General features: G+C 44.3%; 5 protein-coding genes across 6 annotated transcripts; 1 reads left to right on the top strand and 4 right to left on the bottom strand.

The window, feature by feature from the left end:
- Positions 1-1,204: 1,204 nt before the first annotated feature.
- On the bottom strand, positions 1,205-11,999 carry tom1 (target of myb1 membrane trafficking protein). 2 transcript variants are annotated; one of them, XM_080511666.1, is made up of 15 exons: positions 11,842-11,999; positions 10,516-10,600; positions 10,334-10,412; positions 8,147-8,296; positions 7,906-8,040; positions 7,654-7,776; positions 7,343-7,459; positions 6,992-7,125; positions 6,863-6,905; positions 6,626-6,764; positions 6,413-6,476; positions 5,455-5,515; positions 3,882-3,944; positions 2,886-2,925; positions 1,205-2,488 (listed from the first exon to the last, which is right to left on the bottom strand). In XM_080511666.1, exons 1-15 carry the CDS (start codon positions 11,891-11,893, stop codon positions 2,394-2,396), a joined length of 1,380 nt encoding a protein of 459 aa, XP_080367792.1. In that variant the 5' UTR covers positions 11,894-11,999; the 3' UTR covers positions 1,205-2,393. The 2 variants fall into 2 exon arrangements, with proteins under 2 accessions (XP_080367792.1, XP_080367793.1); XM_080511667.1 differs by lacking the exon at positions 7,654-7,776.
- Positions 12,000-19,101: 7,102 nt separating this feature from the next.
- On the bottom strand, positions 19,102-26,680 carry LOC308140925 (bMERB domain-containing protein 1; the record flags this gene model as incomplete). Its single annotated transcript, XM_080510896.1, has 6 exons — positions 19,102-19,208; positions 19,644-19,708; positions 20,954-21,068; positions 21,922-21,995; positions 23,996-24,116; positions 26,602-26,680. 6 exons carry the CDS (start codon positions 26,678-26,680, stop codon positions 19,102-19,104), a joined length of 561 nt encoding a protein of 186 aa, XP_080367022.1.
- A 1,238-nt stretch (positions 26,681-27,918) lies between these two features.
- mfsd6l (major facilitator superfamily domain containing 6-like) lies at positions 27,919-30,213 on the bottom strand (the record flags this gene model as incomplete). Its single annotated transcript, XM_080511740.1, has 1 exon — positions 27,919-30,213. The coding sequence occupies one exon, from the start codon at positions 30,211-30,213 to the stop codon at positions 28,516-28,518; it is 1,698 nt and encodes a 565-aa protein (XP_080367866.1). The 3' UTR covers positions 27,919-28,515.
- Positions 30,214-33,981: 3,768 nt separating this feature from the next.
- On the bottom strand, positions 33,982-40,765 carry LOC308141153 (phosphoinositide 3-kinase regulatory subunit 5-like; the record flags this gene model as incomplete). The annotated part of the gene is made up of 17 exons (XM_080511186.1): positions 33,982-34,184; positions 35,086-35,204; positions 35,391-35,467; positions 35,555-35,648; positions 35,732-35,808; positions 35,904-35,997; positions 36,076-36,201; positions 36,437-36,565; positions 37,084-37,907; positions 38,000-38,068; positions 38,163-38,307; positions 38,410-38,587; positions 38,680-38,749; positions 39,816-39,954; positions 40,044-40,112; positions 40,196-40,296; positions 40,654-40,765. 17 exons carry the CDS (start codon positions 40,763-40,765, stop codon positions 34,037-34,039), a joined length of 2,571 nt encoding a protein of 856 aa, XP_080367312.1. The 3' UTR covers positions 33,982-34,036.
- Positions 40,766-45,954: 5,189 nt separating this feature from the next.
- Positions 45,955-89,774, top strand: ntn1b (netrin 1b; the record flags this gene model as incomplete). The annotated part of the gene is made up of 6 exons (XM_080512099.1): positions 45,955-46,969; positions 69,765-69,953; positions 75,457-75,606; positions 77,257-77,310; positions 82,462-82,536; positions 89,455-89,774. 6 exons carry the CDS (start codon positions 45,955-45,957, stop codon positions 89,772-89,774), a joined length of 1,803 nt encoding a protein of 600 aa, XP_080368225.1.
- Positions 89,775-104,230: the final 14,456 nt, after the last annotated feature.

The following is a 104,230-nucleotide window of genomic DNA, read 5'->3' as shown; positions in this document are numbered from 1 at the left end:
TAACCTCCCTTGCATTATTTTTCTTTTTTTAATTAGTCTGTTTCATATTTGTCTGCCTCCACCCCCCAACACACACACACACACACACACACACACACACACACACACACACACACACACACACACACACACACACACACACACACACACACACACACACACACACACACACACACTTTTATAGACTCTCTGCTGTTCCGGTTCGGTTGAGGGGATAGAAAGAGAGAAAAGGATAGTAAAGACACATGGTGCAACAAGCAACAGATCGTGATTGAAAGTGAGAAAGGAGAGATTTACAACAAATGACTTGTTTTTCCTCATTTTTTAAATGCTAAGTCCAAAGCAGTTTTCGTAATAAATTAGATTGACACATTGGCATCTTCCATGCTGGTAATGAAAATAACCAAGAGTCACTGTGTTACCAAAGAGCTTGTGTGTGGAGAATGGTAATGTCTGCCTTTCTTGATTTTTGCAATTATCCATCTGAAGTCATGATTTACCCTAAAAGCTATGCCCCGTGTGAGGGTTGAACTCACGACCTTCAGATTATGAGACTGACGCGCTGCCTACTGCGCCAACGAGGCTTCGAAGGCTTCACATTGTGAGATCGTGGAGTTTTCACAATAAAGCTCTTCATGATAAGAGCAACCGTGCCACGGCTATTGTTTTTATCAATTGTCATTTTAAGCCTCGTTGGCGCAGTAGGCAGCGCGTCAGTCTCATAATCTGAAGGTCGTGAGTTCAACCCTCACACGGGGCAAAGGTTTTAGGGCAAATCATGACAACGTGCTGATGGACAATTGAAACTTCTCATGCAACCATCTGGGAGTTTTTAGTGTTTTGATCCCAGGTATTCTTTTTCGTCAGTTGTGGTATATTTTGTTTGCATCACTCAAAACTATTCAAGTTATACTGCACGAGTGTTCATTTCTCAGATATTTGACTCATCTTTATAAATCACAATTTGCCCTAAAAGCTCTGCCCCGTGTGAGGATTGAACTCACGACCTTCAGATTATGAGACTGACGCGCTGCCTGCTGCGCCAACGAGGCTCTGAAACCTGCGGATTGTGAAATCTTTGAGTTTTCACAATAAAGTGCCATGGCTATTGTTTTTTTCATGCATCCCAGAGATTCTCTTTCTTCACGACTGCGCAGGCCTTGAAGAATGACACAAATGCAGCTCTCCAGTTAATAACTTTAGTTTATTCTCTGACAGAAATCTGTCAGACTTCCCATGAAACTCCAAGTAAAACATCTTCATAGGGAAAAGTTGGCTGTAAAAAACAAAGAAAACCCCCAAAAAAACCAGCTTCACATTGAGCAATAATGTGAAGCGACAAACTATGAAGAGTTTGAGGAGCTTCTCTTACAGTGTTTTTTTTTCTTTTTACTAAGTTTCGTCTTCTGTAACCCGTCAACATATTTACCAATATAGATATTTAACAGCAATATAATACATAAATCCTCTTTCAACAGCAGGAATGTAGTCATACAAAAATGTGCAAATATTTGCTCATGGACACACGATCACAACGTCAAGTAAAAACACATCCTTCGGATCCAATGAACGTCTTTTTTTTTGTTTTTTGTTTTTTGAGTCAGTTAAAAACACTTTTGTTCCGCAGCAAAGAGCATAGTACACATGTATGACGTCGTCCCTCCATTGCAGAAGGTCACTTCCACCTCAAATGTGCCACATAACCCATCATCACTGAAGGCTCCTACACACTGTGCCGTTCAAGCAGTTTCAGAAGTTCATAAGCTATTACACTGTGCGGCGTGGAGTTTATAAACTGTAAGACGGTAAGTTTAACTGCACGACGTCGCCCTTCACCGAATTAGAGGTGACAAACTTCAATATTCAGCAACAACATGATCCTGTACGTTATTTATGTTCGCTACCGGTGCTTTCTGGAAATAAAGGAAGCCGACACAGAATATATGTGCACGGAATCTGGACATGGTTAAAAAAAAAAAAAACAACCTTTTACCTCATGGGGGGAATCTGCAAAATACAGTTTTTAGGGCTGCACAATATAGTGCAAAATTTTGCATTATTGTGTGACAATTGCACAATTTACATATTGCAAAGCATCGAACTGTGATAAATAATGTTTCAATACACTGCGCATGCATGAACATATATCTGGCCAATCACGTGGGAGTCGACTGTGACACAAGTCAACTTTCCAAATCGCAGATTTTTAAAAGCAACGATCAAAGACATCGCCACGATCTCCCCGTCGTTCGTCTTGAGACGGCCGAACTCGCAGGGCGTGCAGCCGCCTGAGGAGATGAGTGTGTGTGTGTGTGTGTGTGTTTTGTTTTTTTCCCAGCCCGTGCGTTCGGGAGCTTCGTGAGTCGTGTTAGTCTGGCAGGTTTCAGAGGCGATTAAGACTCGGAGTGGTTGGTGTCCTGTGAGGGAGACCTCAGCGACGGCAGGCGGTCTGCTGCCTTGGCTCTTTCCGCCAAGAACTTGTCAAACTCTGCAGAGGAAAATGTAGAATTCGCTTCGTCAGACACGACAAAAATGAAAATTAAATTGACATAAATTCCAGAGAAAAGGTGAGAAGGATTTAAGTTTTATCTCGGGGCCATCCATTCAGATTTCACTGAAAAATTTATTATTTCCGTCAACATTTCTAGTCTAGTCCCTAAAAAACAAAGACAAAAATCAGGAATTCTTTTGAATTTTAAGTTTTTTTGGGGATAAAACCAAAATTTCTAATATTGTGAGACGGTTTAATTTTCAATTTGATGATTTATCCACAAAAATGTGTCACCATAAAACAAGAAGCTTATAGTTAATTCAGTACAAATTAAATTCTAAAGTTAAGTCATAAAAGACAATCATTTCAATAAGAAGGAAAAAAAGATCTTCACCTTCACTGGTTACACCGTCGGCGTCCTCGAAGTCGTCATACTGTGACACAAACAACATTATTTCACTTTACAGTGTTTGGGAATGAAATAGAATTTAATAAAAAAAAACACCATTTGAGGATGATTACATTTGATTTTAGCAATAAAATATTAGAGCTTACTTAATCTAGATGTTCAAATTTCATTTACATTATTATTATCGTACCAACTTCCCTATATATATATATATGATAAGAACAAGCATTTAGAATAACACATATATGGTAATATAATAATAATAAATCTATTGCTATTATTGACAGTTTGCGGAGTTCTTTCACATGAGTTTTTGTTTAGTTTTTCGTCTGAAAGTCTGTCATTCTTAAACTTTCTTTATAATTAAACTCATCCTGACAAGTTGCAGCTCAGTTTTCTCTCATTCACACCAACTGTAAATATAATAGCTTTTTAACAAGCAAAAGAAAGAATAACACTTATTTCAAATAGAATTCTCATCTGCTTTTATTATTTTAATCTTTGTACTTTTTCTGACAAGTCTTGATATTTTCAATTAAATACTGTACATATTTAAGGAGTTCCTCCATGTACCACTAGAGGGGGCTCAAGTACCACCAGACCTGTCATGTGTTTATTCATTTCTATTGGAAATACATCTCCACAATTAATAGTATTTCATATTTTGGAGTACGGGAGTAAAGAGACAGTTTGTGTAAATCGGAAGTGTCACACTGAGGTTAGTTCAGATGTTGCAGATGTTTTATATGTTGGTAACGACACTCTCTAATCTCTACAGGAGATGATGCAGAAGCGCACCCGAACAACTAATTCTGACGAGTTTCAAGAGTATAAGACGGTTCAAAAGCTTCTTGGTGTAAACTAAAAATCTGAGAACAACAGACATTGGTAGTTCAAAGTGATCAAATTGGCAGAGCAAAGTTCCGAAACGAAGCCCGACGCGCAAACGAACACGAGCAGTTGAGTAGTCCAACTACTGACCTCGTCTTCCAACGCCAGCCACTTCTCGATATCGTCCATGACGTTGGACTGATTGATGGGAATCTGAGGGAGGAGGCAGAGCTGCTCAACGAGAAGTCCGGGAAAAGTCCAGAAACACCACGGCGAGTCAAAGACCAAACATTAATTCAGGCAGAATTCAGGGAGGATGAAATGGAACGTGGGGAAATAAAAAAAAACCAAACATAGTCATGCTCTAAAAGGCTCCTACTCACTGTGCAACTATAGCAGCCTTATCAGTTCATCAGCTGCTTCACGGTGCAATGTGGATTTTTTTTTTTTTTTTTTTTAATTCAGTAGGAAAGCACAATGTCTCTCCCTCGACTCATACTTTAATACAGAAAGAGCCAGAAAATATCATCTTTATAAACTATGTGGCCGATCACTTCCACCACAAGCATATATCAGATGAATGGCTTCTAATTCTATGTAAATCTTCATTAAATTTTTCACTTCAGACACCATCTGCATCTTTTTACATTAATTATGTTCAAATATTGATGATCTACTTTTATATATACAGAAATATATGTGGTAGCAGTAGATTCATGTCCCTGATTCTAATCAGTGTTTAAATAACACAATTGAACACAAATTATGTTTAAAAAATTATGTTTAAAACTTCAGAACAACCTTCATTAAAGCAGAGCACACACAAAGTGAAATATCTTCATATAATTACATTAAAACATCACTCATGTGTTGTAGCAGCAATAATAACGGCTAATAATGCAGCAGCGGCCAATAACTTGAGAACATTTGACCAATAATGAAATAATCTGTTACCAGCTGTTAATGCAGACCTTCTTATGGATCATTACATTATCAGCTGCATTTCTCACATTTTAAAAGGATTTTTTAAAATTATGAATCAATTAAATAATAATGTAATAATATATTACACAAGTTTTGGTTAGCTAGTACTGGGAAGTTATTATGTCATTGACTTTATTATTATAAATAATTGGGATTAATTGCACTTTTCTCATTTAAAATGTCGTCCTTTCAATTTCAGGGAAACACACTTCCATCACAGATATCACACAGTGTGTAGGCGCCTTAATGCTCCAGAACTGGCATGCAAACCATCGATTTTCACCCAAACAAACCACCTAAAAAGAAAAAAAGAAATAATCCAAACAGAAGCAGACCAGAGCAAAAAGAAACCCGCCGATCAAATAAAGAGACGGAGGAATGCGGGGAGGGTGAGTTGACTGAACAGCCAGGAGACACTCGGACCCACCATTCCCCTTTTTATCATCCAATCTAACTTTGGCGAGGAGTTGTGGGACGAGGCCGGGCTCTCGTCCTTCACGTGCCGACGGTTACGTTCAGAGAGAAAACAGTTAGTGGGACAAAGCGTCAGATCTCTACACGTGTCCAAGTGTTAGTCGCGCTCACACAAAACCCTCAGAGTCACTTCAGCGCCACCCCAATCAAAAAAATACAAAAAGAATAAGAAATGAAAGGAGGATTCTGTTAAAGCCTGGCAAGAAGTGATTTGATCCTGGCAGCCGGATTGATCTTGTTTAAAAGCGGAAAGGAGATGAATTACCGTTCCAGTGTTTCGCACTCTGTCCTGAGCTGGAGCCAGACCGACCACCTCGCTGGCGTCGCTGAAACACAAACACCGGCGAGTCGTTGGCGTATTACGCAACATGGAAAAAAACCCCAAACAAAACCAAAACAAAACTGGCTCACGTCGCTGGATTAGCAGGAATTAAGCTACAAAACAAAGATCTTAACAGCTTAAGGTGTCTGGAAGAGTTGCACGGCTGTGTAATTCACACTTCACTGCAGTGAACTGAAATTCATGGCGCTGAACCTGTTTTCTCGATACAAAATTCAAACTGTACAGAAAATCAATTTCACAATTTTAGCAGTTTTAATCATTTTAAATACTTCATCCATCCAACTTATTTATTCACTATAATTATAACTATCTAACCAAATGTTACATGTAATTTTTTCCTGTTTGGTTGAGCTATAATTTCAGTTTTCTCACAGCTTTCGTATGAAAATTTGCATGCATTTCCTCACGTTTTTTCACACGCCTGAAATGAATTGATAAAAAATAATTAAAATTATTAACTTCATCTATTGACTGAGGGGAGGAATTTCACTTTTCTTTCTTTTGCTTTAGCCAACACTATTTGAAATACTTGCACCATTTCAGCAAAATCTTTCATCTGTTTATCAATTGTTTTGTTTTTTTTCCCTCATACTGCCCGGTGGTACCTGTTAAAACAGTTTCAGGAACATTCCCAACTATTTCATGTGCTTATTCATGAGTTTCATGAATAAGCGCATGAAAACTTTGATGAAATATTTCAAATATTTCTTCTATTTGGTTTCTCTGAATCCATTTTCTCTTCATACCTTTTTCACAGCTGTTTAATCACATGCAGCTAAATATTCTAGCACGTTTCTATCGTGAAGATATGAAACCGAGGCAGTTTAAACTCAACAATCAATGGTGTCATTTTGAATAAACACAAAAAACGTGCGTTTACCTTGTTTTGTGTTGGGCCGAGACGTTGATTTGCTGTGATAACGTGTCGTCGGATTCGCTTGTACCTGCAGGAAGAACGACGACACATAAGATGCATTTAAAAAAAAAAAAGAAAAAAAAGAAAAAGGACATGCATTTGCGGGACGAGCGGCGGAGCCAGATATGTGGGGCTGTACGAAATCTGCCGAGTCATTTCAAACAGTGCAGGACTCACTGAGCCTCGCCATCTGACTGGACAGACTGTCGGGTTTGGACAGGCTGAGCGAGCTGTCGCTCGTGCCCAGCGTGAGCCCCGGCGGGCCGCCGGTGTCGCCCCTCGGGTCCAGGTCTGCCAGGTTGACGTAGGCGTGATCCTGAAAGCGACAAAGTCCAGAGACTCCCCGGGTTAAAAGCTCCTCGACGCCGCGACTGGTCGTGAGGTTCTAATCAAATCAAGAGCGGGGGCCGTTACCTTCGGTGCCGCGCTTTGACCGTTTGTCAACCGTCTCTCAAACCTGAAATAAAAAAAAAGAAGAAGAAATGATTCATCTAATCATCTTTGTATTAGGTTGATGCCATCGTAACATAACGACGTAGCGACCTTTGGTAGCGCGTGAAAGCCGTGTTCATTTCGTCGTTCGTTGCCAGTAACTCCTCGATGAGCTTCTCCTCGCTGAGCTTGGGGACGATCTTCACTATCCTGTCTTGCATTTCCTTACAAACTGTGTATAACTGCTAATGACACAACCAGACAGAGAATGTGTGGGTGGGGGTGGGGTGGGGTGGGGTGGGGGGGGGTTGAGGGGGGCCAGATGCAACACGACATGTATAAAGGACCAGATCAGTTAAGGGTTAAGTTGGCGTCGCTCGCCGCGGGGAGAAGGGGAAGCGAGTTCGCTTGCGGACGAGAAGCACGCGTCTTATAATTGAGGTATTGATTTTCGGTTTTTACCTCCAGCAGCTCCATGTCTGCTTGTTTTACCGTCACTGGATCCAGCTGACTCATCATGTCTGACATCATGGTGAGGTTGCTCCGCACCGCCCCCAGCTCCGTCTTCAGCATTTTCACCTGGAACGTCAACAGCGGCGAGCGTCGGGCCAGGTAAATATTTGTTTTAGGAAAAAAAAAAAGAGAGAGAAAAAAAAAAAAAAAGGACTACGATAACCACAAGTGTAAGAACGGCTGGAAGAAACACCCCAACATGCAGGAGGACCGGTTTCTAGACCGTGAAGTTGAAGAAGTGGAGCTTTTAATCCCATCACCTGGCTGGGAGTCAAGGCACTGCTTCCCTCGAGCGCCATTTTTAACTGAGAGGTCTGAGGCGAGATAAGCGGTGGTTTGGAAGACAGACGAGTAGCGACAGCAAGCCCGTTCCCAGGCGCAGCCTGACAAGGCGAAGGCGGAGGGAAAGGGACCAGAGAGAGAGAGAGAAAGGAAGAAAGAAAAACGATGACCAAAACGATGACAGGAGGCACACGGGTGTTAGCATGACGGCGCGCGGCGTGGCGCCGCACCTTTTTCGGGGCTTGAGCTGGCGTGTAACCATCCAGCTCAGTCATGGGGAATTCCAGGCCTTTCCTGCGCAGGTCTTCGTACACCGACACCACACCCGTCAGGTCGGGCGAGCTGCGGAACGCGTCGGCCCACGCCTTGACGGGAGAGAAAGCCGTAAAAAAATAAATAAATTACTGCTCAATGCCCGAGGGCGAGGGCGGCGGCGACGCCCGGCGACGCCCGACGGGCTGCCGTATCCACCTGGACGATGCTGAGCACCCTGTCGTGCAGGACCAACGGAGGGTTGTTCCTCGGGATGATGGACCGGACCAGGACGCCCTCGATGAAGTCCCGCGTCGTCACCAGGACGTGGAGGCGGTAGCCGCAGTTCTTCACCGACGTCTCCAGGACCTACAAAACCCCCAGAGGAAGCGGCGGGTGCTGAGAGGTAATGAGAGACGTGGCGTCTCCTGCGCTCATGTGTTTACCCAAAGAACTGACTGAGGCGGGGACGAGGGGACAGAAGGACAAACCCATCGAGGCATCGCTCTAATGTCAACACAGTCCAGCCGGCGTTGTGCCTTGTTATCAGGTAAATATTACGTTTGGCTGCAAAGGATGTTCAAAAACTGATCACAGTGCGCATGACATTGGGTTCCCGGGGGGGGGGGGCAGCCGGATCTCAACTTGTAATGGTAGTATGACATAATATAGTGGCTGTATTTCTTTTTATTTTGTCATTTGCCCATTTATTTATCTTTTCTCCCGAATGCAAATTTTTTTAGACAATTAAAATACCCTTATTATTTTTATTTCCCCTTTCTCTTTTTGCAATGTGATACAATGGGCAGCGTTGCCAGATCAGATTGACAGTTTCCAGCCCAATCACATCGTAGAACTCCCCCATTCCAATAAAAACCAGCCCAAACCACAAAGTCGCACCAGCCCAGTGTCAATTTATTGAGCGTCCCCAAGCATATATTCCTCACATTATATTACATAATAACCCCCATAACCAAACACTTCTGCTGCGCGGCACTCAAGAGGAGTTTAGGACGACGACGTCCGGCTTCTTCCATCTTCAGCACTTTGAAAACTGCAATTCATGCTTTTATTACAGCTCGGCTCGATGCACTTTATGTTGGGAGTCAGCAAGAGGAAACAGAAAACTCCCGTCCTGGCTTCCTGCTCCGTCGCTCAGGTCGGCTGATCAGCTGCTCATTTTTAAAACTCACCTTAAAATCCCCCCCCCCCCCCCCCCCCCTTTTTTCCCCCCCTCTTAAATTATTGGCTTTTAATCCAGCTTGAGACTCCGCGCCGGGTTTTTATTGTTGCCATTTTACTGTATTTGTTTCGCGTTTCATGTCTTTTTTACGTTTTTTTGTGCAGCGTTCCGTCTCGGCTGTGGTTGTCTTCAAAGTGATTTCTGGTGTCGGCTCGTTGTTGGCCAAAGCCGCCTCGACGTTATCCTGCAAAATACTTTTGCTAATCTTGGAAATCAAATTTTTCTCGAGGCAGTGAAGCCGCCTTAAATCACTTCGATCCCTCCATTGTGCTTCGCCGTGGTTTCGTGATGGTATGCGTCTTGAAACAACTCGAGTTGAGTCTTCTTTCAACAACTAAAATGGTTTCGATTCAGCAGAGACGTTCAGGAGGTGAGCTCAGAGAGTCCTGCTCTGTTATTTTCAAACTCACGTTATTCAACCCGCATTGTGTCTTTGGAGTTTACTTGGCCGGGTTCCCACTTTTAGGGAGACTTGTGCCGAAGCACTGAATAGTTCTAATTTGTGTATTGGGGGGGGGGGGGGGGGGGGGGGGGGGGGGCTGGTGAATACCTTCAGTCTTGTTGCACCATTCAGTCAAATGCAAATGTACTATTCTTTATCTGAGGCTTCTAGAGATCTCGTCACTTCAATTTGCAGCAGATTCGGAAAAGCTCGAACGATTTTATGGCTCAAAGTAGCGCAACACAAAACTCTAATCTGCTCTGAGTAATTGATTTTCAGGTTTTTCAACTCCTGTCTACAATGAACTGAAGTCATCAGTTTGAGTACTCACTTAATTTTTTTTTTTAACAGCTTTGTCAATGTTTCTTAATGTTTATTAAATAAGGATAATTAATAGTATCAATGCTCTTTGAGATTCCAAATAATAATACCCTCGATCTTTGTGGATGAAATCTTAACCAGAAACGAACGAGCTGCACTTTTCCTTGATGTGTTTGTGCTTCAGACACCAGGTATGATGTAACGTTGAAATACTGAAGTGAAATATGACACAATGTGGACAGACGGGCTTGATGTGTTCACATGCATAGTGCATGGAAACATAATTTATCACAGATCAGATAGTCTTTAACCCAACAATTGCTCCAAAACAACAACAACAACAACACGAATTTCAGTAGAAAGGCACTGGGTAAAAGCATTTGGGGCAAACAACACTCACAGTAAGTGCCAGCATAACCTCCTTGAAGTTCTTGTTTCCCACAATCCTTTTCTTAATGGCCCTGACGGCATCTCTGGGCCTGTAATCAGAGAATGTTCAGCCGTGAAACATCCAGAGGACCGGCTTGTTCTCGACGTCGACAGATAACACAAACACACATGCATGAACACACACACACACACCCTTCCTCCGAGCCGTTGATCATGTCACAGATTTCCATGTTCAGCTCCCAGTCGTCCGACGGTAAACTGGCGCTGGTCGCACGCTCTGTGAAAAGTAGAAAAAAAATGTAATGTAATAGTATTGACTAACATCAAACTGGATATTATTTCTAATTAATAGACATTCGTAGTTGGTTTTAAACGCCTTTATTTTGCCACATCACAAAAAAGACTTGCATGAAATATCAGACCTCGTAGTGGCGACAACACACTGTATATTCAAATTACAATCATGTGGTATCCTGCAGGGATTGATTATAGGATTCTTAATTTGTCAAAAAATTAAGTCTATGGGTCAATAGAAGGAAGACAGTATGGTGTAGTTGTTAGTACTCTTTTGCCCCATAGTAATGACTCATTAAAATCTGAGCTTTTTTTTTTTCCTCCAGTTGATTCTGTGTCTTTTAAAGTTCAAAAAGCAGATTCATTGCTGTCTGTGATTGTCCATCTCTCGGTGTTGGCCCTGTGATGGATTAGAGACGCGTCCATGGTGTAACCTGCGTTCAACCACACTAAGCTTGGGTCTGCTACAACATCCTGCAGATTTCCTAATAGAGAGTGACTACATGGTGGTACAGTCCTGCTTTAAGTCAGCCGTTCTATATGGAGTTTGCCAGATGGTCCTGTCCGTGCACGTTCTGTTTTTTCCTTCCCAGGTATTTTGTTTTTTCAATCATGGTTCAAATAGTTGAAATGTACTACAATGACATTAGAAAGTGTCCTGGTCAAGCATGTGGGAATCAATCTGTGGACAATGTCACCAGATGATGTGAAACATCCTGAATTTATCAGAGTGTGTACAACACTATTAAAAACGCAGTTTGCCGCTGGGACGCTGCCTCCTAATTAAAATCATTGGATTCATAGATTGTAATGGCGCTCAATTCCCATCAGTCAATGAAAACACAATGGGCCATCACTCGCGCGTCCAATTTGGGTCAGGAGGACGTCTGCCACTTCACGTCCCGCCCACAGTTAAACTGACGCGCCGCGCAGCCAATCAGAGCGCGCGGCTCGGCCCCTCTGGCCCCGCCCCCGCTGACTCATTGCGCGAGGCACGCGTCAATCAAACCCGCAAAGCCGTCGTTCTTTTCGGCAGCGTTGATGAAATTAAAGACTTATTTATACCGATGCGTCGCATTATGGAGGCGATAACGTCCATGATAGCGACTCCACGACAATGTGTGGCTGACAGGCGGGGCCGCAGGAGGACGACAGTCGCGGTAAACCGTCTCGAGGCGTTACGAGGTTTGAGATAAAAAAGAAAAAAAAAAGAAATGCGCTCACCGACGAGCTGTCCCACCGGCGTGCTGAACGGATTCCCCATTAAAAACTCCATGACGAGGGAGAACAGAAGGTCCCGGGCCGAGCCGAGCCGAGCCGTGCGGTGCGGTGCGCCTCACGCAGAGTAGACTGCCGCACAGTGCCGCTGTCTATGCGGCTGCGGCTGCGGGTCAGCACACCAAGTGGGCCACCAGTTGAACTGCGTCATGTTTTAAAGGGAACGCGGCCCGCAAGTGAGCCCAGCTGTGTGCAGGCTGCAGGGGAGGGCGCCACCTGCAGGTGAGTTTTTATCTCCGCGCGCACATCGCTCAGGTCAGGGGGTCAAACTCATTTCAGTTCAGCAGCCACATTCAGTTTGATCTTATTTATTGAGGTCTAAAACCAAAACAGGCATCTCAAGGCACTTAAAAAAATATATATATTTTTTTTATATAAAAAAACCCCAAATCATTTGAGCAAGGGTCTGCAGAACCAGACTTTCTGCTGTTGAGGGGATAGAAAGAGAGAAAAGGATAGTAAAGACACATGGTGCAACAAGCAACAGATCGTGACTGAAAGTGAGAAAGGAGAGATTTGTCTCAGCAGTGTAAACCCGTAGCAGCCTCCCCACAAAATGGTCCAGGGTGACCTGGATCAGCACTAACTGTACGCTTTATTAAATAGAAATGTTTTAGGATTGGTCTTAAAGTAATACTCTATGAGTAATCTTTAAATAACCACAACTAATACTGCTTTTTTGGGGGTTTTTATTTAAAGAAATAACATTTAATGCATATCTTAATGCATATCAAGTAATAAAAGGGCTATTTCAAAATAACGCCATGTTTAATACCATCTGCTGCAAAGTACAGTGAAAAGCCAAACTGGCATGCTATTTTCTGTTTGTTTTGCTATTAAATATACAACAAATGACTTGTTTTTCCTCATTTTTAAAATGCTAAGTCCAAAGCAGTTTTCATAATAAATGAGATTGACACATTGACATCTTCCATGCTGGTAATGAAAATAACCAACAGTCACTGTGTTACCAAAGAGCTTGTGTGTTCGGGTTAGGGTTAGGAGTTAGGTAATGGGAGGGGTATGGTAATGTCTGCCTTTCTTGATTTTTGCAGTTGTCCATCTGAAGTCATGATTTACCCTAAAAACTCTGCCCCGTGTGAGGGTTGAACTCACGACCTTCAGATTATGAGACTGACGCGCTGCCTGCTGCGCCAACGAGGCTTCGAAAGCTTCACATTGTGAGATCGTTGAGTTTTCACAATAAAGCCCTTCGTTATAAAAGCAACAGTGCCACGGCTATTGTTTTTATCAATTGTCATTTTAAGCCTCGTTGGCGCAGCAGGCAGCGCGTCAGTCTCATAATCTGAAGGTCGTGAGTTCAACCCTCACACGGGGCACAGCTTTTAGGGTAAATCATGACAACCTGCCGATGGACAATTGAAACTTCTCATGCAACCATCTGGGAGTTTTTAGTGTTTTGATCCCAGGTATTCTTTTTCATCAGTTGTGGTCTCCCTCAAAACTATTCAAGTTATACTGCACGAGTGTTCATTAAAAACCCTGTTGTACTATTGTTGGCAACACAGTGGCTCTCTTTTCCTACATGGGAAATATCAAGAATTGACTGTAATGAAATTATGAAGTCAATTGACGATCTTTGACATGTTTCCTCCTCATGACCGTGACCCTGACAAAAGGTGGCTGAGTTGAGGTCTGGCCTGAGAAGCTTAACATTAAGAGCTCGACAAGAAGCTGTTTTAGGGCGTTAGCAATGTTCCTATTGTTTAATGTGTAGTGAATTCCATTTGACAGATATTTGACTCACAATCTGCCTCACAATCACAATTTGCCCTAAAAGCTGTGCCCCGTGTGAGGGTTGAACTCACGACCTTCAGATTATGAGACTGACGCGCTGCCTGCTGCGCCAACGAGGCTTCGAAAGCTGCTCATTGTGAGGTCGTTGAGTTTTCACAATAAGGCTTTTCACAGTAAAAAAACAATTGTTTAACAATAAGCCATTCTCTGATCCATGACATCAATAGAATCTGACTGAATGACACTGACTGGACACCAGTACTTTTGTAGAAACGGGGGCCAGAGACACGTTTGCAATTGTGGGATGAGCGATGAAGCTGGGCGTGGAGAATCTGCAGAATGTTGCCTTTGGTGCAAGTCAGTCGACATGGTGCAGTTAGTTTAGCACGAACAGCACAACTGAACCCACAGAATGTTCTGTGGGGTTGAGCTCCTCAGTTTATCGCATCTGAATAGAAGACTTTTCCTTTCATATGTGGCTCAAATTCAAAAGGACACATTAAAAGCAAACGTAAAATCAACCTGAAAACCTGCCGACCAATAAGCATTATTACAGCGATATGAATATATATGGAGAGACTTTATCCTTGAAGTGAAAACACAGAATAAACAACGTCCACTTGCATTTGTGACTATTCGTGAAACAAGCCAGACACAAGCTAAAGTTGGATAAAGTGATATAGAAATTGATTAAAAGGACATTACATGTTTATCAATGTGGAATTATGAGGAAAAGGAAGAAAGCAGATGTTACCAACCATGCTCACGTGTGAAATTAAGGTTTAATATAGGAGTAATTTGTCTTTGATGAAGCAGGATTCAAAATTTAGTCGCATTGAATGCGGATTTTCAGCACTTGTTCCAGCTGCTTGTGCTCGTCTCTGCCACATGGCGGTGCTGTTTGTTTGGCTCACACTTTTCTGCATCGGCTCTTGTCGAAGCAGTTTGGTTTGAGAAGTATGCACTGATTTATTTCAGTGCTTCATTGCCTATGGTTTGCAGCACAGGATCAAGGAATATACTAAGTAGCAGTAGCTCTTAAAAAAAACTAAGACCAACTAATTCAAGCTAATTTAAATGACCAGAAAGCAGAAAGAACTTCCTGCTTTCGGTCCTCCGATAACAACCGATAATCAGAAGTGGGTTACACATTTTTAACTCGAGTATTATCAAAAACAAACAATTTTTGTTTGTATAAAAAAAACTGCCAAATATTATCTTAGAAAAAGAGACAAAGAAGAAAAAAACAATTCCTCTGCCATAGAATCTACATGAATCCTCTCAAACTGGTAGTAAAATATATAAATGATGAGTAATGATTTTTCTTCTATAGCAAACCTGTGGTAACAAGAGTTTAAAAAAAAGCCTCTTTTGAAGCAAACAAACGCTTTGAGTGTAAATACGAAAGGAGGGAAGGTGTTGATTTCCAGGAAACAAATTCACTGGGTCCTCACAGAAATGTCAGTCTTGGGTGTCAATGGCTGTGATGGGAATGTGTGACTCACATATGGTGACTCATGGCACAACGGGGATAATAGTTTTTACTCTGGGTTCACACCGGTGGACCAACGCAGCTCCGCTCATTAAAGACAAAGAAAGTGCATCAACACTGAACCATTTCTCCATTACAGAACTTATGTAATTTATATTATTTTCCAATAAAACTGGGTAATATCAGAACTATAATTAGAGTAGAAGTTTGCTGGTTTGAACCCTCTCCTTGGTGGATTGGCTGGTTTCTACAAAAGTACTGGTGTCCAGTCAGTGTCATTCAGTCAGATTCTATTGATGTCATGGATCAGAGAATGGCTTATTGTGAAACAATTGTTTTTTTTACTGTGAAAAGCCTTATTGTGAAAACTCAACAACCTCACAATGAGCAGCTTTCGAAGCCTCGTTGGCGCAGCAGGCAGCGCGTCAGTCTCATAATCTGAAGGTCGTGAGTTCAATCCTCACACGGGGCAAAGGTTTTAAGGTAAATCATGACAATCTGCCAATGTGATTGACAAGTCAAACTTGAGTTCCAGCCTCACACGGGGCAGAGTTCTTATGGCAAAATCGTGATTTATAAAGATGAGTCTAATCTCCCAACGAGGCTTCAAACGATGCATGAAAACAATAGTACAACAGGGCTTTTAATGAACACTCATGCAGTATAACTTCAATAGTTTTGAGGGAGACAAGACAAAACAAACCACAACTGACGAAAAAGAATACCTGGGATCAAAACACTGTTCTCTTGGTTTGCAGCTTCATACGACTGTTGATCTTTCGCCGTGGCACTGTTGCTTTTATCACGAAGGGCTTCATTGTGAAAACTCAACGACCTCACAATGAGAAGCTTTCGAAGCCTCGTTGGCGCAGTAGGCAGCGCGTCAGTCTCATAATCTGAAGGTCGTGAGTTCAACCCTCACACGGGGCAAAGCTTTTAGGGTAAATCATGACAACGTGCTGATTGAAACTTCTCATGCAACCATTTGGGAGTTTTGACAAAAATCTGGAGAAGCAGTCTCCAGATTAATACTAATGAAATTATGAAAGGTCAAGTGACGATGTTTCCTCCTCATCACAAAAAGTGGCTGAGTTGAGGTCTGGCCTGAGAACCTTCACATTAAGAGCTCGACAAGAAGCTGTTTTAGGGCGTTAGCAATGTTCCTATTGTTTAATGTGTAGTGAATTCCATTTGACAGATATTTGACTCACAATCTGCCTCACAATCACAATTTGCCCTAAAAGCTGTGCCCCGTGTGAGAGTTGAACTCACGACCTTCAGATTATGAGACTGACGCGCTGCCTGCTGCGCCAACGAGGCTTCGAAATTAATCATTGTGAGGTCGTTGAGTTTCCACAATAAAGCCCTTTGTGATAAAAGCAACAGTGACCAACAGTCGTATGAAGCTACAAAGCAAGGACTACAAGAGAACAGTGTTTTGATCCCAGGTATTCTTTTTCATCAGTTGTGGTCTCCCTCAAAACTATTCAAGTTATACTGCATGAGTGTTCATTAAAAACCCTGTTGTAGAATTGTATTTGTGCATCATTGGCTTCTATATGGAGAGACTCTATCCTTAAAGTGAAAACACAAAATAACCAACATCCACTTACATTTATGACAGCACAACTGAACCCACAGAATGTTCTGTGGTGCATGTGACTGGATGCATATATATGTATATATATATATAAAGTGAATTTATCTTTGTGGGTACAATACAAAGGAATAAAAGAACACAGCAGAGAAAACAAAGCACAGTCCTGAAGTGACAGTACATGATATCACCTTATATCTGTGGCGGCGCTGCAACGCGTCCTCCCAGCATCTCATTAGAGTGGCTTGGCAGCAACACGTCCACATTCACAGCATGCAGCCGCCGATTAGTCTTCCCAGTCTGCAAATTAAATACAGCGCGGAGCGTTGCTCGTTGTCGCGCAGGTTCCGTTTATCTGCAGCCAGCTGTGACGGCCGGAGCCGCCAGGAGCAAGCAGAGCAGCCATGAGGCAGATCGCATTAGTGTCTGGGGGCGAAGCCGCGGCGTGGACAACAGGGACAGTGTGTGTCATTAAATACATTTATCTCTGCTGGGACTCACACACATCTGGCTCCTGTTTGGCTTCCTGACGTGTCCGTCAGGAACCTGCTGGAGGGGCCGAGTCTCGAAAGGTTACGGCCTGAGTCACCAGTGTGTGTGTGTGTGTGTGTTTAGTGTTTAGTGTTTTAGTGTGTGAGTACGGGAGGTGGAGGAAGACAGCTGAGGTCAGTTATGTGGAACTGAAACCATCTGGTTTCCTCCTCACCACACTGAACAGTAATACCCTCAGCTGCTGACACACACACACACACATACACACACACACGCACACACGCGCACACACACACCCCGTTGTCATGGCAGTAAGTCTCAGGATGAAGGCAGGATGTTCAGTGGAGTCGGTCAGATGTTTACATTTCTCCATGTTTTCTGGAAACAACAAGCCCCTCCTCGTGTGGCGGCACAGCAAACACAAATGGTATTAAACACATCTTTTACTGTCTCTTTAACGCGCCTGGGCTGGCGTGCGCCACACAATAAGCCAATAAATAAACACAGATAAGCTCAGGTAAGTTATACAAAGCAAATCAAGGAATGGGGTTGTGGAAAAAAGGGCAAGAAATAGAGAAAATTACAGTGATTTGAAACAAAAAAAAGCTTTTTAAGTTTGATTTGTGTGGTGTGGTGGTTGAGCACTGCCGCCACACTGTCTACAGTAATACAGAGGTTGAGGAATCGATGTAGTACTGCAAAAAAGAAACGATTACCAGAACTCGTCCAGCCACACCTGAGGACTCGTTGTGCAGAAACTCCAGCGATGGATTCCTGGAGCAGTGAGGGGAGACCCGGAGCCCAGGAGGACAACCGGTTGAAGTGTTCGGTGACGCAGAATCCAAGCGAGCGCTTTGATCACCATGGCAACACGTGAGCGGTCAAACTTTTTTTTAATATGACAGCGAGGCAGAGACACTACAATCATGTCTTTACGAGCACACCCATTTTCTTTTGATCGCGTGTGAAAATACTCCTTACTTAAAAGACAAAGCTACAACTGCCTAAATCAAATAATAGAATGACACTCAGTAAATGGCAAAAGTGTGATCTTCTGCACTTGCACCGTGTAAACCAGGGGTGTCAAACATGCGGCCTGGGGGCCAGAAACGGCCCGCCAGAGGATCTAATCCGGCCGCCATGTGATTTTATTTCATTTTTTTAAAGTATAAATATGAAAACTGACAGAGGCTGATCTAAAAACACTAGATTGGCAAAAATGACATTCAAAACCGCCCTTGGTCAGAATTTATTAATGCATCTGTGGAGGTCACATGACACAACACCTTTCACAATAAACTACGAGTCCAATTTCTGTGAAGTGATACTTTAGACACGTAAACTAAAAAAAAAAAAAAAAGTCCATATGATGACAAATTGTTTTAATCCTGAATAAAAATATGATATCCAGATACAGATATTGTGTTTTTTTTCTTTCAAATATGATAATATCGGATTAACTTTAATATGTATATTTCAGAATAGAATGGCAAATTCTTGCAGTTACAAACGGATCAACAGGAGGAAAGACTTTGACATTTGTTATGCTTGACTTGTTCGGCCCTCCGGAGGTCAGATCAGGTTGGATGTGGCCCCTCAACTGAAATGAGTTTGACACCCCTGGTGTAAATATATCACAAATGGATAATTGCACTGTCAGGGCCTCCTGAATAATATCCAAATAGGTTAAACTGATGGGAGTCATTAGTTCATCCAGTCCGACTCCCTGCTGCTCGACACATGAACACAGAATTCCACAGCAGAGGATCACATGGAATATTCAGACACACAATCTTTAATATACAGAGCACCTAATGTTTCTCGCCACGCAGCAGACTCATGAAAGCAGGGGGGTGGTGGGGGGGGGTTACATGACGGAGCAGGTGAAGCCGCAGCAGTCTTTCAGTAGCCTGAGTCCAGTTTTGGTGATGAACGGCGCCGACGTCTGCTGGGGTTTGGACGCCACTGTTCCATCTGGTGGAGACGGGGAAGACGTGGCGGGAAAAGTTTACACACAACAGCCTCCTTGTGCACAAGTAGTCACATCTGAGGGTGTATTTGGGAAGAGGAGGCTTTTCCAATTTAAATCAGAAATCAGAAAGCTGATTTTAGTGACTCACAATTCTCCACAAGGCTATTTAAAGACTCTATTTGCTTTTTATTTATTTATTATTTTTTAGCAATCAACTCTATCTAAAGTCAAAAAAGTAAAGTAAAACTTTTTCTACGTGACAAATCGTTACAATTATTGCGATTAGAAAGTGACAAACGTATTACAATCATCACACAATTGAAGAATACTTCCCATACTTTTGTATGTCGTCACTTATTTCACAAGTACTGAGATAAAAAGAAAAATGTGTTTAATTTAATTACATATTTTATTGGATCGATGCCGGTTCGACTCACCTTTTGCGGCTTTTGGAAATTTGGACTGTAAGAAGGTCGCCATCTCGGCGTCTTCCTCTTTCTCCCTGCGGAAGATAAGAGTTTGTATTTTCTAACTGAAGATGTAGTATTTCAGTCTTGTTATTCTCGGCCGTTTCTGGAGGAAACTCAAGCTGCTGGCTGGACTGGAACATGCGCCACAGTCATTTCCATTTTCACATCTATGTTCAATAATGAAAAAGAGGCAGCTGCTCGCATCCCCGCTATCTGTCAAGGAGTAATCAAAATGCCACTCAGAAATAGTTTTTTTCCCCCCAATAAACATCGCCGCCTGTCAGCCGCGGCGGATAAACTTCAAACCACAAGCAAATAATGTGAATGGCGAATGAGACTCAATATTATTATTCTTTCTGGGTAACTGTACAGATGGACTGATAAGCAATGTCATGAGGGAGCTGCAGGGTGAGGAGCAAAGAAATATCCATCCATCCATCCATTCATCCATCCATGCATCCATCCATCCATCCATCCATGCATCCATTCATCCATCCATGCATCCATTCATCCATCCATGCATCCATCCATCCATCCATAAGGACCCGCAGGTTCAAAGCTTTAATTAGGGGCCATACAGTACAAACATTTCAAAAATCATTTCTGTTTCTTGGACTTCTTGAAGAGTAGCAGTCGTGCCATAACAATGAAACTAAACAGTGAAAACACATTAAATTGATCATTTGAGGGGGAGTCAATGGAAGCGCACGTGATGAATGTTGCTTGCTGAAGCGTTGCTGCAAAGCAGGAGATGAAATATGAGAAAGGAGACGGTCCATGGTGAGGAGCAGTATGGCACCGGGAGCATCTTATGAACCTTGTTTGGATTTTACAGTAAAGAAAAAGTAAACATGTAATTGAACATGTGTTCCTAATTGAACTTCTTTTTATTTTTGTAAACCTCACCAGTATTTTTTCAGCACTTGAACTCAAACAAATAGGAACTGTGTTTATAATTGTCACAATCAACAGCAAAGTAATACTTACCATAATGCCAGTTTATGCACAACAGTGTAATGTAATCCATCAAATAAATAGTAATTAAATATTAGAAGGATGTGGCTCTTTGGTATGTAAAAGATTTAATTGCATTGCTATTTTTATTTATTTTTTTATTATTGTGGCCAGTCTTTATGACCAAAACTGTACATGAAAAAAACATCATGCATTCAAATAAAAAGCTTTCTTTTCTCTTCTCTGGCTTCTTCTCTCTTGCTATCTCGACCACACCTCAGGGAAATTCGACAAAGTAAAACCAGCACTGTTCTCTTTCTCACCTCAGCCTTTCGAACTCCACGTCCTCCACCAGGAAGTCCCTGGTCTCCACCAGCTTGTTGATCTGCTGCAGCAGCTCGTCTTCCTTCTCTCTGTCCTCCTTTGACTTTTCTTTATCTGTGGAACAGTCGCACGTCAAACGTATTGGAATAGGTTCGACCATAACGTATAAGATCAGCCAGATTATAAAGACGCCTCGCTCTCCCGTGGGACATGATCATCGCGGGTTGTTGCGAAATAAAAGTGTGTTAATTTTGCATTTGTGCTCTGCAGTGGAGGAGTCGTTGTACATTTCATTGTAGTCAGCAGCTATGGGGGTCCTTAACCAGGTGAAAACCATCTTTTCCTACTAACTGTTGTTTAAACATAAAGGATAATATAAAGTTCCAGTTGCAGCAGCCTCAGACAAACATGACTGAGGTTTTGTAGTTTCATAGATTTATTTACATCTCTTAAGGCCACTCATGAGTAAAAAAAACCCACATAGAACAAGATTTTTTTTCTCCATCATGCACTTAAAGAAAAAAGTTGAAATGTCGAGGATGAAGTGGAAACTTCTCCTCGATCCCACGGCCGATCCCCTACAGAATAGCGTTAGGGCCGCTCGTGATATAGAAATAAGCGCAGAAGGAAATGTTGTCGCCATGGCGACGCGATAAGAAAGCGAGGAGAACACCAAAGCGTCGCTGAAACTTTGGACTTCAGCGCTCCAACCACAGCTCTGGACTTTTATATTGCACTCAACACTAACTGTACTAATCTCCTTTAGTTGCCACAGCAACCGGCTCCTGCCATTTAAAGCTAATGTACAGGGAAAATGTGGTCTGAACATAGTCAGACAAAAGACCACGGGAGTAAGAGAGAGAAAAAGAAAAAAAAAAAGCCTTGAGAAGGCAGCTTTGTCTCAGACTGATGTGTTTCCATTAAAGGTTCAGTTAACTGTGTTGGAGGTAAACACTCTTTATTTTACCTGGAACTGAGACCAGCCTCTGCAGCTCCTGCTTCAGCCTGGTGATTTCTCTGCAGAGCTGAATGTCGTCCATCCTATGTGGCGGAAAGCAAAACGAGTCAGGTAAAAATGCTCCGGCAGAACTACCGTCATCCTGAAACCTCCAAACACCTCTTCAAACGGGTAAATAGAAACGATTTTTGCCCTTCTCGCGTCACATACGGGCGTCGCCGATCGAAACAGACAAGGACGAGTCAGATTTTGAGCTAAGATGACGGCAAGGCCTTCCAGTTTATTAGCTGCAATAACACGGACACGCCGGCCTCGCCGGCGATCGTATCACATCTCATTTCACCCTCCCGAGAAGTGGCGGCGAAACATCGGGACACCAGTGTGTTCACCCACACGAGCACCTCCGCGGGCTTCCGCCAGACGATTACCGGATGTATTTTTGAGGGGCTGGTTTAATGAAATAAATTGTGTTTGAGTGCACTTCAGCCGTGTGTATTTCAGGATGACGATGAGATGCAGCTGCTCTGGCCTGTGTAAACATCAGCGCAGCCGCAGCTGCTGGAGGATGTGAAAGAAATGAAAAGGGGGAAAAAAAAATAACAATTCTATTTAGGAGAGCAGTCTGTTGTTTCATTGATGCACTGATTGGTGATGAAAATGTATGTTATGTGCATTCACAGCAAAATAATCAGTCCCAATAATGGCTTGTTAGCTTAGCATAAATTCTAACCAAGAATTTCGAGAAGTCAATAGATTAAAATTGAATATTAACTTAAAGTAGCACACAAAAATAGCTCATAAACTCTTTGAAAACCGACGATGACCTGTGCACATATACTACGAGGATTTGCGTGAAGTTGAACCAATACTTCTTGGTAAAAATCTACATTATTTAAAAGCTTCTTTATAGCCCCTTTTAAACGGAACCACATTTGTAAAGAACGTCGAAAAAGAAGAGAATGTCGTTACACCCATAAAAAATTAGCCAAACATTTTCTTCGACTTGTTTATACACAGAGTTGTATATTTCTTCTTGGTGAGCCACATATACTATCAAGTAAACAAACCAGGAAGTGTTCATATCTCACTTTAATATAAGATGCAAGATGGAAATGACTGCACGTCCCTTTTCAACCCTCTGGATGTGGCTGAAGATGAAAGTGGAAGCTGATATGCATCATATTTGATGGTTTTTAGAATATTTTTTTTAATCTTTCATATGCAATCTATGTCTGTACCTTTATTGTATTGCACGTACGTGTCTTTTTTTTCCGCAATTGATTTGTTTTTAACAACATCTCAGTATTACTGACACTGTAGATTTCTTGTACGCATTTCCACCAGGACACACTTGTCAAAAGAGATTATTGATCTCAGCGTGTTTCTCCTGAACGAATAAAGGATAAACTGCAACACGGACCACGCCCGTGCACAACGACACAAAAAAAAAAGAGATGTTGTCCATTTCCCCGCCTGACGGCGTGGAAACACTGTGCAGCGCTGACCTCTCCTCCACAGAGCAGAAATAATGAGGAGGTTCCCCACAGAAACAGTGAAGTAATTAAAAGCAAGCAAAGAGAAAGGGCATCTTTGAAGAAGTGTGTGTGTGTGTGTGTGTGTGTGTGTGTGTGTGTGTGTGTGTGTGTGTGTGTGTGTGTGTGTGTGTGTGTGTGTGTGTGTGTGTGTGTGTGTGTGTGTGTGTGTGTGTGTGTGTGTGTGTGTGTGTGTGTGTTTCCCTTTGTGCACATGGCTGCTTCCACATTGAGACTGACAGTTTCTGCGCTGCGTCGGACTGCTGGCAGCTTCTGGGTGTATTCAGATCCCTGTAGTGCTGTTTTAAAGTGTGTGTGTGTGTGAGTGTGTGTGTGTGTGGGTGGGTGTGTGTGCAGCAGCAGAGGACCAAACAGTCGTCCCTCATGTCACATCAAAAAAGCAAACTCAGTCCTCGAGGGTCGACCGTCACAAAAAGCCTTCACCCCCCCCCCCAAAAACCCCCCCCCCCAAAAACCCAGACAAGCATGAATCATTAATAAAAAGTGTTTGTATCTTTGCTTGCATTGTTTTTAAATGTTAAAATCCTCACATGTATCTGAGCTCCGACTCCCTCCGGACCAGGATGTCTCGTATCCTCTCGATCCTGAACAGCTCGCCTTCGATGTCCTCCGCCGTGATGGTGGAGTCGGCCATCGACACCACGTCTTCTCCTGGGAAAGGAAATAGTCTGTTTTAGCGATCAGCACCGTGTGCGTCCAGACGTTTTGTTTCCCCCACCGTGTGACTGAATACACTCACTGGAAACTAAATACTATCAATGAAATGTTCTGCACTCACTGGCCAACGGGTATTTTATTTGTAAAAATTTTTTGCAATTTGCTATTTTTGGTCATCGGCAGCAACATACTGCAGGAATTAGCTACATTGTGAAACTTTTATAAAAGTGTTTAACTTTCACGAAGACAATGCAGAGTTCTTGTGTCACATGAACATATTTACAAGACGAAGAAGCACAATGTTCTTTTTTCTACTTCATGTTGCGCCAGTGTCACTTAAACGTGCTAGTGATTCTTTACCATCACAAAATCCGCGATGCAATGAGCTCATTGCACTTTACTTTTTTTTTTTTCCGTAAGTGAATATTTGAGACCAAGTTGTTGTTGTTTTCAGCAATTTCACTAAACTCCTGTTTACTGGAGTCTGAACGCCCGATTAGTTCTCCGGAAAGCAACACAAAAGTCTAAAATAGCAGCTGCATGTTTTTCATCCATCTGTGTTTTGTTCACAAATCTTTTTTTTTTGGTTTAGAGCATCTTCCCCCATAGGACTGATTGAGTAGATTAGTATTTATTAGAGAACACGATAACATAGACTCATTAATAAGACAAGTCAAAGAAAGGAAGACAAATGGGACAATCAGATGATTGAACTGTCATTTTAAGTGGATAAATTTGACTTATTTCACCCGACAAATGCACAATTAAGACAGTTTGCTCACCTTCAACGTCATTCAAAGTCATGTGACTAAAGGCTTGCATGTACTATATACTAGGTATTTAAATTCGAGTACTCGAGTTGTTCATTAAGTTGATGCTGCTTAAAATAATTGATTAAATATCAATACTGACAGTTATTCGGGGTAATTGCAAAGCAAATACTGACAGAGGGACCAAATCCAGCATGTTGATGTGAACTGATCAGAGCTGTGAGGATCATCATACATCCCCATCCTCCTTCTCCTCCTCCTCCTCCTCCTCTTCCTCCTCCTCCTCCTCCAGTGACTCATCCAGCAGAGCTCTGATTGGCTTTTAATTACCTGACCTCACATCACAATCGTCCTGAATCCCTCGTGGAGCCGAGACCCCAGCCATTCCACCACACGCATGTTTGTTATCAGCAGGAAGGTTTTATGATCTCCAGTTAAACACTCTTCAAACAACCTTTCCTGGGTTCATTAGCTAGTTGTTTTTTTCACTCTTTCTCTCCATTCAGTCTGAACCCTTCCCGGCTTTGAATTCCCCCACCGTCGCCTTTGATTCCTCGTGTTTGTGTGAAAGTTGCTGTGAACCTGAAATCCTCCAAGACGCCAGCTTTTTTGTTTCCACTTCCCCCGCAGGAGCTTTTTTTTTGCAGCAGCAGCCTGATAATGAACCTTTCTTTTGAAAAGCATGCAGGCCAGCGGCGCCCCACCAGGACTGGAAACACTCATTAAAGACCAACAAGCATTGTTACATGAGCCACAACACAACATGCAGTCCTGTTATGTACCGCTATGGCGAGGTAAAAATAAACAAGCTGACTTTTTTATTTTTTATTTATTTATTTAACTAGTTTGAGATTGTTAAAAATGTCACAGAGACTAGATGGATATTTGGAAAAAGAAAGCATAAAGACATATTTTTAACAGTTTGACTGAATGTTATCTGAAATTGTTTAGGAGCTATTGTATAAAACAAGAAAACCCAATATTAAAAAAAAACCCCAACAACATAAGTTGTGCAATTTAGGATTGAAAATATAGCATTTTTATCTTAAAGTGGCCACCATCAAAAATAAAACATCAACTTTGATTTCTAGGATTATTAGATGTACATATGTGTCTGTATGACATGTAAATGTGACGTCTCTGAAAATGATCGAAAATAAATTATACATTGCTGTTAAAAGACATTTCAGAACTCCAATTATCTAATTATCAATATAAATCCTTATAAATATTGTCGAGGAGTGTTTAATCTGCATATATTTTACAATTCATAGCTTTAAAAATGTCTAGAAATGTAATACATTAATCTATGGATTTCTTTTTAAAGACAGTTTGCAATCCTTTTCGGCAACTGATTGCAGAAGTCATATGATATATTATATACTAACTCGTACACATAATATGCATGAAGCGTTTTTCCATCTGTATCCAAGTTTAAAGCATCGATTTCATGTGAGAACAAGGGAAGTAAGAAATTCAAAATTGCTATTTTTTTTGTTTGGAAGCAACAGGAATGAGTGATTAAGTTGTTAAATGCTGTCATTTGCCTGATAATGTGAAACCAAGTCTAATGAAAATTAGAATTCCATTCCAAAAGATTACATTTGCACATAAGAACAGCCCCTAATTGCCCCCATAAACAACTTTTCATTCCCTTTTTTCCTTTCTACTTCATGCAATTATTCATTTGAACACATTTAGCATCTCACTTGATTTCTGCGTCTCTGCGTCCAGCTGCGTGTTTTCCAACGCTCCGTACTGCTGAGACGATCTTCTCTCTTTTTCCATCCTTGGTTCTCGTCCCTCGTTCCTCGGAGGTGAAGAGGAAACTCACAGGAGACGCTCATGCGGCGGGGAAGAGAGTTTTCACAGGTCTGAGTTCACGCAGCATCGCAGTGACATGTGAGGAAATGTGAGGAGGAGGAGGAGGAGGATGGAGGAGGAGGAAGAGGATGCTGCTGATGAATGAACGAATGAATGGATGGATGCATCTGAACAGGGGCGCCTCCTACTGGCGGCTACACGTTATAACAACACACCTTTAGTTCAATTAGAAGTTGTAAATCCTTAATTTTATTAGTGCATAAAACAGCTTATCGTTTTCTGGAGTGCTTGTTGACATACGTGGAACATTTCTATTATAGCATTAAGAGTGTAAATAGTGTTTGTAGTGTAAATATGGGCTGAGATGTGTTAAAGCAATTGAACTGAATATAATCACACATTTGTGTCTCGGTTATTTTTCGTAAAGGATTTCTGTAATTAACACGCAATATTGAATAGCACTGTTGTAACACCTTATGTACAAAACAAACCCTATAATCACTAGTTATTTTTTTGTTTTCTCATAACATTATTGATAATTAGGTGATCTCACTGAGGGGAAGTGGTGCTTTACCAACAGATTTGTAAAAACTATGAATTAACGAGGGTTAAAAATTAGCAATGACAACTTATATCCATGGTTTGGAGGCAGAAGATAAATTATCTAAATTAAAATAAACATACCCTGAATGGACCACATAAATTATACTAATAACGCAATTTGCACCTTTTATGTCAGATCGTAGTTTATTTTCGCAACTGAGGGAGGAAGTCTTAATGTTAAAACATTCAACTTAATTTATCAGCTCCGGCAGATTATAGCCGTTGTAATTAAACTGATTTGATGTTTTCACTGCGACTCTGAATTCCTCATAGAGGCTAAAAGAAGGATTGAGCCTGAACATGAGGTCAAAGTTGATACTTGTGTTTGAATGTAAAGGGCAAAAGTTAAAACAAAAGAGACACAGTTTAAAAGACTTTCCATATAAAAAAAAAAAAAAGGAAGTCATTGTATTCTTACAATGAAACAATGTGATGAAACTGCTTTTATTCTCATTTAATATATTGTTTTGGCAGTTCACAGTTTAAAGTCAAGAAAGAGGCACAGAGGTGATGCAAGTGAACAGTCAAATGCATCTTTTCAACGACACCATGTTGGGTTTTTTTATGGGTTGCAAAAGTCCAGTTTTAGCATTTACCCTTGTACACAGATCTAATATATTGCTCATTTATTAGACGCAAACCCGTCATTCATGCCCAGTGCAGAGATTCTGATATGCAAAAGCAAACATTTTAATTCCCCAAAACCTGGTTTTAAATTGTTGAAACTGAGCTGAAATTCAAGTGTTTTTGGAAAAATTTCAGACCCTAAAACTTGTGTGGATAAAGCATGAGCCTAATACCAACTATATATATATATATATGACCACCCACGCCCCAAAAAATACTCCAACATGCAATTTAAACATGTATGAAAAAGCAACTATGTGGAGAAAAAAGTTTATTGTAGTATTAGAAGAGCAGATTAACCTATTTGGTCCAATACTAATATAGTATGAGTACTGTCACTTATCTGGCAGGAAGAAAGTAACAAATTGCATAATTGTGAGTAGAAACTTCGGGAAATTTGAGAATAAGAAGTACCGTTTGCATTTTTTTGATATATATAATTCAATTAAATTTGGGATAAATGCTTCCGTACTATTCCAACACTGCTCGATTGAGCCGGAGACGCCCGTCTTACGGTCAAAGTTTGGTTTCATCCAGGTTTCAGAGGTCGGTCCTCTCGCGTCCCGGCCTCAGTGGTGTGTCCTCCTCCCTCGGTCGTCGTCCATGGCTTTGTCCAGCCAGTCCTTCTCCTGCTCCGACTCGGAGTCGCTGACCTCGCTCGCGTCGGCCGCCAGCAGGCGGGAGTAGTTGATCCTGCGCCGCAGCGGGGTTTTCCACTGCAGCAGGGGCAGGCACACGCACCACGCCGCCAGCGCCACCGCCGCCCCTCTGAACAGCCACTCCAGCCCGAACCGCTGCGCGACGAACCCTCCGGCCACGCTCCCCAGTCCGCCGCCCAGGTGCAGGCACAGCGAGGCGTAGACCCTGCTCACGCTCCTCTCGGCCCCGGGCGTGGCGATGTCCTCGCACTGGACCCTCACGGCCCACCACAGGGCGCCGCCGCTGAGGCAGCTCAGCACCTGCGCGGGCAGGGCGGCCCACGCCCCCCACAGGAAGGAGTAGTAGAAGCACTGCACGCCCAGGGTTGCGGCCGCCACGGCGAGCACCCTCCCCGGGCTGAGGAGCTTGGACACGTGCCCGGCCAGCAGGGGGAAGGCGGCCTGGGAGAGCAGGGCGAGGGACAGCGCCAGCCCCATGTGCAGCTCGCTGCTGCCGCGGTCCTGCATCTGCCACAGGAGGAAGTCGTCGACGGCGGCGCGGGCCGCCGCCGCCAGCAGGGCGGTGACGGCGCACAGCAGCGCCCGGGCGGAGCCGCGCACCAGCTGCACGGCCTTCAGGAGGCCGTTGGCGCGGTCTCGCTTCCTGTTCAGGTGCAGCGGGAGGTAGAGGGCCACCGGCAGGGCCAGGGCCGAGAGGGCGGCGTGGCAGTAGAAGTGCGCCGCGCTGCGCGGGGTCCGTGCGGAGAGGAGGCAGCTCAGCCGGCTGACCAGCAGCCCCGCCCCCCCGGCGCCGCACGCCGCCCCCAGCAGGCGCCAGACGCCGGTGCTGCTGTGGCGGTCCGACGCGTCCGCAGAGTCCAGATACTCGTACAGGCCGTCTTCCGCCGTCCAGTCCAGAGGGGCCGACGCGAACGCCCACGCCGACACGACGAGGAGGGCCAGGAAGAAGAGCTGGTGCTGAACGTCCATCGCCTTCAGGCTGCCCAGGAAATCAAAGCCGGTCAGGTCGTGGTCGTCCTCCGCCGATCGTTTTGACTCCGTCTCCGACCTTCTGTTCCTCGCTGGGGCGTCGGTGTGATTCCCGGCCGCCGCCGAGGAACCGTTAGCTGTATGAGGCGAGGATGTGCTCGAGGAAACGGGGGCAGAGTTCACGTCGTTCGACTGGGAATCGGCGTCTTCCGGTCTCACCTTCGCCGGCGCCGTGTCGGGTGCGGAGCTCACGGGAGCGCCACCGCCCACCTTCTGGGCGGGGGCGGCTTCAGCGCCGGAGACGTTGCAGGCGTTTTCCTGCGCGTTCACGTCGGCAGGCGGGGGGAGCAGCAGCAGCAGCAGCAGGGCGACCGCCGCCGACGACACCAGAGAGCCGCTTATCACCCACCGCCGCTTGTTGTAGAGCTTCGAGAGGAAACTGGCGGCAGGGCTCCACACCAGCCATATGAAGTGCCGCGTGCCCATGACCACGCCCGTCATGGCCGGAGTCAGACCCAGCTGACGGAGGTACAGCGTGACGAAGGGCAGCAGGCAGGCCTGAGCGCAGGAGGACAGGAAGTTGAAGGTGCCGGCGAGGGCGAGGGCGTGCCGGACGTCGATCTGCTTGTTCCTCCTCATCGTGGCGGCGGCTCCTTATTGCAGGTCACATGAGAGACTCGCTGGGTGCAAACAGGGAGCTGCAAAATAAACAACACTAAAGTAAATATGGATACAGTCCTGGTGAAATGCTTCTACCTTTAGTGTGAAGCGCGGCGGCCAAATTCCCTAAGCATAATTTAAATATATTTAAATTGACTACGATACCATTAATGTAGAAAATAAAGGCATAATACAGGATGATGAACACAATTTGTGAAGTCTATTTCTCAATTTTCTATCCTTACAGAGGAGGCATACTTCAAAAATAATCAAATATGAATATGAATATGAATATATTTTTCCAGTAAACCTCAAGCATCATTGAAGTTTTCTAAAAGGTGTGCCAATAGATCTGTTTTATATATATATATATATATATATATATATATATATAAATATGGCCAAAGTGATGACTTCAGCCTGAAATTTTTTTTATTACGTTTAAATGCTGAAAAAAAAAAGTTCTGAGGAGCTTTGTTATATGTTTAATATAATTAATTATCTCAATACTATATATGGCAAAGCAAAGTGATAAACATGCATCAGTTTATGCTCAAAACATTACGTAAAAACATGAATAACATTTCTATGTTCTCGTTAAATTGTGCTTCCGTTTTCCAGAACAAATGTGAGAAGAAAAAAAGAATCCCCCACAAATAAACTTGGAAAATTCGTAATTTTTTTTAATGCAATATTTATAGATATATTTTGCTCATTTTGATGAAACATGATACGGTATTTATTGCGGAACTATACGGATCAAACCGACACGGAACAGGATGGTGCGCGCGCAGCCACCTGTCAGTCTGGACGCACCTGTCCCTGCGGGATATCAAAGTCCACGTCACAGCAACGAGGAAACGAAAAAAAAAAAGATAAACATGAACTTTTACCTTTAGTCTTTGGTCCGCATGGAGTTCCTCGCGCTCATCTGATGATCGTGTTCATGATCAGAGTCCGACTCCCCAAACCCGGGTGAGTTTTTGACGTTTCAAGCGAGCTACACTTGGAAGCTCGTCCAGCACCTCACTCACTCTTTCACCTGCCGCGGGGGGCGTGGCTGCCAAGTCTCGCGAGAGCAACGACGCGAAGAGCTTTTTGTTTAATTTATTAAACAACAACAACAACAAAAATCACCTCCATTATTATAAGATCTGCCTTTTGACATTTTCAAAAAAGAAAAGATTTAACCTTTATGTCTGGTCGGTTTGCAATTAAAGATTTTCAAATAAACTTTCTGAATATCGGCGTTCAGAAATCAACAAGGTGTGACAATATATACAAAGGTTGAGAGAAACCAAAAAACAAAACGTGAAAACCAGTTCAACAATGACAGGAAAATTACAAGAGAAGCACCAAACCACATTTTAAAGGTAATCAAAAACAGATAAATAAGTAAAACAAACAAGGAGTTCACAATAAATTGTGTTCAGATATGAGGGAACAAGGTGGAGCACTGTTTCTGAATTCGAGCCCAAAACGAGCGATTTCCCTCCACAAAATAAAAATTTTAAACACTAAAGAAACAGAGAGATTGTAATTATTATTTGAATAGTAAGAGGAAACAAATTGCATTAATTATAAATACAAACTGAATGAAAGCAACCCAGAAACGGAAAGAAATGCAACTAGAAAAGTGACTCCTCCTTTCACAAATAAGTGAGGGATTTTTAAAAGTTCTAACTATAAACTACAACGATTGAAAATATTAAAAAAAAAAAGCATGTTCTGGAGTTTTTTTTTTTCTTATTAAACGAAAGAAAGAAAGAAATACCTCACTCTTAGACTACCACTGATTGCCCCAAAAGCCAATATTTACAAGTTTACAGACAAACAAGTGCCAAGTGGCGCGTAATAGTCGGAGTGGACAACACAGCCACCTGCACGTGGAGGGGATTTTACGTCACTGCACTGCAGCGCCCTCTGCTGGTGGAGAAGCGTCAACATCCCTTTTTTTTATGAGCAGAAAAATATCAAGAAAAAGGCAGCGACACGTTTAATTTATAAAATGATTTTTTTTTTTTTGCTTTACAAAGAAAATTAACAGTAATTAGTTAGATTTCCTTGACCCCATTTTTTTATCCCACCCTATTCATTGTTCCCATTCATTGTTATTAGTTTGGATTTTTGCATGGATTTTACTACATTTCCTTTTTAAAATGGAGGTTTTAATGTGATCTTGATAAGCTCTTTGGTTTATAATCCAAACAACTCTTTTCCGTAAGGTGCTTAACCTTTGTCAGTTGGATTTTCCAAGACAAAAAGAAAGCAACAGATTATTTACCTATTGTGCTCCTCAATATTGTTGTAAACAAACTGCATGAAAGGTTTCCAACAGCACTTCTTCATCAAACTGATTTTTTTCCTCAGTATTGACATGATCAGTTTCTGTATTTACAATTTCCAAATACAATTTCTATTTTGTTTTACCTGAGTGAAACTTTTTACCATCAAACCAATGTGTTAAAGTACGGTATTTTTAATGTTCTACTAAAGACCATGGATACAAACACAAGCGTACTCAAATAGTTTATTTATTTGATTTATTTGTCATGTACAGTAACTGTCAATGCCACAGTGTGCCAACCGCGGGAGACAACCTCATCACCACACACACACACACACACACACACACACACACACACACACACACACACACACACACACACACACACACACACACACACACACACAACAAACCTGATATTCCTCCCACTTCCCCATAAAAAAAAAAAAAATCTTCATTTACATGGTCCTGCATATACACCTGAGCTGCTATGAGCATGCCACACCTGTAGGGGGCAGTGTAACGAGAAGAATGAAGCCACGGTAGCCCATCAGGGCCCCAAAGAGGCTACAAATTGGGACATAAATCTCATTTTACTTCTTTTTAGATGCAAATGAGACATGGTGAGTTTTAAATCTCCTCTGTGGGAGCAGTTGAAACACAACTCAATACAAGTGTATTTTGTCATGACTGCTAATAGACAGTGAATTCTTCTGATGAATGGATAAAAAATATCGGCTCCCCATAAAGTGAAAAATACACCTATCATGTGATTTACAGTTCCTTTCAACTTAATCTCTGCTCATAAACATTGGAAATCCTATTTTTCTGAATATAACTGTGGAAAAATCTTGGAGGCTGTTGCTTCAATTTGAACTCATTTTCCCACCGTTTTTCCGTGTCACACCTCCGTATCTTTAAATGACTCGAAGAGCAATAAAACCTTGTGCTAACTAATCAGTAAGTATTGGTCATCAGTGTGTTGTTGTCATCTTAATGCTTAGCATGTCAGAAATCGACCGTCTTGGAGAGCGTGATCTATGTAGACTGCTTCTTTACAAACCCGCCCCCCCAAAAAAAACATTAGTACCTTGTGAACATTGTTTATACATGGCAGTCTTAGTAAGTAATGAGATACTGACTTTGTCTGCGGAGACTCTCACTTATCCAGGCCGTGATTTCCCTGTTTGTCTTAGACGTGCTGAAGGTTTGACGACGGTCCACGTCTCATCTGAGAAGCTTCATCAGGAATATTAATTGTCCATTTACGATCACTTCCAGCATGTTACAAAGCTCCGGTCATGTAAACAAAGTTTCTGGAACATCACAATGTGTTTGTGGGACTGGAGCTTCCATGCATCCAGTCAATATGGACCAAAATCTGTGAGAAATTCTCCCGACACCTTGATGAATCCATCCAGATAATAGAAAGTCGCATCCGATCTGAACGCTGTTCTGTGTTGGTCTTGAGACCCTGGCGTCAGGTGGACACGACGTCCCCAGTCTTTGCTGCATTTAGGGACTTGATGCAGAGAAGGAGGTGATGGGAAGGCACAGCAGGGAGCAGTAGGACGGGTGCAGCGGCTGAACTTGGCCCGGGGACGGCTTGAAGGACCTCCAGTCTGAACCCCTTCCTGGTTTGCAGCACAGAGAAACTTCACAGCTGCAGACAAAACAGAGCATCAGTGGGCAGTGTCCTGTTAAAAGATCATCAGCACAAATGACCGGATATATTTATATGTAACGAGTAAAAAAAAAGTATGAATTATTTAAAATGCATTATTAAAATTTTTTTGATACCCCAGAAGTGAAGAAAGTCCGTCATCCCTCTATCTGGCTTGTTTCAGTTTTTAAAAAGTTTGTGTTTCAACCAGCCAATCAGAAATCAAACCCTACTATAGTGTCATCAGGGGGTTCAGCCAATCACAATCAAGGTAGGCTCCTCCCCCTTTGACTCCTCCAACAATCAGGCAGCTCTGCTCTGGCACATGGCACCACGAGAGGAAGTACTTCCCCCTCTTCCCACAGATGGGCGCGTGTGTGGGCGGAGCCAGTCCAGCTCACACAGACACAGCAGATTCTGAGTGCAGCTCCTACGATCCATTATTGAAGTGGAGGGAAAATCAAGGAAAAACTGGATTTGGGGCAGAGAAACTTTGAATTCAATGTTTTTGGACCGATGTGACCATGTGAGAGTGTTGAAAAGCTGGATTATATGGCCCCTTTATCGAAATCTGATTTTTTTATTACTCCATAAAAACAATATTATTTTACAATACAGTTTTTTATATTACAGTGCAATAACAGTGCAGTTGCAACAATATCATTTGATAAAACAAACAGTCATACTTCCACCTTTCATCACCAGGTAAGTATCTGTGCATATTTCTGGTTGCAGGTCTCCATAGTGACATTACTGGCAGAGATATTTCCCTCTTTCTACTTCACCTTCTGCCTCCGTACAGAGCGACCAGTCACTCAACAACACCCAAATCGCTACGCTACACCACATCACCATCAACTCTTAACAATGGGGTTTTTAGACGGGAGGAACTCGCTGGTACCTGGTGACCTTTTGGATGAACTTCTTCTGGTCCTGATCCAGACACACGGCGAAAGTCGTCCCCTCGTCTCCACTCGTCACCTGCGCCTTGTCCACTTTCACCTCTGTGGTCAAAATGTGCTGCCGGGAGAGAAGACGTGTCTTAAGATGGAAAAAGATGGAAAAAGGGTGCGCAAAAAGTATATCCACTTAACTAAACGGAACTAATCGCTGCTCTAGAAGATAGTACAGATTGACGGAACTCATAAACTGAACTCATTTATAAATGATTGACTTTTGCGCTTCACGACATGAGAAAGTCTTCACCTGGTTGACCTTTTTGGATTTGGAGCTCTGCCTCTTCAGGACTTCTGTCATTGTCAGCTGCAGACTTTCTATCGAATCTGGACAGAAAACGCAAGCTTGATTGGGGCAAACGTCTACATAAATGGGTAAATGGGACAGATCATAGGTTGTGTGGGAATCAGCACCGAGCTGCTCCGGCTTTGTGCAGCCTTTGTAGAGGTTGATGGATGTGCAAACTATTTCCTTCTGGATCCACTGACTCCTCCCACTGACCGCCACCTGCAAGGCAAAGCAAAAAAAAAAAAAATAGCTCAGCCATATTGGTTCTTTAGAAGAGAACTTGTGTTTGCAAAGAACGCCACCTTGTTGTAAGCCACATTCAACGTTAAAGGAGCAGCCTCCCGTTCTTCGTCAATTCCAAATCTCTTACTGGCAGCTCCTTCGAAAAGAAAAAAAAAAAAAAAACGCACATTAGATGACAGATTTAATATTCTTATTATTATTAGTGTCACTTGGTGCCAGTTTATGACTCACCCATGGCCTTCACTGCTCTGGTTCCCGCCGTGTGTCCGAGCTCCAGCGAGTGAATAAACACTTCTCTCCTCTTCTCGCCGCCAGCCAGCGTCAGCTGCGAGGAGGGGAGAAACTAAATGGGTGCAGGCAGTGAACGCCGACCGACGGCCGGCGCGCGAGAGCGTCTGCTCACCTCCGCCTGGTAGAGCTGCACCAAGACGGGCTGGTCGGCGTGTCGGCAGTAATAAAGCACCAAGTCGGCCAGCAGGGGAAGACGCTCCACGTTGCCCGCGGAGACGTCGTCATCCTTCGACGCGGCCTGAGGTTCACATATAAAAACAATGGACACAAACGCGCAATGGACTGATTAAATAACGTTTTATAAATATATCCCAGCAGCCAGAAATGACACCCCGAATTTAATATCTTACTTCCAATAAAACGTTCAGATTCAGTAGCACACCGACTGTCTTTTTCATATCCAAATGATCTTTTTACCTCAGCTTTTCATTCAAACTGGCTGATTTGGAGGGGGGGGGGTCACATTACATTACCTGACACAGCACATCCGAGGACAGGCTGAGCAGACTGAGGACGTTCCTCTCATACCAGGGGTCCAACAGGCCCACCATCTGTGCTATTTCCGTCGTGCTGTCCTCCGGTGGGAGGCCGTTTAACTCCTGCTGCAATGAGGAAATGTAAGTCATTAATATTCAAGTTTAATCCCGTCAATAACACGTATCATGTGATCTGTTTTGGCAGCGTGTGTGATGCAGCCCCACTATTTTCATGTTATTTCTTAATAGGATTTATGGCAACATCGAGCAGTTGTAGTACAGTCTGCAGAAGCCCTGCGGAGAGGCAGGAGTCTGAAAGGCCTCGGGAGCAGGTCTGGTTTAAAGTCTGTGATAGTTTATGCATTTTCTCCAGATACCTTGGTTTTTCTCTCATAGTCCAAAGTGATGTCTTTGAGATTAACCAGGTGAGAATGTGCACGTGTGTCTTTCTGTGTATTCCTTGTCGTAATGGACGATAGTTTGCTGGGGTCAACTGACCCTGAATTGATTGAAACTTTGTAAACGACGTTTGTTTTTTCTTCTAAAACTACACAAATAGCTTCGGTGCCTAAATTTATTTTCGGGAAGAAACTGTAATTCTGGTACCACATATCTATGAAAAATGTCAGCCGGGATGTTCTCACCGCACATCCGCCGGTTTTAGCCGAACCTCCGCTCTGCCCTTCGGTCGACGTTTGCCCCCCCGGACTCCCAGCCTTCCTCTTGGTTGGAATGAAGTAAAACTGCAGTCTGCACGTCTTGGTGAGTCGGGGGCACCTGCTCTCCTTCTGCTGCAGGTCACTGTACGCCCTGGCCAGCCTGCCGGCCTCCCTGTCGCCTCCAAACACCACCACCTTGACCAGCGTCGGCGCCTCCGGCACGACTCCCTCGTCGCAGCTCAGGATCGGCCTCCGGCGCATGCAGACGTGCTTCTGCGGGGAGAGGGCGTCCACGGGGTCCTGCCCGGGGGTGAACCCGGGCCGCTTGAACTGTGAGCCGTTCCGCCGGAAGTCTCCGGTCACGTCGCCGTTGTAGCCCATGCTCTGAACGCGGCGGCAAACGCTGGGACTGCGCGGGCTCTTGAACAGCATGGAGAAGCGCTCGATGCCCAGGAGGGATCTGGACTTCTTCTTGGGTTTCTTCCGGGGTTTCGGCCGACCGTCCTGCCCTTCCTCCGCGTCCTCGTGCGTCGCGTCCTCGCTGAAGTCGCTCTCCACGCCCGAGGAGCCCGACGGCACGGACCAGCTGGAGGAGAGGGAGTAGCCGGAGAACATGGAGTCCCTTGAGGACGACGACGCCGTGGAAATGCGGTGGCTCTCCAGCTCGCGGCCCGGCTTGTCTCCCTCCAGCTCGTCCTCTTCGTCCACGCTGGTGTCGTTGATGTCGTCCTCCTCCACTTCGCTTTTGAGGAAACAGTCTTCCGGCGAGTCCACGTCGGCCTCAGCTCCGAGAACATCTTTCAGAATGTCTGCACAAATGGACACGGCGGAAACTTCAGGCAGCTTAATGACGAATGGATGATTTTTGTCGGGGAAACGTCGTTCAGGCGGATCTAATTACCAAAGTTGTCATTTTCCCACGAGCATAAATGACATTTGGGGAGAGGCGGGGTAAAAATCTCAACTCCCCCTGATGAGAGGAAAAACAATACTGAGATTCAGAATACATCAAATGTTCATACATTTATCCAAACACGTGCATTTTGGGGGATTTTCAAACGGACCAAGGTCTTTGCAGCTCCCGGCAGGAACGCTGAGACTTTCTCGGAGCCTCTCCATGGCGGCCCTCAGCGCTGCGGCAGAAGTTGCGGCCTCCATGCTCTCACTCACCGCCTCCAGGAGCTGCTCCAGCTCCTCGGGCTGCATCGCCTGGGTGTGCATTCAGAGGAGTAAAAAAAAAAAAAATTCACATTAAAGATGGGAAAACAACGGATGTTTCTCCATGCAGCGGCTGCACTTCGATGGCACTACCTGCAGGGCAGCGAGCAGCGCCTGCGGGTTGGATTCGGCGCCCAGAGCAGCCTGGAAGCCGTGCAGGATCAGCGTGGTGGCGAGGTCCCTGCTGGACTGACGAGCGCCGCTCAGCTGCTCAGACACCGACCGGACCTCCGCCGGGACGTCGTCATCCGGACTCACCAACAGCACCGTTCTGATCACACACACGTGTTGTTGAAGCCGTCTTAAAAACATTGATTTGTTTTTGAAATAAATGATCCGTAATGATAATCTGAATGAACTCACATGGATTTAGAGCAGTGGGTCTCAGTGGAAATCCCCTGTTCGCTCCGAACCAGTCTGAGAAATGAAATACCTGCAAAGGAAATAAGAAAAAAACTGAGTGTTTGTGTTTCATCTAAATATCAGTATCCTCTTTTTTTTTTTTGAGAAAACAAATGTGGTCATTTCCAATTTGAAATGAATCCTTTAAAATAACGATTAAAATAATACATTACAAGAACTCAAATAACAATTTTTTTTAATAGTTTTTTTCTTGTATATTCAAGTATAATTGACTCCAACTTTGTGCTGGGAGTAAAATCCTAAGTTGGATTTTAAGTAAGCTCAAAATTGTAATTACAATTTACATTTTCCAATTTTATACCAGCATTTTAGTCAAACACTTTATTCCTTTTAAAGAAAATGACTCAGGCAGAGCTATATTTAAGAAAACAAACAATATTAAAATATAGACATTATATAAATGTACATTGAACTGAATGCCTGCTATCGAAAATAATATTAAATGAGGATAAAGTGTAACTAAGTCTCTTGGAAACATCACTTTTTACCTTTTGCTTGATTTTTTTAAAAACAGAAATTTTGCTTAATTGAGTACACTTTAAACATGGATAACAATAGTTGTACTCGAGTACACACCTTCAAAACTCTTTCTACCCCAAACTCAACTGTCTCTGCATATTTACTTGAAAAGTGAATAAAATGTGCAAACGATTGCATTGAAACAACAAGTGAAAAATGTCAAATGCTTTTCAGTGCTATTATATCAATATTGAGTGTGAATGTTGAATATCATTTTGATAACTTTTCTGATATTTTCAATTCAACGTTTGATTTTGATTTTAAAACTATTTATTTTAAATGTATATTTGTTCCGGAAGAGAAAAACTGCACGTGTTCACAGAAAACAAAACACTGACGAGATAAAAGAAAAGTTAAACGGCACTGACCATGTGACCAACATGGAACACATGGAAAGCAAAGCATTCTGGGAAACACAGTCAAACCCAACCCAACCCGGCTGGTTTGCGTAGCACGTGCAGGCGTTGGCGTTCGCTTCGTGCAGAATTGAGGCCTTGGGTCGTCAGACTAAAACACTTGAAATCAAACACCGAGTCGACGGTTTGCCTGATTGCGACCTGGCGCTCGCAGCTCCTGCTGGATGAGGAGCAGCAGGCGTTTGCAGGCGGAGCTGCACGGCTCAGGCCACGACAGGAACCCGTGGAACAGCAGGTAGGCCTCCTGCAGGACGCCGCAGTCCGGAGCCACGTGAGGAGCCTGACAACGCCCAGAGCACCAACGGGGGTTTAATGCAGAACCAGAGCGAGGAAACGTTGCGCAAAGGAGCTTCTCGCTCGTTCACTCACTTTGAGGAGGGTCGAAGAGAAGAGGAGAGTCAGAGGCACCACTTGCTCATACTGACACTTTTCCAGCACCTGTGGATGAGAAACTACTGAAAAAACATTCCTTTTCATGGCACAAACCGGTTGAGAGCATTTTTTTTAATTTTTTTTATTACCTCTTTTGTTTTCCTCAGTATTTTCTGTAGAAGGATGAGGAAGTTGTGTGGATCTCTCTTCACAAGTTCCTCCAAACACCAGCGGTTTATGCACCGTCCGGCTAATGAGGCACAAAACACACGGCCTGAGCTCACACAAGTTCAATTTTTTTTCCCTTTTTCGAGTAACATCCGTCAAGGTGCTTGAATAACAACAGCAACACGATTACATCAATGCAAAAAAAATAACAAATTTGTGAATGAGGCTCTTTTGTAAGACCTTGCATAATCCGACACATTGCTCCAACGGGTTGTGTGACACCACTTTCAATTCCTATTCATCTGTAGAAAATGGACATTGTGTCCCCCGAGCCGGCCTCGGCGGCTCAGCGTCTGCCCCTTACGTTCAATACACCTTCGTTGCTTTTCGTGTAACTCAAACCACGGACTGTAAAATGAAGCGTGTCTGCGGGTCCTACCGTTCCAGAGCTGCTTGTCGAGGGCGTTGAGGCCGAGGTCGCACAGGCAGCGCTCCAGGACGTGCTGGATCCGGTCCTCCGTGCACGAGCTCTGCTCCATCGTCTGGATCATCTTCTGCCCAGGTATCGGGACGTCCACAAACAAACAAACAAACAAACAAAAAAAAAACACGAAGCTGAGAGGAAGTCCCAAAGCAGAAAACAAGAAATTACGCTCGTCGATTGTGTCCTCGATTGTTCACAACTTCCTGCCGCCGATGTCGACAGGGGCTTTATGATGTCCTCTCTGGAAGCAATCAAACACAATCGAGGATGAAAGAGACGCCGACACAAGCGTCCAGCGCGAGGGACGGAGCAAAGAGCAGCCTGGCACTTCCTACAGAGGACAGGCAGTGAGTCACAGACTGTGTGAGCGTGAGGCGGAGGTGAGCTGTCTGCAAACAGATGCCACCACTTCTTCTTTTCGCTCATTCTTAAAAATCAGCTGCTGACAACAGCTTTCGTATGGTTCAAAAGTGCGATGGAGATCGGCGTCGTTAAAGGGCCACTTCCTATTTGATCCCCCAGTGGTCTCGGTTTGTGTGTGTGTGGTACTGAAATTAGTAACAATATCCTCTTGAAAGGTGGGAGGCCTCACATTATGAGCTACAACAAAACAAAGTCAAATGTTTCTTCGGAAACGTATGTGTCTTTCTATAACTCTTTGAGTAATTCAGCTGAAGTCGCAGTTTTACAATCTAGATGTGAGTGGTTTTGGGAGGAAATGTTTTTTTTTTTTTTAAACTGATTGCAGAAACAGAGATAAAAGTAGAAACTTGCAGGCAAACCTGTTGGTCTGAGTGAGAATAAACCTAAAGCATTAAGAAGCTGAGTCTGTTCAATGTGAATAAAACGACGACAGGCAGACGCGCTGGATCAATGCAACCTCACGACTCGCCGTGAACATAAAAACTAGTTATTATTTGTAACTTGCTAGTTGCTCAAAACGTTTCCTGCAGTGAGGGCCCGTCCTTATAATTGCTGTGACGCATTAGCGGAGCATCACGGTCACACATCGCTTCGTAATTTAGTGAAACGGCAACAGCAAATAACAGCCTTTTTACAGTTAACAAAATTACTGCCATGCAAGGCAGCATATTTGGACCTGCACGCTTAACGTGTTCTAGTTTTAAGTTAAAAATGAACGAAGGTTTCCTCACTACTGATTTCACGCTTCCTGCATTCATGACTTCATTCATTCGCGCGCGCCGAAAAACCACACAATGACGGAGGTTGAGAACAAACAAACGAAGCCGGTTTCCTCATTTCGCGGTCCGCCGGCGGTGCTTCCCTTCACCTCAGATTGATGAGGAGGAATATTTCCCCTCGCGGAGCTGCGTTGTGTACAGGATGTCGACGTACGCGAGGAAGCGGCGGCGGGAGAACAGGGGGTCACCTGCGCCCATCAAAACAGGAAAAAGGCCTTCCGAGGAATACAATGTACACTAAAGTGGGAGTGAGGTCTGCCGGGAGCGGGGTTGTATGGGGTGCTTTGTGATGAGGAGAGGGTATTATGCAGTAAAGGAAGGTTTACATGAGCCCAGCTGGCAACAGCAGTTGTGAGACAGAGAGAGAGAGAGAGATCAACGACATATAAACTGAGAAAAGAGTAAACGTCTGCTTTGGGTTTGAGTATAATATGAATATTTTCAGTGCTTTATATTATCAGGTAGGTTAACTCACAGTGAAACTATCCACCTCACGAATCAAGACAGAGATCAACAGTTCCTCTGCCCTATAAGTATAAAAAAAATTTTTTTAAAGCCAAATACTGCTCGGAACTCACCAGTGTTTAAAATTAACCACAACTATTCCTCTAATGGTTTTATTTGTAACAAATATTGATTTTCAAACTGCGGCAAACAAGCTCTCTCAATAGTGACACGTGACAGAAAGTCATAAATATGGTAAGAAACCAAATATATGCATATTGTTAATATCGTAGAAAACTTAGTAACAATTCCATATTTAAACACTTTTGACTCAAGTTCAGCCTGCTATTTTCGGTTTATGTTGCAGTTGCAGAAGAAAATCGAGTTAATAAGCTGGACGTGGTTCAAACATTCCTGTAATACCAGATTTTACCACAAGATGGTGTGTAGAGTCGCCCTTCAACTCTTCTAGTAACAAAAGAGACAATCCGCAGACATGACAATAAGTTGGACACGTGGCACCGACCAGGCTGAAGGTGGCCTCTAACTGTAAAGTCTTGAAATGAAAGCCACTTAAATCTTACATGCTATTAGAAAATATGTGTGTTTTTCTGCAGGGATGCTGCGTGTCAGCATGCAATAATATATCGGTGCAATGATACTGAACTTCAACACAAATAAGCATTTATTAAATGCAAGATATTTCCAGCCATTTTCACTTGAGTTCCTATGAACCTCAGTACAGACTCTCTGCAAGGATCGATAAAAAATGTCAGTAGGTAAAGAGACACAATAATACTAGTGATATTTATCCAGATTGTTGGTATTGGTGCAGTGAAGTTAGACTGAAATCTGATTCCGACGAGGACAGAATGACTCCATGTGCACACAGCAGGGTGCCACGTCCCGCTTACAGCCTGCCAGCGCCATCGATTGTCCTCGGAGGAAGCAGGTGCTACAGGCATTGTGTCAGGCCGTCAGGCTGCATTGTCCAGATCTCTGCCTCGTCTAAACCCACTGTACGCATGCAGAGCCTCACCGGCTCATGTCAGAGTGGAGAAAAGAAGAGGGAGGGAATTAGGGACGCACCGATACCCGATATTGGTATCGGTATTGTGGACGAGGACCGTTTCCACCGGACGGACAAGAGTAGCCTGAGTGACAATGGAAGGAATGCCGTGCAAATATCGGGAGATATGAAAATGAAGTAGCCCAGAGACACATGACTCCTACCTGTGTGCAGTGACCAGGGTCCGATCAGCCAAAACTGAGTGGAGGAAAAGAGCACAGAGACCACATCCTGCCGAGTTGGAGCTTTTAAAATAAATAAATAAATAAATAGAGCGTCCAACTGCACGGCCAGGAGAGAGCGCGCTGCAAAACAGGAACTGAATGAGTCTTAACACTGAAGTGGTTTGCATGAGACATTGCGCCGACGCTGTGGGAGGAGTCTTCATGTGACAGAGCCCGTCTGACACAACCGCCTTTATTTATGGTTAGTTTGTGATGATTAAACCGTCTGCTTTACCCACACGAACGTCACTGTAACCGAGCATTAGAAACCGTCCACTCATCCTCTCAACCCACTTCTTTTCTTTTTTTTCTCTCTCTCTCTCTCTCCTAAATGTCAGGATTGCAGGGAGCTAGACGCAGGGTTGGTGGAGACCATGTACTGTGGACAGGTCATGAGAGAGAGAGGGACAGAGAGAGACAGAGAGAGAGACAGAGAGAGTGAGAGCGAGCAAGTGAGAGAGACAGAGAGAAAGAGAGTGTGAGAGAGACAGAGAGAAAGAGAGTGTGAGAGAGACAGAGATAGAGAGTGTGAGAGAGACAGAGATAGAGAGAGAGAGCGAGTGAGTGAGAGAGACAGAGAGAGAGAGAGAGAGAGTGAGAGAGACAGAGAGAGAGTGAGAGAGACAGAGAGAGCGAGTGAGAGAGACAGAGAGAGAGTGAGAGAGAGAGACAGAAAGAAAGAGAGAGAGAGAGAGAGAGAGAGTGTGTGACAGAGAGAGAGAGAGAGAGAGAGAGAGAGAGAGAGAGAGAGAGAGAGAGAGAGAGAGAGAGAGAGAGGCAAATTACAGCCAGCAGATAAATAACATGAATCTCTCTTGGTGTTTGGGAGGAACCACAAGACACACCAGCTCAACATGATCAATTAAAGTCCCAGTATAAAACTCACCAAAGTGGTTCAAACTACACTAGTCAAAGTTTCGTGATTTTCTTTTTTGCTTTTTTTAAGAAATGGCTGGAAGCTGTTTCACCTTCAGTTTATGTCCACGTGGTGTTCAGACGTTCACTGCAGTGTTCACCACAGCCTAATGTCCAGGTTGTATCCTGAATCTCCAGGAAGTCTACTGACACTTCGCTCAATAGAATTGGTATATATAATAATTTAAGTGAATAACTTCAACCATACATTAATCAAGACTTGTTTTTATTATTACCAGTCAGTTGTTCCTCTTTATTGTCATGTAGTATCACCATTTTCTGATGTCGTGATCATTGCAGCTCACACTTTTATGTTTTGGTAAACCTGTGATTAAAAAAGCGAGTAAAATGTTCTTCAGTAGTACATTATATAGAAATTATATACAGAAAATGAAAGGAATGTCAAAATACTCATAGGCAAAATTAATTGCATATATTTCGAAAACCTGACTACTCCACTTTCACATTTGTAAGAAAACATGCATCTGTGGGATGATCCTTAAAAATGTGGCAACATTAAAAAGGGAAACTCTTTTTTTCCCACTGGTATCAAATTTATTATTGTATTTTATTGTGACAACAAATAATAATGCATGAAACAGATACTTTTTGCCTTTTCGTGTCGTTTATGTGCAATTTAGTCAGTGACTCAAAAAAAATAGCCACATTTTCTTTTAACAAATAAGATTACGACAAAAAATGTGTCTTGAAGACTCAAAAAAAAAGAAAAACATATCTTATTAATGATGTATTTCTATGAGTTTTGAATAAGGAGCTTGTGCCCCGAGTCTTTCCGCTTCAGGTTCCAACATGTAGTTGCGGCAAATCACCGGAAGATGTCGCTGCCCTCTCTCCATCGCCGGAGACTCTCAGAGCTCCGACTCCTCTCCCCTCAATGAGCGAGTGAACCCCCTTTTTTTTCTATTATAACAGCGAGGGAATGGGACAGAAAGAGATAGAGGTGGGCAGAGGTGTGACTGAGTGGACAGGCAGAGGCAGAGGGAGACTGAGAGCCAGCTGGGAACTTGCCATTTCTTCTTCTTATTTAGTATTTTTTTTATTTATTTATTTTCAAAACAAGGGTAAAAAAAAAAGTTGAAGTGAAGCAGTGGCTGCTCTTTTTTTTTTTTTTTTTCCTTAAGTGCGCAAAACGGGTCACGTTGTTGTTAAGAGTTCTTTTTTCCTGGGGGGGAGAGAGTTGTGAACATTTTCAGGCTGAGCGGTTATAATTGGAGGTTTAGAGGTCTGGAGCGTTTCTTTGCCCCGTAAGATTTATTTTTTTTTAATTCTCATGTCTGTTTTCTTTTTTTCTTTTTCGCCCAGGGTGTTGATTTGCTCTTCATAATTGACCATTTGTTCCGTTGCCTTTCAGCGCGAGAGTCCCCGCGGCGCACGGATTACAATGCAGAAGGTCCTGGAGCTCTGTGTCACCTTGGTGACGGTCTGCGCGCTGACCGGGCGCGTCTTCGGGGGCTACGGGCTGAGCATGTTCGCCGCGCAGTCCTCCCCTCCGGACCCTTGCTACGACGAGAACGGGAACCCCCGGAGGTGCATCCCGGACTTCGTCAACTCGGCGTTCGGGAAGGACGTGCGCGTGTCCAGCACCTGCGGCGGCCCGGCCGCCCGCTACTGCGTGGTGGCGGAGAAGGGAGAGGAGCGGACCCGGGACTGTCACACCTGCGACTCCGGCGACCCCAAGAAGTCGCATCCGCCCGCCTACCTGACGGACCTCAACAACCCGCACAACCTCACCTGCTGGCAGTCGGAGAACTACGTGCAGTACCCGCAGAACGTCACGCTGACCCTGTCGCTGGGCAAGAAGTTCGAGGTCACCTACGTGAGCCTGCAGTTCTGCTCGCCCCGACCCGAGTCCATGGCCATCTACAAGTCCATGGACTACGGCAAGTCCTGGGTGCCGTTCCAGTTCTACTCCACGCAGTGCAAGAAGATGTACAACCGGCAGAACAAGGCCGCGATCACCAAGCAGAACGAGCAGGAGGCGATCTGCACGGACTCGCACACGGACATGCACCCGCTGACCGGCGGCCTCATCGCCTTCAGCACGCTGGACGGGCGGCCGTCGGCGCACGACTTCGACAACTCGCCGGTGCTGCAGGACTGGGTGACGGCCACCGACATCAAGGTGATCTTCAGCCGGCTGCACACCTTCGGGGACGAGAACGAGGACGACTCGGAGCTGGCGCGCGACTCCTACTTTTACGCGGTGTCGGACCTGCAGGTGGGCGGCCGGTGCAAGTGCAACGGGCACGCGTCGAAGTGCGTGATGGACCGCGAGGGGAACCTGGTGTGCGAGTGCAAGCACAACACGGCGGGGCCGGAGTGCGACAGGTGCAAACCTTTCCACTACGACCGGCCCTGGCAGCGCGCCACGGCCAGGGAGGCCAACGAGTGTGTCGGTAAGGCATCTCTACTTCTTGTTTTTTTCTTCTTCTCCTCTTCTTTTTACTGTTGAAATATTCACACTTGTGTGATTAACTGAGGGCATTTGACCAAATATATGAAATCACAAATAAGTGGTTTTTTTTTGGTCACCCTGTTCTGCTTTTACATGTTAAAAATGAAGTCTAATCCTTAACTTTTAGTTACTGTCTCTGATTTATGCAAATTACGTTTGGTTCTTTGATATATATAAAAAAAACCGTGTCATTTACGGCAAAAAACAATACAATTTTGAGTTAAATAAAAAAAAAAGTCATATATCCGTAGCTAAATAGATTATATTTGAATAAGAGCGAAGGCCTCACGTGTCAAGACGAAGTTAAACTCTCGGGAGAAAAAGAGAAACACTTCAAACTGGGGATTGTTTTTATCAAATTAAATAAAAAAAAGTAATTACTCATATCAAATTAAATTAACTCCCTTTACTAAATATATGTTTTTCTGCAAACCACGTTTGTTCTTTTGATGGACTTTAAGTCAAATAAAATGTCAATTCTTAATTTTTTTAATGAAATCAGGCTATAACGTTCACGGGATTGATTTGCAGCAAAAAGATGTGTATAACTTCCAGGACACATGGATGCATGTTTCTCGTGCGTAAAATGAAAAAAGAAACGTGAGTGAACTTTTTTTTTTTACCCCACAAGTTGCAGACGCCCCCCCCCCCCCCCCCCCCCAACCCCCACCCCCACACACACCATCCCAGAGTAAAAACACTTTGACTCTTTGATTTTTATCAACGTGCAGAAGACATTCCTGAATAGGAGTGACATGGCCGGAAGTAGTTTCGGCAAACAAAGTGCGCTTGTCCAAATGCGTAATTGCGTTTTGACCCGCGTTTCCGACTGTAGTAGTGGCTTTAATAGGAAGGAAACATTGCAGCTGCGGAGATAGACTGCAGGGGCGTGTTGTGTTTCCACAAGCAGGTGCTTTTACAGATCGGATGGGCGATTAGGGCGGTTTTATTGACATTTTTGGCACGTAGAGTATAAACTGCCACTTTAGAGGCGGTAAACTATTCAGCCAGGAGGACAAAGCGCGGCGTAATTCCAAGCCAGATCCCAGTTTTTATTGCAGCGTGTGTATTTGCTGCAATGCTTATTTTCAGCAGGGCAGGAGGGCTTGTATCAACAGTTCAAGACCCCCACCCCCAAAGCCCCCCACAACCCCCCCCCCTGAGTCACAAGCACAGCAAACCTGGAAAAGCAACAAGCTCCGACACTGCCATGGTTTGCTCAACCAAACGGAACAAGTGAACAAGTTGTTCCCCTTGGCCTCCGCCTTTCGCCCGTGCAAAGCCAGCATGTGAGTGTATTTTACTAAAACAAAAGGTTGTCACTTGTGGCATCCATCTCGCTGTCAGAGGGAGGCCCCCCACGCCTTTTCACCGTCTCACTGTTTTTTTTTTTTGGTGTGTGAGTGGTGTCATCAGATAAAAACCACCGAGGAAGAAGAAGAAAGAAAAAAAAGGCAGAACCGAGCATGTTTCCTCCAAAAGAGGAAATAATAAGGGTGGCCCTGACACCTTAGCATGAAAGAAGAAGACCCAGGGGAGGGCTTGTTTCCATTGAGCGTGGGGTCCATATGGCCTGGCAGAGGGGTTCCGCGCTAATGATCCGTCTGGATTTCTCCTCCCTGCTTGCAGGACATTAGGAAAGTGAGGGGAGAGCGAGAGAGGCGCGGTTGTGGGAGAGCTGGCCTCGCTTGTTGGAGGCAGGCATCAAGGAAGTAAGACAAAGTCAACCTCCCATGACTTTGCGTGCAAGGTTGCCATCATTGTGTCAGGAGGCATTTACTGTAGGTTGGCAGCTGCGGGCTTCACATTCCAATCAGCTGGAAGGTGCAAGGACGGCAGATTTGACGAATTGAAAGTGGGGGGGATGTGGGAAATTAAATAACCACCTCTAGTTCTTTCACAACTTCTGTGTGCGAAGACAAAAAGCCGACACAAAAGCATGCAAAAGGTACGTACTATAAAGAATGTTCAACTTGGAGGTGATTCGACTGCAGAGGCATGAAGACTAAAACAGAAAGATGTGAAATAACTCCATAAACATTTATTACCATGAGATGCAAACTGATCTTAAAGCAACATAGAGTGACTCCAAAAAACAACCAAGTTAAAATACTGAAATGCTTAAAGATTCAAAATTGAAGCAAAGCCATACGAACATAGCCTGCAAATCTGCCGCAAAAAGGAAGAAAACTGTGAAAAAGATGCAAAAATTACTATAAAAAAAATTCTAAACAACTAAAATAAAGAAGCAAAAACCGACAGATGAATGTTTAAAAATAATTGCAGCGTAGACAAAATGTATTCAAAAAAGAACTAAAACATGCAGGAAGAAATGCAGAATAAATCAAAAAGAGATGCAAAAGCATCTAAATGATTGTAACGTCGTGCAACAATGCTGCAAAAAGAAAACCTCGCAGGATGAAGACCAGAGAAAAAAATAGCACAACATTACAAATTGAGGTGCAATAACATGGCCCAAAACTACCAGAGAGAAACACCAGAGTACAACAAATAAAATACAACATGAAGATGCATAAACTGAGTACAGGCACAGTTAAATAACTGTATAAATATGGAAAATGACAACAAAAATGCAGATGAACCAAGAACAAAAAGGAGATGCCAAACAAGATTAGGAGAAGTGTTGCAAGCTGGATGGAAGCAAGATGTCAAACAGAGAAAGAAAGAAATTCCAAATCACAACAAAGAGATGTAAATCGAGTGTAAACCGATATAAAAACACACGATGACCGCAGAAAAATCCCAAGCAGCCAGAGAGAGAGAGAGAGACAGAGAGAGAGAGAGAGACAGAGAGAAAGAGAGAGACAGAGAGAGCGAGAGAGAGAGCGACGCCAAATCAATTCAAGGAGTCACAATCACAACAAAGTGCTGCGGGGAGATTATGGAAAGAGAGACACAAAGGTACCACAAAGAAACACGAAATGGCAACAAAAGAAAATAAGAAAATAGTTGTAAAAGGGGCTTAAAAAAGCAAAAAAAACATTAAAAAAAAGCACAATAAGTGCAGAAAAATGCAGAACAGCCACAAAGAGACAGAAAATTACTACACTAACGCAGAACAGCCACACAAATCAGCTATAAATAGCATTCTGATGATGTTTGGACTTGCTTGGTGTTGCTTATATCTCCAATATAAAAGTTTTTTTTAAATTTTAGGGTCGTTGCTCTCAAGATGAGGCTTTAACATAAACCCCTCCTCTCCGGTCGGCCGTTCAAAGGGATAAAACACGGCAACAAAAAGCTCCACGCTTGTTTAACTCATCAATGCACGGTACTGCGTTTGAGCAGGACCCGCAATCATTTTAATAAAGGAGTGAATACAATTGGTGCACACACACACACACACACAGAGTGACACATCAGGCTCTCCTGTCCCGGGCAGCTGCTTCATATTCTCTCCATGTTCGGCGTCGCTCTGACCCCTGACAGTCTGGCCCCCACTCCTCTCCGGGCCTGACTGATGGGCTGTGAAGGGAACTGTGGGAAACTCCTGCCTGCCAAGTGGGTTTTGAGGCGAGATGAAAATGGTAGCCTCGGTCAGCTCACACGTGTAATTTTGCACTTGTTCAAATTCCGCCTTTATTTTTGCTGTCGCCGTGCCACGCGGTGTTCTGTTTTAGAATAACTTTGAGTCGGCCGACGCTCCGGCCGGCGGTTTCTCTAAACTCCGGATGAGTTCGCATGTCTGGTCCTTCACATTCTACGGGTTTTCATGGGTTGTTGTTTTTTTTTTTTTCCCCGTGGAATCCATGTTCAGACGTGTCGGAACAAAAACCGACTCGATATCTGGAAACCTTAAAAACCCACACAGAAATCTTTAAAGAGCAAACGCCAACGCATTTTCCGCCCTCAAGACCATTAATTTAGATTATATTTGCATCGAATGCATGCAGACTGACGCAGTCTTTGCAGCACAGAGGCTTAAATTAAAACAGTGATTTTGACACAGTTATCCAAGCGGTGACACTTTTTTGATACGACAAGATGAGAACAAATCAAACTGCTGTCAATGGGATGAAACACAGGTGTATAAATCACAAGACCATGGGGTGGAGAGAGTGAAAGATAGTATTTGTGAATCATATCCTGATGTTTGACGCCCCAGTAAACAATCTAAAGGTTTACAGACCCGTTTAAAGCCAGTGTGATAAAACAGGGTGTTAATTTCACTTCCAGTCTCACTGAACTCATTTAAGTGTTTTAAGTCGACCCGGTGCTGTCGGGGCGCGTCCCAACGGGCCCCGGTCATGTGATTAGAAAGTCGCAGTCCGGCTCAAAATAGGTTGAACGTTAAAGTGGACGTCGAGTCGCGCAGGACAAAACGGCCGAGGGAGAGGAAACTGTGTCAGCGGCCAGAGGAAACCAAACCCTCACAATACCAGGACACTGCCTTCACCACCGGCCGCACGACATCCCCTTTCCACCTTGAGTTACGGCTCACAACTGTACGTGTGGCCGCTGCTTGGCGGTGGCCCTGCCACCCGTCCTCCGACCCCCCCCCCCCCCCCCCCCCCCACCTCTTCCTCCTCCTCCTCCTCCTCCTCCCCGGGGTTGCCAGGTTAGACCAGGCCAGGCCCGCTCGCCATCTGGGTCTCATTTCAGAAGCGGCCCATGTGACGGGAGAGAGGAATTTCTGTAAAGCATGATGTCAGAGTTTCTCGTAATAGAAGTTGCATTTTGGTTCCTTCGCTCTCCCACTCTCTCTCTCTCTCCCACTCTCTCTCTCTCTCTCTCTCTCTCTCTCTCTCTCTCTCTCTAATTCTAACATAAATGCAGCCGACGATGGCTGAAGGACATAACTTCGTGGGTTGTTTTCCTTTTTTTGTTGACTTCTGTTTTGATGGCTTTTGTGTTTAAGTGCATGACTTTAAGCGTCTCCGTCGGACAAGTAATGAAATCCGGCTGTGTTTGTAAGACGATGGGACAGATTCCGTCCAACAAGGCAGCGTCAGTTCGATTCATACGGCGGCTGAGAAATTCCTCCAGTGGTGAAGAATAATACTAATCTGAGAGGCAAACACATGCTCCAGTGACCCCTTGTTTTGTGGTTTTTATTTATTTTGTCGTAGATTTTCTAATGATTATAGGCACTACGATCCTCTGGGGGTTCACAACAACCAGCAGATGTGCTGAGCAGGCAGACCAAACCCAGCTCTCTGCTCACTTCGTAGATATTAAAGAAAACGCGGCAACGTGGATAAACCGCGAGTACACGAGAAGGGAGCGGCTAATGGGAAACAGGTGCGCTGCAGGTTCGGAAAACACGCAGGAGCATGATTTGGCGGCGCGGCGGCGTGGGAAGTCGGACGCCCCCGACGGGACCCCCTGCCAGCGAGACGGACTGACGAGTCTCAGTCATCTAGAACCCGTGGAGCTCGGCCCAGAGGCACCGCGAAGGTTCGACCGACAAGAGAGGGAGTCGAGGGGGAAGGTACGGCCCGAAGACAAAAAAAAAAACCCATCAGTCGATTCAACCAATCGGCAAAATCAAACAGGAAGTCGATTGTCAGATATGACGTATGGAACTGCAATGCGTTGTCTTTGTACTTTCTCATCCAGTCCATTCTACGAGTTTCCAAATGCTTCGCCGTGACGTTTCGTCGTGAGTTGAAGCCCTCTCCCGAGCGTTCTTTAATGTTCTCTGACATTTTGGAGCCTTTGGAGACCGTAAAGAAATCCTGGGTCAGGGAAAAGGGGGGAGTGACTTTGTGTCTCAGTCGGGCCTTTTCCCACAATTATTAATATATTGCGTGGACACTCCCTTTGTGAAAAAAAGCTAAACTCTCCTCCACACACTATTAATCACCAGATGTCCGACTAATACAACGCTATAGAATTACAAATCATATCATTATTAGTCGCATAAAGGAAAAGATGTGGGCGTGTAAGGACAATAATATATACTATAAACCCTTAAGAATCTACAACTGCAGCAAATATATTTTCAATCATTAAAATCCTTTTTCTTTTTTCAATTTCAACATGTGAAAGACAAGCGAACAATTTCAAATGTATGTGACTAACAGAGGTAGTTTCATAGTGAGCAGAACAACTTTCTCTATTATAACCAAACACAACACGATAATCAATATGGGCGTTAAGTGTTTTAAGTGAAAATGCATTGTTTTCAGGTTTTTTTTGTTTCAGAAAGATTTTGCATTTTAATGACGTCCGTAGAAAATGTTGTAGTTCTCATGCGGGGCCACTAGTGGGTGCTGTTGTTTGTTTTTGTAATCAAACCACACACACACACGCACACACGCAGAGAACGATATGCTATATACATTAATAATGGTGAGTCCACAGACATTCGTATAGACAGAAGACCGAGATGGATTGTTTTTCTGGTTGTTTCACTGATAAAACTACCAAGTTCCCAGGAGAACACGGACTGGAAGTCCTGACACTCTGGAGGCCGCCGTTGTTGTTGTTATTGTCCGTCTGCCCACGCATGTGCCGAACAACTGTTTACCACGGCTGTGGTGTGTATCCGCGGTAACAGCGTTTCAGAAAAGTTGCATTTTCTCTCGTTTCCATGGAGACATAGGTGGAGTGTTTTCAAAAAGTTGAGTTTTCCATCGTTTCTACGAAGGCAGAGTTGGAGTATTTTCAAAAAGTTCCACACTTGGCAACATAAAGGTTGACAGAAAGATGGACAGATGAAAAAGACGAGATAATCATAAAGACCTCACCCCCACCCGCATTTGGAGAACACTATCTGCTCCACCCTTTGTGCTTCGCCCATGAGCAATATCAACAGCAACCGATAATAGTCAACAATGTTGCTTCACAAAGCTTCAATTATTCAGACTTTTGATCACAAAGGTGCTGCTTCACTCCCAACCCACAATGGATCTTCCTTCTTTTTGGGAAAGCTATGGAGATTAGATTACTAATGACACGAAAACAATCAAACATTAAAGTCGAAATAAAGATGTATGTAGCCTGCGCGTTGAGATGGAAACTCTCTATTGGCTTCAAACACCATTGTAATTTATGAAAATCCTTTTGGGATTCCTATTTACTAGTCGTATTTACTACAGCGACTAGAGGCAGGCTTGTGAAGAACAATTAAAAAGTCAACTAAATAGAATGATATGGAAAGAGCAGGAAAAAACAGAGGAAATTACATTAAAACCATTCAGATATCTTACGGAATTAAGAATTTATAGGCAAAAGAAGTTTACGAATTAGTGGAATTTCTTTAAAGGTTAGTAGTACACAACCTGTGACTGAGTACACAACTTTTTACTTAAAAACACTTGTAGTTTTTTTTTAATGATCTTTTTATCCATTTACACGTTCTTTTTTAATAACCTAGTAAATGTGTGTCATGTATTTTTATTAGATTGGTCAATAACAAATCAAATCCTCTTCCTCTTCCTGCTCAGTCAACTTTTCTTCTGAACCATGAAAAAGTTGTGAGACTTCGGGATTAGAAAGTCAAAATGATCAAAAATACATCGTTTTACCTTTAAAAAGCGTCACTTAATCCGTTTGAAGTTGTTTTTATGTGTCGAAGTCGACTGAGGTTTTAATGTGACGATCTGAATGTTGACGGAAGTGAAAAATTCAAAATGGAGGACGACGAGGAGTTTACCCCCCCCCCTTCGACTACGTAATTCGAGGAAATCCCGAGGAATTACGCGACGCTATCTGATCAAAATGCACATTTTCCAGGTCTTCCGGGCCGCAGTCTTCGCATTCCTACTAGAAGGTCATCAACTCTTCATGTTGTTTGCTGCAGGACAACATATAATCTACAGGAGCCGTCAAACCAGGATCTTTCTTGCTGTGAGGAAACGGCACTAACCACTGTCCCACCATGTCTCTTTACACAGTCAGAAAGAATCTAAGGAAAACAGAGTGACTCTGGCCAGTCGACTGTTTTCTTTTGACTGTCAGAATCCATAAAAATGAAAGCATGTTGGCTGTCTGAAGAAGGATAAATCAGTGTTAAGTAGGCCTTAGTCATAGTAAAAAAAAAAAAAAAACCCATACAATTGGCAGTTAATGGCCTAAAGTGTCGGCCTCCCGGGTTTAACTGGACCTCCTCCGTCCATAATCTGAGAGGAGTGAGACAGACGTCACAGAGCTGCAAGAGTCGAGCTTATTATATTAAATAATGTTCATCTCGTTACGTTTCCATCTCACTGTTCGCGTGCAGTAAAACAAAAAACGATAACGTGACCCGTGGCGGTTCCAAAACCCATCCTTTGCTTCTGTCACGACGACAAATGTAGAACTGAAGTTGGCCGTCACTTCGTCGCCTCCAGAGTTTTCTTGCAACATGTGACTCTGGTAAGAGGTTTCTCTATATACAACCAGACCATAAAACAAAGAAATGTATTTGGGGGATCTCGAAAAAAAAAAAAAAAAAAAAAAATCCATTCTCCGCTACGATCCGGTGTCCTCTGGGTAAAGGCTGCATGTTTTGAGGATTTTGTTTTGTTGAGCTCATAATTCAAGACAGAAAACGACGGTTCGAGCCAGAAAGGTTTCACTCAGGCTTTTAAGAGCGCGCTGAAAAATCGCTTCGTGCAGTTTGGAGAGGCGGCTTAGTGTTTTGACGGGAGCGAGTTCACTTTGATTTAGCGTCTGAGCCGCCGCCGCCGCCCGTGCGATCGGTCCGCAGCCTCTTGCAGGACCTGCCGGAGTCGTTCGAAAAACATACAGGTTTCGACCGGATCGGGGTCGTTTGACGCTCGCGTGTCGCCGTCGCCTCGCGGTGAGACGCTGAAGTTCCTCTCCTCATGGGACACGAGGGACTTTCTCCAGTGGACGTGAAAAGCCACGCGGGGCTTCGTGTCTTTATAGCAATAGCAGACTTCAAAATAATTGCACACTTAAGTTTTGAGAAGCTGCTCCTGAATCATAAAACAGCCTCATACGCCCAAGACAGTTCAGATTTACTCTTGGGTTTCTTTCTTTTTTTTTTTTTTTACTTTCAAAATTCTTTTTCAACTTCTCACACGTCTGTGGACTATAACCTACACTTTGGGGGATTTTGTGTTTTAAACAAATTTTTTTAATAAGCGAAAATACAAGGTTTCAGTTAAAAAAAACAAAACTATTAAAAACGGTAAACATTTCACATAGTTTTCTAATTAGTTCCGATTCAGATATTCCATCGGTTTAATTTCAGCCAATTTGTTGGCATTAGTTGCTTAATATTCTCATTCTCACCAGTATGTGTGTGACCTGGGCTGTTTATGTACAAACTATTCACGCTAAAATCAAAGACGCCAAAACATGGCTGAGACTTTTAACAGCCACGTTTTTCTGTTCATCTGGCAAAACAAAAACAGTGGAGGAGCAACTTGATTTTTCAGTGTTCAAGCTGAATCATGGAGGTTTCGTTGCCACAGTTGTGAGATTGAAAATGATCCGTAACGTTTATTGGAATAAGCTGATGTGGTTTTTGAATTACTGTGAGGCAACAGCATAACAGCCGAGACGGTTTACTGTTAGATATCAATGGCTTCACTTTTTTCAGAAGAAAGTTCTCACAAATGATGGATTTCTTCACTGTTAAAGGTCCACTGCTGTTCTATTGGAGGATTTTTCGAGGATATTATCGTTTTAATGTGAGAACTCGTGGAAAGGTATCCGACTATAATCTATGATCTCAGTCTTGTTAAACATGGCGATGACTCTTCTTATCTAACATTCAGTCTTCGCTCCATAAATATCTCTTCATCAAATAAGTGCAGACGCTGGAACTCATGTTTGTTTTTAATCTTCAGTTCACCTTTATGACTGCATCGCCTCCGATTTGTACTAATTCGTTTTTTGTTTTTGTACATACACGGATCTAAAAGAACTAAATTAATCAGATTACTGAGAATACATGCATGAATACATCTGAGTGTTGGGTAGAAAAGTTTTCTTTATTAATCAACTTTTTTTCCATAATTCGATAACTACCGTACAGAATATCAAGTTATGCTGTTTTCATGATGCCTCATGAGACCTTATGGAGATTCACTCTTTAGCGTTTAGTGGGTACAGATATAAATTATAGACTTGATATAATTTTCAATCTTCCATTTGACAGAAGACGACATTGTGTGCCGTGAACGGATCCGGAGTCACTTGTAATTGTTTGTTTTCCTCGCTGTTTATTTTGTCCGTGCATGTGAAGAGCCGAGCTGAAACATGTTTGGGCGAGCGAGCGGATGCCCCGACCCTCTGTGTCCACCGTCTCTCTCTCTCTCTCTGTCTCTCTGTCTCTCTCTCTCGCTCCGGGGCCGACTGGGGCTCCCAGGGTGGCATCGGGGGACCACCTAGTGCGTGCACGTCGAGCCCCCTTTGAGGCGCTGCAGCAGTGCAGGCTGGGAATGATTAATGGGCCAGCGGAGTGACACGCTCCGCAGCCCGGCTTCAGACCCCCAGCCAGCTCTCCTGCTGCGCTGCCACCCGACACAGCCGGCTCAGTGACAACGCCGCTTGTACGCCCACCACACAACACACTTCTTCAGTGTCACTTACCCTCAGTGCCATGTCCCCCCCCCCCCCCTTAAAAAAAAAAAAAACATTAAGGAACTTAATGGCGTAGCTAAGCTGCTTTGGCTGGTACCATCCTTCCCGCTGCGCTGTCGACACGGGGGGCTTTTTTTTTTTTACTGGAAGACAATGGCAGCAACTGACAACTGGAACAGTTGTAGATGAATAACGTCTTAATATTTACGAGAAGTGCCCGAGACACTGAGATCCTGGATGGAGCGTGCTAAATCGCAGGCTCACGCAAAGCGATTGGGCTTTCAGTTAGCGTGGTTTGGTTTTTTTTGCAAAACACCATGATGGACATCGCGCTCAGATGGTATTGAAATGGGGGGTTTTGTGTGCATTAAGCTCCATTTACAACTTGAGATGTGAGCTGGAAACGGTATCGTTCGATCACATTGATGGGTGCAGAATATAAAGCTGTGGGGAAAAGAAGAAGAATGACACAAAATCGGAAAAAAATTTCGGAACAAGGAAAATATCTTAATATAAAGTCTGTACATAAAAGTTGTGGGAAGCCAACTGAGAAAATGCCTCTCGCCAAAACAACAACAGCAACGTCTCTGCTGGAGGAACAGTCGATTTCTGTTTCCTTTTCAAAGTAGGTAAAAACAGACATTACATGTATTGAAAGTCTCAGCTTCTACTTGATGCACCTTCTTTATTTTATTAATGTGACTTCCTGTTGACAGAAAACCCTTTTATACCCAGTAAACACTGACGAGATTTTGAACGAGAATGTCTGTTAAATATAAGTCTTGAATTAAAAAACTCTTAGAAATTACAGAAATTAAACTTTGTGTCCATATAATAGTCATAACTGTGGCCCCAGATCTTTCTCAGTATGTCAGATTCCCCAGCGTGTGATATTAAAAAAACACTGCCGTATATAAGTTGATGTAATCCTAGAAAAAGAGTCAGAAGAGCCAAAAGAAATCTAAATAAATCATTTTAACCTCGCCCTAAAGGGCGATGACAACCATACGGGTGTTTCTGTGATGTCCAGTCTTTAGTTTTTAAATATATGGCTCATATCACAACCCTATGACCACTAAAACGTCAGCTGAATTAAAGGTGTGTAATTATCCTTTCATGAATAGTCACTTCTTCAGAGCACATTTAAACAAAATGCCGATATATATATATTCCACACCTGATGAGGAAATTGAGTCGTGAGTTCTGGTTTTATATTTATCTTTCCATATAAGCTCTGTGGAGGCGCCTCGGAGCGGCTGAGTCTCTTTTGTAATGGGTTTCTCTACATCCTGCTGCTGCTCTGTCTCCATCGCTCACACACCCCAGTGGCCAATTCTTCTCCGAGAGAGCGAGAGAGACGGAGGAATCACTTATTGGATATGAGCAGATATCCAGCCGGGCGGATTCGCAAGAGGAAAACTCACGAGCTACCAGACTCGGTTCCCTCAGCGACGATAAATAATCGCAGGCGCTCCACATCTGCCCAAAGGCGGGAAATAACCCGGGGATTCATCAACGGCGACACCCCCTCCTCCGGGCGGGTGTGCGACGGAGCCAGACCTGGCGGTCAGGCCGGGGAGCGGGGAATCACCCACAGGCAGGGGATTAAGCCACTTTCCAGTGTGCTGTAACTCTTCCAGTGCGAGTGGACGCGTAGGCCCCGGTTCCCTTCCACCTCCTCATCTCCCGTTCCGGTGGGGCCGATGGCTCACGATCCCCTCACAGGAGAAAGTGTGACTTCCTGCCTCGGCAGATCGGAGAAGCACGGCAGACGGGAGTTTCCTCTCGTCTCCGCTCACGGGGAAAAAACCTCGACGCTCTGTTTGCGATGTGAAGTCGGGCACTGTGAACGAGCCCCATGTGTGTGTGTGTGTGTGTGTGAGTGCTGTGTGGTTTATTTACACAGACAGTGAAGCTCAATTTCTCATGATAGTGAGTCAGAGATAAAGCAGTGTTTCTGGTTCCCACGTGGACAAGCTGCTGGGAAAAGGAGTGACCGCACTGCAGCCAGCCTCAAAAAGCCTGTGAGGTTTCCACCGTGATGTACAACAAACCACAAAGAACCTGGATTCTGTCTCGGCGTGGCAGTGCTTCCTAAAAAAACCCCCCCAACAATATCACCAAATACCAGTGTATTGATACATCAACATAATCCGAGTGGAGAATGCGAACCACGGCACCACCAGCTCATAAAATACACATTCGGAAAACAGAAACTGAGAGTTGTAGGTTTGAATTGGGCCGCTGTGTGATCTATCAGCGATGTATCACCGTGCATCTGCAGCCGAGGCAAAGTGTGACCGTCTGCTCCTTTATGTTTATGCAGACGCGTCTCAATCAAACCCTCACATAATGTTCGGATCAGGATGAACCCGTTTTGATACCTGACAGTCAATTTCACGTTAATATTTAATTACATTTTCTAAAGTGACCCAAAAAAGAAATTATATAGTATATACAAGCTAAAACTAGTGCAACAATTGTACACATTTGTTGTTCTGGTTCAGTTTTCACATTCTGTGATGGATTTTATGTCCAGTTTGAATCAAATCAAATAAAAAAAATGTTTCACGTCGTATGTATTGGGGGTGTAAAATTGTGTAACCTGAACTCTAAAACTCTAAAACGCACAACACTCTGTAGTTTTAATCATTAATGTATTATTTTCATACTTTCTATTCGTATGTTCGACATTGCAGAGTCTAAAGTGACGGGAGCCGTATGTTAAAGGAAAGTTTGAAGAGCGAGTGGAATTCAAAAAAGCAGATCTTCTGATCTCCTTAATGCACGACTAAAATACATGTTCATAAGGCTGCTTTCCCTCCACAAGTCCACTTACCGCGCCGCAGATGTGTTTGCTGCCTCCTTCAGACAAGAGCACAAGCCTCTGCAAGATGCTTCAGGTTATATTTTCAGAAGCACGTTTTTCTTACTTCTACTTCTTTCTATACTTAATATGCAGAATCATCCTAATCATTCTCCAGCTCAGTTTTTAAGGAGTGATGTGACTGAGCGGTGTTTGTGTTACTCGTCGCAGCAGAGGATTAAAGGTCGCCAAGCCGTGGCTGAGAACGTCGGTGGGCTTCAGGAAGAAACCGAGCCTTTTCCTCTCTGACTCAGCGCCGTGTCCTGGAAGCCACCTAGCAACCAGCCAACCCTCCGGCAGCAACACAGGAAACGGCAGAAACAATGACACCGTTTCCATAAAAGCCACTATTAGATGTTATTTGAACTCCCGACAAAAAAAGTCAGGAAATTAGTGTTTGGTAGATAATTTCCTTGTTGTTACACTGCATTAGAGGAACCATTTTCCTTTTTAAATGGTGTCACATCATATGAAATGTGTATTTGTGGGATGAGCAGCAGCGCTGTATCATTATCAGCAAAATAAAGTAAGATAATAATAATAATCGGTTTGGCTTTTGCATTTGTTGTTTTTTTAAGAATGCAACCACTTACCCTGCTCTGCTGCTCATCCCACAGATGGATTTTCATGCCAAATGTGGCATTTACAACCCAAAATGTTGGATAAACGTTGCTACAGCAAAGAAATAATGTTTTTAACCCCAAGCCACCTGATGAGTTCGTGCCGATTTTATGTGAACCGGTGCACAGATTTGCTTTTATTTATTTAAAATACAATACTCGTCACTCGGGTTTGTGCAAAGACGAGTGTGCTGGAACTGCACGCGTTGACTAAACGGTCTAAACCTGAATTTGTGACGGGAGAGACAAAGGGTTAAAAGTGCTGAGGCGAGAGAATCTGGCCTGTTATAAATAGGACTGTGGAGAAAAGTGAGGAAAATCACAATAAACATGCCACAAGAAAGATGGATTGTCACCTCACTTTTTTTTTTTAATGATTTACAACCGCGTGGCTTCCTGCCTCTTCCTCCCTTATTCCCTCCACACGGGAGAGCGCAGCGGAGCGGCCGCGTGCCGGAGTATTAAAACAACCTCCTTGCGCCGCCGGTGCGGATCTGGACCTCAGTCTGACACCGGAGTCCTGCAGCAACCGGGGCCCTGTTTGGATGTTTAGGACAGGTTTAGTCTGGAGAATGCCCCCTTTCTCACCGCAGGCTCAATTAGGCTGCATTCATGCATTGTCAGGTTTACAGTAAATACAAGCTGCCAGCCGAGGAAAACTATTCAGGTCAACCTCAAAGCTGGTGATTACAGTCCGGATAAGAGGGAGATTTTCAGATGTCTCCCGAGTGTATCAACAGGCAAACCGAAATTTGCATCATTGAAAATTACTCATAAAGCGCAAAGGGTAAAAAATAAACAGCAACGGAGACAACGGGTCGAATAAACGATGCGTCAATGACTGCAGAAACTGACATGTGACATTTTCAAGAGTGAATGCTTCTTACTCACCGGGGTCGGAATGTCGAGTCGAAGTTATGCTGTGAAGGAGGATTTGTGAAAACACGTATGATGAGCACTTTGGACGTTTCACTGTGTTTTGCACCAGGCGACACACAAATGGAATAACGTTGAAAAATCTCAAACTCATTCGGCTTGTTTAAGAAGATATACATGTAATGTAATTAAGTAATTTACTTTGCTTTGTATTTAAGTGTTCAGTCCAGAATATTCTGCAAAAAAACACATTGAGGATCCTTTCATTGCCTCCCTCATACAATTGCAGAATAAACAAAGCTGCACTTCTGTTGGCCAGTTTGTCAATAAATATATACAAGATGTCAAAACACAAACACACAGATACATCAGAAAAATATTGGGTTTTTATGAGATTACTCCTGGGAATAGATCCACCATATCAAATTGCTGGTACAGCTGAGTGTGTGTAGGAGACACACACATTATTTCACAGAGCTATAAAGCAGGAGCCTTTTATGAGGAAGCTCCGTTGGGATTGGAAGACGACTTGCTCGACCAACCAGTCCCCCCCCCCCCCCCAAAAAAAAAAGTAACCCGACGAGATCAAAAGTGAAAAGCTGTTTGAGTGCCTTGGTCACATTCACCACTTTCTTTCTTTTTTCATTTTCGAGATTACAGCATCAAAGGCCCGAACACAAGTGAGCGAAGCTTCGACTTTGTCGCAACCCTACGCCGTGAACCAGCGTCCCGCCCACTCCCGCCTCTCTGGACGGCTCCCAGCCCGCCGACAATGCGCTGATATATGCTGGCCGTTATGCATTATTGTTCATGGGGGGGGGGGGGGGGGAAGGGGTGTTGTCGTTGGCACCACTTCGCAGCGGCTGGTCAGAAGAGGGGAGTGTAGAACTCTGGTCATTACTGATTGCACAATTACAAGGCCTTTTGATTTTTCCGCACAAAAGGGACACCGTTCACTTCGGACAGACTTCACCAAACGCAAATGCAGAACGTTGCAGAAGTGCCCGACGACAAAAGCCTTGGAATCCTGCCCCCCCCCCCCCCCCCCCCCCCCCGTCAGAGTAACCCCAGCAGGTCATTTACTTGACCCGCAGAAATAATTACTCGCTAATCTTAAATTGCACTGACGAACGCTCGCGTGGCCTAAATGACACATGCGGCAGTGCGAGCCGGGCACGGACCGCCGCCACCGCCGCCGCCGTGCCCTGCCTTTTGGGTGGCTGTTTATGTTGAGGCACCGCATTCCCCGTTCGCCAGGCAACCGGGCGCTTTACGAGCAGTTCCTCGCACAAAGCGCTGGGCGGGCTGATTGCTCAACTAATTGATCCCCACCAGAGATCACAGAGCTGCGCTCATAAAGAGCGGGAACGCCCCCCCGCCGCCTCCTCCGCCTCCGCCTCCGCCTCCCCCCCGCCGCATGACATCAGCGCACGCTGCATGGCGAGACGAGGCCCGCAGCTCCAAGCGGAGGACTTGTTCCCACAGTGAGAGACGCAGCCCGCCGAGGGAGGCGAGACGGGGCGGCAGGTGGAAGGGGCACATAAACACACATTTTGTGGAGCTGTTACTCCGCGGGAGAGCACTAAAGTGGATCGCGGTATAAAGTCGACCTTATTAGACCTCAGAAAAATAAAACACACATGAGCTGCATGGGGAAACATTTACGGTGTGCAGCAGAGTGGCGGCAGTGATTTTCTGAAAGTACATCTCCAACCCAAATACTGAGTTGTTTGTTTTTTTTTTGTTTTTTTTAATGTTTGTGGGGCGATTCCTCAGAGGGCATAAGACAGTCTTTGCTATAGAGGCGTAGGCAGCTGTGGCTCAGCGTCGACTAATTCCAGGGTCAGAAGTCTTCGAAGCGTCTCCATACTTGCAAAACTTGCCAATTTACCAATATAGGTAAAGTCCATTAAGAAGTTCCTGTTGTCGTCGGGCACTTCTGCAACCTTTCATTACCTGGCTGTTACACATATAGTGTTAACATACTGTATACATTCAGTCAACAGCTTAAATGCCTTACCTTTTACGTCGTGCTTTCAAAAGAGTGTAGTACTGTGAAGTTTAGCCGCAACGTATTGTCTTTGATGCTAACGGGCTGGTAATAGTTTGGCGAAAAACTACAGGAAGCCTAATAAACCTTGTCAAAGTTACCGTTTACGGGACGACTGTTGGACGCACTGGATGGTGGAGGTGGTGAGTCGCCGGTCTGACACTCACAGTTTTTCCCAGTTTTTCTATTAACGTTTCGTTTCAGCGCCAGGTTTTCTAATTCGGCCCTCTTGATGTTTTATTGGAGTGAAGCGACGGCGAGTCACGAAATCCAGATTCCCGAGCAAAAAAGTACAATGAAACAGCACCGGTTTCTCACATCAGTCATGTACGGTGTAATAGGACTGGTGTTTGTCGAGGAAACCGAACGATGACGCCGATTTCCCCACAGACACGCTCAGGCCTGGGTGAACTGAGTTAAACGTCTCAGTCGTGGCCTTTCGCCACAAGGCTAAGTCAAATTCATGAGCTTGGCTTGTACCTTTCGATCTCTTATCTGCTGTCGGGGCACAAAGGGGCATCCTTGTGTGGTCTGACGGCTCCTCAGAGGTGGAAGGTTGAGCCGAGTGATGGCTCATTATGTTTCTGTGTGTGCTGTTGTGGTGGCGGAGCAAGAGTCAACTCCCCCAAGGGGAAACGGAGGCGTTACTGCCAAACTGGCCGTGATGGTGTCATTAGACTGATGGCGTCTGTCTTCGTACGACCAGCCGGGCGCAGCTAAACTGCTCAGTTAGCCTCTGGCCCTCATTTTCTTCCCAAAGTGGACAGGGCTAAGGATTATCCTTGGCCTCGGTTTGATGCCACGACGGCAAAATACATCATGTGAGCTCGCGTACAGACTTGGCTTTTGAGACTTTAAAACTTGCAGATGCTCCTTGCTGGACATGATCAGCTGAGATGTGTGATGGGCAGTGCATCTGAACCTGTCCTGAGAGTTCCTGACGCTCATCTGGTCCTGGCAGTTGCACTTGGTGGTTTGATCATTTGGACTATTAGTGGCAGAAAACAGGCCAAACCCCCCCCGATGTCCAACCACCTGGATGTGTAATGTGGGGCAGCCAGGACACCTAACGAATGAGAAAGTCAGTGAAACAAGCGAAGTTACAATAAAGTTAATTTCTGCTCCATTTCCTGCAACAAAATTGCTTCTTCACATTGACATGATGGCTCAATATTGCTCTGACTAAAAATGAAAGAATAGACATGTTTTTTTTTGTTTTGTTTTGCGTATCAGTGTAGTCAAATAGCAAGCTGAAACAACTGTCAGCAAACTGCCTTGACTAAAGCATAAAATACGAAGAAACGCCACTAAACAAAACATCCTCAACACGCTTTCAGAGTGAGCGAGCAGAGAAAGTGATTTACTTGATCTTAAGTCTCAAGTCTATCATATGATGCTGATTACAACACAGATATACAGCAAAGAGAACAGCAGAACTTAATCGCATCATTCCCAAACCAATGTTTTTACCAATATATTTAACTTCAGGATCACAAAGTAATTAAATCACGAGAATCGACAATGAGTCACGATTGTCACTTTTGTAATCTGTCTTCGGTTTATTCATCCAAATATGTCTAACCCTCACCAACAACCACTCACTGTTGCATATGTATGTGAAACACTTGTGATACTTCAGCTCCATCCCCCACATGTACCGCACAGATATTACACAAGTGTTGTATAAGCTCCATATACTGCGCCGGCGAAACGCCGGAATTAAGTCCAGGTAGCTTTCTACACGTGTCTCTGTGTGCCCACGATAAACGCACTGTTGTCATGATAATGACGGCTCGCTAATCTGCGCGAGTGCCGCCTTCAGCTCCGATCAGAGGCCGCGATGAGACGTGAGCCCTGTTTGATTTGGCGCCCGTCGTCGGCCCGCGATACGAGCGACTGTGCGGGATTACGCGGAGTGAGAGAGTAATTGGCCCTGGATAAACAGCAATTGTGCTGAAATCCCATCCGTCTCCATCTCCGCAGAAAGCCGCGCATTCTTTTCCAACCAGATCACACACACACACACACACACACACACACACACACACACACACACACACACACACACACACACACACACACACACACACACACACACGCACACACAAGCAGCACATGTTGTGCGGTTCTGACACCTGTTGACAAGGTCGGTAAATTCTTGCGGCCGCGGCGCCAAGTTCTTCAAACCATCCATAACCAAACTTCATCAGAGATCATCGCGTACAGACGTTTGATTGTTCCTGAAGTGTGCACTCCGCTGTAGACGGAGGGGGGGGGGGGGTTGGGGGGGGACGCCGCCGCCTCCGCTGAGCTGTGGGATGCGTGCCTTTCCTGCAATATGCACACCCACCAGGAGCGCTTCCTTCTCTGTGCCTGATAGATGGCCCTTGAACATAAATAGATTGGAATAGCATAGCTTCAAGTAGGCCCTTGAAAGCAAATGATCGCAGACCTACATCAGACGCGTTGCTGCTCTGGGTGTCCAATCACAGCGAGCAGCAGCTCCGTCGGTAACCGGCAATCCGTCTTCCGCCTCGCCGTGTTATCCGGGTCGGATCCCGGCTGACATCGGAGGAAAGGCAGGGGACGCCCAGAGACAGACCGCCACTGATACAGTCACGCACAAAACCACTTAATATGCATGTGTTTTGGATTGTGGGAGGAAACTCAGGGGAAGAAAAGAGAGAGCGAGATCTGGGACCTGGATTTCTTAAGTAACATTAAGTTTCCTTAAAACTTGGGTTTTTGATATCTGATATGTGGATTGTTTCCAACTCATTTAACTGAATGTCAACGGCTTCTTTATCAGATGTACAATCTAATATAATTCCTCCATCCTCAGGTTGTAACTCTCAGTTTTGCTCGAGATCATCCCACAGGCTGCAATTTAAATTGCAAGTGGTAAGATGAAGGTTATAGATTACAGTAAGAGTTAATTGGGTAGCAGCCTTCAGAGAGGGCGTATTAGCTTCACACTGAAGGCCAGTGTGGAGGAGCACGCCTTCACGTTACATATGTAAGGTAAAGTTATCACATCCCTGTCGGCTGTGTGGAGGAAGGACTCCGGTCAGAACTCTTGTATTTCACAAGGTTCAAGTATTTCTAATAAAGCGTCCGGCGCAAATCTATTGGTTTGAATGTGAACGTGTTGTGAGAGCAACATGGCATAAACACCTCCAATACTAATATATATTGGGAAGATGACCTACCCAGTGGTGTACTGGCCTGCCAGCATATCGTGACAAATCCCAGTGGGCCGAGGCGGTCATTGGTTATTTTAACTATATTTTTACTATATTTGAATTGTATATCCACCATGACTGTAGTATTAACACTAGAATATTTGCTTATCAGTCCAAAGTTGAGTGTCGACTTTAAATATGAAAATGGCAACAGGCTCCATGATTCTGGTCATGAGTCGTTAGATTACATTCTCGTGTGACTCAAGATGCAACAGGGCATCTCTAAAACTCATTAGGAGTGGAAGCAACAGTCTTTTCTGACGACGAGCTGCAATCTTTCCGTGGACACATTTTTCACCTCCTCTCTGTAACGCACTGAATAAAAGCCGTACGACGAGGGAGCCCGCATCGCGCCGGCGTGAGAATCGCGCCCGGGTTTCACCTGCAGACGAACTTTGCCGCGTCGCTAACGTGACAGCTCTCTGAGAAAGGCATTTGGAGGTTGCTGCTCCGCACGGCGCTTATCAGCGCCCGGGCTGTTGTCGCTGCAGAGCCGCTGCAGCGGCGACCGGGGCAGGATGTGTGGCTGAGATAGTGCAGCGCTCGTTACGAGAGCCTGGGGACAGCACTGGAGGAGATAGCACTTACGAATCTCACGACGCTCTCACACGCGCCGCCAGGACGGTTTTTAGCCTCAGAGAAAAATCAGACATATTTACAAGTGGGAGCTTTATTTACTCGGCTCTGATGGAGTCAGATACAATTAAAAAAAAAAAAAAAAAAAACTCTCATGTGTTCCCAACGTGTGCCGTTTGAATGTAACCGTGTGCTTCTGAAGAGATGCCCGAAGAGGTACAGAAACACATGTGCCTGTGCATATATAGGGACGATGAAAGTGTCAATACCAGCATGGACTTTCATCAGCATGGAAAATGAAGGAGCATGCTATTTCCTATTTGTGAGAAGAAAAAAAAAAAAAAAGCCCTGTTGCATTTACTCTCACACTTCCTCTAAGTGGAGATAACATCTGGGATAAGAAAGCAGCAAAGAGCAGGAGGGAAAGGGAGGGGTGTGTGTGTGTGTGTGTGTGTGTGTGTGTGTGTGTGTGTGTGTGTGTGTGTGTGTGTGTGTGTGTGTGTGTGTGTGTGTGTGTGTGTGTGTGTGTGTGTGTGTGTGTGTTCGCTCTTCAAAGCTCAGTGTCGTGCGTGTTGGATCAGCCTTGGGGAGGTAAGTGAGGGAGATAAGCCTGTGACAGCTGCCAAACACCTCTGCGCTGCAGTGTGTGTGTGTGTGTGTGTGTGTGTGTGTGTGCCCCCCCGCCATTCAGAAGGACTGTTTCTGAATCCCCGCCACCTGCCAGCTCCGGTCCCTCACGGCAGGTGTGACTGAGTTTGTACGTGATTCAGACGGCTGATGAACGCCGAGCATATGCGGCGGACTTATCGCCCGCATCTCCCTGTAATAACATTAAGGCGGGCGAGATGATGGAGGGATTACTGAAATGTGAGGGATCCGTGAGGAACGTGCCCACGTGAATGACTGGTGCCTGATTGAGCCAAATGAAAAAGAAGAAATAACCCGAAGAGTAAAACTCAATTCGCACGGCGACGCGTAGAGGTGGAGGACACGTTGAACTGTGGCGCTTAAAGCTGAAAAGTAAAGTGGAAAAACAGGTGAGAAAGATTAGCTGATCATTTTAGCTCCATATCTCATCAGAAATGTGGAGGAAAAAAATGGACATGAAACATTTTTGATAACAATTTTTAATTTGAATGTGATGCCAGCAGCAGAACGCCGCCTTAGAGGGTCGGAGCAGCAGAGTGGAAACGTTGTGCATCTCGCAGCTGATTAATCAGCAAGTGACCTTTAATGTGATCAAAAGTCTCAGAAAGGCTAATATAATTTGTAAAAGTGAAATTACGAAAGGGGTCGCTCCGCTGTGAGGCTTCACTGAATAACTTGTGCATCATATTTAGGAAAAATACTCATTGAAATATTAAAAACAAAAACTTTTGATGAAGATTCTGTCAGAATTCTTGAGTTTAAATTGTTTAAAGTTTGAATTTACAACTAAATCTAGTTTCTAGAATCACAAGGTTCCACTATTAAGGCATGTGCAATGCTATGGAAGAGCATTTGTTTACGTGTCCGTTAAGATAAGCTGCCATCCAGACTTCATGTTTTATTAAATCAAAGGTATGACCGAACGAGAATCAAGCTCAGACCCTTTACATGATTGTTGCTCCACAGTCCGTATCGTTCAATGTGTCTGTGCGAAAGGAATACGAACAAAAGGGTCACTCGTGACAAGCGGCGACATTAAATCATGGTTTCTCAGAGAAAGCGGAAGAAAGTTTTTCCTGCATGACATCAGCAGAAGTTCAGGGGTGAGATTTACAAGCAGGTGGCCGGTTGAACCGGGACCCTTTCTGGAGGCGCCGTTATTCCCAAGCCGGACCGAAGCAGGCCGAGCTCAACCATCTGGTTCAATAACACGCCGCCACGTATCGACAGATTGTTCACAAGCACGTTCCTAGGACCTCAGTGCCACATTTGGATGTGTAACGCTGAACTAGAATCAATGTTAAATGTCCCTTTTTGAAAAAAAACTAATATTTTTTTGTCCTTTCTGCTTTCAGCGTGCCACTGTAACCTGCACGCCCGCCGCTGCCGCTTCAACATGGAGCTGTACAAGCTGTCCGGCCGGAGGAGCGGCGGGGTCTGCCTCAACTGCCGTCACAACACGGCGGGACGCCACTGCCACTACTGCAAGGAGGGCTACTACCGGGACATGACCAAGTCCATCTCTCACCGCAGGGCCTGCAAAGGTACGGGGATTCTCAGGATTTTCACTGCTTTCAATTCGCTGTGTGAGTCTTTGACTCGCCGTCCCGCGGACGTGTTTTCGGTTAAATTGACGTCGTGACCTGCTGCGATCTTCACTTCAAAATGGCCTCAAAATGTTCTGACCCTGCCTCCAGCTAGTCACATCACAGCCCCTTAAACTCATCCTTACTTTTCTCCTTCAGTGTAATTTCATTGCCTCACTGTTTATTTTAGATTTCTTTAAAAATATTTTATGACTTCGTAACAGTCGTGAGACGAAATTAAATAAATGATTCAGGGGCTTTGTCACCTCTCGTGTTTACATTACTAACTAACGTCCGTTAATTCAAGATTTTTTTGCGAATGGATTAATGTGACTGGCACCGTAAAGGGCTATTTACTAATATCTTTTGTAGTTTTCCATAGTTTTAAGTCTTTTATGTATTTGTTGCATTCATGTATGTGCATAGCACTATGGCCAGCTCTTTTTAAAGTCTTTTATTAATACAATTTGACTGAATTCTAATTTGATCTGAACTTTTATGCACAAAAGCACATGGTATCGTATGAGGTCAAAGATCTGGGGAGCTCACTTCACCCTGGTTGTTGACGAAATGTATAAAACGTAAACACAATGCACAGATTAGGAATTCCTGTGCACGTAATCGCCACATTATGTCTCTATGCCTAATGTACTTGATAAAAGAACGAGATGAACTTAGTGTTTAGTAATCTCATTCAAAAGGTTTGAAATTATCAACAACTCAACGAAATGCTTACTCATTATTTTCACTCGATGAATGTTTGTATGTTTTGGGGGGGGACTACAGTAATCCTGACACATTCTGATGTGAGGCCAGTAAACAGGCCACCTGCAGCGTGCAGTACAGCGACACACGTGGTGTTAGTTAAGAAAAGAAAACACGTATCCGGTAACAACCTGTATGGCTTGTAATGAACTACACCTCTTTACCAGCCCCAAAAACTCACTTTTTTTTTCCTGGTGCGCATACCTTCCTCAGGTGTGACAGCAAGCTCTTGCAGAATCCAAGAGAAAAAGCTCCCACCTGTCTCGGTGTCAGTGAACCGACCCGTGCAATTCCCAGACTCGTCCAGGTCCCCCGACGGGACAAAACATAACAAACAGAGCTGAGGTGTGAGCTGATCCGCCGAACGCTCGCAGTGGAAACATCTCGCCAATCATCCCTGTCTCCTGTTCGTGCTTGCATACACACGTGTGCAAGCAGCAAAAAAAAAAAAAAAAAAAAAGCTGGAGAAAACAACATGCACGCAGGTGTGAAGGTGTGAGCACATATGTGAGGTTTGAGAGCGAGCTGCCAGGGATTAATGTGCAGGGGAGACAAAAGCCCAGCGCCGTCTGTCTCAGCGCACCCCTGGGAGGAAAAGACAAACAAGCCGCTGTCACTCAGTCACTTTTTCTAAACACTCACAGGCAAAAAACATAATAAATATCCCGCTTGACAATGAAATGCCGGTGCGAGTACACGCAACCGCCGTACGAGTCTGGGAATCCTCGATCGGGACACGATGACGGATCCGCGTCTTGAAATCAGCTGCGTTCATTTCCTTTAACGCTCATGAAGAGCGACGGCAGTGGAATAGTTTGTGATTCAGCGCTACAGTTTTCTGATTCTTCTATCAAAGAGCAAATAAACTAGAAGACCAGATAAACTTTATTGTACCAAGTCAAATTTGACGCTTCAGAAAGTAAAAGAATTGTTGTTTACCTGTTTTTACAACAAAGCATCGAGATTTATATTACTTGATATTTATCAGTAATTGATTACAGCTACCTATTTTAACAATGGTGGAATTACTTTACAGCTTCTGCAATTTAAAATACGTACATACTCGGTAAAGTATTCGTGGATGAAGTATTGTTGTCAGCTCGGCTGTTTACATTATTTATTTCAGTTAAAGTTGGATCAGTGGGTTTCAGGACAACAGAGGGTGGAAACAGCAGATAATAACATTACTTTCTGTTGAATCTCTCAGATTTTGATGGGTTCCGCTTCAGGTAAACAAGAGTTTGGTGAAATAGTAACAAGGCTCCGGTCGGCTCAGCGAGCAGGACAGAGAGAGACAGCAGCTCTGTAACGGTTTTCAACTACAACAAATGATATAATCTCGTTGAAAAATTACTGTAATGTTACTCAGTCTTGCAGCAAAACTACCTTCAGTTGAAGTTTCAGTTGAGCGCGTTGTGAGACATAGTTTGTTTCCCTGTGAATGTGTACGTTTAATTTCCACAGTCCAACAGCAGTCAACTGTACATAGAAGTGAATGTGTTACGGTACTACGTAACACTTTATTATTTACGACACTGAGCATGTAACCAAGAAGCAATAAAGAAAAAACAAACCTGCTTTATTTATGAGGGGAAATAGTGAAAATATTCTAACTTTCCTCCATGTTTTACGCGTCATTGATGTGTAACAGGTGATTTATTTTTTTCAAAACAACTTCTTGAGTGGGGAAAATAAATGTTCATGTTAATTTTTTTTTTTTTAAGGGAAACACCTCGATTTGGGCGACGCCTCGGTGTTGTTGTTGTTTCCCTCCGCCAACCAATAAAGTTGCTTCTGGATGTTTTTTTGCTGGATGGTATTCCCTGCTGCCGTTATGCATTTCCACAGCAGCCCTCCACCACAAACTAATGACAAATGAGCAACTCGGGGCAGATGCTCATATTGCGGTCCCTCGCCACATTCACCGCTGCGCTGCTATTGGCTGCCGGGGGCGCCTCTCCTCCGGTGCCCCCGCTCCTCGGTTCACCGCCGACTCTTTAAACACAGAAACGGCAACGTTATATTTCCGAGTGCACGCCACAACACTCATAACCTCCTTTTAATGCTTCTTCAGCTGACGTGAACGGACCTGCGAGGTCGGCCTGAAGAGACGCTTTTACGCATCCGAGCGTCTGGGATTCTATTTATGACAGGCGGCGGGTTTGATAGGTCATCTGCACTTCGCCGAAAACACGAGAAATGCTTCTCTGCTGCATCGCGTTCATCGCGTTTTTCCCAAAGCAGCTGGATCGGTAACCCGAACGCTCCCCCCCACTCCCCGTGCCCCCCCGTGCCCCGGCTCGCCGCTCTGGGATCAAACCCAAACAGCCTGATTGCTACTTTTCTCCTCAGGTGACAAAAACGGGCCGACGTGACATCAGTTAAAAACCCACTGTATTTATTGTTGGAATCAGCCAACCATCCCACCCTGCTGTTGTTGGAGAGGAAATACAGCGCCGCGCCAGCGCAGCCCGGGAAGGAGGAAGTCTGCTTTCATACCCTCCCATTCGTTAACCCCCCCCCCCCCCCCCTTCCACCCCTCCTCTTCCTCCCTTCTTCCTCACTGCACGTCTCAACGATGTGTCTAATAGTAAAAATGAGGCTCTTCTGCTCCGTACAGCTCCAACATCTCCAGTGGCAGTGTGGAATGCCTCATGCTTTATTTCCCAGATTAACAACTTCACCCCTCATCAAGCGCAGTGTAAACACGGCTCTCCGAGAACCACACCCCACCCCGCACACCCCCACCCCTCCGCCATCTTTAACCGAGTCCACTGAGAAGCAGCCGGTCGGTCCACTGTACCACAAAGTGCCTCAGCAACCATTCCGCTCTGCGGGAGGAAATTCATTTACCTTCTCATTACTGGATTTATTTTTGGTTTCATGGCCGTGGAATTGTCAAGAATATGTGTAAGTAGTTGAGTCTGCTCAGCTGCAACTTGCACCGGAGGCCTGAAACGTATTTATCGCCTGTCGATCGCTCGTCCAGCTCAACCACAACTTTTGATGTCTGGTAGTTTGACAAACGTAAATCTTGTGTTTGATTGGATGCAATGTGCAATGATGTTGGAATAGTTTTGCATGAACTATATGGTAAAAGGTAAATGGGCTTATATAGTGCCTGACAGCTGCGTGAGCAGCCCCAATACCGCGTCACATTCACCCATTCACTCACACGTTCACACACCAGTGGAGGCTGCAGCCAATGTAAGGCGCTGCCACTCCGATGGGAGCGGTATGTTTGAGATAAATACTTAAAGGATAGGAAACTTATAGATGCGCCCGTTCCTTGTCTTGGTCAGTTACAGTCAACAGTGTCTGTTGCTGTTTGTATTTTGTCTGTGTTGAATTATGGCCAGAAATAAATCCTTCATCCTTCTTCGTTCATTTATTCAATACAAACACTTTAGTAGATGATGTTATTGTCTTTGTGCTTAATCATTTGTTAATTTCCAATTGTAATTTTCACATGAGCCCATTTTTGTTTCACGCGCGCGCGCGCGTGTGTGTGTGTGTGTGTGTGTGTGTGCGCCGTTTCCACGAGCAGTGTTTCAAAAACAAAAAAGTTGGGTGGATTTTTCCCTTTTTACTTATTAAGATATTGATTTCTTTTTGCGATATGTTGAAGTTGCCAGAAAGATCAATTTGCCGCATATCGAGCCGCCCGAATAGCTACTTGAGCACACGCTTTTTTTTTTTTGTTTTGTTTTTTTCATACAGACCGTGCAGATGAAAAACAGATAAATTAGATTTTCCAGAAAGTTTCATAAGCATCTCGTTGTGTTAGTAAAGCTCTATAAATTCCAACTAAAAGCAACTCCAGCGTCTATTGGACCACTTCAAGCACACTGCAAATGACTCCGCAGCTACATACAACACATGCAGCACTAATAGGGAGGCTGGGCTTCCACTTCAAACACTAGTTTTAATGGTAAAACTTTGGCAGAGTGTATACACACACACACACACACACACACACACACACACACACACACACACACACACACACACACACACACACACACACACACACACACACACACACACACACACACACACACTTCTCACATTTAACACACAATCCTCCCAACTAACAGCTCCAGCAGACTTTGAAGTGCGTGCCACCCGTCCATTAATGGGAAACATTATTCGGCCCGTATTTGTGAGCAGCTCTTTGCCAAGAGGCTTTACGTAGGAAACTCAATCTGACGAGTTCCAGCTCGTTCGATCGCGACAACGCGGCGGGCATCGGCACCGCTTCCTGGGACGCTCGCGGGCGTAACGCAGACCCTGCATAAATTTCGCGTGGCGGCGTGCACGGCGACGCAATTAATCAAGTTATTTACTCATGTGCGTGCCTTCCAGCGCCGGGCTGATGAAGAATCTCATGGTCGTAATGGGTGGAGGGAAGCGGTGTAATTTGATTGAGGTTTTATGCTGGTGCAAGGCCCAGTTCCCCATCTGCGATGGTCTGGAAGGAAAAACACAGCCTGCTCTAATATGAATGATTTCTCGCTAGCTTTTTTCAGTGCCGGGATTTGTTTTCTCATTGTATGGAATATGTAAAGCCCGGCCAGAGACGTGCCGTCGTCATTTGTAAGCCGATATTTGTTTTTCTGCGCCACTTGTGTGTTTTCATTGCCTTTAAATAACGACTTGTCATGCCGGTGCTGCTTCTGCCTCTCCACCTCCTCAGCGTGCGACTGCCACCCGGTCGGAGCGGCCGGGAAAACCTGCAACCAGACGACGGGCCAGTGTCCCTGCAAGGACGGCGTCACGGGGATCACCTGCAACCGCTGCGCCAAGGGCTACCAGCAGAGCCGCTCGCCCATCGCTCCCTGCATCAGTAAGGACGCCGCTTCTCAGAGGCAGTGACACGTTTAGTGTTTTAAAACGAGGAAACGGCACCGATCATGTAAAAAACATGATTTTACACATCGGATAAACAGAAAAACTGGGAATATTACAAAGACATTTGTAAATACTCCAAACAAATGTATTACTCAGTTACAAAAATCATGTCATTCTATTGATCCACTTGCCATATTTAAGATGTAAGCACACATTATCAACAACAATCCAACTTGTTGCCGGTTCATATGAATGTCCACGTATTTGGCATTCTTAATGTTTGTAGTGTATTGTGTGTCCGTTTCATTACAAAAACAAACAACAGCACCCACTAGTGGAAGTTCAAACTACTCAGTTTTCAGCATCTCTGCCATTCCCATGTAAAAACACATCGTTTTTCTAAACATTGCCGTGTAAAAATCAAGAGTCTCGTAATTGGGGCCACATAGATCTTGTGGTTAAGCATCTTTAAATCCTCGGATTAAAAGAAAAGGGTATATACTTATGTCCAAAGGCAATTCCGTTTTAGTGAATATTTGGAAATGTTGAATGAAAGGTAAGAAAAACCTGCGGCTGCCCTTCAATCCTCGGGTCACAGTGACGCCAGCCGCCGACGCTCTCGATCCTGACAACTGGTCGATATCTTTAACCGTCCCGTGATTTCTGGGAGAGGTTCCACTAATTCTGGAGTGTTTTCTCCACATAATGTTTTACTCCAAAGGCCACAGCGCATGTTTAATACAAAGCAGCAGCAATTTCAGCATGGAGAAGCCCTGAAAGGGACATCCTCGTTACATATGAATCCCTGGCTCGCACGCCTTTCTTGATTTATTTTTATACCCCTGTTCCATTATTTGGCTGTTTCCACCCTCCCGGGTCTGGATAAACAGATCGTTACAGCTCCGCTAATACGGCCTCGTTCGCCTTGAAATACCGTTAACGGCTCGTCCCACAATAAATCCCCAGAATGAGTCCGAGGGAACGACGGCTGATTTCTTTATTGGCTGTATCTGCTGCCGGCAGACTTCCAGGCCCTCGGCAATAAACGCCAGCGCCTCACAGAAGAAGAGACGGGTCGCTAGTAGCCGCTTTAGCTAGGAGCATGGAGTGGCGGGCTGGCACCGGCTGATAAGATAAGAGCGATGTTTGGATGGACGTGTGCAAACTAACAATCGCGGGCTGTGTAACTCGGGCTGCCACTCGCGATAACGTCATGTGTGGAAACTGGACGTTTCAGTCGGCGGACCACGAATCGGGGCGATAGGATTGGCCGGGATTAAACTTGCCCGAGCACCATTTGTTTAATTTGGTTTGGGAAGGTGACAAATGTGGTGTAAAAGTTGGAGGAATCTGCTAAAGTCAGGAGAACGTATTCGGTTTCCTGGATATTGTTTTTTTTTTTTTTTTTTTTACGGGAAATCCGCAGCCGCGATGCGCCGATTTCAGCACATCTGTGTGTCAGAATGAGCCGCGGCGCCGAGGGCTTCCCCGAAGCGCAGCGGTGAAATTCAGCCCCTCAGAAAAAGGGGAAATTGAGCAGCGATATTTCCTCGTAGATGTAACCCCCCCCCACGGGGTTTTATTCAGGATCCACTGCAACATGATAACAGTTGGAAATGCCAATTTCTTTCTTTCTGTGTCGCAGAAATCCCAGTCGCATCTCCAACAGCAACGTACAGCAGCTACGAGGAGCCGTCAGGTGAGTTCGACCTCTTATTTAGCTTTGAAATGAATATCTGTTTTATAGGAAGCGTCACAGGTACAGATCAGCACAGCCTGAAGACTTTTATTCTTTTATTATATAACCGTCATTAAAGGTGCTGTATGTAAGTCTTAAATATTCCCATTTTATGCTATAGGTGGCAGCACTGAGTCACTGTAATACTCAGTTTGTCTTCAGTGCTGAATTTTTAATTAAGTTTTTTTTAAATTTCCTGCAGTTTTATCAGTTAGACATTTATCCCCAAATTCCAGACTCTGTCGTTGTTTGCCATCCAATCTGCTATCTGAACTGAAGACAAATTCTTTTATTTATTTTAAGGTTTTGATTTAAAAACAATATATTTCACTAAATATTTCTAATTTAAAAAAAAGTTGGATTAAGTGTTTAATAGTAATGAATTATTTAAAATGTATTTTTTTAACCTCATTTTTTTGCACATAACTTGTATAGAATAAATGTATTTGGAAAAAGTTATGTAAATCAAATTTTTTAAGTGTTTCATTGCTGCGGGAGACAATAGATTGAAAAAAAAACCCATTTTGAAGGATTTACATATAAAACATTTACATTAACCATCTGTATGTTGGATATTAGACAGTTGAATAACTTTGAAGTTTCACGAGTGTGTTCAATGTATTTAATAACTACATTAGTGTTACATGTGAATAGCAACATTATGCTTTAGTGATAGGAAGTGATAATAAAGATTATAGTATAAAAATAAGGAATTCCGTTCTGTAAATACATGCATGGAAATTTGGGCTGTTGACAACAACCGATTCAAAATGAACAAAATAAAGTTTTAATGTGTTATACTTTTGAGAAGCAGATGTCTATAAAGTACTTGAGTGACTTTTTGTGAAGTTGCTTCTCAGATATGAGTTATTTCCTCTCTGACACACTTTGACTGATCCACATCGAAATGGACCAAACCATTGTGTGTGCAGGTGGGAGGGGAGTAAATCTCCTTTAAACAATAAACAAATAAATAAATAAACAAGAACTTCTCAGTATGAAAAACACAATTTCTCAGCTTGATTTTCCTCACATTATAATTGGAGGTTTTATTCTCTCTCAAGCAAATGAGATCAAAACCCCTTTGCCCCCCGTTAATTTCTCTCTATGGTTCTCAAAAGTCACAAAATGGAAAAGATAAATTTTTGCTTGTCAGTGAAGAAATTTGGAGTTTCTCTTCACCATTACAAAAAAAAACTTGTGGTTCAGTTTTATTTGGAACAATTAATGAAATATTGCTAAACTTAAAAAAAAAAAAATAAAAAAATCTGAAAACAATAGTTATTGAAAGATTTCAAAGAGCAGTATCCTCATTGGATATTCTTCTAAGTTCTCACTAAATGAGACTTCCTCCATGTGGCGGTGTGTTTCAAGCGCGTGTGTGTTTTTCCACCCGTCGCTGATGTAAACTCCAGATATTTTGCCAGTGCTCCCCGTGGCCCCTTCGCCCGTATTGCCGGCCGGCCCTGCAGCCTCCCGAAGGGTTTCACTCCTAATCTGATTACATGCTTCATTTGCACCAGTTTGTATTTCAATCAAGGCCGGCTGTGCCAGCGGGGAAGCCTTGCCTGACCTTATTGTTCATGCGCTCCGACAAGAGGCTCCAAGTCCAAATGGTGACATTTAGAGGAGAGGCTGCAGCCGCATTTACATCCTACGGTCATGTGCAATACTGACGATTTAAAAAAAAAAAAAAATTAAAAACAACAACAGAATAAATGTTTTTGTCATAAATATCCCAATAAACATTTGATGTTATATGAGAGAACTTGACATTGTGACTTGATCTATCCATTTAAAATCATTATTTTGATTGTTTTAATGTATTTTTCCTCCGAAAAAATAACATTCACATGTATTCTCCTATAGTTAGTGCACATAAAATCACTTTCTCCCCAGTGAGGTGGCTCCAAGTCTTCAAATTTAGGCTAAGTTTGACCAAGTAGGCCTTCATATACGCCAACAACTACAAAATATCAGATGCGGGAATAGAAAGAAAAAAGAAGTTCAAAACAAGAAGAAAGTTCAGTGCAGCAATCATTGGCTCTAATAGAAGGCAGCAGCAAAGATGATGTTTTTTTGGAAAAGCAGGGAATTTTCTGGAAACTTTGTCCAAATATTTGTTCCGTGAAAACTAACTGCAGCTCCTGCATGTTTAGCTCTGACTTCTGAGGACAGAAAGCAGATTTGATCCTCTGGATGGTTTATGGAGTTGAAGCGTGTGATGTCGCGTTGCCAAGCTCCGGAGAGATCTCCGGGGGCCTTCGGGAGTGGATGTTTGAGGACGACAATAAATCTCCAAATAATTTGAAATAAAACGTTCCACTCTGGGGAAAAATTACTGGCAATTAGAGCCGCGGATTTCAAACAACTGCTGATTTGTGCGGGACCGACTGCTGCAGAGAGGCTGGGGCGGGGAAACGTCCCGGGATGTTTTACTGGAGGATCCGCACGTCGGTTTCACGGCTGTTGTTGAAAGTGCAGAGCCACAGTTTGACCTTGAGTTACCGGCACTCGTCTTCAAAGAACCCGAAAACTCTGCCTATCGATCCCTGTAATTTGATAAATGAGTTTCAAAATTGTGCTATTTTTGAAGATGCTTTATTATGACATTCTCAACAGGTTTGTTTATTAGACGACCTCTTATTGCAAAGCAGGTCAAAAGTACCAGAAATAGAAAAAGCTAATGTGAGATCAAACCTTTTCCATCCTGCACCTCACTACAGAACGTACCTGTAATGTTCCTAGTACTTTTTCTCTCGTGAAATAGCTTAAATAACATCGAAGAACGAAGAAAAATGTCTCCCGCTGTCGAGCTCTAAAAATAATCTATCTGTAATTTGAAGATAAGAGCGCCGGCATACAAGCTAATTTACCTCAAGATCTTTATAGGTGTAATTTGTTTTATTATGGCCCTGCTACTAAAGCTGCCGTGTTAAGATTTAGTAGAGAGGCGTAATCAGTAAACAAGTAAATGTCACCTACGTTTGCTTCTCTATGCCTGTGGTCGGACTCCACACATCTTTTAGTGTTCAAATAATGTTTTTAAACCTCTTTATCACTGATACCTCACGAAGAGACACATTTGCACCTCTAAACAGGCATTAAAAACATTTAGAACCCAAAATAGTGACGAACACAGCAGATTTCTTTGTCTCACTTGACGACTTGACTGAAAAACTTTTGAAAAACAACAACAGAATAAATGTTTTTGCTTTTGTTTTTGCTCCAATACAAAGTGTATTTTTGATTTATTTAAATGTTTTTTTTTTTTTTTTACCAAGTGTCCCAGTTAGTTTGAATGGGCTGAGTCACCTCTGGTCATCGATCAGCGTCTGACGAGAGTGGCGCCACTGACTTCACCCAGCTTTGTTGCGAGCCGGCTGGCTTCCTGCTGCGGTGACTGTCGATTCAGCGCCCAGTTTGGACTCCTGTCAGGAACTCCAAACAGACACCACCCTCCAAATTAGCAGCAGTGTGGTCCCCCCCCCCACCCCCCACCGCCCCCTTTGGGGGACCCCCGCCGAATGAACGTGGCACCGCCGCGGAGACGCACAAAGGGGGCGTTTGTCCCCGCGGCGGGGGACGGAACCTTCATGACAGCCGCGGGTGTAATGGCCCGCCGCTAGCATCTCGCTCAGGGGCTAATGGGTAACGTCAGCTATCAAAGAGAGGTATGATAAAGGCCCCCGGGGACCAGCGGGAGATAAAGAGCCCCCCCCCCCCCCGCCCCCAGCCGGGCCCCCGCCCTCGGCACTTCATTTACATGGAAATCAGGCGTGCTCGATATGGACTCGTCAAATTCATTTACTTTGGGATTTCCTCTTTTCTTATTTCTTTTTTCCCGCCACCCCAGAAAGCAGCCAGGCATTCCAGCAGAAATGCTTTCTCTACATACATGAATTCGATCCTCGTCCCACGTCCCGAACCGTTCTTTTTTTTTTTTTTTCCCCTTCTCTCTCTCTCTCTCTCTCTCTCTCTCTCTCTCTCTCTCTCTCTCTCTCTCTCTCTCGCTCTCTTTTTTTGGAGAGGGAGGAGAGGGGCGTTTTTTTTCTTTCTCCATCATTACCCAGGCAACCTCATTCACACAGAGTATAATAGGGAAGAAAGGAGAAGACTGGACAGAGGGCTGGAAGAAATAATGAAGTTTGTCCATATTCAGGGAAGCTGAAAGGTCCCCTCTCTCTCTCAACTGCCCCCCCTCCTTTCTCTTCAGACTGCCCAGCCCAGTTTTCCCACCCCCCCCCTCCCTCACAAGGCTTATTGCTCTGGGAGAGGCAGAGTGGGAGGGAGGTGTGTGTGTGTGTGTGTGTGTGTGTGTGTGTGGGAGGGGGGTTACACTTGGAGATGGTCTGGTTCCAATTTGTGTCAGTCAGTGGAAAGTGGAGGGAACAAATGATTTCAATTTTCAGTTTGGCCTCTGGTAACACCACCCGCTTCCTCATTACAAAAGGTACCTGGCACCGGGACAGCGGTGCAGAGTGGCCTTCGATAAAGTCCTTCGGCGCACACACACACACACTCACACACACACACACACACACCACACACCCAGGGGTGTAAAATGAGGGATAGGGCAAAGACATTAATCACCAAGTCTGTGAGCTTCTACCCGCTCCTTCCTCTCAGAACATTTAACCTCTGCTGGCGTCATGTTCTCACCTCGTGGGGGTCCCCAACTAATTTTTGGCTAATTTCACCCCCCCAGTGACCTCTCTTTATGCAGGATGACCCCCCCCCCCCCCCCCCCCCCCCCCCCCCAGTAGCCCCCGCAGCTTGCACAATGCATGCCAGGACACTGACGAGGGAGCCGGGTAAAGTGGAAAACACTGTGGGGCGGATGGTGCGAGCGTGTTAACAGACACAGGAGCATCTGTCTCAGCTTTAATCTATTTCACAGTGGCACTTTGACGACGTCGCTTAAAAGGTCCCGCGGGGGCATGAGCGGGGTGACGCAAGGGGGGTGGGGGGGGGGGGGGGGGGGGGGGGGGTCAGACGGACAGTCCGTCCAGCTGGAGCTGCCGGAAGTTATCGAGTCACGTTCTTTTTTTTTTTTTTTTTTTAGGTCTCGTTTGGCGTATAACCTCTCTCTCCATCTCCTCTCATCCTCAGATTGCGAGTCTCACTGTAAAGCGTCCAAGGGGAAGATGAAGATCACCATGAAGAAGTACTGCAAAAAAGACTTCGGTGAGTGAGTCCGATGGTAATGTGTCTCCCGTCGCAGGTGTCAGCCAGCAGTCATGAGGTCATACGTCTCAATTAATCAGACACCCCCCCCCCAGTGTGGCTAATCCACATCCCGCGGCTCATCGTCGTGTTCCACCGACGTCTCATTCAAACCGCCGCAGGTCACGTCCGCCGATACAGATTAATCCCGAAAACACCTCGACCTTCTCTGCCGCGGGCCCCACTGCTCACTGAGCAGACATTTCCTCCGCTGAAAGTGGACGTTCTTATAAAATGCTCTCCCGAGTAGGTCGTTTTCAAGTGTGAGCCGGCAAAGCTGAGCTTTTCAAGATGTCTGTCCGTCGGCCAACTATCTGTCGCCGGTAATTGCTCATTGGATATGAGGATACAGCTGATCTGATCCCGTCATGTGGGTGTTTTCATTCACATATCTTCCTTTTCTCATCACTCAAGGCTCATTTTATGGTTTATTACCATTCCCATTCAGCATGGGACCTTGCGTAGTCTGTGCAATCGTATAACAGCAGAAATATCCATAAAGGAGATTTTTTTAAAACGGTGGAAAATACAATCCTGGCTAATAGTTCTCGACGCAGCTCTCATCCGAGCTCTGGAACCACGCGGCTGGAGAAAGTGCCAGGAGAAACAGGAGCGATACATCTGGTCTGATTCTGCCCCACGCCGGGGCAACGGGGCAAACCTGTCAGCTGAGTCATCTTTGTCTGCGCCGCTCAAGCCCCCGGGCCTGAAGTCAGCTGACCACACGTAACTGAGGTTTCCAGTCTCTTCTAGAGAGCTGAAGCTGGTTCATCGGATGCGATTAGCCTGAGGCGAGTGAATCTGTGCCGCTTGTGTCCCGGTTATCGTCATGGTGGTGGAGGAGCTGCTTCCTGGTAAAAGACGCGTGAAACAAATCTGTGAACAGAGAGAATTACATTTGTTCGGACTCGAGGTCTCACACTGACCTGCGTCGTTTCAGAATTGAATCTACTCCTCCCTTTATGTGCTCTTGGTCATCTAACTGGCTGCACAGATGTCAGACGAGCACAGATGTTATCAGGACAGGTTACTGATACCTGTCGAGTTAATTCAGCGTATTATCTCCCCTGCAGAGTATTTATAACCCGAGCGGTTCCGACGGTCCAGCTCAAAATGAACTGAGCTTTAAAAAGTGCGTTAATGTGAGAAGTAACTTAACTTTATACAACCACAAAGTGCTGAATTGTTCTTGCAGCCAAAGGGCGGGAAAAAAAGGTACAGAAATGCCTGCAAAAACACATCTTTAAAGTATCTGTTGAATTTATCGGCGATTTCCTGCAGGATGATGTCAGGTTGTGTGTCTCTGCCAGGAAAACTTGGGAGTTGCAGCAGGACGACGTCCTAAAGCGTGGAAGTGCATCCATTCATCCATGCAGGCATTTTCGAAACGTTTCATCCCATTTAGTGTTGCAGTGAAACAGATCCCACCTGGCCGTGGGTGAAGGCAGGGGACACCCCACAGATCATTTACAATCACCAGCTTGACCTCACATGCATTGATCTATGAGAGCAAACCAGAGTACCCAGAGACAAGCTATGGACGATATAGACGGCAATCTTAATAAAATAAAGCACATTGAGCCAGAAATGAAAGAAGCCCTGAATCTAAATTCCATCTTCAGGAGTGGCTCAGTCCTGTTTTCGGCCGAGGTGAGCTCAAGAGGGCCGTCCAGAGCAGATAACCGGCTGAGCAGAAGCAGATATGAGGCTTCATCAGCTCTCCGGGGCTCACTTCTTTTCCCCAGCAAGCAACTGTAGTCGTTGGACGAAAAAACAGTGTGAAAACCTTCACTGTTAGCATAGCATTAGGTTCAGCACCTTGTGTGTCACTCACATCCTGCTCATGCGCTTGTATAAGCAATCAGTGAAGAAAGTCAAGCGTTTGCACTGCAGAAGAGAAGAAGAACTCTTCATGCTCTTTTCCCTTCCACCTGCACACGGCAGCTTTTAACCGCAGGTGTTAAAATAACAGTCAAGTTTCTCCACCAGTCGACCTCCTCGAGCCTACGAAAGACAAACACGCTGCGGGATCGCAAACGCTCGGGGCCGGCCCGGTTCGCCCGAGGCGTTTGGCAAAAAATGAGAAGAAGAAAAAAAAAAAGAAAACTTTCTGGCATTTTTAGAGCAAATCCCAAAGAGATAAGAGAAGCCAAAACACACAGCAATCACACTATGCAGTCGGTGAATCCGGCGAGCACACGAGACGGCTGAGACACGTCCTGCAGCGCGGCGCCAGGTAGACAAATACGATATCGGCGAGTTTTTCCTGAAATCGCGCGTTCTGGTATCGCCGGAATACGGCAAACACAGCTGTTGTCTCACAGGCCAGCCGCTCGGTTGGAGAAGCAGGTCTGATGCTGCAGTGATTAACGACGCAGGGCCGTTATCTCTCCAACGAAAACCCGCAGCCACAGCGGGGGGGGGGGGGGGGGGGGGGGGGGGGGGGGGTTACATGGAGAAAACACAGCGAGGATAATCATTTGTTTTTGTCCATTTTTTAAAATTTTTTTATTTCACTCCGTACCTTTGCATTCATCCAGACTGCAAATGATCCGTTGCTCTCTCTGGATTTTACGCACGATTTACCGTCACTATGCGGTTTGCTATCAGTGGATCCACATCTGTAACCCACAAAGAAAGAAAAAAAAAACCCAGAAGAACATCAGTCTGAGTAATAAGCTTCAGTTCACTTTCAGATCATGATGTTTAAAAAACGATTTTAGAAACAGTCTGAGTAATAAAAAGTTTGAAATGTTTTGGGGTTTTTTTAACTATTAATTTTTGGGGGGCAAATTCTCAGTGTTTTCATCAATTTTCTGCATCAAATAATGAAAATTGCTAGAATTGCAGTTTTAGTGTTTTGTGTATCGATGACGACACACTAAACATTTCTCCCACATAATGTAGCAAACTCAACAAAACAAACCCAAAACTACAGAAACCAATCAAAATATAAAGAAATAGAGTCATTTAGAGTCACAAACAAAGGAAATACAAAGTAAATTGTTCATTTTTGTGTAAAATTAATTTGTGTCGCATTTAAAGATTTGCAATCTGGGGAGAAAATAACCAAGATTTTAATCATCCAAGCATCAAATTACTGCTAAACCTTCAGACAGAACAAAAAACTTATATTTTTTTTCTTTTTTGAGTCACTTGTCATGTTTTATAGAGACAGAAATCAACAAACCGATCTTTTTTATCTGCAGAAATGACATGATATGAGCTACGAGGCACATTTAATTCAACCTAATTCGATTTACATTCACTTATATAGAGACAATAATATCATATGATGTTACATCATTTCGATGTAACGTTGCTCATTAAATGTTCATTTCCTAATACTCTTTCAGCTCTCCATACATTGAATGTGGGACAGCTTGGTTAAGTTTAAAGATCAGAGTAAAACTTGTGCAGGAAAAATACTTTTAGATATATCGGCAAGGTTGAAATTACCCCAAATGTATTTTTAGTCCCTCCTTCCTGCTGGGCGGACAGTCATTTAGCCCATATGCTGCGTGAGCAAGCCAAATGCAGCTATTATTCATATTTCCATTGACTTGAATCTGAATCATCAAAGCTCAGACAGCCTGTGCAGCAATAAATCGAAGGGGGGTGGTTGAGGGGGGGGGGGGGGGGGGGGGGGGGGGGGGGGCGTTTCCTCTATGAAGTCCCTCTAAACTCTGTGGAAGCAGATGATTCCATCTGAGACGTCGCTGCTTCGCGAGCGTTTCCTTCACCGCCGTCTAATTCATTTCTCAGGCCTGTCGCTTCAGCTTTTCGTGGGGGCTTCAGAGTCTCTACTCTGCCCCCCCCCCCCTCCATGTGTGGAGTGGTGCTGCCGGCCCCCGGGGGTCACGGGAAGGGGCCTTCTGTTTAAACACAGTTGGTGCGCTCCGCCGGCTCCGAGCATTCCTCGGGGTGCAAACAGGTGGTAAATTAAGCGGACGGTGACGGATTGCCACCCCGGAGAGAAAGAAATATGTTTTGTTTATTCAATTTTTGTTTTTCATCGCCGCCGTCGCTACGGAGACGGCCCGACACAGAGGGATTATATTCTCGCTTGACACCCTCCTCGGCACACACGTTACCCTCCCTCCCCGCCGCCACACCGAGGACAATGAATCAAAGCGCCGCGTGTTTACCGACGCCCCGGGATGGTGCTCAAAGGCAGGGCGACACCACCCCCCCCACCCCCACCCCTCCCCCCCGGCCTCGCTCGGCCACCTCTCTCCTCTCTGCACTCACCCGAGGGTAACAGGTCCCCCCTGATCATTCACTCAGCTGATAACCGGAGGGGACAGGGGCCCCTGCACGCTAATTAAACAGTCGCTAATTTCATTAGCCTTCGCCTGTTGGTGGCAGGCAGTGTCAAGCTCCAACACCCCCCCCCCCCACATGAAGATATATCCAGTGGGTCATTTTGGCTGTGTGTGTGTGTCGGGGGGGGGGGGCATTGTGTGAGGGCAGGATCATCTCACACTTCCTCTCACCAAACACTGCGAGCTCTTGCTTGACCCGGCGCTCCCACTCTCCCTCCGCTGTCTATTTAGCTCAACCCCCGACTGGCAGAAGGTGTGTGTGTGTGTGTGTGTGTGTGTGTGTGTGGGGGGGGGGATTTGTGTGTGTTTAAATACACCACATAGACTGAAAACACACTTGAGAGAGAAAGAAAGAGCCGGGCAGACACCGGCAGGGAGACTGAGCCCGGGTCCGTCGTCACTGAGACTCCTCAGGCGGCTGGGGGGGGGGGGGGGCTGGGGGGGAGGAGGAGGAAGAGCGCTATCATCCGCTGGATTCTCACGCTGTGGATTTGGATGGAGCTCTGGGAGCAGAACCCGGACAGCTCATGAGGTCGGAAACACATCCCGGTTCCCCTCCAACTCCCCCCCCCCCACCCCCCACCCTCCCCCCCACCCCCCCACCCCCACCTCCACTGTGGCGTTGAAGACAAATAGTGGACCCTCCTTCCCTCCTCCTCCTCACACACCCTTTATGTGTCGGGATGAAGGAGAAGGGCCGCAATGAATGGCAGGGCTGTGAGAGCTCGCCCTACTCAGCCCAACAAACCCCCTTTCTTCTGAAATTGTGTGCAATTTGCTCACACCATGCATTGACACACATACTCAAACACCCCCCCCACTCCCCCGGTTCTCCTCGCTCTCCCGGGGCTGGGATGGCGGAACGACTGATGAACGCCGCAAGTGATCATGTTAAGCCACAAGGGCAAAGGAGAGCCTAACGTCACTCTGGAATAATCAAACCAGGAGAACCAGCTTCAATATGCTTGTTACCCGCGAGCGCTCAATCATAAACAACAAAACATCCTAAACGAGTAAACAAAAAACCAAAAAAACTCGTTTATGATGTTTTGACTTCAAAGAAGAAGGAAAATACAACTAAAAAAGGTACAGAACAAACAGGGTCACACTATGCTCACCCTTCTGAGCAGATTTTTTTTATACATAAATGACATGTAAGGATGTTAATTTTGGCATGAAAAGAAAGAAACCCTGTTCTTCTTGGTTCTTCTTGTGGTGTCCACTTTAAACCCTTTTAGAAACCAAACCATGGACATTTGACACCCTGATCAGGTGAAGTCCGTAACTGTGCAAGACTGGGGAGAACATTTTAGTTTCAAAACCGCGAAAGTGTTGACTGAAGAGGAGCTGATGCAGCAGAATGGCCACGTTAAAACTACGCATGCGGCTGTCGTCCCTTTGATTTTTTTTCCCCCAGAAGTTGACATTGCAGACATTGTTCTCATCGTCTGATCTAACTAGATTAGACCGCCTCTCTGTTTTAAATGTACCTTCTGCACACACTTAAAAGGTAACAGCACATTCCTGACTGCCCCCCCCCTCCTAAAAAAAAAAAGAGAAATCCCCAGCGGGATCAAGCACTTCACTCGGAGTACGGATTAGCTGTGATGCTGCTGAGCTGCAATCACAGTGATGAAGTAATAGCTGCTTAACTGCACAGGGAGTCTGTGGGGGGGGGGGCTTCATTTCCTGGTGTGAAAAAAAAAAACACAAACTGCCACAAGTGGCGTCACAATAGTTACCAGGTTCAGACCGGTTTAGCCCCGAGGACCAGATTCCTGCTGAGCTCTGACGGAATGATCGCAAAAGCATTTGTTTCAGAGCAGATTTCTCCACCTCTAAGTACATTTTCATGCATCCTTTAAGTCATGTTTTATTAAAAAGCTTTTGAAAGATGATATTGGAGAATGACTGCTGGAGTTTCAAGTAAGCCTCTTTATTTCTGCAGAAAGGCAAGTTCAGTCAACTAAATGGACGGTTATGGGCCGCCAACAAATGTTCTTCAATGCATTTTATTTTATATTTTATTTTATTTTATTTTATTTTATTTTATTTTGTTTTATTTTATTTTATTTTATTTTATTTTATTTTATTTTATTTTATTTTATTTTATTTTATTTTATTTTATTTTATTTTATTTTTTACTTTATTTGACTTTACGTTACGTTATTTTATTTTATTTATTTATTTATTTTCATGAGGATAAATGCAGATGGAGATCAGTAGAACCTTGGTAATACAACTCTATGTTTCCCATAAATGTTTAATTTAAAATACTGGCTGGGAACTTGTCTCCTTCATGCCTGAAAGCAATCTGAAGTTTCTTCCAATAGGGTTAAATACATAAAAAAAACTGTCATTAAGACTGCTGATTGTGTTTAAAAGTGCAAAAAAAACAAAAACAAGAAGCGTCTGAAAAGGTTGCTGGACTTTTCTGCTGACGTGACCTGTAGAGGCGTGAGTGGACTGAAGCCTGCTGGGCGTCCTGGTTTCCTTCATGTTCATTCACTTTCTGCTCTCCTCTTCCTCTTCCTCTTCCTCCTCCTCCGACCAGCTGTCCAGGCCCACGTTCTCAAGGGGGACAAGGCGGGCGAGTGGTGGAAGTTCACCGTCAACATCATCTCCGTCTACAAGCAGGGCGAGCACCGCATCCGCCGCGGCGACCAGCTGCTGTGGGTGCGAGCCAAGGACGTGGCCTGCAAGTGTCCCAAGATCAAGCCCGGCAGGAAGTACCTGCTCCTGGGCACGGACGACGACTCCCCCGGGCAGAGCGGCGTCGTGGCCGACAAGGGAAGCCTCCTGATCCCCTGGAAGGACCTGTGGGGCCGCCGGCTCAGGAAGTTCCAGCAGCGAGACAAGAGGGGAAAGTGCTAGGATGGAGGGAGAGGTGGAGGGGAGAGAGAGGGGGGAAGGGGAAGGGGGGGGGGGGGGTGAAGTGACTCCTCCGTGAAAAAAGGATGGATGGTTAAAACAAAACAAACTGGAAGAATTAAAGATAGAGAGACACAGGTGAAAAGTAGGAAAGAGGGAATGACTGAGTGCTGCTGCTCTAAGCTGGAGCGAAGAGTTTAGTGTTTGTTTTTGTTTTTTAGGAACTTTTTTGTGAAGGAGCTCATTCTACCGGTTTTTTGTTTTTTTTCCGTCTCTGTTTGTTTTGTTGTTGTTGTTGTTGTTGTTGTTGTTGTTGTTGTCTACTTGCAGAGTTTGCACCTAATGTTACAGCTCAGTCTCAGTCCAACTATCTCACCCATTCTGATGTTTATAAAAGTCACGCGTCCACTTGTTTTTAAAAAAATGCATCTTTCATCTCCAGCCCCTTTGTGTTTCACGAGTATTTACTCGCTGTGAAAAGCGCCGACTCGTTGAACCAAGAGTTTTCCGCCCGGGGACTCGGCTTGCGTACAACGGGTTGCTCTTTGCGACCTGCCAAACTTTGGAGAGCCTTTTCATGAAATCCGTTCACACCTGTGGTCTCAGAGTGCCATTTTTTTTTTCTTCTTCTTCTTCTTCTTCTTTTCTTGTTGTTGAGCTCGCCGCTCATCTGTGGGAGTTACCTCGTGTCGTTGGGAGCAAAACACCATTCGGATCCTCTCCCGGTTCCGTATGACCACGTTTTTATCTCCGCTTCTTGAAACGTCACCAGTATGTCGTGGTCGTGACCTCTGCAATGTAAAGTAACCATATGTGCATATATAGACCTTTCTTTTTTCTTTTTTTTTGCCGTGGCATAGACGAGGCGTAGAGTAGACTTGTCAACCATGCACTTATTGTTTTTTTGGTTTTTTTTGAGGGGTGGGGGGGCTGGTCAGACGTTAGAGAACATATAAGATATGTTCACACATTTGTTAGAGCGTGCACCCCCGTCAAGTGAGACTGAAAATGATTGATGTGATTATGAAATACCACTCGCTTTTATCAGCTGAGGCCGTTTGATGTGAGAGAACACGTGTTAATTCATAAGATTCAACAAAGAGCGGCAACAATGACTGGTGTGTGTGTGTGTGTGTGCGTGTGTGCGTGTGTGCGTGTGTGTACATGAGAGGCGTTCAGGAGCGTTTTAAAGAAAACCAGCGCACGCGACTCATTATGACACGTGGACAGCTGAAATCTAAGTAAATACGACGAGATTCTACTCACATTGTGAATATTCTGGACATTTAACTTCCCCAACTTTTATTCTCCCGTCGGCTTATAAAGTGTGTTTGAACATATTAAGAGGAATCTGACATTAGTGCATTTGATGAACTTATCTTAGCTGTAAGCACACTGCCTTTGAGACTAAAGGAGAACGTCAACCTATCGAAGGGAACCTCGCACCACTGACGCGCTGCATGCTCTTTACTGTTTACTGTACCTGACTTGGCTGGTCATGATTGTGAATTATGTACACATTTATTTGTACACAGTATTCAATGTTGTGGGGGGAAAAAAAACGAAACAAAAAATAAAACCCTGTGGAGTGATTTAAAAAAACAAAAAAAAAAAAACAAATCACATTTATTATAGTAGAGTGCGTTCAGCACACCATGTCGAATGTCCGACACGCAGATGCGACTTTTTTTTGGGATTCAATTATCACAACTTGGTACTCGACCAAAAAAATTAAATTAAAAAAGAAGAAAAAAAAAGGCATGACCGGTTGTCTACATGTGATATAGTTGTATAGTATTACTCCTCTTTTCGTTATACTTTTGTTAAAACATTAACTAGATCTATCTCCGTGTGAACTTAACCACAGTTTTATATAGTAGAGGCGCTTATTAAATGGAAAGACAAATAAATGAATGTCAGAATAATTTCTCATGTTTACAGAGTATGTGCACCCAGAGGATCTCACACACACACACACACACACACACACACACACACACACACACACACACACACACACACACACACACACACTTACAGTACTCTGTGCATCATACTGTATGTATTTGATGATTACATTATACTTATAAAGTTTTTTGCCAACACAACTAGCTCTGCAGAATGGTACTGCCCGCCAGACTTTTACCCTCCATTAGTATTATATCTGAGTAATTATCTCCTCATGTTTATACATCAGCTTGTAAATGTTGTTTAGCAGTGCCCATTGCAAATGGTTGTGTAATGTCTTGTAATACTAATATATTATGTTTATCACAAAATGAATATATTTAATGACACATGAAGCGATGTGGCTTTTGTGGCGTTTATTGTTGATCTTTTCTGTTTTTTTGTTTTCTTTTTTTTTTTTTTTTTTTACTATTTTGCATTGATTGTAGATGGCTGTAATGAAAAGTATTGACAAGTGTTTGGCTATTGAACAGCCTGATAGAAATGAAAATTAATTCATCTGAAATAAAGCTGTGCAAAAAAATGCAAAAAAAAAAAAATGTGGCTGAACTCAGCGAAGATATGTTTTTGAATCATTACTCCCTTTGATGATCCCTTTTTGGTTCTATTTGGTCTTTCACACACACATTACAATACTTTTATTACATCATGGAATAACATCAGAAAGGAGGATGTTTTTACATACATTATGAATACATGAATATTAATACAACACAGAGGCTTGCAGCTTCATGTTGTCGTAAACTAATGACAGCTTATACTGAATAGCTGACATTTAACATTAACTATTATTCTCCAAATATAGTGTATATTCAGATAGCCCGTCCTTTTTTGGATTACCACAGCGAATCAATGAGTTTTAACATCTTTCATGCCACAACCTGGATTCAAACCAGGGTCCCTCGCATTAACCTGCTGCACATGCAGGGGTGGTAATCTTTAAATATCATTGTGAATGGATCCTGCGGATGAGTATGTCCGTTCCCATAAAACTGCGTCATCATTTCAAAAGAATGGCACATCTTGTTAGAACTTATAAAAAAGTGCTAATTCATTGCTTGTTTTTGCAAAATGTATAGGTTTATAGTTAGAATCTGAGCATTTAAACGGGGCTTCTATTACAAAACCACATCCTAATAAATCACACCAAGATTGGATGTGAAATATAAACATATATAATTCTGACACCCAATAGATGTCGTTATATAATACAGACACGCCGGGCCTGTTTTGACTGTATTTCCGATTATGCTTTTCGTCTTCCGCGTTGGTGACGTGCGGGGCAATCTCCATCGCCCCTGAACATGAATGACAAATACAAACACGTCACACGCAAGCGGAAACACGCAGTCCCGTGCGCGTATGCAAATTAGCCATGTGCGCGCCAAACAAGCAAGTTGTCATACTGAAGCAAGCAAGCAAGCCGAGGCTAAACCAGGGTGGAGCACGTGCACACTTTGGGTTCACGTCCTAAAAGACGTCACTGAGGGATGAAGATGCGGGTGCAGCTCACGGTGGATCTGCGCATGACCAGAACAGAGACGAACGCTGAAGCTGGCTGCTCCTGCTGCGAGTACTACTATTTTTTATTTAAATGTTTTTGTCAATGCAGTGGCTGAATTGTAATGATGGCGCTGGTGTGTGTGTGTGTGTGTGTGTGTGTGTGTGTGTGTTGTGCTCCAGATGGTTTGCGTCCATGAAATATTGTGACGTCATTGATGGGCGTATATTGAGAAAACGTAGGTCGGTATTGTGCTATTTAGTTTTGAAGCCATTATCTTTACACTGCTACATGAGTTAAAAGCTTGAGTCAATACTTGAACTTCTATTCAAATATTTAAAAAAACAAACCAGTATTTATACTTCTACTTGAGTGATGAACTTCAATACTTATATACATGCATCTCTGAAGGTGACAGATACTGACGACATGGGAAACGGCTGGTTAAAAACAAACCTATTCACCATTAAATGGTCCTTAATGACCTCAGGGCAGACAAAGACTGGGGCTCCAGAATAACATATTGTAAAATTAACTGACAAACAACTTGGTGTTTCCATCATCTGCAGTACTTTATTGTTGAAAGCCTCAGGAAAAAAAACATGAAACAACATATGCTGCGATCATAAGACTTTTTATTCAGGCAAGGCCTTTCTCACATCAGCAACACGTTGAGAAACACTCTCCTATACCTACAACAACCATGTGGTTCACCAGTAAACGAGTCCAAGTCCTCACAATCTGCAGGTGATAGAGTGTCCAAGTGGTTTACTGCCAATATTCTGCATCTGCCAAAACCAGCATGACTCCATAGTGAGGGTCTTGGTTGCTCAGTAAAAGAGAACGAGTGCGACATTCACAACATCCTGCAGGTTTTTACAAAAAGCTTTGTCCAAACATAAAAAAGAGCAAATTAAAATCACGATGGGTCCAAACTAACTAGACATTATTTCTCTGCACTAAACCGTACTATTCATAGTTACTGTTAACAATACAGATGTTGAGAGAGCTACACTACAAGGTGGTGGTGGTGGAGGAACCAGCTGACGGAGCTGCAGTGGCAGCTGTTAGTATAGGGAGACTCAAACTCCACGTTGCACTGCAATACCAGGTCAAAGCATGGCTTTATAGCAAAAGAGCCGTGATACGGAGCTGTACATGTTCGGCCAGCCTCAGTCCAGAGAGAAAGAATTCATCTGGGAAACTGAGAGTAATTTGCACATTAAGCACATCTGCATTGTAAAAGACTCCGGGAGCGCGACAGACGAGCAGATTCTGCATGTATTAATTCAAATTCACTCAACCCCAAGTGGTTTCTGACCATGTTCTGCAAGTATCACCGAAAGAGTGGCTTCAGAGGGAAACTGGTTTATTCGCTATTCTGGCTCATGCACCAACAATGTTCTGTACCAAAGGATACCTGCAGGTACGACTGCAACACAGATCCATGGTAAAACAGAGTGGAGCGCTGATCTGGACACATTCTATAAGATTTTCTCTCATAGGGAAGAGTCGAGGTGCAAAAACATGGTTTTGCCATGAAATAATGAATGAGAGGAGTTGAGGGAAAGGTCATTTGTTTTGAATACATGTATTAAACCAAAAAAATACTCGTCTTAATATTGTTGTTGTTGTGCAAGTTAATTGTTCCATTTTACATCTATTTCCGCTGTTTATTAGAAACAGGGGTTTTAAAATGTGCATGAAAGTAACAGGGGATTTTCAGCTTTTATTGGATAATTGAAAGCACTTCGAGAAGTCTTCCTTGAACTCTTCTGCATCTCCAGGGCGGATGTCAGTGTGACACGAGACACGAGAAGCCAGGAGCGAAGAGTCAACGGAATTAACGCCGCCAAAGCACTTTGGCCATGTCGTGCAGCACAGATCATCATTTATGTTGGACGCCGTGTTTTCCACAAAGTTCACAGACAATAAGGACTGCGCCGTTAAATTGCTATAATGCAGGCGTAATGCTGAAAGGGTGATATCACCAACATGTCTGATCCAAACCACAGATGTTATTGTTGTAGCTGGGAGGTTTTTGGAATCAGAAGAAACCCTTAAGTTATTCCTGTGGGAGTTTTGCACAACAACGCCGCATTCTGAGCGCGCTCCAAACGAGAGTCCATCTGTCTTGGCTTGTGGCTGCGGTGCTGATATACGGCTCCTGTGATGCCCAAGCGCAAAAAAAACACTCTGAAGGGGCCAACCAATTATGCGGCCAGCGTTGAAAGTTTAAGCTGTGTCCGCCATTGATATTAGGCCACCGTGATCACGACTCATAAAAGCACTTTAACCTCTTTGCGAGCAGGAAGAGAGGGAAAAAAAAAAGGGAGACGGGATGTGTGATCTGCGTCCAACCGAATTTGTTGTTCGTGGTAAACTTGATACGGTTTCAAAGGGCCTGGGGGAGACGCGAGGGCTCTCGCTTGAGCCTACGAAGAGCGAGCGTCGCACAGGATCTGGACGGGACTGTGATTTCTCCCCTGATTCGGGCGGAGCGAGTTGAAAACAGATCTGGGCGTGTGCTCGCTTCCCTCGCGCTGATCGCGAAGACGAGGCTGGAACAACAAACACACAGACATGATGTGACCACAGTTTTTTTTGGTGTTCCCGTTACCCAGAGTGAGCTAAACGCCGGGTGGGTGGGGGGGGGGGGGGGTTAGGTTAACTTGGAACTTTCCTCGCAGTCGTATCCACTCCCCTCCACGCCCGTCACACTGCTGCCTATTGTCCTCGTCGGGAAAACAAAGCCAGGCGGGGGCGGCCGTGATACTGCGACGCGCTGAGGGTGTCCTCGCTCTGGCGGCGGTGCCGTCCTGCCGCCCCTTCGATTGTGCGTCGCGTTGACAGCTTGTTGGAAATGGAAGCAAGCAAGTGGTTTGAGCGAAATGGCTGCAGCTCCCTTGACGTGTCTGCCGGTGATGTCAGGATGGAAAAGACCCTGATTTCTTTGTCAGGTTGAGCCCATAAAAACAGTCAGAGGAGGTAGATTTATTGCCTTTTTCCTTATTGTTTCTTGCCCTGTTGTGTGTGTGTGTCCCCCCCCCCCAACACCCCCCCCCCCGATAGGTACCCGGTGGGCGTTATGGGCCCGCTGTGGCTACATGCAATGTTGAAGCAGCCTCACATCAGGGATCGTGTGACTTCCATGCGTGTAGCTGCATTTTATATGCCCGCAGGGACTCGTGCTGCATGCGCCGAGGTCCTTAAACCCAAGTGGCCTCCAGTCTGTGAACTACATCGCAGAGAACAGATGAAAAAAAACAAAAACTAGAAAAAAAACTCCATAAACTTTCAGAGCTCAGTCCAATCTGCAGTTTATCTCCTGACAATACTTGCTTTTAAGACCCGATTTTGATATGAAGCCGCACATCCTGAAAACTGTGGTCACCTCTGCAACTCCTCTTGAATGAAATGACCACCGTGCTGCGACAGGAAGCATCAGAGCCGGGTCTTAATCCCATTCACAGACTGTCACCAACAGGCCCCGGCGGAGCATTCAATCCGAAGAGGAAAGGGGCAAAAAAAAAAAAAAAAAGAAAAGAAAGAAAGGGGGAGGCATTCAAATTGTCCAATAACAATCTAATTAGCAAGTAATTACAGTGTATTGACAAGACAATCATTAACTTGGGTGTAAATGAACAATGCTTTAATGACTCTGGTGTTTTATTACAGAGCGAGGGAGAAAACTAATTATCGAGCTCTAACAAAATGAGCTGAGAGGCCCGGCGATACTTAAGTGGATTAGTTGTGTGGGACTGACACGAAACACTGGAGAGGATCACGCAGCAGCTATGAACTGGAAAAAAGAGAGAGAGAGAGAGAGAGAGAGGAAAAAAATGCATAAATTGTCCTCTCTACAAGCATGAGCCCTTCCTCCACCTTCAGAAATACCGACTGTTGATGGAGTGCCGCTGATTATAATTTCCACCCCCTGAAAGGCTCACAGTCGTATTAATGAAGTTAAAGTCTGAGTTTATGCATGAGATCTCTACAACTCGACTCGGAGCTGGAAAACTACATGCAATCACAGACCTTTTGTTTTATGGAAGCCCGACTTGGCCCTGTGCGCTCTCTTCTTGTAAAACTACAGCTGCGGCGCAAAACGCTGTTTTGTTTGCTCCTAAGCACCCAACCAAAAACAAAAGAAAATAATAAAGTCCCGTTTAACTTGGTTTTCAAAAATCACTGCAACATGATCCTCTAAATTAGAAAATTGTTTGTTTTTTTTTTTAATTCAAATTGAAATTTAAAATAAACATCTGAGCCGTTCAAAAACAGCCTCGGGAATTTGGCTGCGGTGGACGGCGATGTACACGCTCAGCCAGGTGGTACGTTGCGTTTTTCCACTCTTTTGGCCGCTCTTCCACTTCCCAGCTTTCATTCCCAGTCAGGCTTCAGCAAAATGGGGGGAATGAGGCTCCACGAAACAAAGAATGAAGCACCTTTGAGGGTGGAGGGACGGCTTAAAGAGGCACTTGATATCAGCCCAGTGTGTGACCGCCCCGCACTCACACACACACACACACACACACACACACACACACACACACACACACACACACACACACACACACACATAGAAAACAACATGTATGTGCACGTACGCGTGCACAGCAATGCGAGACACCCTCTGCTTTTGACACCAACACCTTTTGGAGCCCCGGAACCCCAACCCCCCCAACCCCCCCCCCCCCAGCCCTCCACGCTCACTCATTCACTCTCTCACCAAACTGCCTCTCCATTTCTGTCTTTTCTTTCAATGCACATGGTTCAAAAGCTGTATTTCTGGCTTTCTAGATTGGCGCACAAAGGCTCTTCTTATGCATCTTGGAGAAGCCCCACTAGAGAGGCCTCCATCACATCCTGCATAGACGACACACACAGACAAGAGTTCCACCTCTTTTTTTTTTTTTTTTCTCATTTCCATTTCCATACAGGATTAAGCCACTTGGCTTTTGGATGTGGAGGACTATATTTTTTAGCCGCCTACCCCCATCCTTTTTTTTTTTTTTTTTTTTAATTCTCATGGTCCAAGTTAAATGATCACTAAGACAATCAGCTCATAAACGACCTCCTTTTAATGTCTCTTCACGCTCAGGATGCCAGAGTCCTCCAGCGGTCTCACAGCGGCGTTCTGTCCTGCACCGACACTAAAAGTCATTTGACTCGAGAGTCTTTACGCGCAACGTCGACGTTAAGCAACCCTCTGCGAGGGAACAATCCACTTTTCCCATCTTTGTCCCAGAAAGGATTTCTGTTTGTCTGTTTTAGCGTGTGACCTGCCGCGGTTAATGCTGTTGATCGACTCGCACATCTGCTGCTGCTTCTTGGCACGAGTTGATGAACACGTTTCTCTGGACAACAGGTCAGGATAGGGGAGAGACGAGGGATCGAATTGTGGTACGAAGCGAGCCGCAGACGCCCCGAGAGGGAAAACTTGAAAGTTACAGTGTCTTTTAAATTGGATCCATGTGAAAATGTCAAATCCGATCACATATCTTCTGTCCATTCCTGAAAAATCACGGTGTGAGACTGCCACGGAAGTGATCCGATTTGCTTTTCCTTTTGAAGCCATTGATAATGCACACTCAGCACTTTACTCAATATGCGTGTCTTGATATCAATGAGACGGTAAATTGCATTACGGCAGGCAATTCTGAACGTACAACTTTAAAAATGCAACGCAACACACACATCGGGGGTTTGTCAGGGGTAAAATAAGCCACTGGTCTCCTGTTCAGTCAATTTGAGCAAATGACTCAGTGTAAGCCTGTTGTGGATGCCAACGTGTAAGCTTGAGGTAATTTGGAAAGTCTCACCGGTCCGTTTGTTCGCCACAAATCTCTGACAAGTTAATTATGACATAAGAAAGTTGGCAACCTACAAAAACAGAGATGTGTGAAAATCTGGTTTTCCTCCTCGCCTCTTGGCCCACGTCCCCTTTCCCCTTTTCTGTCTTCCACCCTTCCTTCTCATTCAAATACATTAATATCTGAAAGTGTTGGCTCGCACCAAAAATACTCATGGACCAAACAAAGTGCGGAGTGACTTCGGGGTCTGGGATCTTCAAATAAACCCTGCCTGGGTGTCATGGGGACCAGGAAGTGGAATTAACTGCTATATTAGCTGACCTTCATCTTGTTGTTTGTCCCAACCTGCCTGGCTGGGCCCCGGGCTGGCCGGTAACCACGGTCTCCGGGCCCAACAATGCGGGCATTTCCCTCGGCGAAAAAACACAGGCCTTCGGGGGTTTACTGAGCAAACAAGATGAGCCCTGCCAAACACTCCTCGCTCCCACATTTCACAATCGCTTTCTATATCACCGTTTCTCCTTCTTTGCTTTCGCCCATCCATGGAGCTCAAACAAAAAAAAAAAAACAAAACAAAAAAAAGGCTAGCAGACAGTTCTGGGTCGAGCGTGTGGGACAGAAATGTAGGAAAACACAGCTCTGACCTATGTTCAGGTTTAGTGTTCGAAAAAACCTGCTCGAGTTGACGAGGTCGTCGTATAAATCTCAGGGCGTCTCGCTTCAGTTTCCAGAGCGGCTGGGAGGTGAACGCAGGGAACTTTTTCTCACTTAAATATGAATCCCAAAAAAATGTCGTATATCGGTTACTATCCAACCTCGTGTGGAATATTGATTAGTATCTTGAAGACCGTAACCCTGAAAACCCATTGGAAGTCAGGTTCTTGTCAAGATGTCAAAATGAGTTAAGGAACACTGTGGCGTTTCCATTTGGTTCTTTTAGAGCGGCCATTACAGGCGGAGGCTGTCTGGTGGAGAGGTGGTAGAACTCTCTCCTCTTCAGGAGGATTTTACTGATTTCATTTTGTGCTTCTTCTTCTTCTTCTTCTTCTTCTTCTTCTTCTTCTTCTTCTTCTTCTTCTGTACGCGTGGCTTTTCTCCACGCTTTCCTTGTGCAGTGCAAAAAATCAAATGTTTGGGATTGTTGCTCTGCGTGACCGGTCTAGAGTGTTAGTTAATCTTTATAGTGCAATGTTCTCTGTGTGCATGTGTGCGTGTGTGTGCGTGTGTGTGTGTGTGTGGTTTTATTACAAAAACAACCAACAGTGCCAACTCGTGGCCTGGCATGTAAACCACATCATTTTCAGCTTTGCCGCTCATTTTGTATAAGAGCGGCCGCATGTCCTTTGTTTCAAACTATTAGCATCAAACCATTTTAGTTTGTGCGATAAATCCGTGAAAGTTTGGAGCCCCAGCAATAAAATGAACCAAAATACATGCAGAGGACAGAAGTTGTGCCACAATTAGCACGAAGCTGGTGCCAGGAGGCAAATACCTCCCGAAATGTCATCGTTTAGCGGCACCAATAAATCACATCTAATGAAAATGTCTTCAAATGCTGCGACTAGAAACTGTTAGATTTAATTTCAACAAGTTGCAGGTTTGAGAGACTTTGTCTGCTTTAGCCATTAGTTAGTCTGTGGCTCCATCCTATTGAACCTGACATAAAAGCAGAGTAAAACTAAAGTGGTCCGGCGTTGCTAGTAAATCAGACTCTGCGCTCGCTGGGATTAATGCAGGGAGACATCAAACGGTTCAGGAAACAGAACAGTTGTATAAAAAAAAAAAAAAAAAAAACTGCAAAGGGCACAGGCGAAACCACGCTCACTGCAAGGCAATGACTTTTCTATATTTCCTGTGGGTGCTAAAAAAAAAAGGAAAAGAATGAGAAGTGGTCTCAGAAGAAGGCAAATCCATGTCAACAAGAATAAAATGAATAAGTGGATCATAAAATGTTATATTTCTGAGGTTTTACAGGTTATAGTGTACATTTTTCTTGTCAGGTATTAAATATTGGAAGTAAAATGTCAGAAAAGTGAAGAAAAAAAAACATCAATGTTTGGATCAGAAAGAGGAAAATGGTGGAAAAAAAGCACCTCCTCTTTAGATGTGAGGCATGATGGTGCTATTCGGTCAACCGTGTGTGTGTGTGTGTGTGTGTGTGTGTTTCTCAGAGGGTGGTTGGATTGAATCTTGTCACGGCATCAAAGAGGCGAGGCCATCAAAAAGCCCAGCATCAACACGGGGATCAAACACATCTCAGTCACAGTAATCTCCTGCAGGGTCACAGGAGCAGGACCCGGGTCACGCAGACCGCCAGGGGAAAATCCATCTCCAGATACACACCAGATAGTCACCTCCGGGATGGTGACCTTGGAATTCTTCTGATATTAGCCAAAGAATTTCGATTTGAGCGTTTTCGTTCGGAGTGATCATCACGGATGTTAATGCGTCCGTTGAGGTTCACCCCCGTCACAATAAAAGTTGACGTTGGTTTCAGTTTTTACAGACAGGTAGTTTAGAAATGCAGAGTGCAAAACATGGCTGAAAGTATTTAAACTGACACTGCAAATCCAGTTACCATCGGCGCTCTTAACTCAAAATGACGTCATTTCTAACCCCTGGGGGGGAGAAAAAAAAAAGCGAATTATAGCGCTCCAGTTGATCACAACATTACAAGTCGGAAAAACAATCCGGGCACCTCCAGAGAAGCTACTATTGCTCAAAGTCTTTGAGTTTAAACAGAAACATTACATCATATTTCTTTCACAAGAACACTGTAACTTCATACCCATAAGCAACACTATGGCAAAAGCCCGACATCAATCATTGAAATGGACAAAAAAAACCAACCCAAAAACCATTGAAAACAACTAAAAACATTTGTTGTGTTTTGTGAGTGTGTTACGGTCACTGAAAAGGCAACTTTTTGAAAACAGTCCAACTCTGTCTCTGTGTAAACGGCAGAAAATATAATAATAATTATGGTATTTTATAATATTATTATAGGAATTTTCGGATGCATTGCTACTGCGCATGTGCACAACAGTTCAATAGTTGTTCTGCACAGGCGCGAGTAGATTTACAATAACAACAATAACATCTACATTCTACTGGGACTTGGTAGTTTTATAGTTGAGAGTCACCATAATGACAATCCAACTGTGTCGTCTGTCAATACGAATGTCCCTGTTCTCCCTTTGTACTCGCCATGTTTATATTGTGTTGCTCTCTTCGCTGAATAAAAAAAAAAAGAACACTTTGAAATTGTTGGAAATAGGGAAAGGTGGGGTTTTTTTTTGCTCAGAAGTAAAATCAGGCAACCAAATAATAGAATTTACTGAATAAATTGGGAATATTATGACCTTGCCAAACATTGTGAGCGGAAGGAAATTAAAGTATGAGTAACACATTAACACAGTTCATCATAAAACAACACAATCAGAACATCTTGGTTTTGCTCAAGTGTCCTGAAATTAAAGTATATTTACAAGAAATGACGCAGAAAGACGGATGTGCGCTCAGAGGCTTTATTTTACGATCTCCAGTTACTGACACGTAACATCACTGTTAAAGAACTTAATTATAAATGAATAAATTAAAAAAAAACTTGATTTGATCACGTACAAATGTCACAGGGGGTTTATTCAAGGGTTTGGTTTGACAAGAGGATAATGTGTTCATTAGAGTCAATGTTCAGCTTCAGCGTGGTCACATCAGTTTACATTGAGGTCAGAAGAATGTATGTTTGAGTGTGTGTGAAAGTGTTTTCGTGGCAAGATGCATGTGAAGGGCAAATAGAGAAGGTTGTGTGTGTGTGTGTGTGGGGGGGGGGGGGGGGGGGGGTCACCTGGAGAGTTACAAGCAGCAGGACTTTGCACTTCTTCAAGGTGGACACGCACCACTTTCCTTCCAACGTGTCTCCAGGGGACCCGACCGCTTCCTGCGACCACGAAGGTCCAGCAAACATTCCAGAAGAATCCAGCAGATCCTCCGCTGCTCCTTCTGACCTTCACTTTAACGTCTGCGTCAACAAATTAAGACGCTTGTTGAGAACTGAACTCAGCTGTCATGTGATTAGTCCCAGTTTGGATTTGCACATGTACTGTAGATCCTGCTGCTTTGTTGAGGTTAACAAATTAATTAAAATTATAAAAAAAAACCTCTGCATGGAATAACCGAAGGACGCTATTGACATCAGTCCTGGTTTAACTTGTCTTTAACACAGAGGACTCAAAGACGCAACTTGTCTGGAGGAGTCTGAGTTTATCGGAGATATATATACACGAGCAGATGTCAAATGTGGCTGAAACCACAAGTCAAAAGTGCTTCGACTTGAGCACGAAAACCCAAAATGAGTTTGAACCCAGGAGATGGAGTGGAGGAGCTGATGTGTGTTGGGGTTGTTGGGGTGCTGTAAGTAAGTCACGTTTTGAAGAAAGATGTGGAATTTTCACTTCATCTCTGAAGTGGAATCCAGCGCCTTGTGTGTGACCTCTGACCGACACCTACAGAACAAAAAATAATATAGAAAATAGTGCAATTTTTCTTTTGTGTGTGCATCCAAGCAAACTGGACGAGAACTAATGTATCTCCATCAATATATTGAACAACCTTATCAAAGTCAACTTTTAATGAACTTTTAATTGCGAATTAAAAACATCAAGGACGGGCAGATTTTCCTAATAATGATGATTTGTTTTAATCAGATCTTTCGTTCTCTGATGCTTCATATATTAAGACTCCAGGCTCACAACAATCAGACAGACAGCAGAGGAAATTCTTGGCTTGCATTAAAAAAATTATACATGGCTAAAAATAGGAAATAAAACGAAAGCTACTAGAAATTAAAGTAGCTTGGGGATTTTCTTGCCATCTGTTGGGTTATTTTCTCCAATATGGCGCCCAGCAGCCAATCAGTGCGTCGTTTCATTGAGTCCAGACAGGACTCCTATAAACCTTGTGATGGAGGGACTGGTACATTTGTTGCTCCACGCACGACAGTAAATGTGCAATGAGGGATCTTTCAACGTGAGTATTAAAAAAAAAACAACAAAAAAAAACATTCCTTCTGGCCCATCTATATGAAAACAGTGTGACCGGGTCTCTGACGGAAGGCCGAGACTATCCAACCCTTAACATCGCGCTCTCAATCTGGAAAGGAAAAACAGCTCTGA

The sequence above is a fragment of the Blennius ocellaris genome (genome assembly GCF_963422515.1).
Source record: "Blennius ocellaris genome assembly, chromosome: 16".
NCBI lineage: Eukaryota > Metazoa > Chordata > Actinopteri > Blenniiformes > Blenniidae > Blennius > Blennius ocellaris.
Note: the sequence above shows the minus strand (reverse complement) of the source record. Positions and strands in the feature narration are given on the sequence as shown.

What these genes read in the sequence shown, in the direction of transcription:
- tom1 (XM_080511666.1), bottom strand. Translation starts at nt 11,893, where the DNA reads ATGGAGTTTTTAATGGGGAATCCGTTCAGCACGCCGGTGGGACAGCTC. An exon ending in ATCAACGGCTCGGAGGAAGG is followed by an intron (nt 10,413 to 10,515) that starts GTGTGTGTGTGT and finishes CTCTGATTACAG; the next exon opens with GCCCAGAGATGCCGTCAGGG. An exon ending in GCTTTCACGCGCTACCAAAG is followed by an intron (nt 6,906 to 6,991) that starts GTCGCTACGTCG and finishes TTTTTATTTCAG; the next exon opens with GTTTGAGAGACGGTTGACAA.